Genomic DNA, 142710 nt, shown 5'->3' on the forward strand with positions numbered 1-142710 from the left:
TTATACACAAATTACAAATTCTCTCGTGAAGACGTATACCAAGCCATTGTGCTGATTCTATTGGTAGTTTAATATTAGAGGATCGAAATGAACACATAATTTTTCTAGCTCTTTCATTTATCTGTAACAAATACTTTTCTATGCCAAATTATGTCTTAAATATAGAACATGTTTGACCTCTTGAAGAATTATCAACATCATGAAACCATTTCTGTATAAACTGATCCCACACTCTACTTTTAACCAGACTCCTTATTTCATCTCTTGAAAAAGAACATATTGATTGGTAAATCCAGACATAGTTTAAGCCAGATTTAGATCAAATATCTTTAACGTATGACATTTACACGACATAGATCCAGTTTCCTGTAAAGTATACATTAATCTTTAGATACTATTTGACAGTTTATTTTATTTGAGGTTATCAAGCTATGCAAAAACGTTATCATTCTACATTTGATTTCAATGTCAAGATGAAGATGGACTGTATTGACGATAGTGAATCATTTGTAAACCTGTCATTTTCTTCTGATAAGGAACCACCCATTTCTCTCATTCTAAATATACAAATGAACAATGGAGATTTGGTTTGGTTTATTTTGTTTAACGTCCTATTAACAGCTTAGGTAATTCAAGGACGGCCTCCCGTGCGAGCGACATGCATGCGTTTGGTGAGTGCGTATGTGTGTTTTGGGAGGACCGCGGTATGTTCCTGTTAAGTTTCCTTGTGATAGGCCGGAACTTTTGCCGATTTATAGTGCTACCTCACTAAAGCATACCACCGAAGACACCCAGCAGGACACCCCACCCGGTCACATTATACTGACAACGGGCGAACCAGTCGTCCCACTCCTAACATGCTGAGCGCTAAGCAGGAGTAGCAACTACCATTTTAATGACTCTGGTATGTCTCGGCCAGGGTACAGAACCCGAAAGCCTTCCTCACAGGGGCGAACGCTCAACTGAAGACCAAAAGTGAGGCATTGTCAAGGGAGGCATTAGGAAGAAGAAAATTGTTCAGAAAGAAGAGAAAAGATAAGATCCCAAATTTAGTCGCCTCTTACGATCATGCAATGGGGCAGCAGGTACAATTATTACGCCCTACCCTGCAGGGCAGGAACAATGGAGAGATACATGGATACAAAAACAATTAAGTAATGGTAAAATTAAAGGTAAACTACAGGTAATTAATGGTAAGATTAAAGAAAATACAGTTAATCAATGGTAAGATTAAAGGTGAAATACAGGTAATTGGTGGTACTATTTAAGGTAAACTAAGGTCATTAATGGTAAGATTAAAGGTACAATACAGGTAATTAATGGCAAGATTAAAGAAAATACAGGTAATCAATGGTAAGATAGATGATTAAATACAGGTAATTAATTGTAAGATCGAAGGTAAAATACAGGTAATTAATGGTAAGATTAAAGGAAAATATAGGTGATTAATGGTAAGATTTAAGGAAAAATACAGAAATACAGGTAATTAATTGTAAGATAGAAGATTAAATACAGGTAATTATTAATGGTAAGATCGAAGGTAAAATACAGGTAATGAATGGTAAGATTAAAGGTAATATACAGTTGATTATTGCAAGACTAAAGTATGCATCTACGTTAGTAAAATGTCATATCATGATATATAGACAACTGAAATACATTTTGTACATGTCAAAATAAACATAATTACAATGAACTCGTGGGAAATGACATCTCTATATACAGTTGAAATCAAAATTATTATTTCTGCCAAAGACCTTTTATCGCCGAAGCCGTTAGCTCCCGACTGTCTATATTTTTGCACAGAGTAAAAGGAAAGGATCCGTCTTCAAATCGAGGATTAGTTACGTCAGCACCAGCTGTCCCAAGATACCACTGGAAGCGATCTGGAAGGTTGTTGGGTTTACGTTCGGTAAGTTCAAATTGTTTTGTGATCGATATGAATTACTTTACATATGCACAATTCTGACACAGCGAACCTACTTGGTAAAGTAGTGTCTAGTCTGACGCAAACCGCAGCTTACCAGAGATGGTGTTGCAACATACTTATTGTTCGAACCAAAATATTCTCTGTAGCCTATATCCATCATTTAACTTACAAGAATGTGGAAAGTTGTATCTTGTTTAATGGCTAAGAGTGTACATATGGAAGGAGGGATTTTACAAGGGTGTGTGTGTGTATTATGTATTGGATTCTTATTAATGAATCGTTGAACGAAATAAAGACGTATGGTTAATAATAGGAGGTTAACGTTCTCTTCAGTCAAAAGTAAGATTGTAATGTTCCAATAAACGTACTTTACATCACGTGCAAGATATATATCCATACACATGTGTTTTGCCAGTAGTTGAAGAAATAAAGCATGTTGGAATATTGTTAAATTGTAAAAGAAATTCGATTGAAAGAGCTACTGGATGTAAAATTAAAATCTGGTATCATGTCTCTTCTCAGGTCTGGTGCTCACCCTAGTGCCCTCAACCCTCTCACAGTAGCTTACTTAGTTAAAATGAAAGTTTATCCGTCTGCTTTATTTGGTTGCGGACTTTTCAAAATCGAATTGTTAATTTTGAAACAAGCGCAAAATTTTGTTGTCATATTTATCCAAGCATTTGTAAAAGGAACCAGATTAGACATGTGTGAAACAAGCTGCACAAGCATTTATTCATATATAATATGAAGAAATTATCATTCCTAGGGCAAAATTATGGTATGGATAATAGTATGCTTTGGTTTGGTTTTATTTGTTCAACGTCCTATCAACAGCTAAGGTCATTTAAGGACGGCCTCCCGTACGTGAGATATGCATGCGTGTGGTGAGGCTTCCGTTTGTTCATGTTATTATACTGACAACGGGCGAACCATTCGTCCCACTCCTAATATCGCGAGCGGTAAGCAGGAGTAGCAACTACCATTTTTGAAGACTTGTATGTCTCGGGCAGGGGACAGAACCTAAAGCCTTCCTCACAGGGGCGAGCGCTCAACTAAAGGCCAAAGTGCAAGGCATTGTCGGGGAGACATTAGGTTGTTACAATGCTCCTCTGTGAAGTAGGCCGGTCAAGACTGATATTCATTGACCACGTTATATTGTTACAATGCTTCTCTCTGAAGTAGGCTCAGCTCATCTAGACTAATACTCATAAACCTTGTTATATTGTTACAGTACTCCTGTGTGAAGTAGGCTCGTCAAAACTAATATTCATTGACCCAGCTGACGGCGGATTTAGGGCAGATTCCATAATCAACCTACAGCACATGACAATGTACGGGATGTTCACAGTGCACGCATGTGTTGATCTACTCGCCTGGAAATTCCCGGTACCCGATGGATTGAGTTCTGTCACATTCTCCCTGGCCCTGTTATGGTATGTTTTATATCAGTTTGCAATTATGCGTGCTTAACCTAACCCTTTAAGGCGCCTGGTTTGCCAGAAATTAGTTTGAATTCAATTGATAAAATATAAAACACCTACAACTATTTATTGAAAAGTTATTAGTTATTAAAAAGACTCAAACGTGTATTTAGATTAACATCGATCTCTTTTGACCTGCTTCGACGGCAATAGTCGTTGATGTAAGTCTCTAAAGACTCTAGTATGTCTCGTCAAGGGACAGGATCACACGCCGTCATAACAAAGGTGAACGCCGAACCAAAACCCCCCTCCCTCTAAAAAAAAAAAAAAAAAAAAAAATCATCCGCCCTACTTGCAATTCATGCCCTTTCGGCCTTTTATTCTATGATTAAGGAATAGTTTCTACAGTAGATAAGAACAATATGGTTGTTTCACGGGTGGTGTAGCTAACTGTATTTGTCCTTTTCTATGCTCTAGGAGTGGCGTCAGTATTCGGAGTGGACACAACAGAAACGCTTTTCTGGTCCTGATTCACACCCTCCCGACCTACGTCATGATTGTAGCGGCTGTCTTGATCCTAGTGGAGCTCTACAATAACTACTCCTGCTTCATCGCCTCAGCGTTCCGGGCCTTCGCCACTATGTTACTGGGAACCTGGTTCTTTCAGATGGCTTTCATTTCCTTTGACCGACATGAATTGATAGGTATGGGACTATTTACCTTTCGTTACTCTCGCTCTTTCACGCAAGATAACGCCTATCGCGAGAGCGCTTGTATGAAGTAGTTTAGGGGTCAAGACTAAAAAATTATACAGGTTTTGGACTTTGTTTGAAATATGTATTTTATCGGTGTTATCGACAGGGATGTAATCTCACTCTCGGATTAAGGATAGGGTAGGGACAATAAAACTACTTCGTATACTATCGAGTAACGAACACATCAGGGAATCCAACCCCGGCCTTGCAGGTGAAAGACGAATGTGGGTTTTTTCCACGAAGATAAAAATCGTTTTTTCCATCGATAGTGCCCCCCGGGGGTTGCGTCCTCTCAATGCATAAAACATATTTAACGAAGATGATACCACTGTGCCACTCGAGTTCCATTGTGTGTGGCATGGACAACTATTAGATAAAAAAGAATGCCATTTTCGAACAATAGTTGATACAATTAAACGGTTAGAACAAAATCCTAGTTGTAAGGTTTTCGAAGATGGAAAATGTTTTTGTTCCATGAATATTTAGCAAATCGATGTATTTAAGGAATTTTGATATCAAAGGGAAATTATAAACTACTTAGGACACGATCAGGGTAATTAAAAAAATCAGCGTTAGATATGTAACTCGGTGACTCGCTCTATTTGACCACGGGCAGTTCGTGTACCATTTGAAACAAACTGTCTTGTCAGTTCATTTTAATAATAGTCGTTTACCAACGGTTTGAAATCGAAAGTTAGCAGTTTCATGTTGTTTTGTTAGCTGCCATATCAACATTTTCCCAAATTGATAGAAAGTAAAATGAGATCAAAATTCTATAAACGCGGAAAACTACTTTTTGGATATGACTGTTCTCAAAATTTGTATGTTAATTTTATGAAGCACAGGTAATGAGCCTAAACATATTGATACTTTTGCAATTTTTATGGTGTTCTCAACTTCAATATGGTTTCATCTGTGAATCTACAACACGTGTTGTAGCTATCTCGTCTAACATAAAATCTGTGTGTGGGTGTAGGAGGATATTCTAAGGTTGTATAAAAAGAGCTCGTATATTATATCGTGAGACTGTGCCATTTCGTATTATAACGTAGCGATAGATTCACATCGGACTGACAATTTGTTCATGATGGAATTTTAATGGAATCGGAAAAGGATGTTTGAAAAGCCGAACTATGCCTATTGTATTTCATTAAATTCTTTCAACTGTAATTTCTTACATTGTTCCTACTCTAGGGGACATTTGCAAACAAGCCTTCTTTTTCCTTTCTTTTCTTTCCTGCCTGCTCTTTCTGTCACTTTTCATCACATTGCATACTCTTGCTTTCGCAAAACAAAAAAGAAGAAAAAGATCTATATATATGAAAATAGCTACAACTTTCTGTCTGTGTTCCAGGTCATGCTCCAAACCCTCACTGGGACCAGTCTGACGTACGGAACATACACATGCTGGTCGCCCTGTTTGGGGGACATATTATTATGGATATGATTGTTGCTATGGTGTTTTACATAGCAATGAACCTTCTGTACGGTCGTGGAAATTACGATTATAAGACCGAGCAGCTTGGCGAGGGACACGAAAAGCTGATCGGGATAAAATCTCCGGACTTTGTTGAACAGAAATTGATATGCTAAATGACGGTCGTTGTTTAAAGTGATTGCAGACTATCTTCGGTTTGTGCGCCTGGCATTTTTATATGCTTTATGGAGAGGCTTCTGTGAAGTTTAAACACCACGAGCGTCTCAAACAATGACGTTTTAATTACACCATCTCTATCTTGTTTTATCTCCTCTCTTTTTATTTTGGATCGGCATGTCCAAACGTTTGTTGATATTTTATGCAGATAAACGCCATTGTCACTACAGACATATTGTTATTTTTCATTTTTTCTTATTTTATGTCTCAAGCTGGGTAATGTGTTCTCTGTTACTGGATGACGGGAGAACGGGCAGATAAAAGTAATGAAGCCTCTTCTGTTGACGATCAGGAGATAAAGAGTATTGGTATCTTACCTGTAGACGATAATGAGTAATGATGCCTTACCTGTAGTCGATAAAGAGATAGAGTAATGAAGCCTTACCTGTAGACGACGAAGAGATAAAGAGTAATGATGCCTTACCTGTAGACGATAAAGAGATGAAGAGTAATGAAGCCTTACCTGTAGACGATGAGGAGATAAAGTGTAATGATGTCTTACCTGTAGTCAATAAAGAGATAAAGAGTAATGATACCTTACCTGTAGACGATGAGGAGATAAAGTGTAATGATGTCTTACCTGTAGACGATAAAGATATGAGTAATGAAGCCTTACCTGTAGACGATGAGGAGATAAAGAGTAATGAAGCCTTACCTGTAGACGATGAGGAGATAAAGAGTAATGATGCCTCACCTGTGTTTTTGATATTGTTCAATCGGGTCCATGTATAACATGACTTAATGATATATTTTCACACAACAGAGAACTAGCATTGAAAAGTTTTAAATGTTTTAATCTGTAAATAATTACACTGAGGGAGACATGTACACGAGCTAATTTACACAGAAAAGTGATGAAAAACAACAGACACAATTACCAATATATAACAAAAAATGACGGTTATTAGTAAAATATTATTAAAGGTTATTTACAAATCTTCTGAAAGGATAAGAAATGATTTAATTGTCATATTTGTTTTGTATGTCCCCTTCTTACATCGATTTGTGTCAAACTAATTTATTTGACGAGCCTTTCATCATGGAAAATAATATCAAGTTACAGACCTAAACTAACGACTCATCTTAGTATTATTGTTTAGAAGATGGCCTTGTTGTACTGACACACGCATTACATTTTATTGCACAAACATCATCGCCACTGTCATTGGACAATCCGAATACATAATACACAATGATATTAGGAAACAAGTCATAAATGTATCTTACATTTCTGAATAATAATTATCTTGTATAAAATCAACGCTTCACCAGTAGTTCTTGACGCTTTAAAACCAAACTAAAAACAATAAATAAATGGAAATGAAAACAGAAATAATTCTTGTATAGTAACCAAACATTCAACTTTATTTTACGAAACGTTGATTGAAACCTTTAATTGGCATTAACAATTGATATTATATATGCAACAACAGGTACAAGGCCTGTATCTGAAAGAAAAAAAAAACAAGATCGAAACAATCTTCGACATCTTGTCCAGTGGTGAAAAACGTCAAGCCATTACTTGAAATGTTCCGTCTTATACAACCATAAAACAATAAGAAGCAGTAACATACAATGTTCATAAATTTCAATTTTACCAATATTATATGTGATATATACACGTCTCTGATTTTACATTGCGAATCAGACATATAAGTTTGGTTTATTTGGTTTATTTTTGTTTAACGTCCTATTAACAGCCAGGGTCATTTAAGGACGTGCCAGGTTTTAAAGTTGGAGGAAAGCCGGAGTACCCGGAGAAAAAAACACCGGCCTACGGTCAGTACCTGGCAACTACCCAATGTAGGTTTCGAACTCGCAACCCAGAGGTGGAAGGCTAGTGTTAAAGTGTCGAGACTCCTTAACCACTCGGCCCCATTCAGACATATAAGGGTTTGGCATATATGAATAATAGAAAAACACAATACATTGTAATCACTTCTGATATGGAAATTTATCCTGAAAACAATCCATCGAACAACAAATGCCATATATACATCGCGTACAGTACATATCAGGTTTTAATTAAGCATCAATAGTTAGCATAATTTAACTGTGCGACTTTCTGACTGGTTACCGTTTGGTGGTATTATTGTGATAACCGTTTGATGGAATTATTGTGATAACTGTTTGGTGGAATTATTGTGATAACCGTTTGGTGGTATTATTGTGATAACCGTTTGGTGGTATTATTGTGATAACTGTTTGGTGGAATTATTGTGATAACTGTTTGGTGGAATTATTGTGATAACCGTTTGGTGGTATTATTGTGATAACTGTTTGGTGGAATTATTGTGATAACTGTTTGGTGGAATTATTGTGATAACTGTTTGGTGGAATTATTGTGATAACAGTTTGGTGGTATTATTGTGATAACAGTTTGGTGGTATTATTGTGATAACCGTTTGGTGGTAGTTATTGTGATAACAGTTTGGTGGTATTATTGTGATAACTGTTTGGTGGTATTATTTTGATAACAGTTTGGTGGTATTATTGTGATAACTGTTTGGTGGAATTATTGTGATAACAGTTTGGTGGTATTATTGTGATATCAGTTTGGTGGTATTATTGTGATAACTGTTTGGTGGAATTATTGTGATAACTGTTTGGTGGAATTATTGTGATAACTGTTTGGTGGAATTATTGTGATAACAGTTTGGTGGTATTATTGTGATAACAGTTTGGTGGTATTATTGTGATAACCGTTTGGTGGTAGTTATTGTGATAACAGTTTGGTGGTATTATTGTGATAACTGTTTGGTGGTATTATTTTGATAACAGTTTGGTGGTATTATTGTGATAACTGTTTGGTGGAATTATTGTGATAACAGTTTGGTGGTATTATTGTGATATCAGTTTGGTGGTATTATTGTGATAACAGTTTGGTGGTATTATTGTGATAACAGTTTGGTGGTAGTTATTGTGATTACCGTTGGGTGGTATTATTGTGATAACCGTTGGGTGGTATTATTGTGATAACCGTTTGGTGGTATTATTGTGATAACCGTTTGGTGGTAGTTATTGTGATAACAGTTTGGTGGTAGTTATTGTGATTACCGTTGGGTGGTATTATTTTGATAACCGTTGTGTGGTATTATTGTGATAACCGTTGGGTGGTATTATTGTGATTACCGTTTGGTGGTATTATTGTGATAACCGTTTGGTGGTATTATTGTGATAACCGTTTGGTGGTATTATTGTGATAACCGTTTGGTGGTAGTTATTGTGATAACAGTTTGGTGGTAGTTATTGTGATAACAGTTTGGTTGTATTATTGTGATTACCGTTTGGTGGTAGTTATTGTGATAACAGTTTGATGGTAGTTATTGTGATAACAGTTTGGTGATAGTTATTGTGATATCAGTTTGGTGGTAGTTATTGTGATAACAGTTTGGTTGTATTATTGTGATTACCGTTTGGTGGTATTATTGTGATAACCGTTTGGTGGTAGTTATTGTGATAACAGTTTGATGGTAGTTATTGTGATAACAGTTTGATGGTAGTTATTGTGATAACAGTTTGGTGGTAGTTATTGTGATAACCGTTTGGTGGTATTATTGTGATAACAGTTTGGTGGTAGTTATTGTGATAACAGTTTGGTTGTATTATTGTGATATCAGTTTGGGGGTATGATTGTGATAACTGTTTGGTGGTATTATTGTGATAACAGTTTGGTGGTATTATTGTGATAACCGTTTGATGGTATTATTGTGATAACTGTTTGGTGGAATTATTGTGATAACCGTTTGGTGGTATTATTGTGATAACCGTTTGATGGTATTATTGTGATAACTGTTTGGTGGAATTATTGTGATAACCGTTTGGTGGAATTATTGTGATAACAGTTTGATGGCATTATTGTGATAACAGTTTGGTGGTATTATTGTGATAACAGTTTGGTGGTGGTTATTGTGATAACCGTTTGGTGGTATTATTGTGATAACAGTTTGGTGGTAGTTATTGTGATAACCGTTTGGTGGTATTATTGTGATAACAGTTTGGTGGTATTATTGTGATAACAGTTTGGTGGTAGTTATTGTGATAACCGTTTGGTGGTATTATTGTGATAACAGTTTGGTGGTAGTTATTGTGATAACCGTTTGGTGGTATTATTGTGATAACAGTTTGGTGGTAGTATTATGATAACAGTTTGGTGGTATTATTGTGATTACAGTTTGGTGGTATTATTGCGATAACCGTTTGGTGGTATTGTGATAACAGTTTGGTGGTACATGTAGTTATTGTGATAAAAGTTTGGTGGTATTATTGTGATAACTTTGGTTGTATTTCTGTGATAACAGTTTTTACCTATTGTGATAACAGTTTGGTGGTATTATTGTGATATCAGTTTGGTGGTATTATTGTGATAACAGTTTGATGGTATTGTGATAACAGTTTGGTGGTACATGTAGTTATTGTGATAAAAGTTTGGTGGTATTATTGTGATAACTTTGGCTGTATTTCTGTGATAACAGTTTTTACCTATTGTGATAACAGTTTGGTGGTATTATTGTGATATCAGTTTGGTGGTATTATTGTGATAACAGTTTGGTGGTATTATTGCGATAACCGTTTGGTGGTATTGTGATAAAAGTTTGGTGGTACATGTAGTTATTGTGATAAAAGTTTGGTGGTATTATTGTGATAACTTTGGTTGTATTTCTGTGATAACAGTTTTTACCTATTGTGATAACAGTTTGGTGGTATTATTGTGATATCAGTTTGGTGGTATTATTATGATAATAGTTTGGTGGTATTATTGTGATAACCGTTTAGTGGAGTGCTTCACAACTCTCATTGAGCGAATCGTACATGTTAACTGAGGACAATAATGACAGTGGAGTACGGCGCGACAAAATACCACAAACTATCCCAAAACTAGAACAAAACTACCCAAAACTATCCCTAATTACTCCGAACTATCCCCAAATACCCAAAACTGACTCAAAATACCCAAAACTACCCCAAAATATCCAAAGTATCCCAAAGACCAGAAACTACACCAAAATACCAAACTACCCCCAAATAGCTCAAACTATACAAAACTACTTCTAAATACCACCAAAATAATCAAAACTACCATAAAATAACCCTACATTACCAAACACTGACTCAAAATATCCCAAATTCCCCCAAACCATCCCAAAACTACACCACATTACCCGAACTAACTCAAACTACCCCAGAATTACCAAAAGCTGACTCAAAACTTAAACAAAACCCATGCAATAAATCCAACTAAGATCTACAAAATGTATATTGCTAATGTTATTAACATTGATGGTGAGTTTACGTCATGCTCATGAAAGATTTGACTGTACAGCGCTTATCTCCTCTATATCGGGATACGGAAGGAACAACACAAAGAAACACACTGATATACTGTATATTAGTATCCCATGTATGGAGTGTTTAACTTAAGTCCTAGCCTCAATGTCGATAAGGACAAAATAGCTTTATAATGCTGTATTATTCAATTTTACTCTAATGTATCGTAATCTGAACTTTTGTTAAATGATGCTACATGCTTGTTTTTATTTTGTACAAATTGATATATATCCGTGATAGTGGATATGAAATATTTAAAAATACTGAAACTATCTTGATTTTTTTTTCACCCATATGTTCTCATTTGATTTGGCCATATATATAGGCCGATCTATCCTTTAAATATTTTGAAACCGACCATAAGTTGTCCAGATAATATTATTTCTACAAGTACATCGTGCCGTTCACCGAGTTTGAATGAACCAAGTTCGAACGTTCAACAATCTGTTGGCACTTAACTTTGAAATTCCGTTTAAGAACACACACACACACACATATATATGATCTTTATGCACTTTACACATGCCAAGAATTCGTGCTGTAATAGTTGCAACTCGTAAATCACGTTTTGTGATATTGTTTTTGGTCATTTCTCGGACTTCGGAAGAGGGAAAGAGCTAAGATGTCAAGATTATCCATTAAGCACGTGCTGCACATCAGCACTTTAACTAGAAAGTAAACGCAGCAAACATTATATTTTGTCTTTATCACATGTTTTGGAAATTAATTTTGAATCCGCCTCCACCTCCTCCTTTCAAAGCACCTTTTGTCTTGTATCAGTTGTGGTCCATACGTGACAATCAATAAGATGGCGTTTGTATCCACCTAGGACTAAATCCTTTCTAATATAAATGATATACGGCCAGTTTCAATCGTACCTAGTTTCCTTGTTCCCTCTGGTTACATGCCTAAAGTCAAGCCACCTTGCCCTCACGATGATCACGTATGGTCTCCAGGTCAGTAGACAACGATCATAGCATCCTTTTAGGCAATCGGATTAACAGATCCATTGAAGTTGAAACAGGTTACACTGCTATTCCTGAAGGAACCAGATTGATAGTTCCTTTTCAGTTGTAACAGGACGCTAAGGCTTATGTCCAAGGAGCTTGAATCGTCCGAAATCTGTCCGAAACCAATTCCAAGATAAAGAAATTCAGATATGGTGAAACATATAAATTATATGAATTTCACTTAATGGTGAGACAGCGACCTGAGAACAGCCTTTTAAAAGTTGTTCGGAACTGTCGTGACATCTTACAATAAATGCAAATATTTACAGGACAAGTTAACATGATGAAAATGGCAGTTGTCGCGTTAAAGATGCCGATCGATTCTTCCTTAATAATGGCAATTTGAAATGCAAGTTGTATTATAGCAAGGACGTAAAATGTTCCTATGGGTATTTCTGCCAACAGAAACAAGCTCACCACAACCACAAGCATGCGTGTTGTTGAGTTGCTCTCTTTCAGTCTCATGCTCAAACGCCTTTCATTTCGGTTCATCAAAAACATCCGGCGACGTTCCGCAGAGCGCAAGGTCAAGATGAGCAAAGCGTTGAGAACAACTAGAACTGTACAGGGTATTATATTTACACATATTACCCTGAACCAGCTGTGTATGTTACATATAAATACAAGTGATCTACAACCCACGAACTGTACTCTTGAATGCATGTCACCATTGTCTGGTTTGGATCAAGGCGTGATGTCACTTCAATAGGTTTGAAGGAGGAACATATAAATTCTGACAGATGACTCAGAATGGAGACGACATAGATTGCGAGGATGCAGTTAATCACTCTGGTGTTTGTACACGGCCACCTTCGAGCCTTTAATCCATGACAGACGTAGATGTACCGTTGTATTGTAAGCGCCATAGTGATCCAGATCGACGCGGTATGTGATATCAACGGGAGCAAATTACTCGTGAGGGTGTATGCAAAACACCAGTTATAAGGCACATAATCCCTGTAATTTCCCATAGCATAAAAATATATCCATACAGCCAGGGGAGACAACGCTGTGAACATATCAGAGAAGGCTATACCCGCTAAATAGACGTTGGTGGGAGAACGCATGTGTTTCTTCAGTAAAACAATGATAACCAAACTGTTCGTGACTATGCCAATGAAGCTTAACACTGGAAAGACGTAACCGTTCAATATTACATCGTACGGGAAGGACAAGTAGTTCGCATTAAACACATTCGCCGTCATATCTGTATATATGCTTTCAAATAAGCTAGTATTCTTCTGGGTGTCCGCCATATTGCACGGTATCTGAAAATAGAGAAACAAACTATATATGTCCTTTGCATTTGAGTTGCAGTCTTATTTTTTATGTTAATCTACCATATACAAAATAATGAACTTTTAATTTCCGCGATTATATCACATTTAAATTTATAGTTATGCAAGTTGGTGATTTTGTAAAATTAATTCAGTGATAAAACGATATCTCCCATTCCTTTTTTGATATAACACTCACAAAGTGCAATGAAATATTTCTATTCAAATTCCGTAAGGCTCACCTATACTGATGTATTTACGAAGATCACTGAAACCATTATCTTAGCAACCACACATCCAAACTTTCTTCGTACGATATTTCAACGATTTGTTTGATGCACATATAAGGACTGTATCTTATTTTGACTGCGTATACAGAAGTATGCCCGCAGTTGGCAACGGACATATTCTATGGAGTGCTATCGCGATAACCATAGAAAATGTTCGTCGCCAACTGCTCTCGTTTTACCGTGTACTCTGTCTAAATAAGGTGCATCCTTAATCATACAGTAGGTGAACAAACAGTATCAGGTAGAAGATTGGTTTGGTTTGGTTTATTTTGTTTAACGTCCTATTAACAGCTAAGGACGGCCTCCTGTGCGTGCGACATGCATGCGTGTGGTGAGTGCGTATGTGTGTTTTGGGAGGCTGCGGTATGTTCGTGTTAAGTCTCCTTGTGATAGGACGGAACTTTTGCCGATTTATAGTGCTACCTCACTGAAGCATACTGCCGAAGACACCCAGCAGCACACCCCACCCGGTCACATTACAACGGGCGAACCAGTCCTCCCACTCCTAATATGCTGAGCGCTAAGCAGGAGTAGCAACTACCATTTATAATGACTCTGGTATGTCTCGGCCAGGGGACAGAACCCAAAGCCTTCCTCACAGGGGCGAACGAGAGCAGATTTTGTGACGTTTGATATCATAACCGAAAATGTGACCGGGGGGTATCCTCGGCAGTATGCTTGTGAGAAGCACTATAAAGTCGGTATCAGTTTCGCAGTATCACAAGGAAGCAGGCACAAACATACCGCAGCCATGCTGAAATGACCATAGCTATTCATAGGACGTTAAATATTACGAAACAAGACCAAACCGGGACATTTAATGCTTAGTATTGGGAAATTGAAAAACGATTAAGTGACTTTTAAAGGGAGCAATTTCGAAATGACATTGCAGTTTAAGGCCGTCATACTCATGTTAAACTTAAATTCCGATACAGTTTGTATCAATTATTCAATGGTCATGACAAGTGATAGACAACACCAGAAAATATCAACATGGGAAAACAGTAATTCTATTATTGTCATATCAACAGGAGCCATCGGACAATTTAATGCCATATATGCGGATAAGGGTGTTCGTGTTTTCCTGCTTGTGATTGCTCAACTAAAGGCCAAAAGTGAGGCAGTGTCAGCGAGATATTCGGCAACATAGTGACTAAACTTAAAGGTGTCTAAAAGCAACACATCTGTATAATGTGAAGTGAAATTGAAAAGTTATGACATTCATATGTGATCGCGCTATCATCATGAGACCTTCCCTTGTCAAAAGTTGAAAACAGTGCACATTTTAGCTGCACCAGTGTCGATATAATATTTATTAAAATCACATCTATACATTACTCCGCTAATAACTTTCAATAGCACAGAGTACGTTATTGTAAGCCTTCATTCTGTTAAACAGTCTTTAAATAAGCACCATGCAGTGATAGTTCGGTTTTCATCTTAGGACGAGAACGGTAAGAAGCAAATCTTCATTTAAGAATATTTTTATTCGAGCCACAACCTTTATCGGAGAAAGGTCTAATGTTTTAAGAAGTCATGCTTTAACCTTGATATGCCACAAAAACAACAGCATCCTCATCAATTATTTTAAGATGGTTACATATGACATTTACCATCCTTTGCTCCTTACGGTGATATGTGTATGAATTGAATCCATGAACTTTGTCCAGGTGTACTTCAAATTAAATCAAAGTGAAACAAAAATCAAAATAGTGAATAAATAAACCAGATATATTCTTTTAATATCTACATCAGTTGCCATTGAACATGCTATGTTGTTTTCAGAATAGTTTCATAATATTCACATCAAAATAACAATTCGATCCCCCCCCCCACTCCAAAAAAAACCCCAAACAAATATCATTGGACCATTTAAAAAAAATCTGATATAGTACATACATGCTAAAAAGCTATTCAATTAGTTTTGTAACATTAAAGAACGTGAAAATGGAATCACCTATAGGGGAAGTTAACATATATTGTACTGCTGTAATTCAAACAGCATATACATTAGGTAAACTAAGTGATACAGACAACACCAGAAAATATCAACATGGCATATACTTTAGGTAAACTTAGAAAAATCTGCTTGAAAACTAAAAGAACAAAACATCAAACATTATATTATACAGCGGGTTTGTGACTTGTTTGGATCCACTTGTAACTGGGTAAAGGTATTCGCCAGCATAAAAACATTACAGGATTCCAGGATTATCTTTATTAAACAATCTTGTTGATATCCTCGACTCGACTAAAGGTCTTGTGATAAAGTTAAGAATGTTAATGTATAATGGGAAGTAAATGCAAAATAGGTAAAATGTTACATTATTTAAAACATGCACATGTACACAAAACAGTGCCTTTAATGTTGCGGCCGCTATCAGCGACCGTATACAACATAAAACATTGACTTTGTTGCTGTAATATGACTGACATTGTCTTCTTCGCCGGCCGCTGTAGGTAATCGTATATAATGAAAAACGGTAATGTTGTAGTAACAAGGCTAACTCTGTCGGCCATCGAATATAATACAAAACACAAAGCGTATTGTTGTAATGTGGCAGCCATCGTATAGAAGATATAAAACGTCGTGATTTTAGGTTTGAACTTCTTGGAAAGGTAAAAGCAGTCTTGATTTTCAAGTCAACTTTGTATTTAACAATCGAATATTCCATGAATAAAAATATAAATTTTGTAGTTCAATATTTTTTAACAGTGTACTTTAATTTTTACTTTTGTTTCAACAATTTCCTGTTTTGGCAAATCGTATGGGCTTATTTGCTTCGAATTACATGATTACGAAAACCTGTAATTTCGAAAGCTATTAAAGCCGTGGAATACAATGTCATCTCGCTAAATCGAGAGATTGTCTCAATATTCTGGTTCAGTTCAAAAACAGTGTTTTACTCGAAAAATAAATATATGTAGTGCTGTGTTCATAAGATTGGGCAATAATCAAACCAACGGAAAAACGTTACGACTTTAAAAAAACACTAAAGTAAAGTCAAACTTACCGGATAGGACGGATGTACGTATCCGCTTTGTTGCTATTGTAGTAATGATTATATTTTAGTGACTTTCAATCCGGTGGGTCATGTTTCCATCATATTGGGAAGCACTATCAATGAAGTGACGCAGTAAAAGTATGCGCCCCTAAAACTAATGCCGTCCTGTATAAATCGACTGATTACTCTCGATTGTTTTATCAACAATTATTGTTTCGTCAGATGAAAGGCCGTAATACCGTAATAACGTGCGTAAAACGCGTTAGAAATTACATAATCCGATTGCTCATACTGTGTATCAAGCCAACCAAATAGTCGATCATAGTTGACATTTCTTGCAGAATTCCTCATCCTCGATACTCCTGGGTATCATTTACAATCTCATCCTGTAACGAGGACGTTAAACCACAAAACACAAAAACAACAATCGATACTCCAGAGGTTGTGTTTATTTTCTGTCCATGTCCTTCAGTGAGGTAGCACTGTAAGACGACATCAGATTCGCGCTATCGCAAGGAGACACATCCCAGTCTCCTCAATAACACATGCGTTACTTGCATGCATTTCACATGTACGGGGAGGCCGTCTGGTATAAAACTTACTAAGGACATGCTCGACCAACTTAGTTTGAACAAGAGGCCCAGGGGCCTTAACGGTCATCTGACTCTAAATTAAAGACCCTTATAATATTGTAGTATGCATTCTCTGCAGGTTTAGTGGCACTGTTGGCCATGGCGGCCATCTTGGATTTCTGACCTACCTTAAAAATAATAACACTTGGCCATGATCATCTCAGGATCATTTCTGGTAAGTTAGAGCCAAATCCCAAGGGTGGAATTTGAGAAGAAGTTTGAAATACGTGTTGTTCAGGAAAAACATGATTGCGCAATCATGTTACAAAATGGCCACCGTGGCTGCCATTTCAAAGTTTTACGAGGCCGAAAAATAACAACACTTTGTTGGCTCCCCGTCCTTAACATCCTCACCAATTTCCAGCTCAATGGCACCAGTGAAACTGGAGAAGAAGTTTAAAATGTGTTTTTCAAGATGGTTGCCATGATGGCCATCTTGGATTTCTGATCGACTTTAAAAATAACAACACTTGGTCAGGACTATCTCAGGATCATTTCTGTTAAGTAAGAGCTGAATCCCACTGGTGGAATTTGAGAAGAAGTTTGAAATAGGTCTTGTTCATAAGAACCATGATTGCGCAATCATTTTACAAAATGGCTGCCGTGGCTGCAATGTCGAAGTTTTTACAAAGCTGAAAAATAACAACACTTTATTGGCTCTCCTTCCTTAACATCCTCACCAATTTCCAGCTCAATCGCACCAGCGGAACTGGAGAAGAAGTTTAAAATGTGTTTTTCAAGATGGTTGCCATGGCGGCCATCTTGGATTTCTGACCGACTTGAAAAATAACAACACTTGGTCAGGACCATCCCAGGATCATTTCTGGTAAGTTAGAGCTGAATCCCACTGATGGAATTTGAGAAGAAGTTTGAAATAGGTGTTGTTAAGGAAGAACCATGATTGCGCAATCATGTTACAAAATGGCTGCCGTGGCTGCAATGTCGAAGTTTTTACGAAGCCGAAAAATAACCACACTTTATTGGCTCTCCTTCCTTAACATCCTCACCAATTTCCAGCTCAATCGCACCAGTGGAACTGGAGAAGAAATTTAAAATGTGTTTTTCAAGATGGTTGCCATGGCAGCCATCTTGGATTTCTGACCGACTTGAAAAATAACAACACTTGGTCAGGACCATCCAAGGATCATTTCTGGTAAGTTAGAGCTGAATCCCACTGATGGAATTTGAGAAGAAGTTTGAAATAGGTGTTGTTCAGAAGAACTATGATTGCGCAATCATGTTACAAAATGGCTGCCGTGGCTGCCATGTCAAAGTTTTCACGAAGCCGAAAAATAACAACACTTTATTGGCTTTCCTTCCTTAACATCCTCACCAATTTCTAGCTCAATCGCACCAGTGGAACTGGAGAAGAAGTTTAAAATGTATTTTTCAAGATGGTTGCCATGGCGGCCATCTTGGATTTCTGACCGACCTGAAAAATAACAACACTTCCTCAGGACCATCCCAGGATCATTTCAGGCAAGTTTCAGCTCAATCTCACCAGTGGAACTTGAGAAGAAGTTTCAAATGTGTTTTCAAAATGGCGGTCATGGCGGCCATCTTGGATTTCAGACTGACCCGAAAAATAACAACACTTGGTCAGGACCATCCAAGCATCATTTCAGGCAAGTTTCAGCTCAATCCCACTTGTGGAACTTGAGAAGAAGTTTGAAATGTGAAAAGTTTACGCACGGCGGACGGCGCACGGCGCACGGCGGACGGCGGACGGCGCACGACGACGGACGAAACATGATGACTATAGGTCATCCTGACCCTTCGGGTCAGATGACCTAATAAATGTAAGATTAGTTTTCCATACGTTTATTTCTCCCATGCAAATCACAATTTGACCACCATGTTAATATGGTTGACAAGCTATGACAATTACTTTAATTTTGTCTTTAATAAAAAAAAAATCTTGTTACCCCTTTATCAAAGTAACGTCTGTAGGTCAGTATCTTACCTCTCGGGCTGTATATTTAACCGTTTGTATCTCTGTCGGTCTCTGTATCACTGTTTGTCTGTAGCTCTGTCCGTTTGTATGAATCTATGCCTGTTTGGCTCAATCTGCTTGTATCCCTACTTGTATCTGTTTGTCTGTCTGTATGTTTGTTTGTCTCAATCTCTGTTTGTTTGTATATCTGTAATATTTAAGGATTAAACTGTCTTTTTTGGTGTCAATGGTCGATATAGATGCCAGAGGTTTGGTTTTGATTATTTTGTTTAACGTCCTATTAACAGCTAAGGTCATTTAAGGACGGCCTCCCGTGCTTGCGACATGTATGCGTGTGGCGAGTGACTATGTGTGTTTTGGGAGGCTGCGGTATGTTCGGGTTAAGTCTCCTTGTGATAGGCCGGAACTTTTGCCAATTTATAGTGCTACCTCACCGAAGTACACTACCGAAGACACCCAGCAGAACACCCCACCCGATCACATGATACAGACAACGGGCGAACCAGTCGTCCCACTCCCAATATGCTGAGAGCTAAGCAGGGGTAGCAACTACCATTTTAAAAGACTCAACTAAAGGCCAAAAGTGAGGCATTGTCAAGGGGGAGACATTAGGAAGAAGAACGTTGTTAAGAAAGAAGAGAAAAGATAAGATTCCAAATTTAGTCGCCTCTTACGATCATGCAATGGGGGCAGCAGGTACAATTCTTACGCCCTACCTGCAGGGCAGGCGACCAAAGGGAATACGTTTCCATATACGAACGGTTAATGAATTATCATAACATCCTATATTGTCAGTAGATATGTACGTGACTAGTCATGTTATTATATCATTGTGGGTGTGTTTGTTATCCTTACCAAAATATTACAGTAGAACCCGTCATCCTGTCAATTATTTCAAATCCTTACCAATACATTACAGTAGAACCCGTCGTCCTGTCAATTATTTTATATCCTTACCAACACATTACAGTAGAAACCGTCGCCCTGTCAATTATTTTATATCCTTACCAACACATTACAGTAGAACCCGTCGTCCTGTCAATTATTTCAAATCCTTACCAATACATTACAGTAGAACCCGTCGTCCTGTCAATTATTTTATATCCTTACCAATACATTACAGTAGAACCCGTCGTCCTGTCAATTATTTTATATCCTTACCAATACATTACAGTAGAAACCGTCGTCCTGTCAATTATTTTATATCCTTACCAATACATCACACTAGAACCCGTCGTCCTGTCAATTATTTTATATCCTTATCAATACATTACAGTAGAACCCGTCGTCCTGTCAATTATTTTATATCCTTACCAATACATCACAGTAGAACCCGTCGTCCTGTCAATTATTTATATCCTTACCAATACATTACAGTAGAACCCGTCGTCCTGTCAATTATTTTATATCCTTACCAATACATTACAGTAGAACCCGTTGAACTGTCAATTATTTTATATCCTTACCAATACATTACATAGAACCGTCGTCCTGTCAATTATTTTATATCCTTACCAATACATTACAGTAGAACCCGTCGTCCTGTCAATTATTTTATATCCTTACCAATACATTACAGTAGAACCCGTCGTCCTGTCAATTATTTTATATCCTTACCAATACATCACAGTAGAACCCGTCGTCCTGTCAATTATTTTATATCCTTACCAATACATTACAGTAGAACCCGTCGTCCTGTCAATTATTTTATATCCTTACCAATACATCACAGTAGAACCCGTCGTCCTGTCAATTATTTTATATCTATACCAATACATTACAGTAGAACCCGTCGTCCTGTCAATTATTTTATATCCTTACCAAAACATTACGGCTGAACATCGAGACATTCACGAGATTCGAGGGAAGTTTCAAATCTTTTTACTGGATAGATAAGTATAGTACTGTGTATATAATACTGTGAAATAATCTATTCAAACAAAAAGTCACGACTTGGAAAAAAGGAACAAAAAAGTAATATTCAAGAAGAACTTACCAGAAATGTTTCATCGACTCGAGTAATGCTGATTTTCTAGTGCCACTCTGAAGGACTATATTACTCTCATATAGCGAAGCATCATTCATGAAATGACAAGGGAAAAGTTGGTTTGCGCATCTAATAATACTGATGTCATTTATTTATTGACTGTAACGTTACATATTGTGGAATTTTTGTAATTAGCTAAACGAAGAGTGGATCAGGATTTGACATTTATTCTGGAATTCCCCATCCTCGTCCTCATATAGCCGTGGCTGTCGCGAGGACGTTAAAAACACACACCACATATATACATACTTATTTAATTATAAAATTCTTACAATCTAACAGACAAAGTATATCATAGTATCTAACATGCTATTTTCATTGTTCATTGAAGACTAGAAATTACTCTTTTGTTAGGTATACATATAGGCTAAACTAGGTTCTAATATTTTTCTTTAAAGGAGCAGGCAACACCAATTATTATCACATGACTCTCTAAATATAAATAAAGTATTTTCGACTCCCCCCCCCCCCCCCCCCAAAAAAAAACCCCCAACCCAACCCAAAACAAAACAGTCAATATGTTCGCGTCTTTCTGATAGCTACTGTAAAAGTGGATATTTTCGCGTGTGGAAATTTTCGCTTAGCCAGCTTCCAAAGTGTTCGCGGTGTGAATATTTTCGCACCGTCAAGATATTTCTGCGCTAACTTGTATCTTTTATATTTAGTATTTTTATGTGTTAATATATTCGCGTGTGGGAATTTTCGCGGAGATTTACTGATAGCGAAATAAGCGAAAATTTCCACACCGCGAATATTTCCACTTTTACAGTATTAGCAAACAATATCCCTAGCAACGCATAGCGTTGGCTGCTAATTCGAAGTCATAATGGGTGGAAGAAATCTCCGATCAGGGTTTGTTGTAGACTATCTTATTGAAAACAGGGATCCAGTATACATAAAGAATGCAATACGAGGGTCTGTAAGAACTCTCAGCGTACTGCGAGGCTAAAGAAAAGTGACGCCATTGGAGTTCGAAAATGCACCAAAGCCGTAAGCAAACAGTCTACTGAGGAGTTTTTACCGAAATCTTTGCCTAATAAAATAACCATATCTGAATCATTTGTTTCATGCCTTATCACTCAACAGTCAAAACTCTTCTCCCTTGGGGATGGTCCTAACACCTCGGGGATGAGTTTTGACTGTTGACTGATAAGGCAGGAAACAACTGTATGATGTTTTCAGATAAGGGGTTACTACGTATAATAAAACCCTAGTTCCATCCAGCTGATTATTAACCACTCAATGAAAAACCTACTCCCTTTTAACAACATTCATGCCAGCAAATGCTCACATATCTTCAAATATAACAAAACCAATGAATGATTAGTAACATAGCGATTTTGTTCGACAACGTCCACCATTAGTTTTGGTTTGTTTGGTTTGTTTTTGTTTAACGTCCTATTAACAGCCAGGGTCATTTAAGGACGTGCCAGGTTTTGGAGGTGGAGGAAAGCCGGAGTACCCGGGAGAAAAACCACCGGCCTACGGTCAGTACCTGGCAACTGCCCCACGTAGGTTTCGAACTCGCAACAAAGAGGTGGAGGGCTAGTATTAAAGTGTCGGGACACCTACACCTAAACCACTCGGCCAACGCGGCCCCGTCAACCATTAGTCGGAGCATATCAATATAAAGGCTACACTTGGCTGGTTAAAACATACTTCCATAATAACATTTTCAATTGTAGAAGTTTTTTTTAAAGTATCTGGATTTATATTTGTCAATTACATAAATTACATATTCACAATGTTTACGTTGGTTTAGAAAGAAGTACTACTAGACATCTACTAAAAAATCAGCACTAAAGGAACCCCGCAGAAACATTCAAATGGAAATGTATGTAATATCACTTGCAATGTTACGCATTTTAATTTTTTATTTGAGATTGAATATGTGGATACATGTATATGTATTCAAGAATTGTAAAGAAAACACATACGAATAAATAAATAGAATCCTATAAGCTAACTACTTGTCTATGGAGTCATATACTGTTCCATTGGAAGGAGATTTATATCCCTTAGCTGTGAAACTGGCCTACTGGTATTTAATGTATTGTTTGCATGTTTCAATACACTTTAAAACACAGACAATAAGTATATATAAAGTAAGACTTGTACAATGTCCACGTGTGGTCAGATCGTCTAATTGTGTCAACATGTATTCAGATAAGTTATTGTTAAGTCATTAGAGTCAAACAAAAAAAATGCTCTCGTTCCCGCCAATTGTGGTTGCGGGTATCACTGTTATCAAAGCTAATTTGTCATGATTACTGCCTCTTGAAGATTTTGTATGGCGGTTAAGGGAAGCAGACGTCGAACCTTTCGGGACCTCTGGTCTTATTTTGGTTGTACCTTCCTAACTAAAATGCTAATATAAATATATGTACACAGCGGCGTTTGTAATATTACCTTGGAAAATGTATCTCCCATGTCCGGCATAGAACGACTTATGTTAAAACATGACTGTCATATATCTTTATGTGACAATCCCTGTTAATTGGACATTAAACCAAAACCTTACCAGATTTGGTTGAAGTAACTACGCTAATTTTTAGGGAAACACGACTGGACTGAACACAATATACAACAAGAGTCACTGGATCATGAATTCTTGATCATATTCTTTAAATAAAGGTGTGCTCAGATGTTTGGAGGATTTACTAATAAGACAATATTATATGTTAATGATTAGCATTTACAGATTTATAAATTACTATCTGCAACGAATATCACAACATTCTAATTATTTCCATATAAACAAACATAGAAATGTAGACTATAGATGTCCTCGGCAGTAAACTTCATGGAGGTAGCACTATAATGTCGGCTTCAGTTCTGGGCTATCGCAAAGAGGTTTGGTTTGGTTTTGTAATCATTAATGTCCTATCAACACCTATGGTCACAAGGAGTTTGGGTTTGGTTTGGTTTATTTTGTTTAACGTCCTATTAACAGCCAAGGTCAATGCGAACATACCATAGCCCATAAAACACGCGCACCACACATGTACCGACAGCATATATGGAGGTCAGTTTTAAATGATCATTGCAGTTTACATGACGATAAAACAATAATGGTTGTCTTCAATTCAAATACAGCCTTTGGCCAATACTATGAAATAGTGTTATACGAGTGTATAATGTCTGTTTTTTTTACTTTTCATTTTGTTCGTTGTAGGTGTTCTCCGTCAAACTCTTATGAACATGATTTCGTTGATATAAACCCTGACAAACAAGTTCTCGATTACCGAGTTAATCTATTACAGATGTATATGACGAAAATAGAGCGAGTTCAATGATGTAAAATAAACAAAGATAGAAACACTTTTATAATGTGTTTACAAACAGGTTGATATGCAAATCCTACACGAATACGTACTTGTATCTCACCACAATCGAGATTAAGATGAAAACTAACAGCTAAGGTAATTTAAGGACGGCCTCCCGTGTGTGTGCGACACGCATGCGTGTTGTGAGTGCATGAGTATGTTCTGGGAGGCTGCGGTATACGAACGAGATAATGAAGTCGTACGAACGAGATAACAAGTCGTACGAACGAGATCATTTCTAATACCGGTATTAGGTTTGATGAAACTTTTATTGAATGGACTGTTCAACCCAGTGTAAAATGCATAGGATATACAGCAAAGATTCTGCTACAACTACTGTATACCGCTTCAGTTTCATCTAAACTATAAACATAACCTGATCTCACAATATCTGCCATACATATCTCGACAGAGGTAGGCGTGCACTATATATTGCTTCCGAGAGCATACGGTCTGTAAATCTATTCATCACCCTTTGTATTAAGTAGGTCAAACTTTCGGGTGAAGGTGTACCGACTCTTGTATAAGTTTTGTAATCGAGTATTAAGTGGGTCATACTATCGGGTGGGTAGTATACACTGACTTTTTGCAGACAAGTTAGCTATGCTGTTTCTGAGCCTACTATCGTGTTTCGACGTGATCATTCATCTTTGTCGACTCTTATATACAGTTGTACTTCATAAATGAGAGCGGAAATATCTTATTTAAAACAACTTCCACGTGTACACTATGTTATCAAATAAGAAATATATGAATTGTCTAAAATATTATCTATAGATGACAGGAAGTGTTATATTAATTGAACACCTACTATTAATATGAAAATGCAAAAATGAAAAGGAGAAAAAATACAAAAAATAATTTCACAATTTAATATTAATACAATATATCCTTCTTGCGGTAGACATTTACAATACCTTATAGCACTGAAAACAAGCATCCACGTCCGCCCCTTGGAACAATCAGTTACATCCTTGGGGTAAATCTCGGGATCAAACTGTTTATACCAGCACTTTTTTTAATGGATGTAATTATATATCAAAATTGAAATATATTGATTAAACTCGTAAACAAGATATACAGGATATTTCAATATTCCTAGTTGTCTATAAAACTTAAAAATTTAACTCCACATCATCCTTATAGTGTAAAGAGATCCATCTGTGACACAAACACACCCTTCCGTTTTTGACGATTTGATCCAAGGCATGATTGTACACCTTTACAAACGAATCAAACTTTGGTTGCTGTACTGGTGTTTGTAAGGACATCATTCAGCTTAATTATGTTGTTTCTGTAAGAGCACCAGGCTCATCCATACTCATGATACTGATATCTGCAAAACCCTCGTTAACATCAATTGTCAGGGACATTTTTCTGGCTTGTGTGATGACACCGTGGACATTCTTCGTTGTTGACATTGTCTTTATCCTTGTAAAGACACCACGAGGTCCCATCTCCACGGCCACCGTCTTGATTGATGTACTAACACCACGATCACTCATCTCCGTTGATGCGGTTGTGATAGATATCGTTACACTACAGACACGGACAGCTATGGATACTGTACTTATTGTTGTTATGACCCTATGGACACTCATCACATTGGATACTGTCCTGGCCTGAAGGGGACATCCAAGGTGCAGACAGAGAAAGTTCCAACAACGTAATTGTAACGATGTTATGAGTGGCGTGTCACACCGAGAACATATGTACTAGGGGTCATATCATGTTCCTCGGGTATATCGTGAACGTTTGAAATAGTATACATAACTTGGTCACAATTTGGAAAATGCACCTGACGTTTGTATGTTGACTACGACACCCGATATTTTTTTTATGACAATATCATTTTAGCCAAAGCTTTATTATGTTTCTATGTGCGTCAGAGACAGTTATTTGGGACACTTGTACTGGTAGGCTGCGTAAACAGCATGCCTATATTTAGTTTTATTGGTTCAATAACAACAGTTGTTAATAGGACATTTCACAAACACTTGTGATTTAGGTAAAAAGTGTTTATATAATGGAATGAACCATTATCTTTTTGCCATAAGATATTTTCTATTGTCAAACAATAGTGTTCGGAAACGTGAAAACAGTCAAACATTTATAAATTACTTCTTAACCTATAAGTCCCGATATACATCTATGTAAATATTTACATATACTTTCTTGATTGCGAATTTCCTCAATTATAACCTACACGTGGGGCATAAGAAAACGATAGTCATTAGTACGGTTTTACGAAGAGAAACCTTACAGGTTGGTGATTGGTGATCGATTGGGACTAAACGGAGGTGAGTCAAGGTAACCACTTAAACATTATAATTATGTATTATATATTACGTCACGTTGTGTGCATGTGCCCCCCCCCCCCCCCCCCCCCAAAAAAAAATATTGAATCACCGATAATCATTGATGCTCGTCACGGAATTGTCAAGTATCACTGTACATTTTCTATCCTGTAGGTCATTTGGTTTGGTTTGGTTTTATTTGTTTAACGTCCTATTAACAGCTGAGGTCATTTAAGGACGGCCGTGCGTGTGATATGCATGCGTGTGGTGAGTGCGTATGTATGTTTTGGGAGGCTGTGGTATGTTTGTGGGAAGTCTCCAAGGGATAGGCCGGATCTTTTACCGATTTATAGTGCTACATCACTGAAGCATACTGGCGAAGACACCAAGCAGGACACCCCACCCGGTCACATTATACTGACAACGGGCGAACCAGTCGTCCCACTCCCAATATGCTGAGCGCTAAGCAGGTGTAGCAACTACCATGTTTTAAAGACTTTGGTATGTATCGGCCAGGGGACAGAACCCAAAGCCTTCCTTTTAGGGGCGAACGCTCAACAAAAGACCAAAAGTGAGGCATTGACAAGGGAGACATTAGGAAGAAGAAAGTTGCTCAGAAAGAAGAGAAAAGATAAGTTATTGAGTTTCAATTGTTTATGTACCAATAGTTCGGTTTTAATTTACCAGTATCTCTGTAGATTATCTAGTCTTTTAGCTCCCTCGATTCAGTTTAAAAGGGTTTATTTCGTTCGATGGGCGTTTTATTGGAAGTATATGAAAAATGATAAGGAGTGAATCTCAAAACCTATAAAACTTACAGAATCGAGCATAAAATACATAAGATCCTTACAGAGAGGTTTATGCGTTTTTTTTTGCTATATTTCTGTGTGAAAGCGAAAATTTGTTAGGTTTATTTGAGAAACATTCTATATTTTCCTCTGCTACACTAATATGTCCCATTCCAGTATGAGGTGTTTTTTGTTGTAATTTTATGCTCAATAATAAAAAAAAGACCAAAAAAAAACCAATTGAATAAATTCGTTTATGTGGACTTGAATATGGAGCGAGGTGATAAAAAACATCACTACTTTTGTGACTTTACACTAGATCCATACACCAGCAGAAGTTTAAGGACATGTATGTAGTTTGTAAGTCGAAACTCAACATGTACTACAGATGTCACCTGGAAAATAAAATTAAGAAGCCATATCTTATTGACAATCTGTTTAATAACTTTTCGTTGTGACGATCCATTAAAATTTGAGAAAGATGATTATTTAAATAAATTCAATGCAATATACAATTTGTATACCATTTCACGTTGCACAAATTGTATGTTTTGTATCCAATCTACAACAAATATTTAACCCACCACTTATTCTGCTGCCCTGCAGGTAGGGCGTAAGAAATGTACCTGCTGCCCCCATTGCATGGATCGTAAGAGGCGACTAAATTTGGGATCTTATCTTTTCTCTTCTTTCTTAAAAGAGAATACTTTCATCAATAATAACCTGAAAGCAGAGAGAGCGTAATAATTGTTTCCTGGGGCCATGGCACCATGTCTGGTGTAGCGCCTGCGAGCACTACTACATGAAAACGAATGATTTTGATGCAGATAAAATTACATCGGGCATGCATTTGCCATTGCACCTCTCTTACATATACGAATATATGAGTTATTTATTTACCAAGAAACACTCAATTAGTCATATATCGATGGTTTATTCAGTCCGTTTAGCCTCTACCTTTCCCTTGCTCAAATTTTCACACTGTTGAAAAACCATTTTGTAAGTGACAGTGCAACATACTACCTGAATCGGAGGTTTTGATAGACTCCTTGCCTTCTGACATTTGAACCGAAATTACCCTTATCTTAAATGCAGTGATTGGCAGACAGTGAGAGCGTCAGCAATGTAGCCTCAATGAATGCCCGAGGTGAGTTGGTCAACAATCCCTTGCCCTGCAGGTAGGTCGTAAGAATTGTACCTGCTGCTCCCATTGCATGATCATAAGAGGCGACTGAATTTGGGATCTTATCTTTTCTCTTCTTTCTTACAAACTTTCTTCTTCCTAATGTCGCTCTTGACAATGCCTCACTTTTGGCCTTTAGTTGAGCGTTCGCCGCTGTGAGGAAGGTTTTGGATTCTGTTCCCTAGCCGAGACATACCAAAGTCTTTAAAAATGTCAGTTGCTACTCCTGCTTAGCGCTCAGCATATTAGGAGTTCCGGCCTATCACAAGGAGACTTAACACGAACATACCGCAGCCTCTCAAAACACACATACGCATTCACCTCACGCATGCATGTCGCACGCACGGGAGGCCGTCCTTAAATGACCTCAGCTGCTAATAGGACGTTAAACAAAATAAAACAAACCAAACCAAACCCTCGTCTCAAAATGACCTTAGCTGAAATTGATCTTGGTCAGATGACGTATCCTTGAATTCAGAGAAATTTAGCTTCATAACATAATGTTCATCATCTCCTCTTGTTTTCAGTTTTGCCTTTTTAATGTGAACTGTAAGTCTGTAACCTTTTCTATTTGACCTGGATTATAGTTTTCTTGTAATTTATAAGGGGTCATATCCTGGATCATTCCTCCCTGGTACATAACAAGTGTCACTTAGGCAAATGTCTTTGTTCATCATAATAAATCTGCTCTTAGAGTGCTAATGTTTGGATCAGCAAATCGTTAATCTGTGCTCCAATAGTTAGTAAGTCTCGGAAGACGGCACATACCCATCATAATATTTACCGAAATGAAAACAAGTACCTCCGAGGTTGATGTTGGCGTCCATTTTGGATCCGTGCCTTTTTGCTGTGCATATCTGTTTGTCTCCGCTGCTGCACATTCAAATAAACTCTGTGGTAAAAAAACGTTGAAAATATTGTAGTAGACTTGAATCGGACGAAAGGCTATGATTTACTATGATTTACCGGAAGTCTCATTGAAATCCGGCAAAACAATATCGGATAATGAACGAGTCCATTCCAGGTTCAAATTTCCCAAATACGGGTCGTCGCCATTTTCACTTTCGATTTCATGATCGTCGCTTAAGTCGCCTGTATCCACCTTATCAGGAGAATCATCTGAAATATCAATGTCCGATTCATTGTACGACTCTGCCTGTCCAGGTTCGTGTTGTTTTGAAATGAATCTCTCGTTTGCCTCGTCGATATCGTATTCGTCAAAACCATCAGTCATCTGACGACTCCATGTTTCAATGACGATGTGTCATAGTTGGTCAGAAAAACTGTAAAACTTTTGTTATACTCCGAAATTCCTGCAAACTTTTACTTGGTTGTAAACCTGAAAGTAATAGCCGATCATATTCACAAACCCTCTTGACGATAATGACCTCATTTCTGCTATGGTTTGGTTGCAACGTAGTGCCGCTACACACGGCCGGATTCGGCCGGTTTAGCAACGAAAGAGCTTATTCTGATCAACTTTGCTTCAATATATTTTAATAAATTGATAATCAGTATATAGATACACAATTTGAACGTGACCCATTGAGCTCTACCTTTATTAAAATCCAAGCAACGAAATGTCCATTAGTGAAACAACGTTTGACAATTACTTTTGACACTGAGCTTGGCCTATGGTCATATCACTACTTATTGAATCTGAACTTCGTGCTTCATCATCTAATAACAAAATTGTTAAAACTCAGCATACAAGGAGTGGGACGACTGGTTCGCCCGTTGTCAGTACAATCTGACCGGGTGGGGTGTGCTGCTAGGTGTCTTCGGTAGTATGCGTCAGTGAGGTAGCACTATAAATCGGCAAAAGTTCCGGCATATCACAAGGAGACTTTAACACGAACATACCACAGCCTCCCAAAACACACCTACGCTCTCACCACACGCTTGCATGTCGCACGCACGCGAGGCCGTCCTTAAATGACCTTAGTTGTTAATAGGGCGTTAAACAAAATAAACCAAACCAAACATTGGTATGTTTTTCCACAGTAAATTTTAATTTATTTTACAACAATTGCGAAAGAAGTTATATCAACTTATATTAATCACGCTTGTTGGCTCGGATGGAAGCGCGCGAGGGGTCTTACTGTGGGAGGAAACCGGAGTACCCGGGGAAAACCCACGTGGTCGGGCAGGTAACCTCGTACCTTTCCACGTCCGATCGGAGAATCGAACCCCGGCCGCCTTGGTGAAAGACAAGTGTGTTACCACTGTACCAACCGACCACCCTTTTTCCACAGTAAGTCTGACTCTTGAAACAGAAAACTATAATCATTGTGAATATGATACTATGAAAGTGGAAATGTACGCTAGGTACCGCAAAAACTCTATTTATGAAGCCGGCATCAAGGTACACGCAAAAAGGTCAGGAAAACAAAAATACACACTAGATTTGATCGCGATCAAATTTACGAGATTTCCATTCCGAACATGAACAGAGACATGTTCTTGAAATGATGGTTTTCTTTGTTTCCCTTCGTTATTCTGCAACTACTCATATCATAAGACATCCTTGTTTCATTTCGATTGTCGTCGTCTATAAATTAAAATGAGGTGAATCAAACTGTTCATGTTTATAATTGTGTAGCTTAATCACCAAACAAAATGTGACCTTTATCTACGAGTATCGATCCCAACATTGTATATAATGCAATCTGCGATCTTTAGGTTATCCTCGGTAAGGTAGATATAATGATCTGTAATAATAATATCTGCAGCTATTTTCTGATATCAGTTTGCAAAAACTAGAATGTAACAACACATACTGACTATTGCTGAAGCAATACATGTCCCCTACCGGCCTCCGCAAGCCCTGGCAATGAATTTCTAAAATAGCAACAGTGATCTTGACCTTGATCCTACAACCCTGAAATTCAAACTAGTCCAAAATATTTATGTTTTATTTATGCAATGTTTGATGAAAATCCACGAAAGAATGAAGTCGCTAGAGTGACTGACGGACGGGCGAACGGACAGACAGACAGACAGAAGTAGAGGAAAACTATAGTCCCCTCCTCCCCCCCCCCCCCCCCCCCCCCCCCCCCTGGTATCACCGGTAGGCGACTAATAAGTAATAAGATGGTATTTGAAGCAGTCATAAAAAGTATACATTTTCCTCTACATGTACATATGTTAGTCCAGTTATTCTATAAAAAAAAAGGTAGGCCTAATCTCAAACAAACTGCAACAAAATAGTTTTGCGCTTCTTGGAAAGTTAAACATTAGTACAATTACATGTAAAAAGGCGCTATAAATCAAAACGCGGAAAAATTAAAAAAAGATGTATGGCGGTGTCCGTCCGTCCATCCGTCCTAAACTTTTGTTTGTCCAAAGATATCATCCTACAGTTTTCAACGGATTTCTTTCAAACTTTATATGCTGAATCACCTTGACTTAAAGTTGTGTTTTCCTGTACGTCAAATTGATCCGACAATATTTACCAGAGTTATGGCCATTTTTTCGTGCTATTTTGGGACTTAGTTTCAAAAATATAAGAATTTCTTGTTTTTGTTTGAATTTCGCTCAATTTGGTGTAGTACTACCAAGTGCAATTATGTTTAACATGTAATACAGATTTTGTTGTCGGGGTTTATTGCATATTTGCCAAATATGGTCATTATGTATCAATTATTTGGTTTGTCCGGAGATCTTCTCCAACATATTTCTACCGACTAATTTCAAACTTTGTAGGCTTAATAACCATGACATGAAGTTGTTTTCCAGAAAGGCGATTTGTTTACTTAAGTTATGGCCCTTTTTTGGACTTGTAAAATATGAGCATTATACGTGTCAAATGTATGTGTGAGATCTCATGCAGTTTTCAACCGATTTCTTTAAAATTTGGTATGCTTAATCAGCATGATATAAAGTTGATTTTTCCTGAACGATTTCAATATTTCCAAGAGTTATGGCCCTTCGTTTGTTATGTTTTGACAAAGTTAGAAAAAGCAAGAATTATTTTTTGTTTTTGCTTGAATTCTGCTCGTGTTTGGTGTAGTGATAGGTGATTATTTTGCTAAATATTGCTCAAACAATTAAAGAATAACTTGCAAATATCTACCATTGTCTATTATCTTCTTTACATATATACATGCAAGTAGGTACGGGCGTATGTTGTTCTGTACTATATACTATACTATAGTCAAAAGGCTACAGTAGACAGTTCATAAAAACGATTTTTCAATATGACACAAAATCGTTTAAAACTAATCAATATCGTCCATTGTCGTCTTTTTAAAGAGTATAACCACTATCATTCAACTTTTTAACAACATGAGTTTATATTTTATTCATTGAAGTATAATGCTTTATCCTATAGTATTGCATGAACATTTGACATGTACTTACAATAAATAAAATTTGACCAAATTTGCGAATTTAAAAACTAAATACCTCCAAATATTTAAAAACCCATCCAGTATATGTAGCACGTCTTAAAAATACTAAATTTGATAAGATAATTAAATTAATGTTCTCGATTTCTGATGGTGAAAATGGCATATCGTGCAATTTAGATTCAATGCTGGAAAATGGTTGAGTCCATAAATCTGAATAGCGAAATTCTTTCAATTCAACCTCTAACGAGTTCCCAAAATGGCGCCACCGTCGAAATAAGCAACATCTTAGTCTCGCTTTCCTCGACTATCGTTGAAGGCGAGACAAAAACTGGATTATTTCCATTTTAGCAACACAAATGCAATTAATACCTGAATAGTTGGACTATTCATTGATTCGTACCATTTACATGGTGGCTGATTACGGTCATCTTATGGTGGCGCTTTGGCTTGTTGGCGCCTGCTTTGGTGCGTTCTCGCGACTACACGAGATTTAGTCGCAATGTCGCGTATTTCAAACCTTGCCAACATGCTTTGGTTTGGTTTGGATTATTTTGTTTAACGTCCTATTAACAGCTAAGGTCATTTAAGGACGGCCTCCCGTGCGTGCGACATGCATGCGTGTGGTGAGTGCGTATGTGTGTTTTGGGAGGCTGCGGTATGTTCGTGTTAAGTCTCCTTGTGATAGGCCGGAACTTTTGCCGATTTATAGCGCTACCTCACTGAAGCATTCTGCCGAAGACACCCAACACCACACCCCACCCGGTCACATAGAAAAGTATAATTTCGTACCGGTTACCTGTTACCCCCTGGTGTCGCCTTCGCCTTGCTGGATCCCGATAATCGGTCGCCCTTGTTCCCGACAAGGCCTCCACCACTTCCTGAATAAATTGTAATCGCGAAAGCATAGGTCGGTCTGATGTGTTTTCCCTGTACATAATGTACGCATTCATCATGATGCGATAAAAAATGTGAAGAAACACTTTCTTCCATACTTTCTTATTGCGCCTCTGTCCGCCATATGCACTGATGAGACCATCGTCCATATCCACTGCCCCCATGTTGCGGTTATAGGCAGTGATCACCTTCGGTCGGCCCCCGGGGACGTCCTGAGCAGGCAACAGGGTGGATAACACCCTCACAGACTTCGAGTCGTCTACGCCTCGGCTAGCCATGCAGAGGAACTGGCCTCGCCTCATGTAAATTGCCGAGCCAGGCTGCGGGTTAGCATCACGAATGGTGTGTGGCATGGCGGCCTATTTCTACGTAGTGTACCTAAATCAAATCAGAGCAAATTATGAATTATTCTCATCAGAAAAGTAGTTTTCTGTAACTTCTCACTTCAATAATAATCCGTTAAAAATGTATCAGTATCAATTCCCAAATATATAGCATGATAATACAAACCTGTTAGATAGGTATTGTGTTGCAACAGCCTGTGTCATAGGACTATGGAGGAAAACAAATTGTCGCAAAATATATGGTATCCTTGGTCAAGGAGGGATGCCTCTTGTAACAATGATACGACGACGTTGGTACCCTGGAGCTGGCCCTGTGGTACAGGATCGAACTCCCGGCCCCGGTAGACAGACATTTGTCTTATTGTTCTGTTTTCAGTTGATTGGTTTGGTTTCCCAGCAACAGTGGTAATCAACTGGACGGTGGACCTCAGAAACCTATTGTATTCGTCATCAACCCCTGGACCACTCGTCATATCTGACCTCCTGACCAGGGTCATCTCTGGGAGTTTCCCGTCTTTACAACATTGATGCTTCGATGTTGATCGATTGAATAACAGCTTGCATCTCTGGCACTTCCAAGCTTCCGGAGTGCTGTTCAAGCATGCGTCGCTTGGCCAGGTATTTTGCACGAAAGCGATAGGTGTTATCGCACAGGCTACAGGAAAGCATACACTCCTGCAATGAAATAGTAAAGGGAACTAAGTGATGATGAAATAATCTTTTTACTTGATGTATAAGTTCCTAAAGAGTTGTGTTTTTCCCAACATATAACTTCAGATGATCATGGTGTACAACCTTTGGTTTGGACTTAGCACTGCGCTGGATAGGATAAATGTTGTCGTTTAAACGCTCGAGTACTACAAATGGACCGCTTCACTTTTTCTGGAATTTATTTCTTCGTCCTTTCCTTTGGGAATCATCAAGCCAAACCTGAGCACCGCGATCATATCTGTGCAATTCTGCATGTGCATCATAAGCTCTTTTCATCCTATCACTTGACAATTTTATTTTATCGCGTGCAAATTTGTGAATGGTTTCTAATTGTTTGGCCAAGTTGTAAGCATAATCACTCTGAAACCCGTGATTTTCTTTAACAGGTTCTACACGTCCGAGGACCAAATCTACCGGAAGGGAAACTTTACGGCCTAACATCATCTCGCAGGGGGGAGACACCGGTACTGTCATGTTCAGCTGATAGGTAAGCTAGCATCAACAGGTAAACGTGTTGGTCCCAATCTTTTTGGTTATTTGATACAAAAGCGGATAACATATTCGCGATTGTTCTATTTGCTCTTTCAATCATCCCGTCTGATTGGGGTCGATAAGGTGTTGTCCTTGTCTTTTCTATTCCTAGAATCTTACACATCTCTTGTATAACGGTTGATTCAAAATTCTTGACCCTGGTCTGAATGTAACTGCATAATCACTCTGAAACCCGTGATTTTCTTTAACAGGTTCTACACGTCCGAGGACCAAATCTACCGGAAGGGAAACTTTACGGCCTAACATCATCTCGCAGGGGGGAGACACCGGTACTGTCATGTTCAGCTGATAGGTAAGCTAGCATCAACAGGTAAACGTGTTGGTCCCAATCTTTTTGGTTATTTGATACAAAAGCGGATAACATATTCGCGATTGTTCTATTTGCTCTTTCAATCATCCCGTCTGATTGGGGTCGATAAGGTGTTGTCCTTGTCTTTTCTATTCCTAGAATCTTACACATCTCTTGTATAACGGTTGATTCAAAATTCTTGACCCTGGTCTGAATGTAACTGCATAAGAACACCGAAAAGGGAGACAACTCTCTCTATAATTTTCTCTGCAATACTGTGAGCTTTTTGATCCCTAATTGGTACAGCATCTACCCACTTTGTAAAGTAATCACCCATCACCAACAAATAGCTATTGCCCTTACTGCTAACTGGTAGTGGTCCCATGATAGCTACTGCTAGTCTTTCCATGGGGCCCCCAACAAGATATTGTTTTAAAAGGGAACTATGTTTCCTTCTAACTGTCTTCCTCTGTGCACACTGATCACAAATTCTGCACCAGTGCTTTACATCCTCCCTCAGATGGTACCAGAAATATCTTGATTTCACTTGCCCTGCAGGTAGGGCGTAAGAATTGTACCTGCTGCCCCCATTGCATGGTCGTAAGAGGCGACTAAATTTGGGATCTTATCTTTTCTCTTCTTTCTGAACAACTTTCTTCTTCCTAATGTCTCCCTTGACAATGCCTCACTTTTGGCCTTTAGTTGAGCGTTCGCCCCTGTGAGGAAGGCTTTGGGTTCTGTCCCCTAGCCGAGACATACCAGAGTCTTTAAAATGGCAGTTGCTACTCCTGCTTAGCGCTCAGCATATTGGGAGTGGGACGACTGGTTCGCCCGTTGTCAGTATAATGTGACCGGGTGGGGTGTGCTCCTGGGTGTCTTCGGCAGTATGCTTCAGTGAGGTAGCACTATAAATCGGCAAAAGCTCCGGCCTATCACAAGGAGACATAACACGAACATACCGCAGCCTCCCAAAACACACATACGCACACACCACACGCATACATGTCGCAAGCACGGGAGGCCGTCCTTGATGTCCACCAGTAATTGAATCATGCAATTCTTTCAAAACAAAGTCAACCAAACAGCTAGGTATTACCTTGTGATATTCTATGATACTGCCAAAATTATATTTCCATTGTCTAGTCAACACCCCATCTACTAGTTGTAAAGATTCGAATCTTGACCAGTAGTATTTGACAGCCTCACTCAAATGGCTTATTTCAGGCCATGGAGGTTTTTCTCCTTTACATATCCATTGCAGAATATGCCTCAGGTCAGGATCTCTTTCCTGTAACTCTTTTAGTTTCTTTGGTGTAATGCCATTAGTTTCATTTGTCTGGGTCTCTACACATGGTTTTGTAGGAGTCTGTAATTTGCTGGACCTAGTAATAACATCTACCTCTATGGAACAGTTATAACGTCCCTTCTGCTTTACCACAGAACCTACAGTCATCCTCCCCATGGCATTGACGTCTAGATAGAGCATCAGCATTACGATGACTGCGACCTGCCCTGTGTTCAACCTAAAAGTCATATGAGGACAGCAGTTCAAACCACCTGGCTATTTGGCCTTCAGGGTTTTTGAAGTTCAACAGCCACCTGAGTGCACCATGGTCAGTCCTGACCTTAAAGTGTCGTCCATACAGGTAATGGTGGAAATGTTTGACAGAGCTCACTAATGCGAGCAATTCTCTCCTAGTCACACAATACTTTCTTTCTGTCTTGCAAAAGGCTTAACTGTAATAGCAGAGGACCTTCTCTTTTCCTTCATGCTCTTGAGACAGTACAGCACCTAACTAGCATCTGTGTCCAAAATAAATGCACCTTCAAGTGTAGGATAAGCTAGTATGGGAGCACTTACTAGGGCTCGCTTCAGTTTGTCAAATGCAACTGCACACCCCTCACTCCAGGTAAATGTCTGATCATGTTCAGTCAATTTGTGAAGAGGTCTAGCTATATCTGCAAAGTTCCTTACAAATCTTCTATGATAGGAGCAAAGTCCTAAAAAGCTACGAATATCCTTGACATTCTTTGGAACAGGCCAGTTTTGAACTGCAGCAATTTTACTCTGGTCTGTAGATACACCTTCGTCACTAACTACATGGCCAAGAAAGGACACTTGTTTTTGTAAAAGATAACATTTCTTTGGACTTAACTTTAGGTTTGCTTCTCTCAGCCTCTCAAATACAAGTCTAAGATTTTCTATGTGTTTATCAAAGGTCTTTGAGAAAACAATTATATCATCTAAATACACTAAGCATATTTTGAAGGACAGCTTCATCAACACCTTCTCCATCAACGCTCAAAGGTACCAGGTGCATTACATAATCCAAATGGCATGGATATGCACTGCCATAATCCACTGCCAGGTATTGAGAATGCTGTCTTTGGTATGTCGTCTTCTGCAACCCTAACTTGCCAATACCCCGATTTTAGGTCAAGGGTGGAAAACCATTTTGAACCTGCAAGAGCATCTAGTGTATCGCCAATTCGAGGCAAAGGGTGGGAATCTTTGATAGTCACGTCATTAAGTCTCCTATAGTCAATGCAAAATATAATTGACTGATCTTTCTTTTTCACTAACACTACAGGCGAGGACCAAGGGCTATCAGAAGGTTCTATGATACCTTTATCTGCCATATCCTTTATCTCTTGTTCTGCCTCTTGAACCTTAGAAAGGGGTATCCTTCTAGTATGTTGTCGAATAGGGCGTGTTGTACCTGTATCTATCTTGTGTTGTACTAAATTAGTCATCCCCATGTCGTCTGTTGATTTTGAGAAAACATCCTGATTATCAATCAGCAGATCTTTTAGTAAATCTCTCTCCCCTGGGGATAAATTGTGACTAGATCTTATAAACATACCATTTAGATGTTCTGGTATTTCCTGCTCTTTAGGTGTTTGGTCAGTTCCTATTTGATTAACAATATGTTCCTCAATAGTACAGTCAACTAAGGCTAATGTTGAAAATAAAATGAAATAGTTTTTATTCATTATTTTCGAAAGCGATATGCCCATATCAAAAATAGTTTTTATTTATTATTTTCGAAAGCGATATGCCCATATCAAAATTCAAGAAAATGCCATCGCAGGGCTTCCATAGAAAGATTCAGTAGAACTTTCCCTCTGGATTTCAGTGACGTCACGTTCTACAACAACAATATGGAGGTCGTCTGCATCAGTGCTCCTCACTCGACAACACTTGTTTTGTGCATCTGAATTGCATTCTATGCATTGAAGGTAGAGTAAATGCAATCTAATTAAAATCTAGATGGTCATTCTCACTACGTTAGATTGGAGTAAATGAAGTTATAAATTAATTGCTTTTGTTTGATCTAGTTACATTGTATGTTATGTTTAAAGTTTGACGGCATCGAATTGCACACAATCGAAGATGGAAACTATGCCAACTAATTTATGAATATTTATAAGCAGGTTGTAAACATTGACAACACGTGTAATTTACACACTTGATTTCACTGTTTTTCGCCATTTAAATAGACATATGATTATACACAGACTTAATAATACTTACCTCCATTGATTTTTATGGCAATTTTTGGCAATCAGCGCTGTTTTATGAGGAGGGGATAAAAAAGCGATTGGAAGAGGCGGTGTCTGTAAACCGGAAATAAGCCGATTTGTTGATGCGCAAGATTACCGTCTGCGCAAGATTACCGGACACAACTGTACCGTTATATTAATTATATGTCAAAATAGTTTTACATGTAACGTTAACGGTTAACGTTACTTTCATGTTTAGGTTATCCATAACTTTAAGAGTCTGCTTCAGTTTAGTTTTTCTTTACAAACTCAAAACACTAATTACAGACGTATAGAACTAAATTGTCCATGGGCATTACTTACACTGTGTACATCATGAAGTCAAAGAATTGGGCGTGTGCTTGTTTGTATTGCATACTTATGGCACATGTAATTCCATTATAACACAACAGTATTGGGTGGTAAAGTATCTTCCCTATTTGTATGTCTGGTGATTTCCTTCATCAAGGTATGGGGGGGGGGGGGGGGGGGGGGGGAAGCAGATTGAAGTACGAAATCGGTCTTGAATTTAATGGGGGCATGTTGACCAGCCTCGGTATTTCTGTAAACCGTCTGAGATTACCCTCTTCGGGAGGGAATACGCGCACCCATGGAGCAGCCATGATTGTAATCCTCTCCCAAACTATGACGTCATTATTTACGTCATAATTGACGTCATAATATATGCTTAACCCATAACTAAATTAAAACATAAAATCATAATTACAATTCGAAAATATCTCAAGAATGTTGTACAGAAAGAACGCAAACTAGAAACACAAAACTAAAATGTATACATTACAATTTATATATCGGCCCAAATCGGCCCGCTGGCACTCAAAACTACAGATGATCGGCCCGATCGGCCCGTTGGCACTCAAAACTACAAACGATCGGCCACAATCGGCCCGCTGGCACTCAAAACTACAGATGATCGGACCGATCGGCCCGTTGGCACTCAAAATTACAGACGATCGGCCCGATCGGCCCGCTGGCACTCAAGGCATCGGAAGATCGGCCCAAATCGGCCCGTTGGCACTTAAAAGGTTAACAACGTTCTCTTAGCGCTTTCTCTCCATCTTGGGAGTTCTTCAGAGAGGTTTGTTTATTTTGAACTCATTATGACGTCATATATTATGACGTCATTAACATAACAACAAGCAACAATGACGGCACAACAAAACTGGTTCAGTCAGAAAACATAATTTATAAAGATAACTATATTCATTAATTAATTATTTTAAGAACATTAAACCGAAATAGTACTGTTCAAGCTAGGCTTGAGAAGTCTGGTGAATTCAGATATTCTTTTGGCTCACGCTTGATTGGATCTGCATCATTCATTTGATAAATAGGGAAAATTTTAAACTCTCCATTAGAACATTCGTGAACATGTTTACTAACAGGTAAAAATCTTAAATGATCGGAAGTGAAATTAAATTAAAATAAAACTGTTTCAATTTTAAAGTTAAAAAGAATATGCATTGTAGATCTAGCAACGTAATTTTTGTTTTAATTTGTAGCAAATGCTCTTATTTTTATCTGGGTCAAACTGGTACGGAACTGCGAACAAGAATGACGGTACATAGACAACAAATTCGGACCGATCATTTGAGCATTTTTAGCATTCGAATGGCTTATTATCATTGCTTTTTGTCAGAAAAAAGCGTCCTAACAACTACATGTGTTTAAAATTGTGTCATCAGTAGCCAAGAATAATTCATATGGCTTTATTGAAAAAAATGACGATAGTTATATGCATGGTGATTGAATAAAAGTATCAGTACGATCAAATCACTGACAAAAACATATTCAAATAGAAATATTCAAACTTACCGTTTGTTTGTTGTTTCTCTGAGAATGCTGGCTTTTAATCGTGTGGAACTATTCGCGCAAATCAATGAAAACAATACGTGACTTTTGTCTCGCAACTACGGGGCGACACTGATTAATTATTTGTAAATATATCTGTAATTCACGACTTTGAATATCTTATAAAAATACCTTTCAGTTTAAATACAAGGCCTTTGTTACTGGTCAGTACAATATCAGACAGCTGACAATCAACAGGTGGATCAAGTTTTCAAGTTTCTCCAGTAATCTATTCCGGATCAAAATATATATAATTGTTGTTGAAATCGATTCACAACAAGAAAATGTAACGGTGAACTCCCATCTTTACCTTACTTAGGACAAATGCCAGAAAACACGTGATGGACAATAGATAACATGGAATGAAAACATCTTGTGTATGTGATTTTTACATGTGACATTTTGGCGTCGTGGACAGGATTCCATCAACAAGAGGCATTTGATGAGATGGGACATTGTGGATTACGGTTATCATTGCTTACGTATACGGATATCATTGATTTTGGATATCTTGAATAACGGATATCATGGATTCCGGTAGGATGTACCAGGTGGACACTGGATACTGGTGATTGATTGGACAGTTCCAATGACGAAAAGAACATTTTGAATTTTTAATTACGTTTAAAATTAGTGTTATGTATCATCATTGGTAAGTTAGTCTTTTCTATTAACTATTATCACTTGCATGAATTTATATTTTTTTTCACCTGTAATTACCTGTATGTTATTGTTGTTGTGTATGATATGTTTCTATGACTGAATCCAACCTTAGGAAGTTTTTGACCAGGCCTTTCAATAAACCTGATTTGGACCGGATACAGCACAGTGTGGCAATAGTGTTGAGTGACAGCAAAGCGTCCTATATTAAAGATCATTTAGAGGACCAAAACATAAACATTTTGTGGTGGTACAAAGGAGGAGCTAGGACATCAAGCCAATTTGAATATCTCAAACAGCTGTTACCAGCTGTTTTGAACAAATACAATCGCGTTACTCTCTACGTTTGGTTGGCAACATGTGACCTTAGTAAGAAAATTCCATCAAAGAGGTTGATAGAATTAAATCACGACACATCAGAGGATGCGTTAAGCGACATTCGAGCTGAATATTTAAAATTTGTGGAATATTGTGAAAAACTGCCTAGGGTAACACTTGTTTTTTTGGAGCTGCCTCATTATTCTATTTCGCAATGGAATCATATTAAATGTCAAACAAGTATAGAGGAATACAAAGAACAAGATCAGGAGTTATTGGTCAGAGTTGCTTCTGTAAATACTCATATTCGAACCTTAAACTCATCTACAGGCATTCACTCACCGAAATTTGCATCGGATGTGCTGCACAATACGAAGAGCAAAGTAAAACAACATTATTATTCGCTCAATCGGAAATTGTTGAAGGATGGAGTACACCTAGTACCACTTCTAGCACATGTTTGGATGCGACGGTTACTTATTCGCATGTACATTGATTGTTTCCGTTAACATTATACATTATCCATTCGGGGTCGGGGTATTGTATTGGTTGTTATGTGGGATGTTTCTCGCTACTTCCTGTGCATTACTTCTTGAACTCGTGTGGTACGTATATCATCTGGACGGAATATCATTGTGAACGAACTGCAACAAAATGGCAGAGCTGAAAGAATTAAAGGCGGAATTGGATAGATTAAGACAAGAAGTCCAACGAATAGACAGTGAGACTGCGCGCGCTGACAGATTGGAGAAAGAATTGTTGAGAACCAAACAGGAATTTGAATCATATACTAGCTCTCCGAAAACTGTCTACATTAACAAAACAGAAAATTGGATAAATTCTCAGGGAGACCTGTAAAAGAGACAGATCCAACAGCAGAAGAGTGGATAGAGGATGCGATACACCATTTAAAAACCATCGCCGGAAGTGACGCTCAAGTAGAGTTTTTATATGCGCACTTACAGGGACAAAAAGGGAAGAAAGTCATCATCAACGACAGATAAACGGCAATTTACCGAGAAATGGAACGACAAGACAGAGAACGCATTTCAAACTCTGAAACAACGGTTAACCGAAGCACCGATACTTGGTTATCCGGATTTCACGAAGGAGTTTATTTTCGAAACGGATGCTAGCTATGACGGATTGGGAGCTGTGCTATCACAGGAACAAGGACAACAAAAGGTTGTCATTGCGTACGCTTCACGGAGTTTAAGACCGTCAGAGAGGAATATGGACAACTACAGCTCAATGAAATTGGAGTTACTAGCAATAATATGGGCAGTCACGGACAAATTTAGAGATTATCTATTAGGCCGATCATTTACCGTATTTACTGACAACAATCCTCTCAGCTATTTGAAAACAGCTAAGTTAGGAGCAACAGAAATGCACTGGGCAGCACAACTTGCTCAGTTTGATTTCGTCATCAAGTATCGATCTGGCAAATCGAATGCCAACGCTGATTCACTCAGTAGAAATCCCAAGTTATCAGAAGAAATTAGAGTTCTTTTGCAAAATTTAACAAAAACCAACCCGTGTGTCAGAGGAACTACATACAGTTGAGGTAATGAATACATCTGTTACTGTAACAACAAACGAACAGCTCGCTACAACATTAACGTTTCCTGAGTATTCCAGAACGGAACTTCATTCACGACAGTTGAATGATGAAAACATTGCAATTGTTTGGAAGTGGTGGGAAACGGGACACAAACCCACAGAACGGCAATTACGTCAGGAACCAAATGTTGCTCGTAAGATACTACGGAGGTGGGATAGATTAATTGAGGAAGATGGAATTTTGTGGTACAAAATCATGGACCCAGAAATTGGCAATAATTTTCTTTTCGTAACTCCTAAACCAATGAAGTCTCAAATTTTGGAATCGTTGCACAATCTATCTGGACATCAAGGAATGGAACGCACTATGTCGTTAGTTAAGAAACGATGTTATTGGCCTGGATTGGGAAATGACGTTCAAAAGTGGATTAAACAGTTTGAACGATGTATGGTCGCAAAAATGCCCGTACCGACAGTCCAACCCCCAATGGCGCATCGCTTGGCTTTTCAACCAATGGAAGTTGTTGCTATAGACTTTACGCAGCTAGAGAAAGCGTCGGATGGCAGAGAGAACGTGCTAGTTATTACGGACGTTTTCACAAAATTTACATCGGCAATTCCAACTAAAGATCAGAAGGCAACGACAGTGGCGAAGATTCTTGTGAAAGACTGGTTTTTGAAATTTGGCATACCAAACAGAATTCATAGTGACATGGGTAGAAATTTCGAAAGTAATGTTGTCAAGGAACTATGTAACATTTACAATGTCAGGAAATCTCGGACAACCCCATACAATCCAGAAGAGAACGCGCAATGTGAACGCTTTAACAGAACAATGCATAATTTGTTAAAGACGTTATCACCAGAAAAGAAGCGGAAGTGGCCGGAATATCTTCCAGAGTTGGTCTACAATTACAATGTAACCCCTCATGCATCAACAGGGATATCACCATTTTACTTGTTGTACGGACGGGTACGGGATCCGAAATTACCAATTGACCATGTATTCAGGCGACCTCAAGATATTCTCACTTGGACTGTGGACGAGTGGCTGGAATAACATCACCGTCGTATGTTAGAGTCCAGAAAACTAGCAGAAGCATCATTGAAAAGGAAAGCTGTGGAGAGATCGGACTATATGAACAGGTCTACTAAAGAACATTCTATAGCTATCGGATCTCGAGTTTTTCTTCGAAACCATCCAGCAGGACGAAACAAGATACAGGATGCGTGGAAATCGACACCGTACAAGGTGGTGGGTAAACTACAAGATAAAGTTTATCAGATACAGCTTGTGGACGGTGCAGGACCAGTAAAATCTGTGACACGCAGGGAAATTCTGGACATTAAACAGCCTGTTGACGGTGATAGTTCTGATGACGGAAATGCTGAGGATAGCATTAAAACAGCTGGGGGAGGTGACATAGATTCGTTAGGAAAGAATCAACAGGAAACAAGTGGCATGACGTCACCGAATGACGTCAATGAACAGTCAGACACGAGCGAAACTGAGGACTCTGATGATAGCGTCTGGAACGTGTATAATGAGCCCCTCCCACAGAGACACGCTTCTGACAAAGCAGGGAAGGGGAGTCAGGAAAAACGTTCAAGTGTTGACAGTGTAGTAAGAGACAGAGATGAAACGTCACGCAAACATGTAGAACCTAGAGATTTCCAATGTAGGAATCACGCGAGAAGAGTTGCGTCAGCGGCATAGTGACGTCATAACAGACACTGAATCTAAGACTAGGGTGGAAGCGGAGAGCCAAGCGTCAGGAAGGAGGATATCAGATCGCCGGACGAAAGGAAAGCATTCTAATCCTCATCGTCTTCCTAAAACGGCAGTAAAGTCTACAGCGTCCATGAACGACAATGAGATGTCGGCGTTTGTTAGGCCTGGTCTTCCTCCTAATTTTCAGGATTTCAGTCACGCTATTGCTATGTTAGGCACATCTCTGAGTAGTTCGTTAGGTCGAACATTGCAAGAAGGTTTTAATGATTTTTCATCTTTTGATAAGTGATATGTGATAGATTGTCCATATGGACATGAAGGCTTCTGATGTTTTTTAGTATACAAACAAAATAGTTTTTTATCAAGACATACTTTTTGCATATTAATGTATTGAACACATCATTGGTTAATACCGGTTGAAATGTGTGTAGTAAATTCATTTTTCGCAGCTTAATTAGCTCGGTTATGTTTTTGAAACAATAATACTTTAATGCCGGTTAAATTTTGAAAAGGGAATTAAGAATTAAGAAGCAGAAATATTTTGTTGTAATTGTTAAGATGATAGGTTGCTGTTGCTGTGGCATCAACCTTAAGCAGGGAAGAATGTAACAAGGTGAATTGTACATACTTTGTATTTACTATATATGTTATTGGTTTCCTAATGCTTAGTATAGTAGTCGTGGATCACATGATAATCACGTGATCTCGAATATTTTGTATACGCTATATTAGTGTCATTTTTACTAGTTAGTTTTATTAACATTTCTAATGTAATTCAGATCATCATTGATATGTACTAAAATTAAGGAAAATGTAAAACATTAATTTCCGGAACCTTCCGATCTATTTTTGACCAATCGGTTTGGAGCGGTCAGTTTAAATACAAGGCCTTTGTTACTGGTCAGTACAATATCAGACAGCTGACAATCAACAGGTGGATCAAGTTTTCAAGTTTCTCCAGTAATCTATTCCGGATCAAAATATATATAATTGTTGTTGAAATCAATTCACAACCAGAAAATGTAACGGTGAACTCCCATCTTTACCTTACTTAGGACAAATGCCAGAAAACACGTGATGGACAATAGATAACATGGAATGAAAACATCTTGTGTATGTGATTTTTACATGTGACATAAGCATAGTACTCATTTTAAACAAAAAAAAAATAAAATTTTACCGTTTATTTTTCCTTCTATGGGTTATGACTTACCCCTACTCCCTTAAAATAAAAAATACGACAAAAGTCCATTTTTCAATATTTCCGCCATCCGCGTTTGGCATTTGACGTACAAATACCCGCCTAACCCTTTCCTCATTTCCCCTTGTTTGAAGTCAGTGGTATTGGCCCTAGCCTGCAATGTTGACATGATTTTAGATTGTCAATCAATACTTGGAACTCTATAATCCGGCGACCTTCGCGCCAACTGGTACTGCTCACGTTGTTTTTCTGTAACTTTTCGACGGAAAGGGGGCAATTTTGGCTACTACATGAATCACCTAGACAAATATGTCCACTTTCATAATTATGGTCCACGATTACATCGTTCTTTTTCTTTCTGCTGCGTTTTGGTTTGGCTGATGCAAAGCGACCGCGTCCGTCTCGACGATACGCCATCTTCGATTTACTTCGCCCGTTGTCAGTATAATGTGACCGGGTGGGGTGTGCTGCTGGGTGTCTTCGGCAGTATGCTCCAGTGAGGTAGCACTATAAATCGGCAAAAGTTCCGGCCTATCACAAGGAGACTTTAACACGAACATACCGCAGCCTCCCAAAACACACATACGCACTCACCACACGCATGCATGTCGCACGCACGGGAGGCCGTCCTTAAATGACCTTAGCTGTTAATAGGACGTTAAACAAAATAAACCAAACCAAACCAATCCACAAAGAACGACAACTCAAACGGGGATTCCCCCAAATCCGAACAGAGACGGAAATATCCGATCAGTTACGATTTCGTTACACATGAAAGACCTTAAAAGCGTGATGACGTCACGTCGACCAATTGACTATGACGTCATCAATACACAAAGATGTAACACCATAATTCACCACATCCTCGGAGCCACGGAAAGTTATTAGATATATAAAAAGTTATTTGTAAAACAATGTCCACGAAAACGTATAAATTACGATAGTGTACTTCGAGTTGTGATTACTAGATACTAGAGAAATAAAATGAAATATATGATGTACACAAACAATAGCAAATTATTTTTACATTGTCCATTTCTTTATCTTTTCAATCGCTGCGAGTTTTGCTCGTCTCTGGATCCTTCGGTTTGACGCACAGTGATTATCCTGGATGTTGATCTCCAACGTGTATAATTTGATGATAGGACGATTCGTTCTTCCGGACGTACTATCTACTGATGCTGATCTGACATATCCATCCTTGCCTCTTATCAGTTCTTTGACAATTGCTAGTTTCCACTTATTTCTTGCAGAATTGTCATGAATTTGGACAACGTCTCCCTCTTTAATATTTGCGTAGTGTGTCCGGACTTTTTGTGAAATTCCCGTAATGAGGTGACATACTCTTGTCTCCATCTATGCCAGAAGTGTTCGAGAAGTTGTTGCTTCCTTGCAAATCGTTTTAAAAGCTTTGGTTTGGTTTGGTTTATTTTGTTTAACGTCCTATTAACAGCTAGGTCATTTAAGGACGGCCTCCCGTGCGTGCGGTATGCATGTTTGTGGTGAGTGCGTATGTGTGTTTTGGGAGGCTGTGGTATGTTCGTGTTAAGTCTCCTTGTGATAGGCCGGAACTTTTGCCGATTTATAGTACTACCTCACTGAAGCATACTGCCGAAGACATCCAGCAGCACACCCCACCCGGTCACATTATACTGACAACGGGCGAACCAGTCGTCCCACTCCGTGTATGCTGAGCGCTAAGCAGGAGCAGCAACTACCATTTTTAAAGACTTTGGTATGTCTCGGCCAGGGGACAGAACCCAAAGCCTTCCTCACAGGGGCGAACGCTCAACTAAAGGCAGGGCTAGAACTTTATTTTATAAACCACTAGTCAGTCGGGCTAGCCTTTCAAAATTTTACTAGTCCAAATGTAAATTTCACTAGCCCAGTCGGGCTAGTAAAATTGAAAGTTGCTAGCCCGAAAATATTGGAAATAAAACAATGAATATCTATGTGAAATTGTGACATATTTAATTATTATCATGTTTTTCATGATATTGTACATGTACCTCATGTGTAACTGATCAGCAGTAAATTATACTTAACTAATCTCTTGTAATAATAATCAGGATATAAATTGTAATATAAATAACATCATAACTTAAATTAATAACATACATAAATGAGTATTGGACTTTGGAGTATTAGGAGTAGTACTTGTACTATTATGTTTAAATGATTTATTTTCTCTCTCCATTTGGCACAATGAAATCCAAGTTAGTCTGAATCACTCTCAGGTTCACTGTCTAATGTAGGCAAGGAGGGTTCAGATGTTGGGGCACTTGAGGTTGAAGGAGTCTGACATTTCTTTCCGTCACTCAGACTTTCCTTCTGGGAAGTCACACCTCTCTTCCTTTGAGAAGAACTGAGCCAGTTTGCTATGGCTGCATCCGGCTCAAAACTGTCTACATATGCATCCACCATGCTGCATCACATCAATGTTGTCAGTGATCTTTGTGTCATTGTTGTCTTCAAATTGGTCTTCACTCTGTTCATGCAACTGAAACATCGCTCACATTTTGCAGTTGTTGGAGAAAGGGTAAGTATGATACGAACAATGAGGAGTACAGCCTGGAGATCGGGTGGGTTCAGAATGAGTAGGTTGCTGTACACATCAAGTGGGGATACTGATCTTTGTCGATGAAGACGCAGTTTAAGGTCACTCCATTGTGTTGGGATCTGTGTTCTTTCATTGGCATCAAAACATGGTTCAAAATGTTTAATAAGGCTGGCAACAGCATCATTTCCATATTGGAATAAGTCATCCCTGCCTGGCCACATAGTGTGATCAAACACTTCCATGTCACTGTAACCGGTCGTTTTGAGCCGGGTCGGTTATTCAAAGTGTCTACACCATGACTCCAACGCTTGAGTTCCAATTCATAGTTTATTAATCCATAAAACACCCTAGAATAACAAATAACAACAATAAGTAAAATAGTTACAATCTCAAAGTGGAATAATCCATCCCACAATAACACGACAGGTGTACGCACCTGACGCAACCGAAAGCATACGCTTAGAACCCGAGATTCAAGAACACCTACTAACCCAGGCGTAATCATAAACGTTACAACTACTACTGAACTATGCACATTACAGATCTGACAAAGTAGCAAGTGCGTAACGCTTATACAAACAATGACAATTTCTCATGTACATGGATATTCTTAAAAATGATGCTACCAACACAATATAAATGGAGCCATAAAAAAACCTACCTCTTCATTTGACGAAGAGGGCTCGACTCCCGGGGAGACAACCCGTACAATATTACAGCGCATATAAATGCTACAATAATAAAATAAACAATATTTACTAATATGTACTGGCACCGTATACTAACTACAATGTTTAATATAAAAGGCTAAATGCATAACGCCTATCAGCTAAACCAAAACGTTTATCCACACAGAATAAATAATAAGAAAGTGGTGGGAAATTCAATTTCTGGACAATCTTTACCAATAATTAAATTATTTCAATTAATTTATAAAGGAAATAATTGACATTCAACATATCCAAATATTACTACATACAATACAATATACATTAAAGTTAGAAATTATGAAGTACTGACAGTGATGTAGATTGGTACAACACGGATGCGCTAAATATATAGACGCAACATATACACGTCCACTCACAACGGTGCCTAGTGCGGGAGTTACGCTACCCTAAAAAGCGCGGGTGCGCATTGACCCATGGTCACTTTACTATAAAAATAACTCTGACCCCTGACCTGTTAAACAGGTTTACATATATATATATAAATAGCATACGGTACAACTGCGTACACATATACATATGATAAATACGGAGCCTGTACATGCACAGTAGTACAAAAACGGATAAATCTAAATAATACCCAAATGTCATTAAATAATGACACTGTAACATCACTGAAAGCAGGGTGTTGTAACACAGTGAATCGCTTGTCCATGTACTCAACAACTGCCTCAAGGAATGATGATTGTTGCTTGTCAGAGCTAGTAGAGTTTGCAGGGCATGCATCAAGCTTCACAGTTTGGGTGCTTTCCTTCCCACAGCTGAATGTCTTTAACTCTGTGTTAAAGTGCTCCTCAAACTTTCTCCCCATTTCTCCTTTGTTCTGTTGTAATTCCTTCAATTGCCACATTGCCTTCTCCAAGTTGCGTACAACATCAGTGATGAAAAGGTCATCTCGCTGATAGCCCTGACTTAGCATTGACAAGATATTGGTGACATCAATCATGAAGTGTAGGAATTTCACAAACTTATGTGACTTGAAATCATTCAATATACCCTTTGCTTTTGCTGCATCAGCAGTCTTTCCAGAAGCAGTGTTTTCCAGGTGGATGACGGTCACTGCGTAGTGTTTTTCTATTGCCTTCAGTGCCCTGTGTCGACTTGCCAACCACCGTACCTGTCAAAACAGAAAAAAATATTTCAATATTGCTATGTATACACATACATAGTATACAATGTAGATTTATAATTGATGAATTAATGAATATTATTATATGATAGTATGAATGAGTATAACATCTGACCAGACCCTTTTAATAATTTACAATAGTAACATTCACATATTCATGGTTTTTTGTCTGCTTTAGGCAATCATTTTTGCTATGTGATATCATAATATGCCTATTAATAGTATTATAGCATCAACATGACAGATAGTATTTTATATTGATATGTTTAAATCAAGGCAATAATAGATAAATAGTTTAATAGTATATCTGAAAATATGTACCTGCTTCATTCCACTAAAATAAGCAGCATTTTCATCCAGCAGGTCTGATATAGCTCTCAGTTCCCTTCTTTTCTTAGGAGAGTAGTAATAGAACAGAAAGATGTTCTTTACAGTTGTATCAAACTTTGAAAGATATGGAACAGTTTTAACAGATTCAAGCACAGCCAGCTCAAGGTTATGAGCCACACAATGTATAGCCACAGCATGTGGTACTCTTTCTTTCACTTTTGCGGCAACTCCCCCTTTTTTTCCCATCATGACTGCTGCACCATCAAAATTACATCCCACAAGCTTTGATTTGAATGCATTTTCATCGATGCCGATTGTTTCTAAAGCTCTGTCAATATCTTGAAGTACACCTGATGCATCAGCAGTTTCCAATGAGACTATGTCACAACATTCTGTTTGGGGCTTCCCTTCAGGTCCAATGTACCGGATGTAGACAGCCTCCTGTTCTGTAATGGAACTGTCCGTAGAACCATCAGATAACACAGAAAAATAACGACTTTCCATGACATCTTTCTTGATTTTTTCAATTTCAGAATTAGCAATGTGTTCTATAAATGTCTTACAGCCCTTGTCATTTCTGTACATGGATCCCATGTCAACACCATTCTTTGCCTGTAAACTGCACAATTCTGGAAAGGCAGAATATGGTCTACCATGCTTTGCAACATAGAACGCTGTGTTAAATAATGCAGTAACTCTGTTTTACAGAAGGGTTTAACGTGTGTGTTTGGTGATAGGCGACTTGTAATGGTGCACCTCGTTTGTCAGATATTGATCTGTCAATGCAAAATTTGTGTTTTTTATTCTGATCATGTGCAGTTAACGTGTCTTTCCTCATGTTACAACAACCCTTGACAAAAGCACTCTCGCGATCACTTAGCTCAGGATATGCCTTGCATACCTTGCAGGTCATCAACTGTCCTGTTGTGTCTAATTCGACCCACGGAAATTCATTTTGCCATTTTTCTTGGAATTTACGTTCTCGTTTTTCTTCATATTTCATCTTTGATAGTGTTATTTTTTTCTCTGGTTTAGGGCTTGTATCGTCATTTCATCAGAATCATCCACTTTTCGTTTTCCGAGACGTTTAATATAGCGGTCCATTATCAGTAACTACGAACGCTAAAACGAGCTGTCAAAAACGAACCTGAATATGTGCCGTTAATAATTCATTCGATACAAACGCGAACATGACCAAGACTAACCATGTGCTCAACATCGGAATCCTCGGACTTCATTATGATCGTAATGCTTTCGGAACTCTCGGGCGCTTACTAATGTATACACACGGCAACATGTCGAGTGAAAACGGAAAGTGGAGGATCGTTTTTCAGCGAACATACGAATAAATAATACACAAAGGTATGTGAGTGGTTTATTGAAATATTGTCGGGCATGTGACACTGTGATTTTTACTAGCCCGACATTTTAATCAAATAAAGTTCTACAAGATTTCCACTAGTCAGTCGGGCTACCGGAATTTCAAACCACTAGCCCGGGTAGAAAATATACTAGTCCCAGACTATCGGGCTGCCTTTAAGTTCGAGCCCTGAAAGGCCAAAAGTGAGGCATTGTCAAGGAAGACGTTAGGAAGAAGAAAGTTGTTAAGAAAGAAGAGAAAAGATAAGATCCCAAATTTAGTCGCCTCTTACGATCATGCAATGGGGGCAGCAGGTACAATTCTTACGCCCTACCGGTTTTAAAAGCTGATCATGGGTAACGTCCTTTATTTCTCCGTTCTAGATCTCGATAGAAGAAGCCTCATCTGGGTAGGGTATTCTTCCATACAGAAAATGTGATGGACTAAGTGGCTCTGGTTCGTTGGTGTCTGATGAAATGTATGTCAGTGGTCTATCATTAAGAATAGCCTCAACCTCTGTAGTAATTGTTGACAAGACTTCCATCGTCACAAAAGCGCATCCGAGTACCTTTTTGATGCAATCCTTGGTTATTCCGATAAGCCTTTCCCAATATCCACCATACCATGGAGCGCGCTTTGGTATAAATTTCCACACATTTCCCGCTTCACGAAGTGCATCTGTAACGGAAACAGACTGGCTTAGTCGTCGAATATCCTCCGCCGCAGAAACAAATGTAGTAGCGTTATCCGACATCATGATTTTTGGCAATGACTTCCGGTTGATAAATCGGCAAAAAGCTAGAAGAAATGATTGTTCAGTCAAGTCAGGCACAATCTCTAAATGGACGGATCTTGTGTTGGCGCACGTAAAAAGGCAGATGTACACTTTTTGGTCCCTTCCATTTGCTGATTTTACATGTTATTCTCCTGTAAAGTCTACTCCAGTCACAGAAAAGGGTTCACTGTCCAGCATCCTATTTTGAGGTAAAGGAGGTGGAGCTGGAGCCAAATATGTTTTTCCCGATACTTTCTTACAGGAAACACATTTCCGCAAAACAGATTTGTCGAACTGCAGGGATCCATACTCTTTGTCTTAACAGGGTGACAACTGTTCCTGTGCCAGCATGGCAATTTCTTTGGTGAGTATCTTGTATGAGGAGATGAATAAATTTATGTTTTCCTGGTAACAACAACGGAAATTTCGCATCTGCTGGAATCGGTGCATTGTTGATACGTCCTCCACACCGTAGCATGTTGTCAGAGTCCAGGTAAAGCTTGAGTTGTCGAATTAAATGATGTTGGGTCTTCAATCGCAAACATTCTAGCTCCGTCGTGTTGTGTTGGATGTTGCGAATCCACATGTTTGCAAAATGTTGAAGCTCTCCTGCTGTCAGTCTCTCTTGATTCCTGTTTTCCTTTTTTACGTAGGTTGTTAACAAATCGTATGACATACGCTGTTACGCGTACAAGTTTCTGGTATGACGTAAACCTTTCTATCTGAACTAAATTTGTTATATTGTCTGTGGGTTCCATTGTTTTGTCCTTTGTAGTTTCAGTACACTTTTCACCTACGATGTCTTCAATAGCTGACAACACCGTTGTGTCAAATTGTTTCCATATAGGCCAACTTCGGGGTTTGGTTATCTAATCTGGTCCCTGGAACCAAAGTGTGTTGTCTTGAAATTCTTTCGCAGATAAGCCTCTGGTTTGTAAATCCGCAGGATTTGAAAGCGTAGGAACATATCGCCAGTCCTTGGATCCTGTCAAATCGTTGATTTCTGTCCTTCTGTTTTTGATGAATTTATTCTGTTGTTTCTCGGAACATATCCAGTGTATGACTATCTGACTGTCACTCCAATATACAGCACGTTCCATTCCTAATTCATCCAGTAAATGTCGTCCTAAGCGAGCTCCTAGTACTGCAGCCATTAACTCCAGTTGTGGTAATGTCATTCCTTTTATAGGAGCAACTCGATTCTTTGCCATTACGAAAGATGATTCAGAATGACTGACAATGTAAGCACAAGCTCCATATGCCTTTGACGGGCATCTACAAAGACGTGTAGTGTAGAGTCTTCTATTGAATTCTCGCAGTCAACAAAATATTTCCTGGGAATTGCAGTATTTGTAGTAACGAGTTATGTGTCTTTCAAAATGTCTATCCACGAAGTTTTTACTTCTGGTAGTTTTTCATCCCACGAGTGGCCATCTTTCCAGAGTTTCTGCCTCAATAATTTTGCACGAACAGTTACTGGTCCAAGTATCCCTAATGGATCGTAAATTGAAGCGGGTCGTCTCAAAACTAAACGTTTCGTAGCCAACAGATTGTCCATATCTGCACGTACCTTATCGGCAAAGGTAATAGAGTCTGAGGCCGGATTCCATCTCATTCCAAGTAGCTTAACAACTGTGTCGCTGTCATGAACGTTCTCTGTTTTGGTTGCTTTCCGTAAGTATTCACTGTTAGACGACCAAGACCTTAAATTGAACCCAGCTTGCCGTAGTAAATCTCCAGAATCCCGGAAATAGTTTAGTGCTTCCTGCTCTGTGTTTACGGATGAGAGAATGTTATCCACATACAGATTCCTCTGTAAATTGTTGGCTAATTCCGTCTGACTGTCGTTGAGATGTTTCAGTAGTGTCGCGCTCAAAATGAATGGAGAACACGTGGCGCCAAAAAGAACTGCTTTGAATATATAGGTGATCAACGGACTATTCGGGTTTGATGGATCACGTAACCAGAAAAATCGTGTCACATCTCTGTCTCCTTCATCAAGGGCTTCATTAAGGAATGCCTTTTCAATGTCTGTAGATACTCCAAATTTCTTCACTCGAAATCTCGCGATGAGCCCTGTAAGGTCATTAAGCTCAGGAGGAGTGGACGATAGACAGCCGTTCAAACTAGGAGACTCTGAGTCTTGATGACAACTGCAATGGTAAACGATTCTGATTGGCGTAGTTGTCGAGTCTTTCTTCACCGGGTGATGTGGTATGTAATGTAGTCTACCCCCTTATTTGACATTGTCGTCTGAAACTCTCTCAATGAATCCTCTCTTCTCTTGGTCAGATATGATATCCCCATATATCTTCAGCAGGTTTGGTTCCCGTGCTAGTCGTTTGATAACATTTGTCGGGAGCTCCTGGTGGTCCTCACGCCATGGTAACTTTGCAGTGTATCTGCCATTCTGGAAGGATATAGAAGCGTCCTGATATTCTTGCAGGTAACTTTTAGAAGTAGATGTATCTGGTGTTTCAATTACTCGATTCGATTTTCCAGAACTTCTCTAAGTCGACTTCTTCCGATTTGTGAATGGTCAAGATGTTCATGATCGCCGTATTCATGAACGCCACTGATGATGCTACAGATGTTGAGTGCTTGGAAGTGATGATAGGACCAGATATTAGATATCCTAGTTTTGATTTGACAGCTGTCGGTCCGTTCCCGCGAATCACATTGTCTTGTACTATAGACCAATAGTAATCTGCTCCAATCAGGAGGGATATGTTGAATTTCTCATGTTGTGTCACTGGGTGAGCGAGCTGTAATCCTCGTAAATATGGTAATTTTGCTACGTTGATTCGAGCTTTAATCTCTATAGGCGCCGCTATCTTTGGTATGATTACAACTTCTATCGGGATTCTTTCTACACTGACAGATTCTATACACACGCGCGCAGTTTTCAGGTGACGTATTTGACTTTCACTACCCCCGAAAGCAGCTATCTTCATGTTGATGTTTCCTGTAGTCTCAATCTATAGTTCTTTGGCTAAATACTCGGTCATGAAAGAATTCTGTGCTCCTTCGTCTAGGAGAATGTTTGCCGTATCGTTTTTAAATTCCAACCATACTGAAGATATAGCGGTTTTTAACTAGACGTCAGAATGAGATGTAATGTTTGTGGAGTGAAGCGCTGCTGAATTCTTTTCCTTGCCGGTACTTTTATTCCCGTCCTGTACATGAACCTCAGGATTCGACGGCTGCGGAAGCTGGTCGTTGCATAAACTAGAGTGGTGTCTTTCCCCACATTTTTTTTGCATTTAAATTTAGAATGACAGTTACTGACTTTGTGTGACCCAAAACAATTGAAACAAACGTTCTTTGATTTCACAATGTCTATGCGCTCTTTGTAGTCGGTGACGTTTGTGCATTGGTTAGGCGAGTGTGTTTCCCGGCAAAACAAGCAAGGCTTTCTGAAATATGCATTTGTATTGGGTTTATATTGAGTCTTACTTTTTGTCTTTTTCGTGTCGGAAGTTCCGGTTACAAAAGTCGCCGTCGGAACAACTCTCGGTTCTGTTTCAAAAATACACACTTCCTTACTTATAGCCTCGCGTAATGATATCAATTCCTAATTATCGCCATATACGTTCTTCCCTAGGAACGTTTTCCCATGTTCTGGTTTCAATTTGAAGACGGTCATTTCCTGTACGATATTTTACAAAGGTATCTCTTAACCATTTAGGTAAAATTAAAAGATGAGATTCTAAACTTATACAATTTTTAAACATTCTCTAGCATACACTTTTACCAGAATGGAAGTCATTATCATACCATATTTGCGAATACTGGTTTTTAGCTCACCTGGACCGAAGGTCCGGTGAGCTTATGTCATGGCGCAGCGTCCGTCGTCCGTCAACATTTACTTCAAATCGCTACTAGTCAAGAAGTTTTTATTGGATTTTGACCAAATTTGGCCAGAAACATCCTTGGCAGAAGGGGAACAGATTTTGCATAAATGGTGACTCTGACCCCCGAGGGGCCAAAGGGGCGGGGCCCAATAGGGGAAATAGAGGTAATTCCTTTAAATCGCTACTAGTCAAGAAGTTCTTATTGGATTTTGACCAAATTTGGCCAGAAACATCCTTGGCAGAAGGGGAACAGATTTTACATAAATGGTGACTCTAACCCCCGAGGGGCCAAAGGGGCGGGGCCCAATAGGGGAAATAGAGGTAATTCCTTTAAATCGCTACTAGACAAGTTCTGATTGGATTTTGACCAAATTTGGCCAGAACATCCTTGGTAGAAGGGGAACAGATTTTGCATAAATGGTGACTCTGACCCCCGAGGGGCCAAAAGGGCAGGGCCCAATAGGGGAAATAGAGGTAATTCCTTTAAATCGCTACTTGTCATAAACTTATGAATGGATTTGAACCCAACTTGGTCAGAAACATCCTTGGGGGAAGGGGAACAGATTTTGCATAAATGGTGGCTCTGACCCCAAAGGGGCCAAAGGGGCGGGGCCCAATAGGGGAAATAGAGGTAATTCCTTTAAATCGCTACTAGTCATTAAGTTATGAATGGATTCTAACCCAATTTGGTCAGAGACATCCTTGGGGGAAGGGGAACAGATTTTACATAAATGGTGGCTCTGACCCCAAAGGGGCCAAAAGGGCGGGGCCCAATAGGGGAAATAGAGGTAATTCCTTCAAATCGCTACTTGTCATAAAGTTATGAATGGATTTAAACCCAATTTGGTCAGAAACATCCTCGGGGAAAGGGGAACACATTTTGCATAAATGGTGACTCTGACCCCCGAGGGGCCAAAGGGGCGGGGCCCAATAGGGGAAATAGAGGTAATTCCTTTAAATCGCTACTAGTTATAAAGTGATGAATGCATGCATGTTCTAAAAACAATTCTTGACGTCTTTCAGACCTTTAGAGAGTCTGGACTCCATTAATCTTTAAAGCAGTTCGGATTCCCACACTATAACCATATATAGCATTGTTAGAGATTTACAAATAAAACAAATTCAATATGAACATTATTTTGACATTTGGTCCAATCCAACCAGGTGAGCGATACAGGCCCCATGGGCCTCTTGTTATAAATTTGATAAACAAAACCAACAGAACAAGGAAACACGGTGGTATGTGTAGTGATGGTGAGGGGGAGGGGTAATTGTAACTTATTATTCCTTAAATTTTAATGGGACGAGTCACACTATACAGTACGTAGCATTATATAAAGTATTGAATATATGATTAATAACTTCAGAGAATGAGGAGGGATGCCGGGTTGGGGGAATTGTAAAAAGATAATATACTGAAAGGTTACCTCTTAATTCGCTCCAGTAGTACACCTACATACAGCCTGACCAGTCCTCCTGCTAGTACTAACATACACCTATCTGTACTCGTGATAAGGCGATACTCATAGTTTATGTCAACAAGTTTCATATATGTCGACTTTTAAATATGAATATACTGTTTTTTTCTAATTTCCATAACTCCATCATCTATTTTATGAGGCTAATTTTTGGCGACAAGTTGTGATGCCGATCTCGAACATTTTATTTATACGAGTTAAATATTCCGATAAGTTATGTATAATGCAAAATATCAAATTCGGTATTTTGATATTTTTTATTTTACGACTAAAATATGACAAGTTGTAATATAATCTGAACATGTCGGCATTTATATGCCAATAAGTTCAGTTAGATGTAGTCAAGTCGACATAACTTTTATCGAGAGAGTGACACTTATCACAACAAGTAGAGGTCCATATACGTTTCCGTAGTAGCTGATGAATATGCCTACAATTTCAATTGATTTATTTCACTCAGGCGCACTTTATATTGTGCGCTTCAAGAGGTCAATATGAAATACAATAATACAATGATATGATTGACAGTAAAGCACACATCTCCATCTTCTACACTCCTCGTACAACGATAGACGCGACATTGCACTATTCATAGCCAATATCCATACACTGTTTAAATTAAAACAATCATCCTAAAGTGATATACAGTTACTGTATAACATTTTACAATACTATTGCATTGGTATGATACACAATACATTCACTCAGCCGGCACGTGTGTACCCGTCTTACGATATAATCCTAAAGTGATATTATTACAGTATTACACAGTATATCACTCGTGTGTTACAGATAGCATACCACACTATACAATGTAGTCTAGTATACCACACTATACAATGTAGTCTAGTATACCACACTATACAATGTAGTCTAGTATACCACACTATACAATGTAGTCTAGTATACCACACTACACAATGTAGTCTAGTATACCACACTATACAACGTAGCCTAGTATACCACACTATACAATGTAGTCTAGTATACCAAACTATACAATGTAGTCTGGTATACTACACTATACAACATAGTCTAGTATTCCACACTATACAATGTAGTCTAGTATACCACACTATACAATGTAGTCTAGTATACCACACTATACAATGTAGTCTAGTATACCACACTATACAATGTAGTCTAGTATTCCACACTATACAATGTAGTCTAGTATACTACAATATACAAGGTAGTCTAGTACACCACACTATACAATGTAGTCTAGTATACTACAATATACAAGGTAGTCTAGTATACCACACTATAGAATGTAGTCTAGTATTCCACACTATACAATGTAGTCTAGTATACCAAACTATACAATGCAGTCTAGTATACCACAATATACAATGTAGTCTAGTATACCACACTATACAATGTAGTCCGGTATACCACACTATACAATGTAGTCTAGTATACCACACCATACAATGTAGTCTAGTATACCAAACTATACAATGCAGTCTAGTATACCACAATATACAATGTAGTCTAGTATACCACACTATACAATGTAGTCCGGTATACCACACTATACAATGTAGTCTAGTATTCCACACTATACAATGTAGTCCGGTATACCACACTATACAATGTAGTCTAGTATACCACACTATACAATGTAGTCTGGTATACCACACTATACGATGTAGTCTAGTATACCACTCTATACAATGTAGTCTAGTATACCACACTATACAACGTAGTCTGGTATACCACACTATACAATGTAGTCTAGTATACCACACTATACAATGTAGTCTAGTATACCACACTATACACCGTAGTCTGGTATACCACACTATACAAAGTAGTAAAGTATACCACACTATACAATGTTGTCTAGTATACCACACTATACAATGTAGTCTAGTATACCACACTATACAATGTAGTCTAGTATACCACACTATACAATGTAGTCTAGTATACCACACTATACAATGTAGTCTAGTATACCACACTATACAATGTAGTCTAGTATACCACACTATACAATGTAGTATGGTATACCACACTATACAATGTAGTCTAGTATACCACACTATACAATGTAGTATGGTATACCACACTATACAATGTAGTATGGTATACCACACTATACAATGTAGTATGGTATACCACACTATACAATGTAGTATGGTATACCACACTATACAATTTAGTATGGTATACCACACTATACAGTGTAGTCTAGTATACCACACTATACAATATAGTCTAGTATACCACACTATACAATGTTGTCTAGTATACCACACTATACAATGTAGTCTAGTATACCACATTATACCATGTAGTCTAGTATACCACATTATACAATGTAGTCTAGTATACCATACTATACAATGTAGTCTAGTATACCACACTATACAATGTAGTCTAGTATACCACACTATACAATGTAGTCTAGTATACCACACTATACAATGTAGTCTAGTATACCACACTTTACAATGCAGTCTAGTATACCAAACTATACAATGTAGTATGGTATACCACACTATACAATGTAGTATGGTATACCACACTATACAATGTAGTATGGTATACCACACTATACAATGTGGTCTAGTATACCACACTATACAATGTATGGTATACCACACTATACAATGTAGTATGGTATACCACACTATACAATGTAGTATGGTATACCACACTATACAATGTAGTATGGTATACCACACTATACAATGTAGTATGGTATACCACACTATACAATGTAGTATGGTATACCACACTATACAATTTAGTATGGTATACCACACTATACAGTGTAGTCTAGTATACCACACTATACAATATAGTCTAGTATACCACACTATACAATGTTGTCTAGTATACCACACTATACAATGTGGTCTAGTATACCACATTATACCATGTAGTCTAGTATACCACATTATACAATGTAGTCTAGTATACCATACTATACAATGTAGTCTAGTGTACCACGCTATACAATGTAGTCTAGTATACCACAATATACAATGTAGTCTAGTATACCACACTATACAATGTAGTCCGGTATACCACACTATACAATGTAGTCTAGTATTCCACACTATACAATGTAGTCCGGTATACCACACTATACAATGTAGTCTAGTATACCACACTATACAATGTAGTCTGGTATACCACACTATACGATGTAGTCTAGTATACCACTCTATACAATGTAGTCTAGTATACCACACTATACAACGTAGTCTGGTATACCACACTATACAATGTAGTCTAGTATACCACACTATACAATGTAGTCTAGTATACCACACTATACACCGTAGTCTGGTATACCACACTATACAAAGTAGTAAAGTATACCACACTATACAATGTTGTCTAGTATACCACACTATACAATGTAGTCTAGTATACCACACTATACAATGTAGTCTAGTATACCACACTATACAATGTAGTCTAGTATACCACACTATACAATGTAGTCTAGTATACCACACTATACAATGTAGTCTAGTATACCACACTATACAATGTAGTATGGTATACCACACTATACAATGTAGTCTAGTATACCACACTATACAATGTAGTATGGTATACCACACTATACAATGTAGTATGGTATACCACACTATACAATGTAGTATGGTATACCACACTATACAATGTAGTATGGTATACCACACTATACAATTTAGTATGGTATACCACACTATACAGTGTAGTCTAGTATACCACACTATACAATATAGTCTAGTATACCACACTATACAATGTTGTCTAGTATACCACACTATACAATGTAGTCTAGTATACCACATTATACCATGTAGTCTAGTATACCACATTATACAATGTAGTCTAGTATACCATACTATACAATGTAGTCTAGTATACCACACTATACAATGTAGTCTAGTATACCACACTATACAATGTAGTCTAGTATACCACACTATACAATGTAGTCTAGTATACCACACTTTACAATGCAGTCTAGTATACCAAACTATACAATGTAGTATGGTATACCACACTATACAATGTAGTATGGTATACCACACTATACAATGTAGTATGGTATACCACACTATACAATGTGGTCTAGTATACCACACTATACAATGTATGGTATACCACACTATACAATGTAGTATGGTATACCACACTATACAATGTAGTATGGTATACCACACTATACAATGTAGTATGGTATACCACACTATACAATGTAGTATGGTATACCACACTATACAATGTAGTATGGTATACCACACTATACAATTTAGTATGGTATACCACACTATACAGTGTAGTCTAGTATACCACACTATACAATATAGTCTAGTATACCACACTATACAATGTTGTCTAGTATACCACACTATACAATGTGGTCTAGTATACCACATTATACCATGTAGTCTAGTATACCACATTATACAATGTAGTCTAGTATACCACACTATACAATGTAGTCTAGTATACCACACTATACAATGTAGTCTAGTATACCACACTATACAATGTAGTCTAGTATACCACACTATACAATGTAGTCTAGTATACCACACTATACAATGTAGTCTAGTATACCACACTATACAATGTAGTCTAGTATACCACACTATACAATGTAGTCTAGTATACCACACTATACAATGTAGTCTAGTATACCACACTATACAATGTAGTCTAGTATACCACACTATACAATGTAGTCTAGTATACCACACTATACAATGTAGTCTAGTATACCACACTATACAATGTAGTCTAGTATACCACACTATACAATGTAGTCTAGTATACCACACTATACAATGTAGTCTAGTATACCACACTATACAATGTAGTCTAGTATACCACACTATACAATGTAGTCTAGTATACCACACTATACAATGTAGTCTAGTATACCACACTATACAATGTAGTCTAGTATACCACACTATACAATGTAGTCTGGTAGACCACACTATACACTGTAGTCTAGTATACCTAACTATGCACTGTAGTCAAGTATACCACACTATACAATGTAGTCTGGTATACCACACTATACAATGTAGTCTGGTATACCACACTATACACTGTAGTCTGGTATACCACACTATACAATGTAGTCTAGTATACCACACTACACAATGTAGTCTGGTATACCACACTATACAGTGTAGTCTAGTATACCACACTATACAATGCAGTCTAGTATACCACACTATACAATGTAGTCTAGTATACCACACTATACAGTGTGGTCTAGTATACCACACTATACAATGTAGTCTAGTATACCACACTATACAATGTAGTCTAGTATACCACATTATACCATGTAGTCTAGTATACCACACTATACAATGTAGTCTAGTATACCACACTATACAATGTAGTCTGGTATACCACAATATACAATGTAGTCTAGTATACCACACTATACACCGTAGTCTAGTATACCACACTATACAATGTAGTCTAGTATACCACACTATACGATGTAGTCTAGTATACCACACTATACAATGTAGTCTAGTATACCACACTATACAATGTAGTCTAGTATACCACACTATACAATGTAGTCTAGTATACCACACTATACAATGTAGTCTAGTATACCACACTATACAATGTAGTCTAGTATACCACACTATACAATGTAGTCTAGTATACCACACTATACAATGTAGTCTAGTATACCACACTATACAATGTAGTCTAATATACCACACTATACAATGTAGTCTAGTATACCACACTATACAATGTAGTCTAGTATACCACACTATACAATGTAGTCTAGTATACCACACTATACAATGTAGTCTAGTATACCACACTATACAATGTAGTCTAGTATACCACACTATACAATGTATGGTATACCACACTATACAATGTAGTCTAGTATACCACACTATACAATGTAGTCTAGTATACCACACTATACAATGTAGTCTAGTATACCACACTATACAATGTAGTCTAGTATACCACACTATACAATGTAGTATGGTATACCACACTATACAATTTAGTATGGTATACCACACTATACAGTGTAGTCTAGTATACCACACTATACAATATAGTCTAGTATACCACACTATACAATGTAGTCTAGTATACCACACTATACAATGTAGTCTAGTATACCACACTATACCATGTAGTCTAGTATACCACACTATACAATGTAGTCTAGTATACCATACTATACAATGTAGTCTAGTATTCCACACTATACAATGTAGTCTAGTATACCACACTATACAATGTAGTCTAGTATACCACATTATACAATGTAGTCTAGTATACCACACTATACAATGTAGTCTAGTATACCACACTATACAATGTAGTCTAGTATATCACACTATACAATGTAGTCTAGTATACCACACTATACAATGTAGTCTAGTATACCACACTTTACAATGCAGTCTAGTATACCAAACTATACAATGTAGTATGGTATACCACACTATACAATGTAGTATGGTATACCACACTATACAATGTAGTATGGTATACCACACTATACAATGTAGTCTAGTATACCACACTATACAATGTAGTATGGTATACCACACTATACAATGTAGTATGGTATACCACACTATACAATGTAGTATGGTATACCACACTATACAATGTGGTCTGGTATACCACACTATACAATGTAGTCTAGTATACCACTCTATACAATGTAGTCTAGTATACCACACTATACAATGTAGTCTAGTACACCACACTACACAATGTAGTCTAGTATACCACACTATACAATGTAGTCTAGTATACCACACTATACAATGTAGTCTAGTATACCACACTTTACAATGTAGTCTAGTATACCACACTATACAATGTAGTCTAGTATACCACACTATACAATGTAGTCTGGTAGACCACACTATACACTGTAGTCTAGTATACCTAACTATGCACTGTAGTCAAGTATACCACACTATACAATGTAGTCTGGTATACCACACTATACAATGTAGTCTGGTATACCACACTATACACTGTAGTCTGGTATACCACACTTTACAATGTAGTCTAGTATACCACACTACACAATGTAGTCTGGTATACCACACTATACAGTGTAGTCTAGTATACCACACTATACAATGCAGTCTAGTATACCACACTATACAATGTAGTCTAGTATACCACACTATACAGTGTAGTCTAGTATACCACACTATACAATGTAGTCTAGTATACCACACTATACAATGTAGTCTAGTATACCACATTATACCATGTAGTCTAGTATACCACACTATACAATGTAGTCTAGTATACCACACTATACAATGTAGTCTGGTATACCACAATATACAATGTAGTCTAGTATACCACACTATACACCGTAGTCTAGTATACCACATTATACAATGTAGTCTAGTATACCACACTATACGATGTAGTCTAGTATATACCACACTATACAATGTAGTCTAGTATACCACACTATACAATGTAGTCTAGTATACCACACTATACGATGTAGTCTAGTATACCACACTATACAATGTAGTCTAGTATACCACACTATACAATGTAGTCTAGTATACCACACTATACAATGTAGTCTAGTATACCACACTATACAATGTAGTCTAGTATACCACACTATACAATGTAGTCTAGTATACCACACTATACAATGTAGTCTAGTATACCACACTATACAATGTAGTCTAGTATACCACACTATACAATGTAGTCTAGTATACCACACTATACAATGTAGTCTAGTATACCACACTATACAATGTAGTCTAGTATACCACACTATACAATGTAGTCTAGTATACCACACTATACAATGTAGTCTAGTATACCACACTATACAATGTAGTCTAGTATACCACACTATACAATGTAGTCTAGTATACCACACTATACACTGTAGTCTAGTATACCACTACACCGTAGTCTAGTACCACACTATAATGTAGTCTAGTATACCACACTATACAATGTAGTCTAGTATACCACACTATACAATGTAGTCTAGTATACCACATTATACAATGTAGTCTAGTATACCACACTATACAATGTAGTCTAGTATACCACACTATACAATGTAGTCTAGTATACCACACTATACAATGTAGTCTACTATACCACACTATACAATGTAGTCTAGTATACCACACTATACAATGTAGTCTAGTATACCACACTATACAATGTAGTCTAATATACCACACTATACAATGTAGTCTAGTATACCACACTATACAGTAATGATAATAATGATAATAAATTGATAATACAGTATTGATAATAAATTGATAATACAGTAATGATAATAAATTGCTTTTGTTCTTTATACTGTCTTCTCACTGATGGACCAGCTGTTGTTAATATGTCTATAGTAAAACATTCCTAATTAAGAGATGTTCATTAAAAATAGTTATCCTCTTAATACGGGTTATTGATATGGATCATTTCAATTTCACAGAAACAAAAATATTCATGAGTATCAATTATAACTGATAATCAACTTCGGACTAATCAGATATATTTTCTTATCTGTATTAGTTAAAATTTAGCAAGTCATTGTGGATAAAGGAGGCCTTTATTAATAATAAATAATAATAAAAAAGTCATTTATCATCAATATAATTCATTAAAAAATCAATAATTAGGTTTAATTTATTATATTGTGATATTTATTTAATTGTTATAATTAAGAAATGATTTTTTCTTAATGTTTATGATGTTACAATTAATATTTTCATATGAACACAAAAAAGTACAAACATTGTTTATCTTAATATTCTTAAATGAAAATAACGAAAATAAACCCAATCAATTAATATTTATTTCTATTCTTTTGCACCAAGAACTTATTTTATACAGAGACCTATAGGTCTCTGTTTTATATTACTGTGCGATCATATCGGACGTTAATCCGGAAATAGTTTGGTTTCTATTCTAAATTTAACGCATCTTTCGGAACTCCTCTTTTGTTCCGAAAACATACTTTCCCGGGAATCTGGCTCATCCTCAAAAATCAACGACAACGGGTTAGGATCTAGCCCCCACCGGTTCTTATAAGGCCTAGGCCTATATATATTATAGCTGCCAGCTTGACGCCAGTCACGTTGGAGCGTCACGTAAGCATTATGGCCACGAAAGAACCCAGTGAGATCAATGAAGATGAGTTAACATGTTCCTCAGTGCCAAAACAAGTGAAATGTTGTGTTGATGTGTGTGATTCTCCTGTTGGTCATATCCATGATGCTTTTAAACCTGATTCTGAACGGGTTTACAGGTGTCTTGGAGAACTGACTCCTTTGCTGGATGAGCAAGCTAACCCCGACGTGTTCATGAAGGTATATCCAGCGAAGGTTGGCAATAACAATGCTGAGAATGGAGCTTCGTTTTCAGATGCATATTGCAATGTTGAATTTTTCTCGGATGCGTATCCAATCGCTCATATATTTCAGAAGGGACTAAGAGTTCTGCTTGAATATTTCACCGACAACCGTAAACCTGCTGGCGAAATGGAAGCACATTCATTGGAAGTTTTACTTCATTTCCTTGAAAGAGACCACTTTACACAGCAAGGTACAATATGTTCTTGCAGGCTAGCTTAGGCTATATATCTATGTCCATCGTGTGTCAGACGTTTCGCCCCATTATAAACGGCAATATCAGTACAATGGTAGCAGGTAGATATATTCTGGTAAATATTAAGTCATTATTTACCATTTTCTCTACAGAATCAATCAGAATTGTGTCATTCATTAAAAAAATATAACAATTTTGATACTGTTCAGTACTTTAATATCTGGTTTCTGCACATGTGTGAATATAAGTTCATTACTATTGCAAAAGAAATGTATTTTACAGTACAAGAAGTTTACACACGCCATGATAATTAGAATATATGGAAAACATTAAATTTAATGAACTGGTTGTACATGTATAGTTAAGTTAAAACTTTCTGATGTTTATCATGTAAACAAATCAAAACCCCAACATGTCATTATTGTATAATAAAAAAGTTTAACTGAAATTTTAAGATCTCATTAAGACTGCAAATTTAGAACTAAAATATCAGAGATAATTGATTAAAGAAATTTACAGATCGGGCGCGGATTCAGAATTTTCGAAAGGGGGGGGGGGGTGTCCAGTAATTTAGTATTGTTAATGCGAATGCCGTAGGTGCGAGTCAATATTTTTTGGTGAGGGGTCTGGGGGCTGTAAGTTGCACGAATTCATTGATGCATTCAAAGTTATATCTGACGTGACTTTCATGTGCGAGAATAATATTGAACTTGCTCATGTAGAGAAAGTTGTTGACTTTTCGTTAATACACCTTATTTATAAAGTCAACATGGACTAAAACAAAAGTAAAAGACTTTTAAAACATTTTTATTCGCTAACGGATCAGAAATCGGAGATCGCAGTGTGTTACGCATGCATGACCGTTTATATATATTAAGCTTCAACTTTCTGCCATATTATTTTTCGATTTGATTAAAATATGTTTTATTTGCATCAATATATACAAAAGGATTGGGCAAAGGTTTTCAAACTTATATGTAGCCATTTCCCAATTAAATATATGTTTTTAGATCTATCCACAAATGACAATCACAACATGGGATCATCGCGAGCATACATTAGAGAAAAATTAATTTCATTACTTTCAGCATCCATTTTCATTTTTTTTTTCTTGGGGGGGGGGGGGGGGGGGGTGTCCAGTAATTTAGTGATAATGCGAGCGTCGCCAAGGCATTTAAAAAAAATGTTTGAAAGCATATGACTATTTGACATATATATATGTTTTGACCCTTCAAATTTCTGAGAAATAGCGATTTGCTAAATCTCGAGGGTCAACTGGATGCCATGTCACACTAATTCACTACTTTCTAGATATTGGGCCTGTAGCATGTTGGGGTGAAGGGCTACCAAGTTTGTTCAAATGAATGACCTTGATCAACATTCAAGGTCACATGAGTCAAATAGGCCAAAATCTTCAAACAACTTCTTCTCATGATCAATAACCAATTCAAAATCCAAGAGGCCCAGCATTTTGATATTGGGCGTTTAGCATGTTGTGGTGAATGGCTACCAAGTTTGTTCAAATGAATGACCTTGTTGGGTGTAAAGGGGAACAAATTCAAAGTCACATGGGTCAAATAGGCTAAAATCTGATATTGGGCCAGAAGCATAACTGGGATAATGGCTACAGAGTTTTTTTAAAACAAGGACATTGACCTACATTCAAGAGCACAAGGGTCAAATAGGCTAAAATCTTTTAATGATTTTTCAATAACCAATGCAAGAGGCCCAGAGATCTGATATAGGGCCTGTAGCATGTTGTGGTAAAGTACCAAGAGTGTTCCAATGAACAACCTAGCCCTACATTCAAGGTCACGGGGTCAAATATATGCTATAATCTTAAAATCAAACTCTTCTCAAAAACCAAGAGGCCCAAAGACCTGATATTGGGCAAGTAGTGATGAATCTGGAATGAAGGGCTACCAAAATTAATTTAAATGAATAAACCTGCCTACTCTTATTAATTTTATGAAGTGGTTATCAGGCAAAATATCTTCAGGTAAATTTGACCTGAAAAAATTGAACTAAAATTGACCTGAATTGACATGAAGACATTTTGTACATGACCTCTAGATATAGTTCAACATCAAAGCTGCATTAGAAGCAGATAAGTGATACAGGTCCATTAGGCCTCTTAGTTTATAGTTCTAATTTTGTGCTGTCCCTAGGCCTTGGAAACAATATCAGTGACACCTCTGCTTTTGTGTTGTAGGTTATTCATTGGAGACCATAAAGGGGATGTCAGAAACAGATATTACTATATTCTTGGTTAATCACTTTTTCGGGAAGCTATCTATGACTTCAAAGTATGTCATAGATGCACAATCAAAAGGAAATCGAAAAGAAAATACCTGCCCTTGTTCCAGAGCAGGCTGCAAAATGACTGGCATGTTTGGAGATACAAGTATCGGTAAGTCCTTCAAAAAGCCAGCCTCTCGCAGAGAGAGGAAGCTTACATGTATATCGTCATCAGACATATTAAGGTTTTGCTCCGAGTGTTGTCATAAAAGACATTAGTAAACTTTATAAGTGTGCATTAATTCTTTAAGCTCTAATGACGACATATGCTGTCCCTGCTATTTCCCTACACTTAAACCTAGGTGTCATGGCCCCAGGAAACTTGGGTTAGGTCAAGCCCTGAAAAAAATTAAAACTAATTGAAATTTCAATTGATACTAACTTCAAATCACAGTAAAAGATGTTTTTATTGTCCAAGAAATGATTGCTTGAATTAATAAACCAAATGAATTATGAGAATCCCCAGAATAAGAATCAGAATCGAATATGAAAAGTTAAGTCACATATATACAGTTAAAGTTAACAGGTAAGTCTGCAAGTCTGGTAAAGATAAACATTTATGATAGATTGTGTAGGAAATTATGCAAAATTAAACAAGTCTCAAGAATAAGATTTTAAGTTGAATATGGAAAGTTAAGTTGCACAACAACTTTAATTAACAAGTAAATCTGCAAATCAGGTAAAAATGTTAAGTTTTGTGTATTACTTCCAGATTGTTTTGTGAACGACTGAATGCATTTTGATGAAAGGAGGAAGAGAGAGACAGGAGATATACCATCAGGAATGTAGGCCTAGGGCTGTGGTCGAAAATGAGAAAGATAGAGGGATAGCATCAGGAATGTGGGTGTGTGCTCTGGAAGAGAGAGAAGGGCAAGTGAGCCTGTCCCTCCGTCCGTCCGTCTGTCCGGCGTCAACTTTTTAGGTCGCCTGAGACGAAGTCTCAAGTGACCTATTCTAATTGCCTTTTGTCCATCTTCGTCCGTCATCCTTCGCGTGTCCGCAAACAATTTACATTTTCAACTTCTTTTCCAAAACCACTGGACCAAATTCAATGAAATTTGGCGGGGAGCTTCTATGGCTAAAGGTCAACTGAAATTGTGAATTATATGGTCCCCACCCCCAGGGGCCTGAGGGGCGGGGCCAAAAAGTGTCAAATTGACTAAAAATTCAAAAATCTTCTTCTCTACTCTCAGATATGGTGGAATCAAACACTCTTCATACATGAAAGGGTCTTAAGGTGGTTTACCAAAATTGTGAATTTCATGACCCTAGGGTCTCACGTTTGCCCCTGGGGAGGGGGTAAACTTTACCATAGTTTATATAGGGAAATCCCATTTTTGACTATAATTTGTTGGATTTCGATTGGAATTCATTCTAACTTGGTTTATATTATCAGCATAGGATGACTGTTTGATGGTATGCACATGTTGGCCCTGATTGACCCCCGGGGCTGATGGATAGGGCTGAAAAGGGTCAAAGTGACTGAAATTTCAAAAATCTTCTTCTCAAGACCCAAATAAAGTAGAATCAAATACTCTTCATAGATGGAAGGGTCTTAAGGTGCTTTACCAAAATTGTGAATTTCATGACCCTGGGGTCACATGTTTCTCCCTAGGGAGGGGGTAAACTTTACTATAGTTCATATAGGGAAATCACATTTTAGAATATGATTTGTTGGATTTCTATTGGAATTCATTCTAATTTGGATAACCTTATCAGCATGGGATGACAGTTTGATGGTATGTACATATTGGCCCTGATTGACCCCCAGGATCTGAAAGGTGGGGCTAAAAAGGGTCAAATTGACTGAAATTTCAAAAATCTTCTTCTCTAGACCAATAAGGTAGAATCATATACTCTTCATAGATGGAAGGGTCTTAAGGAGCTTTACCAAAATTGTGAATTTCATGACCCTTGGGTTTCATGTTTGCCCTTTGGGAGGGAGTAAACTTTACTCTAGTTTATATATGGGAAATCACATTTTTGACTATCATTTGTTTGATTTCTATTGGAATTAATTCTAATTTGAATAACATTACCAGCATGTGATGACAGTTTGATGTTGTGCACATGTTCGCCTTGACTGACCCCCAGGGACTGATGGGTGGGGCCAAAAAGAGTCAATTTATTTAAATGAAATATATTTTTGACCTTTAAGGTCCATGGGCCTCTTGTTCCTTTTAACAACTTCTTCTCAATAACCAAGAGGCACAGGGACTTGATATTGGGCCTGTAGCATGCTGGGTCGAAGGGCTTCCAAGTTTGTTCAAAAGAATGACTGACCTACATTCAAGGTCACATGGGTCAAATAGGCTTAAATCTTTAAACAACTTCTTTTCAATAACCAAGAGACCCAGGGAGTTGATATTGGGCCTGTAGCATGCTTGGGTGAATGGCTTCCAAGTTTGTTAAAAAAATTACCTTGATCTACATTCAAGGTCACAGGGGTCAAATAGGTTAAAATATTTTCAACAACTTCTCAATTACCAAGAGGCCCAGGGACTTGATATTTGGTTTGTAGCATGTTAGAGTGAAAGGCTACCAAGTTTATTAGATTAATGACCTTGACCTACATTCAAGGTCACAAGGGTGAAATAGGTTAAAATCTTTAATAACCAAGAGGCCCAGAGATCTGATATTAGATCTGTAGCATGCTGGGATATAGGGCTACAAAATAAGATGATATGGATGCATGACCTTCATTCAAGGTCATAAAGGTAATTTCTCCCTTAAGTTTATCAAAGGTGTGAAAAGCCCGTCAAATTGTCCATGACAATTTCTAGTTGTATTTGTGTTGTTTATCTTATTGGATTATGTAGAAGAGAACATCAGAGAGGGAGGTTTGTGCTCAATTTCTTTTCTGAAAACTATTTGAAATCAAATATTTACATTTCATCATTAAGTTTTTAGGTCATCTGATTTCCAGCTCAATGGCACCAGTGAAACTGAAGAAGAAGTTTGAAATATGTTATCAAGACGGCTGCCATGACGGCCATCTTGGATTTCGGACCGACCCGATATTTGTTATTTTTCAGGTCAGTGGGAAATCCAAGATGGCCAGCATGGGAACCATCTTGAAAAACACGTTATGAACTTCTTCTCCAGTTCCACTAGTGTCATTGAGCCGGAAATAGGTTAAGATGTTATGGAAAAGGAGCCAACAAAATGTTGTTATATTTCAGGCCTCGTAAAAAACTTTAACATGGCAGCCACGGCGGCCATTTTGTAACATGATTGTGTTTTCCTGAACACCACCTATTTCAAACTTCTTCTCAAGTTCCACTAGTGGTATTCAGCTAGATCTTGGCTGCAATGATCCTGAGATGGTTCTGACCAAGTGTTGTTATTTTCTGGGTCCAAAATCCAAGATGGCTGCTATGGCCAATAGTGCCACTATACTTGCTACTGAGTATGTATACTACAATAGTACAAGCACCTTTAGAGTCAGATGACCATTAAGGCCTATGGGCCTCTTGTTTTATTCTATAGTGCATACCGGTAGAGTATATATAATCTGGTGTTTCATTTTTATTGAAGGAAATCCAGAAGTTTGGCATGGGAAAGTTGATGTTCTCCTGAACTATACAGATACTGTGTTGAAGGTAACCTGTGAAGAAGAGGAAGATGATCATAATGAAAGTCCTGGAAAAACCGCTACGGAGGTCAAAAGACGCACATCAAATATCAGTGATAATGGTCAGATTTTTGCTGAGGCTATAGTGTTTTCATTTCTTCAGAAACAACTACATCCTTACAGGAAACACCATTTGTATCCTTGTATAGCTGTGAACAGTACAGATTTGTTTGTGTACCTTTATGACTCAAGGCATGATGTTCTGCTGGTAAGCTCACCAGTGTCATTGTTTGATCCAGACACAGGTCGCTTTCGGTTATCTACCATATTTCTATCATGGTTGGTGGTGAATCATAAAGGATTCTGCAGTGGCCTTTCCTCTAAGTTGATTGAAAAAAAGGCAGGATTCTTTGTGAGCAAGAAAATAGATATTTTTGAGAAAGGCCTGCAATTTGGACAAGTAGCCTCGCCAGTCAAGTCATCCAGGGTATATAGTAGGGTGAGAGAACGTTGCGAAGATGTTGAAGATCTGAATGATAAAAGGATACATCTTATTTCATGTAAAAAATTTAAGAGCTAAAAAATGGACAATTCAAGGAAAAGCATAACCACAGTTCTAATTGCAACCAATTGCAGATTTTGTAATCTTTGAATCCTAATTATATTAGCATGCTTGTAATCAACTTCCTTGCATTTTGTATTGGATTGCTGTCTGTTTATAAGCAAGTCACTTATACAATATACAATGTAATTACCAATGTCTATTTCAGACTTATAAACTTTATAGGTATTGTACATAACATTTTTACTGTAACATATCTCTTTGGTTGTTAACAACAATTCGAACTCTTTGAGTAACATCTGATCATGTGTATATCTGCCTGTATGACCCTGAAAATGACTGCTTGGTGCACATTTTTAAGGAACTCAAATTATGGGCATGTGGTTATTTTGAGCAACTAGAGTCTGTAATCGTAATTATCATCTGGCTTTTCTTAAATTTCACTGTTTTTACCGAGAAAAATCTGGCTTCTGAGGCGAATCTACAAAAGTCCGGACTACACGAAGATTTAAAGGGACATCTGCAGTATTACAGAGAGACAAAAGCAAGGTTTGTTTCCCAAACACCTGATTTAAGACCCTGGGATTTGTCATACATAGAGATGAAACACAGAAAAAAAGACTAAATCATGAATGGATACTATGTTTAGTATAATGTATATAACTTCTGCATAATGTATGAAGATGTAATTTAAAGGAAACTCTCCTTCGAATGAACTGTTGAAAATATCTGGTAGTATACTTGCGTCACATAAAACCATTGTGCAGTGCACTACCATTAGGTCACTGTGACCTTGATCTCCTGAGGTTAAAGGTCAAACAAGTGCAGTTTTAACCCACTGCCCAAAGGGCAAGTGAGCTTTGTTATGCCATGATGAGGCATCCTTCGTCTGGCTAACATAAACTTTTCGACTGATGCCTAGTGACCCAATATTGGGACTGCTATATAGTATGCTGATGTAAAGGGCTACCAAATTTGTTGAAATTAATTATCTTAACCTACATTCAAGGTCACTGGTATCAAATATGCTTGTATAGAAGAAGGGGAGACATGTGTTTTTTATATGTATGAAATGAGAGACACTGGGTAAAATATTTTGTAGATTGATTGAATAACTACTTTACCATTTTTGCTATAGTACTCTGTAGAGAAATTTTCTATACTGATTTCAATTTTGTCCTCCAAATGAAGTTATGGAACATATGGTTTTTGCTCCATTTCTTCTTATTACAAGCTAACTGGCAATAAGTATTAATTTAATACTGTATCTAAAATGCCGCTATCTTTGCTCCGTGTTGTTGAAGATTAGAAAATATTCTTTTGTTATATATATAGCTGTAACTGGCCTGGGTTCTAATATTTTTTCTAGTGCAACAGACAACAATTATTTTACAGATTTGAGGTTACTATATAAGTTGCTTATATTAAACCTTCCAACTGATCAATCAACTACTCAGTAAAAGACTGCATTTTAACATCATTTATGCCAATAAATAATCACACTACTTCAAATATAACAAACTCAACAGACAAACATATATTAAAACAATTTCTTAAGATTAAAGTTGACATTGTGATTGTGTTCAACAAATTTCAGCATTTGTCAGAGTATATATGTAAAATATATAGGCTAGCCTTTAATGGCTGGTTCTAATCTAGCATTCCTGATAACTATTGATTTTGATATTTTAGGTGCTGTGAAACAGCTACCTTAAGCAATCCTTGCCATATTTTGCTAGAACAAATTTATTCGGAACTCTCCTGGGAATCAAAATGACACTTATTTCTATGAGAAATCCCGAGGAGTTCTGGATGGGACCAAAGTAATTCTTCCCCAAAGATCCTAACAATACACATGTTTAATATATTGAAAACATAGTCAAGTTACATAACCTGTTGCGTTTACGAAAGCGCTACTGTAAAAATAGATATATATGTTGGTAAAACTTATTTGTTACCTGCAAAATTATCCATCACTAATTAAGACTTGTGGATTGTTTTGACTGGACATGAATGCTTATCATGTAGCTCAGCATGACCGGGCGGCCTTACTTTCAACTTTAGTGCAAGTGACACCTCGTACGGCCTGCCTACCTAGTGAGGGCGCAGGTTTACAGGTAATACCTTGATTGGCAATAACACTATATTTTACAATACACAGATTATAAGCTCACCTGGTCCGAAGGACCAAGGTGAGCTTATGCCATACCGTGGCGTCCGTCGTCCGTCCGTCCGTCCGTCAACAATTGACTTATTTGACTTCTTCTTCATAACCGTTATCAGAATTTGAACAAATTTGGTCAGAATCATCCCTATGGATAGGGGACCCAAAATTATTCAAATGATGGGGCTGACCCCCTGGGGGCCTCTGGGGCGGAGCCAAAAGTGGTCAATTTCGCGCTATTGACTTCTTCCCTGAAACCAAGCAATGACTATCGCTCATATTTGCCGGGTAGCATCACTATGGGGTTGGGATTCAAAATTGTACAAATGATGGGGCTGAACCCCCAGGGGTCTGAGGGGCGGGGCAAAATGTGGTCAATCGGGCTATATTCATATAATGGACTTCTTCTCTGGAACCAAGCAATTGCTATTGCTCATATTTTACTGGTTGCATCACCTTGGGGTAGGAATTTGAAAATGTACATATGACGGGGCCGACCCACCTGGGGGCTGAGGGGCAGGGCAAAAAGGGGTAAGTTTTGCAGAATTGATATAAACAACTTCTGCTCTGAAACAAAGCAATGGATATCGCTCATATTTGCCTGGAAGCATCCCTTTGGGGTGGGGATTCAAAATTGTACAAATGGTGGGGTTCAAAGTCTCAAGTGACCTATTCTAATCCCCTTTTGTCCGTCGTGCGTCGTCCGTCCGTAAACAATTTACATTTTCGACTTCTTCCCCAAAACCCCTGAACCAAATTCAATGAAATTTGGCAGGAAGCTTCTATGGCTCCAAGTCAACCAAAATTGTGAATTATATGGTCCCCACCCCTAAGGGGCCTGAGGGGCGGGGCTAAAAAGGGTAAAATTGACTAAAACTTCAAAAATCTTCTTCTCTACTCTCAGATATAGTGGAATCAAACACTCTTCATAGATGGAAGGGTCTTAAGGTGCTTTACCAAAATTGTGAATTTCATGATCCAGGGGTCTTGGGTTTGCCCCTGGGGAGGGGATAAACTTTACTATAGTTTATATAGGGAAATCACATTTTTGACTATAATTTGTTGGATTTCTATTGGAATTCATTCTAACTTGGTTAACATTATCAGTATGGGATAACAGATTGATGGCATGCACATGTTGGCCCTGACTGACCACCCGGGGCTGATGGGCGGGGCTAAAAACGTTCAAATTAACAAAAACTTCAAAAATCTTCTTCTCTAGTTTCAGATATAGTGGAATCAAACACTCTTCATAGATGGAAGGTTCTTATGGTGGTTTACAAAAATTGTGAATTTAATGACACTGGGGTCTCGCGTTGTGCCCCTGGGGAGGGGGTAAACTTTACTATAGTTTATATAGGGAAATCACATTTTTGGCTATTATTTATTAGATTTGTATTGGAATTTATTCATACCAGGTTAACATTATCAGCGTTGGATAATAGTTTGATAGTAAGCATATGTTGGCCCTGACTGACCCCCAGGGACTGATGGGCGGGCTAAAAGGGTCAAATTGACTGAAATTTCAAAATCTTATTCTCAATACCTAGATAAGATAGGATCAAAAACTTTTCATAGAAGGAATGGTTTGATGGTATTTTACATAAATTGTGAATTTCATGACCCTGGGGTTTCACATTTGGAAGAGGGTAAACTTTGCAATAGTTTATATAGGGAATTCATATTTTTGACAGTCATTTGTTTTATGTCTATTGGAATTCATTTTAACTTTCTTAAAATTATCAGCAAGGGATGACAGCTTAATATTCACATGTTGGCCCTGACTGACCCCATTAGGACTGATGGGTGGGGCCAAAAAGGGTCAATTAAATCAACTGAAATATTTCAAATCTCAGGTGACCGTTAAGGTCCTTTGGGCCTCTTGTTTGATCAAAATCTATTTACTGGGCTGATCGTCACGAGCTTTCAATGAAGTTTGCCGGAAAAAAAATCTTACATTACATTCTTCATTTGTCAAGTTTGAAACATCCGAACTAGTGTCAGTTATAAACAACCAGAGTTCAAACTAATACTAGCTAGAAAAAAATTTGTTTTTATTGGAAAGAATATGTATTTGAACTATCTGTGTGTTCAAAATGACTGTAGGTTTCACCGTAGACTAATATTTTGCAGGAAGATACTTTAAGGTCAGCTGCATGTGGTATGAAAACATTAGATTTTCTGGGCTCATAGAAATTTCAGGGTCAAAGGTCACAAGATGTAAAATGCAAGTTTCATTGGTCGGGCAGATACAAATTCAATTGGATTAAAATGATATTTTTTAAGGTTTCTGTTAAATAGGTGTCAAGTTTAGAAACAAGTTAACTAAAATGTAAAAAAAAAACCCACCCACAACTGAAAAGGTAGGTCACCGTGACCTAATTTTACGTCTTTTCAGTTCAGGTGGCAAAATGGCCAAGAGACTTCTATTAATCAGCCATTAGTAACTTTTAGCAACAGTAATCCTGCCCAACATTGAGGTAAATCTATATTTGGCAAGGTGCTGACCCTTCAGATCCATGGTGGTCTAATGACGAGGCCCCAAATGGGGTCATGCAACTAGTGCATTTTCAGATTAAATAAACTTCATTCGCAAGACCACAAGTCTAATTTTAATCAAACAAGGTAGCAGTGATCCTTGGCAGGTGATGCTGTGAGCATACCTGGTAAGCAGGTTAAACCTATTAGTAGTGTGTATATTGGAACTCTCCTGTGTAGGAAAACACCTTTGTTTTGTGCCAGTGGGAAAATTTAAGTTCTCGTATAAATGTAAATAAGTCTAGCCATACAAAGTAATTCATGAAGCTCTGTAAACCTATACAAGTTAGAATTTCTTTTGTGTAGTATAGTACATCAAATAATTGAACTTACATTAAAATCAGTTACTTATTTTGTATTAGTTAATTAGAAAGTTTTGGATGACCTTTTGGATTAGCCAATCATATTTCTACTTCCAGAATCTCGGAAGTGAATTTGTATGTCCGAATTAGCAAGACTAGAGTTCATAACTTGCATAATATGTCAATTTTTTTCAAGTCATTTCATCCCTCAAAGCGTTTAGCTATATGCATCTGTGCCGAAATGGTTTACTTCAGATGCATGTTGTGACGAAATGTTTTGCTTCGACGAAATCAACAATTTGACAGTTCACCCTGAAAGTGAAATACACACATCTCAAAAGTCAATAGAACGTGACCCCTGATGGGATGTTGTTAGATGTTCATGTAACGAAGTGAAAATGACCATCTAGATTTTAATTAGATTGCATAAACAGTGGAACATGGAAAGTTTCTTCTTGCATCAATATATATTTCTGTTATATTATAAATGTCACAAAGTGATACATGCTGTGTGTGGATATGATAGTGTGAATTCACCTGAAGTCTGCACTTTCTGCCAACTTAGCACATAGCGTGAAATGTCTGGCCGACAAGCCGGGACAAGTACATTCACAACGAAATACAATATAAAAAGTTACATAGTATTAGTTGAACACCAAACCAGATTTAGATTCTCCACCATGTAATGTTGTGAGGTATTGGGAACTCGCTGTACATTACATATCGCAAGCAAAACCAGACACGTCATCTTTTATATGAATAATCAAATTGTATCTCACAAACAAAAAGAATTACAACAAAGGGCATAACTCATATACATATGGAGTTGGATTATCTCCCCTAGACTGTACAATTATGTGATCTCGTAACACCCATACAACATATATACACAACAAATGTTATATATTTGCAATATATGTGAACCATACAATGTGCCAATAATATGCAAGGGAGGTAACTCCGTAATTACAACATGTTATGTTAGGAACACTCCAGGAAGGAGACAAGAAAAGAGAAGGGAATAAATATAGGTGTGACCACTGAACTATTATGATTGTTTAATTCTGGTCATTGTGATCTAGTAAAAATTATGACTTCCAATCTTAGAAATCTTAGAAATTATCACATCGATGATATAGATTTGAAATATGGTATGTACTTGTTCACTTAATAATTTGTTGAATAGATTTTTCAGTTTTTTACTGTTATGGATGTTGAATGCAATTGTTGTATAAGATGGGAACAGTGTCATTCCTATAAGCTATTTTTCGTGTACAACTGTCAGATTATTTGAATTGAAATTTTAACTGTTGATCCATCTATTACCTTATGTTGACATAGTATCAAATCATGTGTGTAAAGAACAGTTTCACTTGTCACAAACTGGATTATTGTTGTTCAGATGGTATGTAACGTGAAATATTAGTCATGTGTGTATATGAAGTCACACTTAAGCTCCTCTCGGGTCCCAGATTAATATGCCACATTGTTTTATGCTGATTTGTTGAAGTGTTCGACAAATTGTTTTGACATTAGAAAGGTGCGAGATTGTGAAGATTTTCATGGCTGCCAAACTAAATTGTGTAGATGATGTGAGGATGATTTTTAGTCAGTGTAATTTCTCATCATTTTGTGTATAATACTTGGTATTGCTGGTTAGAAGGTAGTTAAGTTAACATGACCTGGTTATGTATATCAGAGTGCTTATATTAATAGCTTGCCTTCATATATTTCTGAGGATATTCTGTTAGTATGCTGTCAGATTTGACCCAAGTTGTGCATGTACCACAGTTATATTTGTCTGGAAAATAGTTTTTTCCAAACTATATAGAGCACCAGTTGGAAGTGGACAGTAAAAATAACTATGATTATATATTATACATGACTCAATTTGACATATGTCCAAGATTAAGATATTTGATTGGTTGTTATTGTTGCAATTATTGTGATTTAGTATGGTAAAACTTAATTACATGTATGTTTGTTTATCTTCCCTCATGCTTTATGTTACTTCTGAAATTATCTCTATGTTCATGTAGACAAGCGTATGAAACCACTGAACACTTTCTGTTGTCTTGTCCAAACTATACCATTGTAAGAAACGAATGTTTTGTAGATCTACCAATAGACTACACTTTTGATATGCTCGTGTACGGAGATCCAAATCTATCGATTACAGAGAATGAAAATATTTTCCATTGCATCCAACTTTATATTTTAAAAACCAAACGTTTTTTAAATTAATAGTGCTATTTTACGAGTCCCAAGAGGTCACTACTGCTGTATATTTACATCATATTACTATGTTTTATTATGTCATTATGATTATGTAGTTATAAATAGTTTTGTTTTTAAGTTATACTATTTGACTAATAAATGGCTATACAGTGTTGTCACCCGCCAATCTGTTATTTAAGGAGACAGATTTAAATAAGTATTTTCATACTTTTTTCTGAGTCCTTTTATTATTATGTATCATATATATGACATGTAAATATTGAATAAAATATTGTTTAAACTAAATTATCTCTGATTAAGATTTGCCTTACAGAATTGACATGGTATGATATATAACTCCAGACACCTGAATAAGATTTTGTTGATATTGTTTATCATATCCATTTAGAGAATATTCCTAGATCTCCTTTAAATTTTGAGCTTGAAATATCAATGAACTATTACAGTTGTGTTATGTTTTGTACATGGTGCATTTTGAGTATCCAGTTGTGATTTATTTTACAGTCTATTTCTTTCTATGTAAAAGCAAATACAGGGAAAAATCCCCCCCTCATCCGAGCTTTAGTGACGGATGAGGAGGATTCTTTGAGTATCAGCCTGTAGGCTGATGGGGTATAAGGTAGCATTTCCGTTTCTATGCACAACAACCTCGATCTGAAGATTAAAATATGCAAATCAGCTAGCCTACAAAAGCACGCGTACGCACGACGAAACCATTCTTTAAAGTAGATTACTTGCTGTTTACATCAACGGGAGGAAAAGTGGGTGAGCCAAAAAACTTACCCCCTCAGCCTACAAGCTGATACTCAAAGAATCCTCCTCATTCGTCACTAAAGCTCGGATGGGGGGGGGGGGGGGGGGGGGTGTTCTTTTCTTTTCCGTAGCCTTCCGGCTATCGGGGGTAAGGTAGCATGTTTAAAGGATGTAAACATGTACACTGGTAATGACAAACACCAAAGACAACACAAACAACGAAATCCTCTATCATGATATAATATCCAGCACCACCATAGTACATGTTAAAATGCAGAAACATAAACCATTGAAAGTTCAAATTTTCCCCAAATATCATCAAAAGTGCAGGTCAAATCCAGATATCCAGGAATGTTACATAACATCAGTTCAAAACCGAAAACCTGCAGGAAGTCAATCCGCCAATCCTAGCACGGAATTAGCAAACAAATCGCTACCACTAGAAATGTCCCTGTGATAAAATCTGGCAAAGGTCCTGGCAGAGGACCAATTCGCAGTACGCAAAATGTCACCAAGGGGAACGCCTTCCCGAAAGGTCACAGAGGTTGAAGCCCCTCTAGTGGAATGGGATGTAAAAGATGATGCAACACCCGAAAGAGTAAGTATCTCCTTAACCCATCGTGATATGGTTGAAGATGACACAGCACGAAAAGTTTTGTATGAAACAAACAGTCTATTACTAAGACGCCCTGTCCTAGTGAGTTCCAAATACCTGTCCAACACCGTTAACACATCTAATGCCATATTTTGTTCATATTTATACAGCTTCATTACCTGTGAAGCCGAAGACTTACCAGCCCTGGTAGTCTTCAAAAGGTCTCTAATATAAAAGGTACAAATCAAATCTGTCCTGTTCATCGCGGTGATATCAAGAGCTGCCAAAATCTGTGAACGTTGAGCTGTCGTCAATGCAATCAGACAAGCAAGTTTCAACGAAAGGTCCTTAAGAGTAATGGAAATTACTGGCGGCAAATTCTGTAGGAAAGTCAATACCTTTGCCACATCCCATGTCTCGACATACCAGGGCAAAGGTGGGTTCTGGTTAAATAATCCTTTCATAACCCTAGTAATAACCGAACTGTTCCGACATACGCTACATCCCAACAACTCCAGCGTCTGTGATAGCATGGACCTGTGAGTGTTAATCACACTGTATGATCGCCCTAAAGCACTTAATGATAAAAGGTAGTCGCAAATCATCTCCTCAGTCGGGTTATTAGAATTAATTTTCCGTTCACCACACCAAACTCTCCAGTTCTGCCATGCCAAGTTATAAGCCTTTGCAGTTCCTCGTTGCCATGAGTGGAGCGCCACATCGGTAGCCTCTTCTGATAAGCCTCTATGATGGAGGGCTGCCCTGAGATGACGCATGCGGTCAGGTTCAGTGTCCTGAAAAGATAATGGTGACGGCCATTGTGAGGTAGTGTGATTAAATCTTGCCAATGTGGTAGTCTGGCTGGTGTATCCACCAACAAATCAAGCAAAATAGGAAACCAGTGCTGAGAATTCCAATTAGGTACAATTATAATTGCTCTTTTGACTTGATCATTAATAACTTTACGAAGTACCCTAGGTATCAGACAAAATGGAGGAAACAAGTATGGCTCGAGACCCTCCCAAGTTATAGTAAAAGCATCCACATTCTCAGACATAGGGTCTGGCCCCCAAGACACAAATCTGTCCAACTTGTGATTTAATCTTGAGGCGAACAAATCAATGTCTGGTAGGAAAAAATGCAAGCAAGTCCTTTGAAAAATACTTTTGTCTAAACTCCATTCTGTCTGTACCGAGAACTTCCGAGATAATGAATCAGCCTGAACATTCTCAATACCCGGTAAATACTTCGCGGAGACAAAGATGTCTCGCCCATGACACCACAACCAGATATCTTTTGCTAAACAGTTTAGTTTATCTACTGTACCACCCATATTGTTAATGTAAGCCACCGAGTAGTATTATCACTCTGAACCATATATGAACAGAAGACCACTCTTTACAGAAAGCATGCAGAGATAACTGAATTACTTTCAACTCGAGATAATTGATGTGTTCTGTAGCCTCCTGTAAAGACCAGAGAGCATTTACCTCCCTGGTGCCTAGAACAGCTCCCCACCCCTCCAGTGAGGAATTGGTGGTCAAAATATAGTCAGGATTAGGTTGTCTTATGAGTTTACCATTGGACATAACTAGATTCTCTTGCCACCAAGTAATCTCTGCAATGCTATCTGAACTAAGGGCCACAACCCCATCATACTCGTCCACAGAACCAGCAAGACCCCTTAACTTGTCTGCCTCTAACGAGCGATAATAAAGAGGTCCTAACGGAATGGCTTTAAATGATGAGGTAAAACATCCAATGAGAGAGGCTAGCAGCCTTATAGAGACATCATGAGTAGACAGAACCTGCTGACACTTCCCTAAAAAAATTCAACTTTATCGTCTGGTAAAAATACTTTGAATTGGATTGAATCAATGATATAACCCAAATGACAAATGACCTGTGTAGGTTCTGTAATAGACTTCTCTCTATTGACCTGGAAGCCCAGGCTAATGAGCAAATCCATTAAGACTTTAGTGTCCATACCACATTTCTCTTTCTCAGCGGCCCTCGTAAGTGAATCTTCAATATAGTAAAAAACTGATATTGCTCTACTACGAAGGTAACTATAAACTGGTTTCAAAATTTTTGTAAAAACTCTTGGGGCACATGCCAAACCAAAAGGGAGCGCATGAAACTCGTATAACGAGCCACGCCACTCAAACCTTAATAATTTCCAAAATTTCGCAGCTATAGGGATGCTAAAATAGGCATCTGTCAAATCAACTGAAGTGAAATAGTCAAATCTCTGAACTGCCTGCAAGACAATGTCCAGTGTTTCTTGTTTAAAATGTTCGTAAGCCACATGATCATTTAAGTTACGTAAATTTATGACAGGGCGAAACTTACCATTTTTCATCCTAACCAAGAAGATATTGGACAAAAATTTACCATACTCATGTTCACATGCTACTATTGCCCCTTTACTAATCAAACCAGCTACCTCACTGTCTATTAATAATTGCTCTGTCTCAGAAAAAGAAATGGGTTTGGGCACAAAAGTCTGGACTGGCCATTTATCACCACCAAACTCTATATCATAACCCTGAACTGCGTTCAGAACCCACTCATCAGATGTAATACCTCGCCATTTTTCAATGAATTTGGCAATTCTACCCGAAGGGCCTGTATCACTCACCTTTAGTGCTACTGGTTGACTGTTTTTGCTGCCCCCTGGTTGGCATCGTTGCTGGGGTTGCTCTGAAACTGTCTTCTCCCCCTTCTGTGATACCTCGAGTTCCCTCTGTGAGACTGGGACCCTCTGTAGCCTCCTCGCCCCCACGGGGCCTGCCAGTTTTTTGATGACCGTCCACCACGATAGCCAGAATTGTATCGATTGCCGAAAGCTCGACCTCTCCTCTGCGTGCAACGATTCAAGTCATCAAGCTCCTTAAATCTCTTCTCTACATTATCACCGAAAAGTTCTGTAGTGATAGCAGTATCAGCATTACACAACGGATACAAGTGTTTGTAGGGCAATGACGGACGAATAAACCATCTCCGTTTCACTGACAGCTCATAGTGCACATTACATAAAAGACTTAGTCCGTCGGACAACGTCTTCTTAATCTCTTTTGAATCAACACTAATCTCTGACGTCCCCTTCTTCCCAAACTTCTGAAATTTGGAGACCAAAGTCAGAAAAGGGACCATAGCATGGCCCAGAAGTCTCTGAAAATCTTGCAAGGCTCTATCACATGTCTGGGCGTTGGCCCCAACGAAATTCCACACCGCGTGGTTGGTATGCGGAGGCAACAGTGCCTCAATATTCTCAGGAATTTTATACAGTTCGTTCAGTTTACTCACGTCCGCCCTAGTTCTGACGGCAGAAGTAATGCTCTCCGCTACTTTCGCCGAAAGAGCTGGTCCGAACTTGGACTTGTCATATATATCCGCTAACTGGAAGACCTCGTCATCCTCAAACTCTTCCGAATCATCATCCTCGGACTCCTTTTCAAACCGGTGTACCTAATGAGTGACCAGGGAGTGTCCTGGGACATTTTGCACGCCCAGGAATTCGTTATTGAAGATTTTTTGATTAATTTTTTTGTAACATACTTATGAGACCATTATCTAACACCATGCAAAATTTCATTTCTATCGAATGATTGTATAATACGGAAATGCACCTCTGAAGTTGCAGTGCAGCGTGCACTCGGGTGTCGAGGGACATTTTCCACGCCCAGGAATTCGTTAATGAAGATGTTTTGATAATTTTTTCTGTAACATATTAATGACATCATTATCTAACACCATGCAAAATTTCACTTCGATCAAATGATTTTATAATACGGAAATGCCCCACTGAATGTGCATTATAGCATGCATTTGAGTGTCCAGGGCGTATTTTACACGCCCAGGAAGCCGTTAATGAATTTTTTTTAAATATTTTTTTCTGTAACATACAGATTATACCTTTATCTAACACCATGTAAAATTTCACTTCGATCAGACGAGTTCATAATACTAAATTTTACCATTAAATCTTACGAAGTTACGATGAAGTTGCCCTGTATTACGGCTGCGGTCGGAACATGAGTGTCCAGGGAGGTTTTTACATGCCCAGGAAGTCGTTAATTTATATTTCTTTATTATTTTTTCTGTAACATACAGATAATATATTTATCTAACACCATGCAAAATTTCACCTCGATCGGACGAGTGTATATTATTGTAGTTTGTTACTGAATCCAGCCTTCGGTGATCACTTCATTGTCCAGGCCATTTTATATCTACCTGTGATCTGACAAAGTAATCCCGTAGCACCGCCCACCTGCTGTGTGACCGGTAATTGTATTGGTTTACATAACAACTTGACATGTCCCTGTTAATTGAGATATAACATATTGCACCCCGGAATAAAATACAAATAAAAACTTACTATTTCATCAGCTACGATTATTCCTTCAGTTACAGTTTCAGTTCAGAACGTTTAATAACATCGTAAACTTTGAGTTCTAAAATAAATACGAGAACTATACATTCTAAGTTAAATACTAACATTCTTTTTTACAATATATAAATAGTTTTAATGAGGGAAAAGCCCGCGTGTTCGGCTAATCTAGCTAGACACTCGCAAGATAACGTACAATCAGAGGCAAAAATATATTGTTTTAGTATTCTAGTACAATTAACCACTTACAAATAAATATATCAATTATTTATCAATCTCCTGCAAATCAAATAGAATATAACGCATTATGACAGAATTAATTGTTACGTAATAACTCCGTTGCAATACCTGATAAAATGTATGGAAATCGGCTACGGACTTATTTAACATGCCCGTATTCTGGTTCGCCCAATAGGAGAAAGTCGGAGGTTTGATTTTTGCTGAAAGGTTATAACAATGTAAATGTGGTGTAAATAGAAAAACAACTAGGGGCCTATAAGGGTCGTTCAATGATTACCACACATATAATCAGGATAATTAATTTTAAAATTTGCTCTTAAAGGGACATCACGGTAAAAACGTTGTAATTTTCAATGAATGTACGTGTTTTGTTCCTTTCCAGTTATGTTTCTGTGCTGTCCCAATGTTCACAGTCGATCCTCATGTCCAGCTTGACCACTTGATTTAGTTGGGAATCCCCCTCTAAATTTAGCGCGGAAATTATTTTTTAAATCATCACGTAACTGTTTTGAAATCGAGGCAACACAAACACACGATAGTTTACAAGGCGAATTGGATTAGTTGGACCAGAGACATATGGTTGGACAACGATATTATACAGTGGTTTAAATGTTAAATAACACGTTCTGTATATATTCCGGCACATATATTTATGTGTAAATAAGTGTAAACACCGTACATATAGTATAGTGACAGTAGCGATGTACTGGTACAGACTATAAATATTACCGAGTTTGTGTAAATATTACCGAGATTGTCATGACCTACTATCCAGCAATCAAGCAGAATACGAGCAGCGTCCGTATTACGTACTGCTGTTTTCATGTTTGAACTGTATTGTACTGCTTCCCCAGTTTAATTCTAGGATTGTGTTTGACCCATTTTCCAATTACTCTCTCCATTGCGGAAGCTGTTATCGTTTTCAACCGCAGTCGATTCACATTGGAAGCCATTTTTGTTTTCAGGTGTTTTAGTGTGTTGTGCGCATGCGTGTTATCGTATATGTCACAAAATTTGCATATTCAGACTATTGATCAACGAATTGTGATAACCTTTTTATAATTAATAATTGATGTTTTTTATATACATATATCATCAAATTCGAATGGTTATTGTTCAGAAGGATATTTTTTTTTAAAGATATACCCAATAATATGAAAAAATACAAAATAAAAATTGGTTTACCGTGATGTCCCTTTAAAAGGTCATAGTTAAGAGAGCTAGCACGGTTCTTCAAACGGCTATGGAGTATTTTTAACATGCGGGAGCCACACACAAAGATGCAGTCATTATTGGACACTTCCTAGGTATATTTCTTTTAATGAACTTCTAAGTAAACCAATCCTTTATAGTAATATCTGGATCATTCCAGTTTGATTCTTATCCCATATGCACGTTCTTTTTATCATTATATCAACAAGTTTTTATCAGTATTTCATTTCGGGTTTCAAACTTTGAAATAGATTTTGAAGAACTGTTTATTGGATATAGGACAGTTTGATAAATATAGTATATCAAATACATACTGTATTTAGTTTCCAATGCCATTTGACTGTTTTATCTGTATTTCATTTCAGATTTCAAACTCTCTAATTTATATGATTATAATATACAGGCATTTCACAAAGGAATCATATGTTAGATATGATTTTTTCCCCTTTAATTCCTCTTAAAAGTCTGTTGTCTAATACCTTTATTTAATACATTACTGTATAATTTTCTATGGTATACTACTTGTACTTATACTTCCTTGCTGTGTTAAAGGGACATAATGGTTAGATTTTCACTTAAATAATATATAAAAAAGGGTATACGATTTAAAATGATGTAAAAAGTTATGCACTTTATGTTAATTATATATTTCAAAAGTGTCCATAACAATTTGTTTAAATTTAATAAAAAAAAATAAAATAAATATGATCAACCTAGTAGCTATTTCATATTATTATTTTTCGATGTGTGTAAACAAATACCTATGCGTACCTATGCGCAACACCATAACAAAGATGACGAACACCCGATCTAAGTGGAAGGGTTCTGAATCAGTTTTAACCGAGAGCACGAAGAAACGAAGAATCGAGAACATGATTTTAACTTCACAAAGACGGGCACTTATCTTAGAGACAGAGCAAGCACATGGCATCAGTTAATAAAGGCCGAAGGATTAAAACAGACCCTCAGCTGGCCAAGCTAATGCTTGAACAGGTTAGTTGATCATGACAGCACACTGGACTTCGATGTTTCGTAGATCAACTGTCGTGTACGCCCAGGTGATGACTTGAATGGTACATAATTGTCATAAATGGTAACAACTGATATCGAGATTAAGCTTAAGAAAGGTCACGAAGTGTTAACACGGCATGAATCGCTTGGTAATGGCCTCCACAAGTCCGAAATGGGCATACAAATCGAAAGGGGCGCCCAAGAGGGGATTTTGACATTTGTTAAATTAATCGTACTCTATTATAACAGAAAGTAAACTTGATGACTTTATGCTTTTGTTAGACTGCCTGTATATTACACATTGAGTTTACATTGTGTTATTAATATTCCGTTGTACAGTTTTGAAAGCAAGCATGAGATCTAGAGCGTCTGGTCATAAAGAAACTGAAGCTAATTCAATGAAGATGATCACAGGCGGCACGGAGTCCGGCCACCACGAACGACACTAGTCCTGAAACCACACACTTAGGTATTTTTCATAATAAATTGATTACTAAATAATCTTAGAGGCCATTAATTAGCAAACATTTATATAAATCATTAGCATTTGGATGCAAAGGAAGAACATTGTTTATTTATTGAGTGGTATAATTAGAAAGTCGTGGAATAATTTAATTTCTGTCGATTATTAAAGAGGCTTGCCCGCAGAGAGATCAGACAAATTGGCTAATAAAAAAAGATTTTTTACACATGACAGATTGTTGGAATTGTTGAGTTTTTCATTTTATTTTCCTTATAAAACGCTGAAAAGTGATATTAAAACCTCAGTTTTAAATATTATTTATTTAATCGCAACCCGCAATAAGTCTAATTTGATTGACACATCAAAGAAACAAGCACGTGCACAGTGCCGCACAGTGATATCTTCAAAGGCAGCGGCGATTTACAAAGAAGATTTGCCGTTATATTCCATACATTTCCCTCTCAGGTTGAGTTTTAAAACGTCTTTTAGATACATATTCTGTAATTGTTTTCAAGAAATAAAGTAGGAAAGCCTCTAATTTTGTCACATAGAAACGTGTACTGAAGTTTATTTAGTGATCGGAGATGTGCCGTTTACCGGTCCGTCTGCAGGTAAGCCTCTTTAAGATTCAAAATTCTCATAATTATACAACACAAGTCATGTATTTCACTGTGAACTGTTATTACGTTATGATTTGCATATATTGATATAGATACGTATATATTATAGGCGTCAAGTTTGATTGCATGTTCTGGTATATATGACATTGTAATCAGTTTAAAAACATGTAATAGGGTTCCCTCCGGGGTGCGTCAATCCCGACCAGCGTCAAAATAACTTAAATAATAAATTAAATTATTTGCAAACAACTCGATAGGCTGCTAGACATTCGGTGATATTTGAGCCAATGTTATCACACTTTTGTGACAAATGACTCCGCGTTCTACAAATATATAACATTTAACGTAACGCGTCGGGTCGTTAAGTTAAAGCTCACCTGAGTAGGATGGTTCAGGAGACCTGCTTGTGGGAAACTTTGGTTTGGTTTGGTTTATTTTGTTGAACGTCCTATTAACAGCTAAGGTCATTTAAAGACGGTCTCCCTGTGCGTTCGACATGCATGCGTGTGGTGAGTGCGTGTGTGTTTTGGGAGGCTGCGGTATGTTCGTGTTAATTTGCTGATTTATAGTGCTACCTCACTGGAGCATACTGCCGAAGACACCCAGCAGGACAACTAGCAAGTCACATTATACTGACAACGGGTGAACCAGTCGTCTCACTCTAAATATGCTGAGCGCTAAACAGGAATAGCAACTACCATTTTAATTTAAGACTGGTATGTGTCGGCTAGGGGACAGAACCCAAAGCCTTCCTCACAACGGCGAACGCTAAACTTAAGGCCTAAAGGAGGCATTGTCAAGGGAGACATAAGAAAGAAGAAAGTTTTTCAGAAAGAAGAGAAAAGATAAGATCCCAAATTTAGTCGCCTCTTACGATCAAGCAATGGGGGCAGCAGGTACAATTCTTACATAGTTTGTCAATTTTTTCATGGATCACTTGTATCCTCATTATTATTAAAAAAGCAACAATTACTGTGTTCAACATAATAAGCATACATCCCAATGCAAATTTTAGTCTTTTATTGAAAGGTTATATAAAAGTTCGCAAACAGAATAACTATGGTTGTCCTGATTTTCAACCTTTATCATCGGCATTTAAACTTTCCGTTGGCAATACTTTTAATAACCACAACCTTTTTTGTTTACGTGCACAGTGTGCTTCTTAGGTCAAATACAGTACAGTGTGCCACGGGTACATGCAAATTGGTTACGAATGCATTGATTTTCAAGTGAGTGAGGATTACTGACTCTCCAGATGACAATATGTGTCAAAGCGACCACTCGGGGGGAATTGAAAAGCGGTCTCTTAATGGAGAGTGGTCACTTAATAGAGTAACGTTCCTAGTGAACATGTTGTCCAAGCCGACACCGCACGTTGTATGAGAAATCACTGATTACATTAATTTGATAAACATTCATTTTTTGCATGTAAAAACTTTATTCATATTAAAATCTATAAAATGACTTATTATTTATTCATAATTTATTGACATATAGGACATACACACCTTATACACATGGTAAAATACTTATATATTTGTAAATGTGACATGAGGCTTGCATAAAAATTATCTTCAATCCTAAAACAGAATCAATTGTAGTTTAAATAAAAGAGTCTCTCCAGCTCTAAAAAATATATAAAACCTAGATTATTGCAATTTTAAATCGTTAAAATATAATAGGAAACAATTCGGAAATTGATACCTAAAACAACCGATATTCAAAATTCACTTTTTGGAGTATGGTGAGAGGGTTTGCTGTCGAGAGGCAGAAAAGTGATGAGATTTAAAAACATCCTCCTCAACACTTAAAAACTTGTCCAAACATTTGATTACCTCGGACATTGATTTTGGAGTGCTATCAGTTTTGTCATCATCAATATCCTCACAATCAACATAATCACAAGTATCAATGTCATTCAATTTAGTCAGAAGCTCACGTGGCAATGTTGCAGTCTAGAGTGGCCAGTTCGTTATAAGAACAGCCAAACAGAGAATCTGCAAGACGAAGTGCACCTAGTGGTACACCATCATCCTCCCCAGAATCCACATCCACATCTTTGTTGTCAAGATCAGTAACAGCTCTAGGCACAAATCCACATTTATGGAAGCACTCTCTCCAAGTACTGTTGATTCACAGATCCAGAAAATTGAAAATAGAACATTGATTTCCTTCAAGAGTTCTGATCCTCATTTCTCTGTTTTCTCCATTTGCATAAGAATATGTTTTTTTTCTGTATTTTAATTTCAAAGTTTGAATAATGCCTTGATCCATAGGTTGTAGAACCGGTGTCGTGTTCTCAGGAAAAAATCTAATTGTCACATGTTTCAAATTCAAGTCAGTTTGATGACTTGGACCGTTGTCTAAAAAAGCAATATGTGCCGTCTAATTTTAGCCATTCTGTCATCAGAGGTCCATTCATCCAAGCTTTTTTGTTTGCACGGTACATAACCGGTAATGTTTCTGGCTTAATTTTGTGAAAGCACAGGGGCTTTTGTGATTTCCCTATGATTAGCGGCTCATTCTTTTCCCTGTCGTACTAGATGCTCAAGCTACAGTGATCCGCTCCTTTGACCTTTTGCCCCCAGCACAATCTTATCTGAAAATTAAAAAAATAAATACATGTGATGTTTAATTCAATTCTACTTGATTTTAATTATCTTTCATTCATGGACGGCTCCGTGTTTTACGCAGGATAGCATGATTGGTTTACGCCGTAGTTATGACGCTGTAGCAATGATTGCTCCTATATTGAATGGTCGTGAAACATTATTCAGGTAAGGAAATAACCTAGATCTGTGAGTCGTAATCAGCCAATCAAAATTCAGGATTCCAGACAGTAGCAGCCGGCTCCTGTAACAGTGATCAATGATCGGAAGGACTAATCTAAACTGATCAGAATTTCTTGCGTTTTTCTAACAGGTCCCCTATAGTAAATCGTTTGTCGACCATCCCACTGTCAAATGGCTTCAAAAGTTCAAGAATACCAGAATCCTCTGTTAATTTGCGGTCTGAAACTCTGCCTCACCAGGCTTCTGATATCAATGTTATAACACCAGAAGGGCAATTGCCTACAGTTATTGTGGTAATTTGAACGAGATCAAAGAGGGATCTTGACGCCCACCATTGAATGATCTTTATGACTCCATGTCAGATTGATCTCTCTATTTTTACCTTCCTCTTACTATTTATTGCCCTGCAGGTAGGGCGTAAGAATTGTACCTGCTGCCCCATTGCATGATCGTAAGAGGCGACTAAATTTGGGATCTTATCTTTTCTCTTCTTTCTGAACTTTCTTCTTCCTAGTGTCTCCCTTGACAATGCTTCAGTTTTGGTCTTCAGTTGAGCGTTCGTCCCTGTGAGGAAGGCTTTGGGTTCTGTTCCCTGGCCGAGACATACCAGAGTCATTAAAAATGGTAGTTGCTACTCTTGCTTAGCGCTCAGCATATTAGAAGTGGGACGACTGGTTCGCCCGTTGTCAGTATAATGTGACCGAGTGAGGTGTCCTGCTGTGTGTCTTCGGCAGTATGCTTCAGTGAGGTAGCACTATAAATCGGCTAAAGTTCCGGCCTATCACATGGAGACTTAACACGAATATACCGCAGCCTCCCAAAACACACATACGCACTCACCACACTCATGCGAGAGGCCGTCCCTAAATGACCTTAGCTGTTAATAGGACGTTAAACAAAATAAACCATACCAAACCAATTCCTCTTACTAATTTGAGAAAGATCCCTTCAGTACTTTCTGAGAAATAGCGATAACAAATTTCAATTGTCAAAATCCAAGATGCATAACAAGGGACCAATGGAAACCTACATACACTGCATTAAATTTAGAAAGATCCCTTCTGCACTTTGTGAGAAATAGCAATAACAAACTTCATTTATCAAAATCCAAGATGGCTGCCTGTCGGCCATGTTTTATCCGATTGGTCTCAAAATGCAATATGTATAACTTGGCACCAAGGGAAACTGACATATGCAATTTGTGAAAGGTCGCTTTGGTACTTTCTGAGAAATAGCGACAACAAACTTCAATTGTCAAAATCCAAGATTGCTGCTTGTCGGCCATGTTGTTTTCCGATTGGTCTCAAAATGCAATATTCATAACTAGGCTTCAAGAGGAACCTACATATGAAATTTGTGAAAGATCCTTTCAGTGCTTTCTGAGAAATGGCGATAACAATAATGTTTACGGACGGACGGACAGACCACGGACGCAGGGCGATTTGAATAGCCCACTATGTGATGATGGTGGGCTAAAAATGGAAATGTAAGACTGTGGTTAACTAAACTACAAGATCTCTGAATTTAAATTTCTGTTCTATCTAGAATAAATCTAGTAGAAGGATATTTTTCTTTAAAACAAGATGGCATTGTACGATTTATAACATCTCGACTGGAAAGGGGTTCAGAAATTTCAGTTCAGCATGGAGCAAACTTATCCAAGTAGTGAAGTAGGAAGGAAATGTTGCTGAAGATATGTTAAACCTATTGGCCTGATCCTGAACAAATAAACCTAGTCTTAGCCTCATCAGCACAGTTCAAAGCTGATCAATAGATACCAACATCACGGGACCGACACCTCACCCTGTCCTTGGTTTGAGTGTTGACCTCTAGCCTCCAATATTCCATATTCCATTTTAAACTTGTGCCCGATATTTCTCTACCTTTAAAATATCAAATATTTTAAGTTGACAGGTTTGGCTTGCTGCAGTGTTTGCTTTTCATTCCAATTAAGTGAAATTGCCGAGTGAACTGATGATACTTGAATTATCTATAGGCAGACAGTCACACCATATTCGAGTGAAATACACAAAATATCTAGGTGTTTTACCCATTTCATTGTTTTAGTATTACTTAAATATAATCAAGTAGATTCTATCAATATTTTGAATGTACGGTTTAATGTCTATCAATTTTGTTCTGTCATATTTCCTCTTTCAACGTTTTCCTCCTGAAGACGCTTATTCTCCAACACTACAGGGTGAGTGCAAGTATGACGTAAGAACTGTACCTGCTGCCCCCATTGCATGATCGTAGGATGCGACTACTTTCTGAACAACTTTCTTCTTCCTAATGTCTCACTTGACATTGCTTCACTTTTGATCTTCAGTTGAGCGTTCGCCCCTGTGAGGAAGGCTTTGGGTTCTGTTCCATGGCCGAGACCTACCAGAGTCATTAAAAATGGTAGTTGTTTGGTTTATTTGGTTTATTTTATTTAACGTCCTATTAACAGCTTAGGTCATTTAAGGACGGCCTCCCGTGCGTGCGACATGTATGCGTGTGATGAGTGCGTATGTGTGTTTTGGGAGGCTGCGGTATGTTTGTGTTAAAGTCTCCTTGTGATAGGCCGGATCTTTTGCCGATTTAGAGTGCTACCTCACTGAAGCATACTGCCGAAGACACCCAGCAGCACACCCCACCCGGTCACATTATACTGACAACGGGCGAACCAGTCGTCCCACTCCCAATTTGCTGAGCGCTAAGCAGGAGTAGCAACTACCATTTTTAAAGACTCTGGTATGTCTCGGCCAGGGGACAGAACCCAAAGCCTTCCTCACAGCGGCGAACGCTCAACTAAAGGCCAAAAGTGAGGCATTGTCAAGGGAGACATTAGGAAGAAGAAAGTTGTTAAGAAAGAAGAGAAAAGATAAGCTACTACCGCTTAGCGCTCAGCATTTTGGGAGTGGGACGTCTGACCTTGTGTTTGTTGGTTTATTCAGTGATATACATGTACCAACAAATTAACACTTATTGAATACAACTGGAAAATATAAACTATAAATGAAAACATCATGAATATATAAACATTAAATTATTAGATAATGAACGTTTGAGATGCCATGGACTAAGTAAATGAATAGTTCGAAAATATTTAGTTCGTAAGCATTTAAAAGAGAAAAGATAACATCATCGTTAACCGTGAAATAGTTCATTTCAAACGTAGGTGACACGTGACATTGGTAGAAGTCGTGCGATGACCGTGTGTCTCGTTCCTGTCCTGCAGGTAGGGCGTAAGAGTTGTGAGGAAGGCTTTGGGTTCTGTCCCCTGGCCGAGACATACCAGAGCCTGTAAACTTGATAGTTGCTACACCTGCTTAGCGCTCAACATGTTAGGAGTGGGACGACCGGTTCGCCCGTTGTCAGTATAATGTGACCGGGTGGGGTGACCTGTTGGATGTCATCGGCAGTATGCTTCAGTGAGGTAGCAGTATAAATCGGCAAAACTTCCGGCCTATCACAAGGAGACTTAACACAGACATACTGCAGCCTCCCAAAGACGCATACGCACATACCACACGCATGTATCTCGCTCGCACGGGAGGCCGTCCTTAAATTACCTTAGCTGGTGATAGGACGTTAAACAAATAAAATCAAACCAAACCAAGTGTCTCGTTCATTTTCACCGATAGCAGTAGCATGCTGTGAGATAAAGTTATTTTTTATCCCTCCATAAATCAATGAAGATCTGCCTGCATGTTTGTAGAATATTGTATAGATAACTATATTGACGTTCTACATGTTATCTGTATATTTATAGGACAGGAGTTCTCCTGTGTTGTGCATGAATGGTTACGTCGGGCTCATTCGGAACACCTCGGCCGATTCTCTACGGTCATCTAACCTCGGATGTATCACGGTATTTGATATGTATAAACGCCGTGCATTTGTGATGCGGTCGCCGTATCACTCATTATGGATGAGTCTCCGCTGTGCATATAGATCTCCAAAATGGCGTCATTCGAACAGTGTTTAAGTATTTTCTCGATAATTGTCCTTTATTTAAAGAAAACAATATCACTTTGAAGGAGAAACAGATTGAAACGTTGCGAGCATTATACGAAGATCATGACTGTGTATCGGTATTACCCACAGGCTACGGCAAAAGTGTGATATTTCAGCTGTTACCGTGGTTTTGTCAGCTGAAAATGGAGAAACGGAAACCAATGAGCGTGATAGTCGTGTCCCCGCTGAATTCCCTAATCCAGGACCAAGTCATTACAATGAGGAAGAAGGGATTTACTGCTTGCAGTTTGAACTTCACTGGTATGTGTCAGTTATATTGTATGCTTTATGTATTGTATGTTTGGATCCCCTCATGTCTGTTATAGATCTGGTCAAAGTATGGAAAGAAATCGTTAACGTTGTAGGTTTAAATTTGTAACACCGGGGAATCGATCATACATCTTTTGATACATTTTACGATGTAAGTAAAAGCACATAATTAAGACAGCCAACCATAAAAAAAATTATAATAGTCATTTAAAACACAAAAACAGGTGCACGTGTGACTGTCACAATTGCTACTACAAATGTTTGAAATACATATCAGCCCTTTCATACACATGATACAGTGATAAGTTATGTCCCTGTGTCCAGTTTAGCCCCTCCCACTGATGGTCTGGCTTTGTTGGTTTGGCTAGATATGTATCTCTGTAAAGTAGAATGCTTTAATTGTCAATTTCATTCGTATTTAAAAACAACCAATTTAAAATGTCATGTACCAAAATGCAAGATGAATATTGAATAATACTCTTTCCCGTAACATGTATGGTACCTTTCATTTTTCATTGCTTTGACAATTGTTATCAGCTCACCAGTACTTTTTCCTTTTTCAAACTTACATAACCCAAACCAACTGAAACCACCAGTAGGCATGACATAACCTATTGTTCTGACTAGTGTGAAATCAGCCTGAATAACCCATCTCTGTTTCACATTTCACAGGTACTCATGGCTCAACTTATACAGATGCGGATTGCGAGAACGATGAGGAACAGGATCATGAATATGTTGAAATTGATGTTCCATTTGAGCAACTGGAGAGAGGAGACTTTTGCATAATTTATTGTCATCCAGAGTCGACGTCTTAGGTCTCAACTGTACCAAGAGATCATTTGTGCAGTAGTCATAGATGAAGTCCATATGGTTTCAGAATGGTATGTATAAATACACATTTGCAAAAAAAAATTAAATCAGCATTAGGGCAATGTTGCAAAATAAAATGAGGTAGAATTCATATTTTAGAGTATAATCAGTCCTTATTGAAAAAGAAATCAAGTTGCAATAACCAGTCTTTGCCTTCAACAATATATTTTTAAGAAAATGGTAAATTTTGATAATTTGTATTATAATTAAAATTGTTATAATTTCATTGGTGTCGGATTGAATTAAAACTTTGCAGGGTTATTGATATCATCACATTAATGAATATCTAATCATAGCCCGTTTTTGGGAAATTTATCGACAAAGCATGCGCAGGAAAGAGGCGACAAACAATTACGAATTAATCTTGTTCTATATTTGTTAATGTCAACCGCAATTAATCTTTTTTTTCCTTTTTTTTTGAAGGGGAGAAGAATTCCGTCCTGCATTCCAGAAGCTTGGGGAGTTAATGTGCATTCTAGAGAAAGCTTTGCATTTAATTCTCACAGCAACTGCTACACCGAAATCAATTGCAAGTCTATCTAAACAGCTGAATTTGAAAAATCCACTTGTTATCAGTGAGAATGTGGACCGTCCAAAGATATTTATAGACATTAGAACCAGATTGCCAAACTTTCATAAATTTGACAAATTTGATGACTTGATACAACCAGTGGCAACAGAATTGCTGGAAAAAGGAGTTCATTTTCCAGTAACCATAATGTATGTGGAAAGTTTGGAAGCATTGTCCTATTTTTATCAGTTTCTTTCGTATAAACTTAAGGGTGCCAGCTATGATGGTGAGGAAATTCCACAGAATAGAATATATGCCCAATACCACAAAGATTATGCAGAGTCCATGAAGAAAATCACTATTCAAGAACTGGCTAAAGAAACCCCAAAAGTCAGATTAGTTTTGGCAACTGTTGCACTGGGAATGGGGCTTAATGCTCCAAGTGTTTCACGTATCATTCATTGCAGGCCCCCAACAACACTGGAGAAATACCTACAAGAAATCGGTCGTGCTGGACGTGTTGGACAACCGTCAGTGGCAATTCTTTACTACAACAAAAATTATATTGCAAAAAACAGAATCGGTATGACGGAAGAAATGAGAAAGTTTTGTGAAAGTGAAACATGTTATAGAATTATTCTTGTGAATTACTTTGGATTTGAAAGTGTTGTTTTTTCAGGACCAAAGGAACATTGTTGCTCCATTTGTGGCAGAAAATGACTCGTCGTTACTGACTGTATATATGATTTCTCCCGTCAAGTGTAATTTTAAGCAACTCGCTGCATCTAGTGACATACACATCATTCTTGTGGATTCTGTTGCTGTATAAAGTAGATTCTTAAGACAATTGTTCACAGGGATTATATTTAATGCCAGGTATAGTGACACTCTCACTATGTCATGATCACTTTTGCAGAGATTATTTCCTGTGAGAAACCATTCAATAACACTGTCACAATAACACCAGTTTCATTTGTTTGATCTGATGGATATAAACTGCCCGATCACCAATTGTTAGGAGATCTGGAATCACTGAATTTTGTTTGTGGTCAAGATACTTCAGTTATTACACATTTCAATTTAAATTCACTTTAGATTCTTTTACTCTGTACAGTAGACATACCAAACAAATACCTGAATATCTTTTATGGGCAGGAAACATTGTTTATTCACCCCAATAGAGCTGAATTTACACATTGTTTGGAATGAACTTATTTTCATAAAATGATAATGTACGTTTCAGTTGTGGCTAAACTTTTTTACTCAAATTTGGCTAAAGTTTTAACTTGGGGCACCGGTAGGGGACATGTATTGGTCTAGCAATACTCACAGAATGCTTGTTTTATTTAGCTTGGTATTTACCCATGTATGACTAATTATTATGTAAAATCATTCTGTCATATTTATGTTTTGACATCTTGCAATTGCATGTCCTTTGAAAAGGGCAAGAATACAGAATCACTGGCAATCTGAAAATGGTGTTTTTTTTTGTTTTTTTTTTAAATAATTGATTATTAAAATTTATAATCAATCATTAACCTTTGTAATTGATTTAAAACAATTTTGAAACAATTTATATTAACTTATATTAAACACGCTTGTTGGCCTGGATGGAAGCGCACGAAAGGTCTTACTGTGGGAGGAAACCATTATAGTACCTGAAGAAAACCCATGTGGTCGGACAGGTGACCTCATACCTTTCCACATCCGATAGGGGGAATCGAACCCCGGCCGCCTAGGTGAAAGGCAAGTGCATGTGTTACCAATGTGCCACCTGAACACCCCCCATTGGTTCAGCAGGATTAACTTATTGATTATAATCAATAATCATACCAACACTAATGATTGGTGAAACTCACAGTGTGATATATATGGCTAACAACAATACAAAAGAATATGTGGACAGGAGACTCTTGTCTACTACCTGATACAGACGACTCAATTGCACCAATGCAACATCGTTACACAAAAGTTATTATAAATATAACTTAATAAGGAAAAATCAGACTATAGTTAAAATCTTTGTCACTTATTTATTGCTAATGAGTCCACATATGACAATTTATTTGATTACTGTGTATATAGTATCATTGGTGGCATTTGATAATGATTTCCTAGATCAACAGTATTCAGGCAGTTACATAATGCAAACAGTTGATATTTTGAACAATTAATTACTTTGAATTAATTGAATGATAATGAAATCCCTGTGAATATTTAGGATTCTTCATTGTCAAGCTATATGGAGCTATATATATGTGTGTGTATATATATACAGTTGTCGTGTTGAATTTATATTTTTAAACTATATATAGTTATATATAGCAGACATTTAACAAGGATCTACTTAAAATACATTTACATCTATATGAATTAAAATATTGCAATTAAAACAATTTATTATCAGAAAAGTTAAGTACATGTCTTGAAATAGATACATTGAACAAGCTAAAGCGATGACTCTCAGATTCTCACTTGCTGGTACCTGTATATACATCTTACTTGGCATCAGATTGCACAAGATATATCAAGGAACTTTAAACTAGCAGGGATTCGACTGCGTCTGATACAAAAAGTAATTTCTGTTGAAATTGGGGCATACGATGAAGTCAATTGTATTTATATTAATTGAACAAGTAATGAGGTGAGTATTTATATATATTGATCAACATTTTCAAAGACAGAAACTATATACAGCTCCAAATATACTTTTTGAATAAAAACAACAAGATGCACATGGGCCTTAATGGTCACCTGAGGTGTTAAATGTCTTTGATTTTAGCATATTTAACCCCTATGACCTACAAATGAAGGTCAAGGTCGTTCATTTAAACAAATTTTGTAACACTACATCCTAGCATGCATTAGGGCCATCTGGACAACTTTGTTATTGAGAAGTTGTTCACACTTTCACAATGTGCCACACCACATTCATTACATCAAGAATTGAAACCGGAAGTCAGCAGTACTACTATAATATTAGTGTTACCAAAAATGAAACCTAGTGTGGCAGATCATATCATCCATCTTGCTATATATCAAGCTAGTCAATAGATATATATACTGTAATTCACACACACACACACACACACACACATATATATATATGTCCAGTATGTAAACAAGATATATGGTAGAATACATAAAAGTGTTTCTTAGGGTCACACATAAGTAATGTGGATTCAACCAAATGTATATTATACATGTCATGTATTAATATTTATACCTTACAGGGTATTTGGTTCCCACCTACATCAATCAGGTGTTACAAGAGTATATTTTTATACCGGTAATATATTCTCTTCACAGGCCTATGCTATACATTGATACAAAATACAGTTTGGTCATCTGTATGTGAAATGATAATTAATATGACACTATATGTACTATATGAATTTCAGCATATGCCGAGATTTATACAGAAACTTAATTACCTGGTTGGCGGGTAGATCCTCACCTACACCGAGTTCTTAGTAAATCAACAATATATATGCACACAGAAGCACAAATACATAAGACTAGTCATTTATATATACACATGTAAATGTGTTTTGATATATCAAGAATGTAACCTGTATGGGTGACGAGTGTGGCACGTACAACTGGTTTTTAACTTTTTTTTATAGTATTCTCGCATACTTTTGTACCCACCTATAGGTTATATGTGGATATGTGCATTATTTGCAGATTACTATCTGGGTGTTGGGTATTTCCCACCTACACCATAGATATCCACTATAAACTGGCATATAAAAACATGTAAAAGTAAATTTAAAATATATACATGTAATAGGTACTAATACAATTGATTACAATCATGTAGACATCTCATAATTGTTGTGAAGGTAAGTAATTAATGAAACAATAGTTGCACTAGTACTGTTACACTGATCATGATGTATATTGGAAGGTATGCGGTTATAGTAAGCAATATGGTTGTAAGGGTGGCGGGTAGACCCCCCTACACCTACCATAATTTACTTATAAGTCACAGTCTTCCCTTGAACTCACACCTTCCATTCAAGAACTGACTAAAGAAACCCCTAAACATTCTCTTCACATATACAGATGTACAACTTATCAAACTTCATTGTCAGAGTTGTCATCAGCAGGAATAGAAATTCCTTTTCTCAGTCTTTCAACTTTCTTTTAGATAGTTTTCTTTTGTAGCCTTGGACTTTATCAAACAGTGAGCCCTCCGGTTTTCTTGTAGTCAAAGCATGCACGTCGTATTGGGCAAAACACTTTTCACGGGTGTTGTATCCATGGACGCAGCCATGTTTACCCCTCCCCCTCCCTCCCCGCATCCGGGAACTTGAAAGTAGTTCCAATATGGCGACGACCGTGATACATCCGAGGTTAGATGACCGTAGAGAATCGGCCGAGGTGTTCCGAATGACGTCGGGCTCTAAATTGATTCTATCGGAAATAAAGTTCAGTAGACTTTGGTTGAAACCAAAAATTTATATAATCAAACATGCAGTAATACGAAATCACACTTAACTTTTTTCAAGACCAAGAACAATTGTATGACGTAATGTCAGAGTGTGATGATAGTAAATGAACCAGTACTTTTTTATATTTTCGCACGAGTATCCTTTACATAATAATACAGTGCGAGACAACAAATCTGAAATAAAATCCAATTTTACCCTAAAATTTCCACGTATGTAATTGTGACGTTGAAGGTCAGGTGATATATACTGCTAACGGACTGAAGAAGAGTGCATGAAGTTGGGAGCAGTTTGTAATAATATTCGATTAAACAAAAATATGAAGTCATCTGCAGGTTTTTTTTTCTTTTCTTCCTGTTAGTTATGTTCAATTAAATAAATAAACTGACAATGCGTTAGTGCTGTCGTAAATTTTCTGAATGTCGACACAACAGGGTTGTGGTGTCCCTAAATGTTATAAATTTCATATCGATTTAAGTTTACCGCAGTAGAACTTGAAGTTAACTGATTTATGTATCGTCGTTATAAACTGTATTTATTGAAGGTTGTTTATGTTTATCGTTCATGTGACCTTTTGATCCGGGTTTCATCAGTACAGTTATGTAACATGACGAGATGTCGAAGATGACAAAACAACTTTTTGTGTGAGTGTGTAACGGAAACACTTTAGTACATTGCTATCATATAAAGGACGAACATCACTTAAGTGCTTAAGAGCAGACACGTCAGAAAGGGGAAGAATTGTACCTGCTGCCCCCATTGCATGATCGTAAGAGGCGACTAAATTTGGGATCTTATCTTTTCTCTTCTTTCTGAACAACTTTCTTCTTCCTAATGTCTCCCTTGACACTGCCTCACTTTTGGCCTTTAGTTGAGCGTTCGCCCCTGTGAGGAAGGCTTTGGGTTCTGTCCCCTAGCCGAGACATACCAGAGTCTTAAAAAATGGTAGTTGCTACTCCTGCTTAGCGCTCAGCATATTTGGAGTGGGACGACTGGTTTGCCCGTTGTCAGTATAATGTGACCGGGTGGGGTGTGCTGCTGGGTGTCTTCGGCAGTATGCTTCAGTGAGGTAGCACTTTAAATCGGCAAAAGTTCCGGCCTATCACAAGGAGACTTAACACGAACATACCACAGCCTCCCAAAACACACATACGCACCCACCACACACATGCATGTCGCACGCACGGGAGGCCGTCCTTAAATGACCTTAGCTGTTAATAGGACGTTAAACAAAATAAACCAAACCAAACCAGAAAGGGGAGAAAATAGGATTTACGCGGAAATATAGTTCATGGTAATTCATGCTATATTGTTATTATTATAATCGTTAAATCGTATATGTAATAAAATACTGGGCAAATATACTATATCAATACATTATTCATTTATATGTTCATTTCTTAATTCATTGACTTTATTCGTCAGTTTGATGTCGAGCCTTTCCATGATAATACTTAGCATTAGGCCAAATACAGTAAATTACTTCTTTGTTATATATATCACTATGGACGACACTGACACCATAGGACCTATTGGATATTTATAATATAACCGACAGTTATGCATTCACCTACGCACCGACAGAGACAGGGGCCGTCTCCAAATATTTTTTATGCGGATATACACGTGAATCATGTAAGATCCCGGGTTCAAATCACGTGTTATACTGCTACAAAAGTAGTTAGAACATATTTGTATAACACACAGGGCCTTCTTCATTTTATCCGGATTATAATTCCACGATAATTTCTTGGCGTTTTTCGGGAGTCATGTTAAATCAAATCAATATGGAATATACGTCTGGACGGTCGTGCATGTATTTCCAATACAATATGAAAATACACAAACATGAAAATTGAAGAATCATCTGATTGTACACGTAAACAAATGAAACAAAATAAAACAAACAAGAATGATATTAGCGGAAAAAAAAAAAACTTAATAAAGTTTTGAGATGACCCCGAGATCTGTACGTGTCAGCGTAAGTGTAGGTGTCTGCGTGACTTTCGTATTTAGCGGTGGATGAACACTGCCGTACGTGTGCAGCTGACAACTTTTTCGTTTTACCAATTTACCAAATGCCGAATTTGGATACATTGCAAAGACAGAATAAAGAAATGTTTTTCATGAAGGTGAAGAAGTCATTGCTGAATTCTGACCGTGATAGGATCAAATAAAAATGAGACGAGTAATGTTCCAAATATTTTCGGAATGTAGTTGTATTCCTTTATTATATTTTCACTAGCCAGTATTGCTAGTGTCCTATACTGATCATGTGTAAACGTATTCTATTTGAAGAAAATGTTAATAATTAACTAAATGTTTGTTAGCCGATTACTGAACTATTCGGCAGGTCCATCAGCTAGTTTTTAACAAAAAAAAACAAAAAACAAAAAAAAGAACGAACAAAAAACCAACAGATTAGTATATTGTATTGAGATAGCTAAATAGTCGTTTTGAACGGATTTATTTTACTAATGGCCAATTAATGTAACCTGTAGTAAATTTTAAAGTTAATTTTTATACGTATGTAATTCTATCAATAGTTGTATTTTAAGTAATGTGCTATCTGAAAGCCGATTGGAATGTGTACCTATAAATACCTTAGGCATGTGGATAAGTCTATTCAATGCAGTACAGTCGTCGACACGGGTTAAAGACCGATGTATAAATATTTACTTATATATAACATGGTACATGTATTTGCCTCTCCCAAAACACACATACGCACTCACCACATGCATGTCGCACGCAAGGGAGGCCGTCCTTAAATGACATTAGCTGTTAATAGGACGTTAAACAAAATAAACCAAACCAAAAACTTTCTTCCAACCATTCGCTGAAAGTCAGCGACTTGAATGAATTTTACTATGTTTTGAAATCGTTCCTCGCCGTCGTCTGATATGTTGACTATAAGGCATTGCCAAATCGACGATTTTTTTATTATGCTCATGTTACAAATTATCGAAACAAAGCTTTCAGCTCTAACAAGTTGATCTTATTCCATGACCGGTACCTTGCGTGACCCATGAAGAGGTTCTGGTTTTCCTTGACATGATTCTGCGTGTACCCACATTTGAAAACGTAAAAATGCCCCATCCTTGTCTTACATGGTGAACCTTTAAGGAAATACAACATTATGCACAATGACATTGTAATGTGCGATACGAGATTAAAATCCATAGTGCATTATAAAGTAGTCTTCCTGTACCAAAGAAATACAGAGCAGCGTAGATTTGCGTTAATATGTGGAATAATTTCAATAAAAGAAGCATGAAGTAAGTAAAAGGCCGAGTATATCCGAGTGGCATACATATGTATGTTATAAGCGCGGAACTTCGTGGAATCCAAAGCGCCTGTTGGGTTCTCGTGAAATCACTCTTACCCATGAAACAGCCTTGGCTGTAGATGGTTTTGGAGCAATAATTAATGACGTCACGTTTGTAAAAAAAGTCGTCATTTAAGAAATAAAATTTATTTTTTTAACATTCAGGAGGTCATTTCTTTTATTTGCATTATGATTATTTTTCATAATGTTTTATTTATGCTAAATAACAAAAGTGTATTTTGTCATATTTTACTTGGTAGTAACATCGGACAGACAACAGTCTTTTTCTCGGAAAATTGTCAGTTCTTGGTCTTAGTAACCGTCATAACAACACAAACGAAATATAGTTGTATCTACAATAGTTATTCTGTGAGATTTTTCGAGTGATTTTAATGTTTTGAACAATATTACAAGGATCGTGTTTACTAAAAAAACAAGAAAAATCCGACGGCGGAGAGTACTACCCATGGTAACGCGGTTCCCGACATTACTACACACTGTGGCGGCGGAGAGTACTACCCATGGTAACGCGGTTCCCGACATTACTACACACTGATGAGGCTAATGTTGTAAAAATGAATATAATTTTTGCCAATATAAATACGTACAATAATATCGTTAATTTTATAAATAAAGACGTCAAAATTACCGACGTCATACATTGTACTTTTTCACACAAGGAAGGACAATAAACCAAACAGCTTCATCACAAACATTCAACACATTGTATCAAACCAGCTTTAAAGAAATCGGGCCAATTGGCATCTCGAATTCAAAGATACCAATATCGGGCCCCATCGGTTCCATCGGCTCCTGTATATCTGAGAAACATATGATCGGCCCAAATGGCCCACTTGCACTTAAAAGGAGGAGTTGGGCAGGGTCGCGCATGCCCAGTTGACGTTCACGCTGGATGAGAAATTGAGCCGTATACCAATGAGAATGGTCAATACTCTCTTCAATCTAATAACCATCAAAGGTTCGAGCAGCTAATGAGGTGATACTTTATTTTAAGAGTAGTATCCCACTTTTTATTTCAAGATACATTCGTGAATTTGATTATACATGATATAATGTTGGTAAATCCGTTTTTGAGGTGGTATTTAACAAGCATGTACTTGGTTAGGGGAAGTCATAAATACACGAGAGTACATGTGTAAAAAATATATTAGTTGTCTTTAAGTATCCTTACATAATAGTAGACATAACTTAATGCGAATGCAGTGCTTGTTACGAACGAGGAAATATTTTTTAAAGTACCGCTTTACGTAAATGACTTTGATGTCCTTAAACACTTTACAGTACTTGAATATACTTGTGTTGCTATTTGTATTTGTTGAACATGTTTCATCACATGGTACAATTTGTATCAGTTGACGGTGACATATATAATAATTAGAAATAATTAAACTTCTTAGTAACAATAAACCGCTAGGAGATACGTACATGTTTTGTGTTCGGAGTTTAACTTGTAAAACAGGTACGTAATTTATTAGTGTGAGGCGATTCTAAATTTGACAATTTAAGGTTATTATCTCTGTTTATTAGAAAGTTATGTATTGATCTTTTCTTTATTTCCGATAGGTTCCCCATTATAACTAGATGTGAATGGTTCATTTTAAGACCGATCTTAAATCAAGATGACAGCCTGGTGTACTCTTTTCAAATTTGGACATTGAAGATTGTTCTTTTTATTTCTTCACGAATCTCTATCAACACATATAACATTCCCTTGGCCGGCATTTGTGTGTCAGCTAGTTTGAGACTAATTAAAAAAAATAAGATGGTCAACCAGGGCCATTTTTGAATTTGGTAAATTGAAACGTGTTGACTCTTTTCCTCTAGTAGTTCTTAATGGATTGTTCCCATATTTAATAATGTAGTTTGCTCTTGTGTTAAAATGATTAAGCGGACGAAGAGGAAATCATCACTCTTACAGAAATCAGATGAAGAATATTGATAGTGGGCGCCAAGATCCCTCTGGGATATCTGGTTGAATATCGCCATATACACGTATATTATAACGTTCAGTAGCCTATTCACTGTGAACATCGCTGGTTCTTAATTTTGAATAGTTTTTGCCTCATGTGATCTGACATGGAATGTACATATATATTATTTACTGCTGAAGGCAATGTTATACAATGCACTGTGTAAAAAGTACCGCTCATCTACAGGAAGTGTCACTATACTATCAGGGGCGTAGTGTTAAAAAAGCACATAGATATCCCGACCATGTGTGGCAGGGGCCAATATTTCAAGAATATAATATAATTCTTGTTTAAATAACTAGATTAGTCTACCATATACAATGTACCTTAAACGATAAACATATTACAAACCGGAATAGCAAACACGTCATACTTTGTCTATTGGTATCTATCTCGTGTTTCCGATAATACCGAGTAACGTTACACAGACACAGGGCAAAGTAGGCCCTACATGCTCAGACCAAACAATCCCAGAAAGGGCCAAATTACATTAACGTTGAATTACAATCTAATTAAAATCAAGATGGTCATTCTCACTACGTTACATGAACCGTAGTGAGAATGACCATCTAGACTTTAATTAGATTGCGTTGAATTCATTTCTCAGAATTTTGTTAATGAACGAATTCACATCTCAGTGCCATAAACTAAATTCTTTTGGATTTCCAAAAAAACAAAAAAACAAAAAATCCAGAAAGGGCCAAATGACCTTAACGATAGTGTCAAATCATAAAACTTGTTTATGAACAAATTCATAATCTGTTGACGACATCTCAGTGACATGAACTAAATTCTTTTGAATTTCAAAAAAAAAAGAAAAAGAAAAAAAAAAGAAAAAGAAGAAGAAAGAAAGGAAAGAAAAATATGTTTTATCGAGACAGACCTTGGCTAAACTCTAAAACCAGATGAACACTCAAGAATTATGCGAGAAAACATGCAGATCACCCTAACACTAAGAATACAAATATAAGTTCTACGTAACTGACTCGGAATTAAAAAAGAAACTACCCAAAAACATTCCGTCGGGGGTCTTCGCCCCAAGCCCCTGCCAGGTCTCACCACTGAACGCGCTAGAGGCATAGGGGTCCCTAGAACCTTAGCTTTGGCTTACACATTCCAATCCGTCAAGCTATGCCCCTGACTATCGGTAATTAGTTTAGAAATAATAGAATTTGTACATATGCTGACAGCGGTGATATTGAGGACGAGTATCATTTTATCATCAAATGTAATCATTTTATAGATATTAGAAAGCATTTTATCAAACTATATTACCATAAAAAACCTAGTATGGCCAAATTTATACAACGTTTAACGACGGAAAATAATAAAGATTTATGTAATTTAGGCAAATATATTTCTATCGGTTCAAAAAGACGGTTAAATGCTGTTTAATTGTTTAATGTAATAGAACGCTCTCTACACTAACGAAACGATCGTGTATGTGTGGTTTGTGTGTGCTTGTGAGTTACAATGTACTTTGTATTTGTATTGTATGTTATTTGTAATGTCTGCACTGTATATATATGCACTACTGATAAACCGTAAGGTTTAAAGTAATAAATGCATTGAATTGGAGTTTTTATAGCGCCTCGTACACGTTCGTACTCTAACATACGTATGGTAATTACCACTGTCGAGTGAATTCCAGACTTGTTATTTTCCAAGTAAGAAAATAAGGGTTCAGATTTTACATTTCAAACCTAGGCAATAAATAGCTAAAATTTGGAATTCGCTAAAATAACCCCTGTACGGTATCTGATAAATAACACTGAACATACTTGTTACTGACCTGAAAACAAGATGGGATTCATGTGGCCGTTTTGAATTTTGACAGTTGCAGTTTGTGTTTTTTGTATCAATTGATCAAAGAGTTATTTTAAATATTATATAAATAAATAGTCTGCGGTTATATTAACATCAATTGAAAGTTAGGTTAATAGAACAACCTGAACAAATAGTAAGTAGCATGTACATGGTTTATATTGAGAAACAGCTATGGATTAGAGGGAAGTAATAACTTATTATATTTGCAGCATATCCAAAAGCAAGTGTTATTATATTTTATTTAAATTCAATAGCTGTTTTTAAGGTATTGGATTGGCCTTCAGTCACCTAAAACAGTATCACCTATGTTTGTTCGTTCGCACTTTAAATTGTTGAAGTTGTTAAGATTTAAAAAAAACGTACAAGGTAGCAAACAATTAGGTTATGCACGTGAATAAATGAAATCTTTCAGCTTTTAGTCTAAATATAAATATACATTAAGCTTTAAAAAACCTTAACTTACAGCATTTAAAAATCTTAACGCTTGTGAATGCATTAAATAATGCCTATCGTGTACAGATGTTACTGTTTTCAGTCATTTGGTTAGGATGATGAGTCTACAGGACACCAAAGCAAACTACACGCCAACAGATGCTAGATGTGTGTGCCAACGAGAGAGACAGGCAGACAAAGAGACACAGAGAGGTAAGTCGATTAACAATTCATTGGTTTATTGTTCTTAAATATCTAAAATCTTAGTTAATTAATTATCTAGTTTAGTAATGTACAAATACCTATTTTACTCGTGAGACAAATGTTAAGTATAACAAAATACAATGTCAGTGTGATAGACGAAATTAGACGTTTTTAATAGTCGATAATGTTGCTAGGATGTAAACGTTTTCAACAAGAGGCCCAAAGGGCATGCATCGCTCACCAAGTATCCGCTTGCTTGATGATTCATTGTCTTTCGTTTAATCAAAGGAGTTTGTTTCTTGATATTATTGTGAATCATCAAATGATCTTGAACAAACTTGGCCCCTGTTACCATGAATACGCGAAAAGGTCGTTCCATTTCCATTAACGTTGTGGCAAATCTAAGCATGATGGCATGCCTTTTGGTGTGCGAGAAGTCAGTTTGTCATGGAAGTTGTTGGCATGGGATAGTTATTCCCCCTCTTTATAAAGTCAATGACAAATCCTACTCCATTGACCTTGAATACAGGCCAAGTTAATTTTTTGGCATTTCTTGAGTTCTCCCACAAGAACCTACCAGCCACCAGCCAAATAGCATGACTCTTAGAAAATTAAAGTCAAAGTTAACGCTGGACTAACGACGGACACCGCACAACGGATTCAGCTTACTTGGCCTTCGGGTACGGCGAGATAATAAATTTTAAAACAAATGTCATTCCCATTGCTTTTAAGAGAGATATCAGTAGTTTATTCAAAATGAAATATAAAACAATGACAAGTACAAACCATTTCGATGAGATAAGTACAAACCAGTTTTATGAGGCAAGTACAAGCCATTTCGATGACATATGTACAAGAAATAGCCCATCATCTGATGATAAAAATGTAATTAAAAGTCTTTTGGACGCCATATCGTAGTGAGGGAAAAGGGATTTTGTTCATATTGGGGAGAGGGGGACAATCTAGGAAAAAGAGGACGAATGTGAAATGTAACATTAGTAGATAAAACGGAATACCTCATCTGTTTTACAAACTTTGCCCTGGTCCTGTTGGAAAGAGGACCGAGTTATTGTACCAGAGGGTAAAATATCATAAGATATTAGTGTTTAAAACTCAATGGTAAATGTCTTAATGTTTGAAATATAGCATTAGACTACTTGATTACCCGAACAAGTGATAAGGTTGTACTCTTGTTTATTAACAGCGTACAAGGTTCTGAAGTATGTCGTGCCAAGGCAAGAGTATAGACGGCTGGACTACAGCGCATTAATTGCACATGAGATATACAAAGAACTGGAAAATACAGATCTACATGTGCCTGCTATCATCAAATCTGACCAAAGTCTCGTTTTTGGCATTGGTGCCAACAATCAGAGTGTGCGATGAACTCCAAAATGATGAGCAGATAACGGATATCACGGACGGTAAACACTTTTTGCTCTATAATACACTGTGATCTATATATACATGGACTTTTTGTATGAGGTGTGTGAGGTTTTACATAAGTAACTTCTCCTTACCATTGTGTAATGTGTTATCTCGTGTAACGTTTTCATTCCTGATATGCTTAAGTATTTTTTCACTTTTATTTCACTTCGCGTAGAAAGTTTATATAGGCTTTACTTTATTTTATCTAGTTGACTGATAATAACTTTGTTTATAACATTTGATCTGAAAACATTGAGAAATGTATACAATTATAAACATACAGAATGTTTAGGCAGCATTAGCTACAAATTTGAAGTCGATACAGCCCGTTGTCAGTATAATGTGACCGGGTGGGATGTGCTGCTGGGTGTCTTCGGCAGTATGCTTCAGTAAGATAGCACTTTAAATCGGCAAAAGTTCCGGCATATCACAGGGAGACTTTACACAATATATTTCTATGAAATAAGTACAGTTGACATTAGCTGTTGATAGGACTGATAGTGTGTTAACGATAGACCAGAAAAAACCTCTTTGTATTGTTAGAATGAAGACATTTGTTGAATTTGTTCACAAAAAATCATTGGTATACGGATGGAAGCACAATGTGCTCTTGTCTTGTGCGACTTTTTTTCGGGGCTGATTATATTGAAAAGCTTCAATTACACCTAAATATGAATGCATTGTCTTTGCGAAGTTCTTATTATATATAAGGTGTACTGTTGTAAACGGCACTTTTTGGAAGTTTTTGAGTGCAACCGGCCGGATCGTATATCGAAAGTATGTGATATTGATGTTCATATTATATTCCGTAATTCTTTATGTGATATATATTTGTGATTTTTCTCCTACATCTAACATGTTGCAGACGACCAAAGAACACATATTTATATATCTCCCACACAGGGGAAGCCACACTTAAATGTTAAAAGGACGTTAGGCAATACAAACTAAACAAAACCTTCATCTAAATGCTATGGGTTGCCTCACTCTGAAGTCAAATATTTCAATATTTGTGTCCTGACAAAGGGGAAGATTGCCTCAAAAATGATATATTTCACCGGTACTTCATCGTCATATTGATTGTAGATGTACATATATTAACAGAACGGTGGAAAACAATGGAGACGAAAAAGACGAGATGGATTATTTTTTATCCGGGAGATGGCGTGCCTGTCCAGGTAGATATATATTAATGTATATCTTCTTCTCAGTCTGAGGAGAAAGTTACAGCTGTATGGTATATTTTATTCCAAGAAAAAGATAAGAAAAAAATTGGTTTCCCCTGAATAATTGATGATAATTATTTTCGATGGGCGGTAACGTAATATAAACGTAAAATTTGAATCGCTACATGTGGACTAGTAACATCACAATCATACAATATGATTTCTATGAACATATCTTTTTGATCTACAGATTCCCAAGCACGACGACGTCCTTCATCTAGCTGAGAAACAAGTTGAAAATTTGAAGAAGGATTCTGATGTTAAACGATTCCTTACATTTTCCTTCGAAAACGAAATATTTGCGTATGCTGAAGAAGCTTTCAAGTATGTCCAATCTCGCATGGCAGACAAAGCGGAACAACATCAAGAGAAGTGGGGAATGATCGACTTGAAGATACGTTCCCTTCTTGTGCGAAAACTACCGGAACACGACACATCTACCTTCCTCACATCCGACGAACAGCCGTAAGTGAATGTAACTACACTACTAATCAATGTATGTAATATTAACGTATTTCAAATACCAATGGTGGTTCTGCATATTTTCAAAATTCTCTTTCCTAGAATATATGAAGCGAAACCTGGCCTCATCGCACTTCTGATATATAATGTATTCAACAAGTGATTTGCCCTAATGAAACCGAAAATGACACATGATGAAGTTTTTGCATGTTCAGTTTACTATTTCATATTTCATACGTTTTAGTTATATAAAAAAAAGTTGAGATATAGAATGGAAAACAGTATTCCTAATGAAAATATATGTGATAAATAATTTCAGAATGGAGAACAAGAAGTTCCGGATTCCCTCTTCTCAGCATATTAAAGAGAGGCTAGCTAAAAGAAGGTATATATTTTATTGAATAATATCTTTTGAATTATTAATTGATAAGATAAAACTCTTGAAATGTATTACTAAACTAAACGTCTGGAGATATTATTACATATAATGATTAGTTGGGGTTTTTTTTTTTTTTTTTTTTTGCGTTATGTTTCGGTATTTAAGTATTCTCCTTGGTGAAAATTTATAGGAAAGATTCAGTCTGTGATATTTCATTTTTTATCATTGCAAACATTATCCTTAATATTTTGAGTTTTTTTTTAAACCTAGATTAGACACGATTGTAATCAGAAAGATATACAATTATGTTAATGTGAACTTGAACAAACTTTGATAAACGAGTATTGCTAAGATATTATATTATTATTTTCAGAAAAAATGAGCCCAAAATGTTATTAACGTTTTTAATATTTCCTTTACAACACTAGACTTTGAACTTTAATCTTGTAACTCTTTTTTTTTCTTCTCATCATTCAAGATTTAGAATTATTTTGGCCTCTGGTCATTTGTTTAGTCTACAGGATTGTGGTATCCGGGGTTTTTGCAGCACAGCTAAGGGGATCCTGGTTTTTGCAGCTCAGCCTGAAGAACATACTGACAGGATAGATATTGTCAATCGTATTCGAGAGTGTTTTGGAGAAGAGAAAACGGAAGTAGTATTGGTCGAATCCATTATGACATCACACTTAGTTGCCAATGGTGATATACTTACGAACAAGACATCAAGCAGTCGGAGAACTCTGGGCTGTTTCGGTAAAGTTGGCGATTCATTGGTGGCCATCACCGCAGGACATTGTGTACAAGCAGGGGATATGATGCAAATAACTGACGAAGACAACCGTTTAATTGAGTTTGGTAACTGCACAGAAAGCTACTATCAACAAGATGTCGACATCGCAATTATAAAGATGCAAAGCGGACATGGTTATCCAATGTGATACACACTTTCGTAATGAAAACGGCGATGTTATCGAGGCGTCCGTATAGTAAGGAGGACTACATACAGAGTTGGCAGGTACATAAAATAGGATCAGCGACTGGACCAACTACAGGAATTGTATACGCTGGTGATGCGCATGTGTGTGATGAAGAAGGCGTCATAATTAGCGGTAACTCGGACAACGACTTCTTCGCAGAACCTGGGAGATAGTGGCTCTATCGTATTCTTCTATGACCCGACTGACGTAGACAACAGACGTGTAAAGCTGCTATCCATCGTATCCAAACATATCGAAATGAAATTGTCAGGATGTATTCCTATTGGTCTCTACAGGAATCCAACGCTGACTCGAAGATTGGATCGTGGATTAAACAAGGTCGGTGACAAAATCAAACTTGGTTAGTCTTGTCAGGATGACCTATAGCCATCGAGTTTCGTCAGTCGTTGTCAGCCGTGAGACACCCCCAAACTGCTGTGTATAAACCTTCACAACTTTTTCTCAAGTTCAATCAGTGGAATGCAGCTATAAAACTTGTCTGGAAATATGAGATGGGTGGCCTTACCAGGTGTTGTTATCTTCGGTTTGGTCAAAAATCAAAGATGTTCCCTATGGACAATAAGACCATTATACTTGTAACTGAGTATGTATACCACAGCAGTCAGGGGTCTTTAGAGTCAGCTGTTATTTACTTTCGTTCTATTCAATGCATATTGCGTAAATATTTCATCGCCTGTTATGGGTGGCTGTTGATTAAAATTATTATCTTTCAATGGCATGATCATACTATTATTTATCAAACGATGAAATTCACATAAGCAATACAATATTTCCCGGTCAAAATAGTTAATAGGACTGTTTTGTTTTGGCCTTTTTTTACATCAATGATGTTGACAATATCATATGAAAGAAATAAGCTAAAAGTGTTTTGTCACTTTTAAATTAATATTAGCTATAGATGTCTTAGAATTGTATTGTGTCACTATGAATCTTAATTCATTCTTCAATGTCTTATCTGTTTTCAAGAAAGCAATAAAATTTCTATTAGTATTATTTCGATGAATTACTACATTGTAGTATCATACGACTATTTTAGTATCTGTTATGTCAGCCTGTATGTATGCTATTATTTATTCTGTGATAGTTCACATTCATTAAGTGTTGCGCTTGATAAAAGTGCTCTTAATTTTGGCCCGTTTCCTAACAATACTTGTCATCGCTATTTGTTGAAAAGTACTTGAAAGACATTCTCAAACTTCATTTAAATGTTCTAATTAATTCCTTCAGCGTAGTTTTATTTTGAGAAAGATATTTCTGAAACATGGTCTGTCGGTCTCCCTAATTATGCTTTCAAATCTGAGACGGATCAGAAAAGCAAAACAAAGCATAGTAATGTTCTGGCAACCATGTTGCATTTTGACAAAAGCGCTGAAAGGATATTTCTGAAACTTGAAGTGAAAATTTCCCCCTGTCGCTAGTTGTGTTCGTTCAATTTTGAGAGTAATTGGTATCGGATATGTAGGTTCCCGTCAGTTGCTTGTTGCATCAGAGAAATTGAATGGCTGAGAGATGGTAGACGATATTGGAATATATTGATGTTAGCATCTCTCAGAAAGGTTATGGGATTTTCAGATTACATAAGTTTAGTAAATTGCTTTAAAACGATTAAGAGGGAGTCGAAAAGGGGGGAAATGTGAAAAGTAGAGGAACGATCACCTCGCATAGACCTTTATCAAGATTGTGGAAGACAATATCCCTCTGTCATATCTTCTTATTACTGTCGGTGATTGTGTAAATGTTACATTATCTATATACGTATTTATACTACCTGGAGGACCATTTGGTGGTGGCCTTTGGCTATTTAACGCGTATATTATCCTCAAAGTAGATAAAGTTAAATATCATTTGTAGAAGTGACACTAATTGCTAAACATATCAAAATCAAGTAGATGCTAAGTGCTTTAAGTAAATACTTATCATTCTTTTTAAAGCACTTCATAGACATTTAAATGCAAGGTCCCCTTGAGTTTAATTGTCCATATTTATTTTTGAGAGTGACCAGATAGCTTTTTTGGTAACATTAATACGATAGTTCTTTAGGAAGCGTTAAATGTGAAATGTTTACACACACACACACACACACACACACACACACACACACACATATATATCTATATCAAGACATATGGTTGCTAACTACTGACTATCTTATATGTAAAGATATTTAACTAATCACTCCCTTATATATTAATGTCTATGGTTATTTACTACTGACTATCTTATATACAGTATTGACATAAAAAGATTATCATCAAGGTTACCTATGAAAAGATCTTTCGAAACTTACGGAATAATAACTCCGGTTTCTTTATTGTTCCTTAAGACAGTTTTAACCTTGATGTCATTAATTCTGTGAACTTAAGTTATCTAATGATAAATGCATATAGACATTCTGTGTTACAACAAAGTTTACTTTGGCAAAGTTTTTATTACGTAAAAAGGTTGGAAACATTTTACAAACATTATCAATTGTATTGTTTTAATTTTTATCGCCAAAATAATGTTATTTTTGCGGAATTGTTTACCAGATCTCAGTCAAAATCATTTCATTTTTAGAAAAGTTTTATACAATGTAGTTTAAATATCCGGGTTTTCTATTAATCTCTATATACTGTGTCGGCCTCTGAACATGTTGATATTCAGTTTAAGTGTTAATGGAAGTGTAATGTATGAAATATAAGCCGATGTTTGCACGTTATATTTTACTTATGTCATAACAAATATGCGGTAAAATGAAGTGTTAGAATCTTTTGTTAAACCTTTAAGTACTATATTTTGTGATAAATTCTCATATTTGATCAATAAATTTTATGTTTCTAAAGCGATGTCTTTAAATTTATATTTCTTATTTTGTACAAAACGATGAACATATTGTGTCGATTGTGAGACAGTGTCAAGAAAGATATTAGGATGAATCAGTTTATGCCGAGAGAGAAGAAAAATGTCGCAGGAATAAAGGTAGTTAACGTTCATATAACATATTTACTATCAGAAGTTGACACGTACCAGGTCTGTCCGATCTGTATAAGCAGTTGAGAGATTGTACCGTTTTAAGACAGACTCAAACTATACAAGTGTTTTATTGCTGGACTTCTATGAAGTGAAATCAGAAATCTTAAATAATTTATAAAAACCCTAAGTACAAACCATTTAGACTTAATGTTCATGGCTATTCCAGTAAAAAGATACCCAATGGAAGGACTCCAGACCCGGAACAAAACAAATTCAGTCTGATTTATCAGAGTTATGTTCCCTAGTTGCACATGGTCACAAATGATATGATACAGCGATAGGTTGGCTGCTGATGGGGACCGAGAATGTGTCAGTAATAGTATTATAGCGATAGGTTGACAGTTGAAGGGGCGGGAATATGTCAGTAATGGTATATAGCGATAGGTTGACAGTTGATGGGGACCGGGAATATGTCAGTAATAGTATATAGCGATAGGTTGACAGTTGATGGGGACCGAGAATGTGTCAATAATGGTATATAGCGATAGGTTGACAGTTGAAGGGGACCGGGAATGTGTCAGTAATGGTATATAGCGATAGGTTGACAGTTGATGGGGACCGAGAATGTGTCAGTAATGGTATATAGCGATAGGTTGACAGTTGAAGGGGACCGGGAATGTGTCAGTAATGGTATATAGCGATAGGTTGACAGTTGATGGGGACGGAGAATATGTCAGTAATGGTATATAGCGATAGGTTGACAGTTGATAGGGACAAGGAATGTGTCAGTAATGGTATATAGCGATAGGTTGGCAGTTGATGGGGACGGAGACTGTTAAACATCTATACATGCAATAAAACGCATTATCCTGTGTCCACATATATCATAAATTTTCTTTATTTCTGGAATCATCGCCTTGGATAAATAGTTTACTATAGTCTTTTAAATATCATTTATTTCATGCCCAATAAGGATCATACATAACGATCTAAGTTCCAGCGTAAAGGTGCATTACTATGGCCAAGAATCAACATGTCAACATTCCGGAGATGGAGATACGAACAATTTGTTAAACTGGCGTTATACTGGTATGAACACGTGTATTTACTGTAAATAAAGAAACGTTAAGTTTGTATTAAGTGTATGACGGACTCCATACTGTCCAGTTACTCTCACTGATAATGTAAATTCCTTGGCAGCAATTTCAGTTTCAAATCATTCGACTTGACAGAAGAGAATACACAAGGTAATCGGTAATGAGACATAGCTAGGTGTCAACAGGTGACAGGAAACAGATAACTTAACATTTATGCGATATACTGAGATAAAGGGAGGTTACTCCATTTGTATATAAACAGACTATTTGTTTGATATTCGTTTTTACATTCCGTTCTTTGTAGTGCATAATTTTAAACATCAGATGCTGGATTATTGATATCAGATAAGCTATGGAGAATTGATATATGGTGATATTGGATTTACAAACAGATTCGGTAGCAACGTCATATAATGCTGAGGTGTAATCTGTTGATATATCTTTTGACATTGACAGGAATTAAGAGGATAATAATATCATTGGTGTTCACGTCACTACTGATCAACATTCAGTTGTATTGTCATTGTGGCGTTGTTGATTAATGGCACAGTTTGGTTTGGTTTTGTTAAACGTCCTATTAACAGCCAGGTCATTTAAGGGGTGTGCTGCTGGGTGTCTTCGGCAGTATGCTTCAGTGAGATAGCACTTTAAATCGGCAAAAGTTCCGGCCTATCACAAGGAGACTTAACACGAACATACCGCAGCCTCCCAAAACACATACGCACTCACCACACTCATACATGTCGCACGCACGGGAGGCCGTCCTTAAATGAACTTAGATGTTAACAGGACGTTAAACAAAATAAACCAAACCGAACCAAATCATTTAGAACGTGCCAGGTTTTGGAGATGGAGGAAAGCCGGAGTACCCGGGGAAAAACAACGGCCTACAATCAGTACCTGGCAACTGCCCCACGTAGGTTTCGAACTCGCAACCCAGAGGTGGAGGGCTACTGATAAAGTGTCCGGACACCTTAACCACTCAGCCACTACAGCCCCAATGGCGCAGTCATACATGTTAACCTTATAAGACGTCATATAAAGTGTCAGTGTAAGTTATTAATATGCACAAATTGAACAAAATGATATTTGATTCTGTGGGAGTTTAGTCCCTTTAATAAACTGTTTTATGTAGTGAAAGTTGGATGTGTAATATTAGTTTTTTACATTTTTTTTCTAACAAATGGTTGTTACAGGGTTTCCTCCCTTGTCCCAAAATCGCCTTCAATAAATGAATAACTACTCATTGGGGGTGTGTCAGTATTGAACTTCCACTTCCATATGTCGAGTTAACTGATCGGTTACGCATACATTTACAAAAAGCGCTATGATGACAATCGAAGGCAACGGTCTAATCAGATAGGCAGTAATAGAAGAACTAATTGGTAGTAATAAAATAATGAATATTAAGGATTGTTGTTTTCTGCACGTCTAATAGTTACATATGTACATGTATCTAGTATTAACGTATCCTTATCAATTGGCTACAATATACTCATTCATATTGTCGTCATACATAAAACATGAAGTAAGGAGTGTAATTTATATTAAAACACTAAGATATTAAGTTTCGTGATTATGTATTTATATGAAAAAAGTGTTTGCTTTTGTGGGTTGGGGGGGGGGGGGGGGGGGGGGGGGATGGGCGATGGGTTATATTCAGACGCATGTATGAGGGGAACAAATAACCAGTGTCATGTTAGGACGGTTGTATGTATTGTGTGTAGGGGTGGTTGGACTTGTGCATTGATGTAATATGAATACGAATTTGTTACTTCTTTCATATTTTACTTTTTCCTGAAAAAGTTTGAAGAAAATAGCATTGATCTGACATTGATTGAAGTCTTCCTATCTTTTCATATGACACAGACTACTTACATCAATTTACTCAGCTGTATACAACTCATGTTTAGCATAACATAAACAAATCATGTTTAAGCAACATGTTGATAAGTCATAACTGTTTGGGGAAAATATGTATTTCATTTGATGAAAATAAAGTATAAGTATACTCAATTCAAATATTTAATGCATAATTTTAGTTGCATAGGTAATCTAATGGCAACACATATACATATATATAACAACAGAGGAGTATTAGAATACACTGTCTACCGGCCCGATCTTTTCAGTTCTAATGACCGTTTTATGAATATGTAATATTGTTCGTATAAAAAGGTATCAGCTGACAAATGGTAATACGACTTTCATCTTTTGACATATCTTATCCCATTTAATCACAACCCAATTCGCAATCTCTATATATGTATACCATAAATCTTCATTAGCAACCAACTGCTAATCAACAAAATCATGCAATCCTTGATAGGCGTTTTTGTAGAGCTGTAATAATTCATTACATACACAGTAACAGTGCTGATATTTCTTTGGCTATGTTTCTCATCAAAATATATTGATTTCGTTTGACGTAATACTGACATACCTTTGCGGGTGTCTGGTGTAGATAAGGAAGGGTTAATGTGCATTTCAATCAATCGAGGGAGACATGACACGGAGTCTTATATATATATTATAACATACAATTGATTCGGTCCGTGGACAGATATATCTCAAACCGAGGTTAAAAGTTTGGCTTATAAACACGAGGGGGGATTCATGATCTGCAAAACAACTTAAGAATTCCACTCGGGTTAAGATCCTCTGTATCACTCTTGAGAAAATAATAATAATAATAAAATGTATTTGCTTATATACCCTCCAAGTAGGCGTGAATACTGTCCTGTTGGTGATGATATGCATTTTAAAACCATTTAAAACTTGAGTATAGAAATACCTTACCTTTTTTTTATTTCAACAAATTTTATTGACAGATGGAAAAGTCAATTGGATTGAATAACAGGCTAAAGCCTATATAAATTCTCTCCATCGGTCGAACAAGTTTTACAAATAAATATTCATTATATGATAATTATATGTGATATGAAATTTTATAAACATATACACAAATGATAACAATAACTATATAAGGGGAGGTAACTCATTTGAATGAAATTATAACAAGATAACACAAGAATTTAGAACACATACAACACATCCACTCACACACAGTACAATAGCTACAAACATAGTCAATGTTTAGTATATACATGTAGTTGAAATTAATAAGTAGTAAGTATAATTAACCGTGTACATACAAATTATTTAATTTAACTATTGTTGAGTGGCTAGACCAACAGTCCAAGTGTAATTTACTGCACAGGTCATCACCACCCAAACTGTTTAATGCTGAATATAATAAAGATATGGTCTCTAATTGAAATGCATGCACATTATTTTAAAACATTAATAACAATATAAATAACAAACAAGATCTTTAATGTATTAATACTAAACTAATTTGTTTCGCATGTTCAACTGGCCTCAGATATCATGGATTAAAAACTTCAAATAAAATAGATGTCATTATAATCATAATCATAATAAACAAATTTATTTATTAATTAATTAGCATGGTCATTGTGAAGTGACTCACTATAAGATAAAGTTTTTGAATCTTTTAGACTTCCCTATAAAATAACGAATGCTATTTAGAATTTGCCTATTGATGAAAAGCATTACAATTAGGACATCCATATAGGAAAATGTCAATACTAATATGGTTATGATCATGGGTATAATTATTAAGAACTTGAGAAAGGTTATTACGTATATCATTGTAAAAGCGACATTCAAGGAAAAAGTGAGAAACTGTCTCAAGTGCGTCTGAGCAGTTACAAGCAGGACTGTCTGTAAGGTGGTCATGATGTAAATCAAATTTTAAATCACTGCAATAATTTCTAAGCTGACAAAGAATAATATTGGCCCTTCTTTCCCCTTCAGATTTTAAAATTTTAAAAAGTCTATATCAGATACTTTATCTTTATCTAGTTTATGTTTAAAGTTTACAAGTGTAGGAGAATCAAAAAGGTTAGCATTATAATTAATTGTGCGACACATAAGAGGAAAGAAACTGTCATAATAGTTATTAGTTCGGCATAGTGGCGGGTTAAATTGCCTTGTGTGACGGAGTGGATAGTGATTTTGATTGGGAATGTTAGTAAAAGAAGTGAGTACATCTTGTAAATAAGTTGGTGCGTATCCATGCATTAGTTTGTACATCATGATGTATTTGTGTTTTTCTCGTCTGGCTGCCAGAGATTCTTAAACAAGTTCGGTATACAGTTTATGATGTGAAGTTCCTGATCTGAGTCCTGTAATAATTCTTGCTGCTTCTAGCTGTATGGATTCCAAAAGTTCAGATAATTGTTGGGTGCAATTATCCCAGACAATGTCTGCATATTCCAAAATTGGTCTTATAAATGCTGTATAGATTGTAACTAATGTTTTTTCTGTTGACTGTAGTTTTGATGTAGCGAAGAATGTTAAGTCTGCTATAAGCTTTTTGGTAAATTATCTGAATATGTTGATTCCATCTTTGAAAGTTAGTCCTAAATGTGTGTGTGATCTAGTGTCTGTAATTTGACTGTTTTGAAACGTTATTATTGGGTGGTTTGTGTTTTGTTTCCTGGAAAAGATTACAGATTTTGTTTTATTTGGGTTGAATTTTATGTCCCATGTGTTTGCCCACTCACTCATAGTATTTAGGTCAGTTGTTAATGATTGTGCTGCTTGTACCGGATCATTATCAATAATAACATATAGGGATGTGTCATCTGCAAAAAGTTTAATATTAGTAGAGATATTTTCTGTGACATCATTAATGTAAAGAAGAAAAGGAAGTGGGCAAAGAACAGATCATTGGGGTACCCCTGCATTAACAAATTTAAATTGAGAATGGTACCCCTCAGTACTGACTCTTTGCATTCTGTCAGAGAAATAATTCTGGAACCAAGCAAGTAAGTTTCCATTAATACCATATTTTTGCAATTTAAACAAGATACCTTGATGCCAAACACGATCAAAAGCTTTACTTATATCACAAAAATGAATCTTTGTTCTTTCCCCTGGTCCATATTTTTGACAATTTCATTATATATAAAGAATAACTGATTTACAGTTGAATCACCAGGTGTAAAGCTACACTGATGCTTGGTAATAATAGAGTTTTCAACAAGGTAGTTAAAGATATACTTAAAAATTATTTTTTCTAAGATTTTACTAAAACATGAAGTAATTGAAATTGGCCTGTAGTTTAAAACATAACTTGATGAACCAGTTCCTTTATAAATGACATTAATATTTGCTTGTTTCCAGCTACTAGGTACTGACCCTTATTCTAACGATTTATTGAATAACAGTGTGAGAGGTAATATTAGTGAGGAATTTAACTTTATTACAATTTTTGGGATAACACCATCAGGACCTGGTGGTTTGTTTGCATTAAGAATATTAATTTGGTCAAGGACATCTTGTTGAGTGATTTGGATATTAGTCAGTGAGAATGGAGGTGAGTTTATGTGTTCTGCTGCTTGAAGAAGTTCAAGGTTTGGTGAGGATGAAGATATGCTTGTGGAGTTCTGGTTTAGGATTTCTGCTTTATCTACTGGATGGTGGAAAAATTGATTGTTAGTTTCAAGGGGGGGGGGGGGGGGGGGGGGGGATAGATGAGAGGATTTATTAGTGAAATTAGTGATAGATTTAGCTATTTTCCACCATTTGTCTGGAGGGACCCTATTGACATTCAATTAGTTTTCTAACTGTTCAATGTATTTGAATTTTGCTTCACGAATCAGGTCGATAGTTTCATTTCTTAAGTTTCGAAATATTTGCCAATAGTGAGGACTGTTAGTTAATTTAGCTTTTCGGTGAATTCTGTTTCTTTGTCTCATCTTAAGTCTTATAGCATTGTTCATCCATGGTTTATCATTTGGACGTACTGTAATAGTTTTTGTAGTAATAAACTTGACCTGTTCCGTTAAGTAATTAATTATAGTATTATTGAATAATTCAGTGTCTTGATTCAATGATACATTAACCCAATCAACATTTAAAAGAGCATTATTCATACTGTCAAAGTCTGCTTCATCACATTTCAGAATAGTCTTTTTATAGGCAACATGTTTAAATACATTAAAAGATATTTGGGCTTGTACCGATGAATGGTCACTATAAAATGGCGCTGAGACGAATGAACATTTAATTAAATTTATGTTATTAGAAAGAATTGAACTTCCACTTCCATATGTCGAGTTAACTGATCGGTTACGCATGCATTTACAAAAAAAACGCTATGATGACAATCGAGGGCAACGGTCTAATCAGATAGGCAGTAACAGATAAAATGATTGATAGTAATAAAATAATGAACGTCTAATAGTTACATATGTACATGTATCTAGTATTAACGTATCCTTATCAATTGGCTACAATATACTCATTCATATTGTCGTCATACATAAAACATGAAGTAAGGAGTGTAATTTATATTAAAACACTAAGATATTAAGTTTCGTGATTATGTATTTATATGAAAAAGTGTTTGCTTTTGTGGGTTGGGGGGGGGGGGGGGGGGGGGGGGATGGGCGATGGGTTATATTCAGACGCATGTATGAGGGGAACAAATAACCAGTGTCATGTTAGGACGGTTGTATGTATTGTGTGTAGGGGTGGTTGGTCTTGTGCATTGATGTAATATGAATACAAATTTGTTACTTCTTTCATATTTTACTTTTTCCTGAAAAAGTTTGAAGAAAATAGCATTGATCTGACATTGATTGAAGTCTTCCTATCTTTTCAGATGACACAGACCACTTACATCAATTTACTCAGCTGTATACAACTCATGTTTATCATAACATAAACAAATCATGTTTAAACAACATGTTGATAAGTCATAACTGTTTGGGGGAAATATGTATTTCATTTGATGAAAATAAAGTATAGCATACTCAATTCAAATATTTAATGCATAATTTTAGTTGGATAGGTAATCTAATGGCAACACATATACATATATATAACAGCAGAGGTGTATTATAATACACTGTCTGCCGGCCCGATCTTTTCAGTTCTAATGACCGTTTTATGAATATGTAATATTGTTCGTATAAAAAGGTATCAGCTGACAAATGGTAATACGACTTTCATCTTTTGACATAAATTATCCCATTTAATCACAACCCAATTCGCAATCTCTATATATGTATACCATAAATCTTCATTAGCAACCAACTGCTAATCAACAAAATCATGCAATCCTTGATAGGCGTTTTTGTAGAGCTGTAATAATTCATTACATACACAGTAACAGTGCTGATATTTCTTTGCCTATATTTCTCATCAAAATATATTGATTTCGTTTGACGAAATCGATGTCGTAATACTGACATACCTTTGCGGGTGTCTGGTGTAGATAAGGAAGGGTTAATGTGCATTTCAATCAATCGAGGGAGACATGACACGGAGTCTTATATATATTATAACATACAATTGATTCGGTCCGTGGACAGATATATCTCAAACCGAGGTTAAAAGTTTGGCTTATAAACACGAGGGGGGATTCATGATCTGCAAAACAACTTAAGAATTCCACTCGGGTTAAGAATCCCTGTATCACTCTTGATAAAATAATAATAATAGAAAAAAATGTATTTGCTTATATGCCGTCCCAGTTGGCGTGAATATATGCATTTTAAAACCTTTGAAAACTTGAGTATAGAAATACCTTACTTTGAGATATTGATTTTGACGTAACAAATGTTTAATCAAACTGCATGACAGGGGCGTCCGATAACAAAGTGGTATTTACTACATGTATATAAATTCCATTTCATCTATTTCTCTACCGCATTTACAATAAGACCTAGCATTTGGCTGATTTAAAAAAAAACTGAAATGTCGTCAGCATTCCAAAATAATACACCCGGCTCCCGATCAAATTCATTCCTTCGCAAAAGGTGGCGTTGGGCAAAATAGATTATGAATATCCTATCCCACAATTGTTTAATTCATGTTTCAACTGTATAATCCAACTATGATTGTTTTCTACCAATCTATTGAGTCGTTTTCTCCTGGAACAGAGACTTTGAAGTACGACATGTGAAAAATTACAATACATTTAATGATCACAAATATATTTTACTGCTTACGTCATAATTGATTTTACAACATTTTTATGTTATGTGTCATAGGTAAAGACAGCCGGATTGTTTATATTATTGACATAGTTACATTGCTGTTTTCGTAGACAGATATCTCAAGTAACTGTGCTAAAAATGTCTTGTTTAAAACGTGACCACATGGAGTTGGGACAACATTGATCGCTTTCAACTCCAGGATCAACATGCAATAGATGATAACAGGTGATATCAGGTCCAATTATTGAGTGAGCGGAATTGGTATTAAACATTTTTTCTTTTAATTTCCCACAAAAAATATTGATTTTACACTGATTTTATAAGTTTTACACTGACTTTATAAGTTTTACACTGATTTTTCGTTGATTCTATACTGAATTTACATTTTCATTTATGTAGTGTATAGATGTCCCCATTAACAATGAAAACTTCTATGTTTATTTATCATCCTGTTGCTGATATTGTAGTTTCCATTTTATCCTGCAACTGCCACCGCATTGTCGGAATACACCTGCCGTATATATTTTTGCTGTAAACGGCAGTGATGGAAAACAGCTGTATCTTGGAATCTTAGCAGGTGCGTCAGTTCGACTGACCTATTTCAAAGTGAAACTACGTTTAAAAGCGAACATATTTCTGTCATTTTTGACAGCGTTTCACTTCAAAATGATTATTTTTGATGATTATTTTTATGACTGTTGTAGGATAAATAGAATACATAGTCAGTGTCTTAAAATATAAGCTGTCTTTTTGGCTCGGGACAGAAAGACAAAAGTGGCTCGTTTGTCTTTTTTTACCCTCGCCAAAATACAGCTTATATTTTAAGACACTGACCATGTATTCTCTATGTATAGCAGTATTACATGTCGATTACTGTAGTCGTCCAACAAGTTATCTGTAGCTGTTTAAAATCTGCATGTCTCTGAGCTTATTGAATACCAAAATTTAACCAATTGAACGGCTACAGAACACGTGATATATATATATATATAGTATCTGATTTAAGGGATCGATAATTCGAACACGGGTATATAAATTACAGTATTACCTCACCGTCCGAGCAGATATAAATAAATGGGTTGTGGTTTGTAGAAAAAAGTACTGTGTAGATTATCTAGTTCATGGAATAGGTCTCTGGACATAACGGGTAAGATATTATTTAATCATGTATAGAATTTGTATTAACATATTATTCTTATCTTAAGGTACCACTACCATAGCTTAATGCAATTGAATACGTGACATGACATGTGTATTTCTTTTCTTTTTATCTTAAAAAATAAATAAATAGATAAAAAATAATTAAATAAATGGACAATCATATGAGAACATAAACATTGTACATTATTCATACAAGGATAAAAGCATTGGTAGCAGTGTAAAAATGTCCAACTCTGAGAAACGAGGCTATGCTTTTAAAATACCATGGTAACCACTTCAAAAACATTAAAAAATGCAAAATGTCATGATATTTGACCAAAAATGACACAATGTCCTACTCATTTTTTTTCTGAAACCTATTTGAAATCAAATATCTCTATCCCAAAGACAGAATTAATATTGTTTTAACATTTGTTCATCATAAAGTTAGAATAAAATAGAATACATAACGTCACGATTTGGCGTAGCTTTGTGAGCCGTTGACAGGGGACCGCAATGAGTTCTGTAAGAGACTGACCAGCTGTCCCTCGGTATAAAATGTGATAAACAGAATACCTAACATAGTCTTCAGTAATACTAAATATATTTCACCCGTGTGAGTTTTTTGTTCACTTTTTATGCGTATCATAATGCAGGAGTTTCACATAAAAAATTACCGTTTAGTTTATTGTGCTGCCTTAAACAAAAAGTCTCCAATCGTTATATTTACTTAAGACCCTATAAATGTCTAAAATATTATCCGACGAACAAAATATCGGATTACTGTGTATCGTTAATAGTCAACGAGTACTGCTGATTTCCCTCAGAGAGGCATTTAGACATGTTTTTCCTCTCAATATAGTAATAAGATGAGATAATGTTGAAAATGAAAACTCCCATAACTCTGTATTTATCTTATATTAAGTTGATTTTTTTCGTTGAATGTGGTACTTTGATATTCTGTGTATATGATCAAGCCAATCTAATTAAAATTAGGCTTGTAATTTCCGCTTCTCTACGATACACTACAATACAAGATCTAACGACACCCCGTAGGAGGTCATCTCAGGATGACCTTTGAGCTCAGCCAATCAGCGCGTCGCCTGTGAAATTTTCGGTGTGATTTCATTCTTCTGAAGCATAAATATTTACGGAACGTTCCCGAGGTATTTCGATGGTCGATAGCGACGGTAAACAACATAGCTTCACCCATCCCGCCTCACCGAGAACACTTCAACAAATGTAGTTTTACAAACACCGTATGGGAGCGACACCGGATATTGGTACTAGCTGAAGCGGAGAGAGTGTGACAGCAGGCCTAACCGGAGGTAAGATTTCGGAAAATTACTATATTTATATAGATCCAACAGAACTCAGGTTTGACAAGTTAATTCATGAGGATTTCCGTGGTCAGCTCAAGCAAAAATTATAACGACTTGGTGCCACGTATTTTATATTGATCGTAAAACATGCCATCTAGTACCGGCGAAACATTAGGTCTGTCAACTTCACAATCAGTTTAAACCTTCATTTCTAGCTAGATCCATGCTTATGGTGTTGTTTCTTTTCCATAATTATCTCCACTAACGTTGAGTATACATTATTCTTGATGTTAATTCAAAATAGTGCCAAAATCGTTATTTTAAGTTTTTCGAAACTGATCGGCGGCTTGACAGCATTGTGTACGGCTGCTTGATGATTCTATATATCTCAGGTGTACGGCGTCTTGGTATTTAACATTTTGTATTCCATATTTTTAAAACAATTCAAACATTACGTTGTAGACAAATATAATATATATAGATTGTATTAAGATGAACGTTGAGGCAGTAGAAGTAATTTCATTTTGGCATTCAAACGTGGCAAATACTCCTGATATACTTCCAGATAAATCAATATGATGGATTTCCAGGATGGAACGGTTTGCCTGTCATTACTGTCCTAGTAAATTCCCATCCTTTACAGAGGTAGTAAAACACTTCAGCATTGATCACGGACATTCTTATTTAAAATGTACACGACAAGACGGAAAAACATCGGAACTATTCAATTTTAAATTTTACCCGAATTGTGCAGAGAACAAGGGAGACAAATAACGATCAAAGAAAACGAATTAAAAATACATGTTTCCAGAGCAAATTTTGTTCCCAAAGACAGTCCATGCTCTAAATTATCAAAATTGTGCGAGAACAACAACACCGAGGTATGTGAAGATACCACAAATGTGACGAAAGTAAAATATTGCCCCATAAACGTCTAGGAATAGAACTGGACTGACGCATTATATAAACCAAGATCAGTGCTGTATTGTAAATCGAACGAATTTATTCATTATGGCTAATATTTGAAAAGTAAATCAATATTTCACGATTTTCCAGTGAGCTTAATTGTATTTTCGTCAATTCGTCTGATTCTTATGTAACGATCAACAAGTTATAGAAGCTATAGATATGTGACAACGGAGAAAATTGAAAATGGTCGCATATGTAATTTTAGTTGGTTGTTTCATTTAATTAAATATTTTAATTTTAGACACTACAAACCACTTACTTGTTCCATGTTATAATGTTATAACAGAAAGTAGTTTGATAAGACCATATTTGATACATCATGCTTACGTTTGATTAAAGAAATAATCGTCATCATTATTGTAACCAAGCGTACTTTGATGGGAACAGTTAGGCTTCAGCAAATGAATAGTATAATTTACAGCCATTCTATACATGTATTGCTATTGTATACGGTTAAAAACACAAAATAAAATAAATGTGTATTTCTGAATTTTAATAACAATAACGGAAATGTATAATAAGTCTCTGCTCATCTACAAAACATTTACACACAGGGGCTTGGCACATTATCATGTCATAGGATAAAATATGATAGTAAAAAGAAATAATAATGATAATAAAAATAATCCGAGAATACACAGTACAAGAGTAAGATTTTTGTAGTTTATTTTTTGTCATAGTAACTTGCCAAACCCCTGTGTATTTATATTGACTTAACAATACATAAAAACTGACAAGGTAAAATACTATATTCCCCGTCTCCATACCCACAGGGCATTGTGAAATTATAAAATTGCAAAACAAATTAAATGAAGTTCGCCATACTTGGGACTAGGTGTATCCGACTAGGATTATCACAATACATAAATGAAATATAGTAACACAATAGTTTTTGCATAATGCATCATGTGTTAAAACTTCTCAACATATATAAGGCACTAAATTACATTCTTATAAACACAGCAATCGGAACAACTCGCCCGACTTCCGGTATCCTACGTCTAACCTCGGATGTATGACGGTGTCCGCCATATTACATTCATTCGAAACACCTCGGCAAATTACCGCAAATCTGTCGAGGTGTTTCGAATGAATGCAATATGGCAAACAATGGTGGACATCGTCATACATCCGATGTTAGATGTAAGGTACCGGAAGTCGGCCGAGGTGCTCCGATTAATAAATCTAATTCCCGCCGCCTGGGCGTATTAATACCACTAAAATCAAGTCTTAATCTAACTCAGTCAATTTAGAAACCAGCCAAAACCGGACAGTAAAATGCATTAATAAACTCTATTGCGTAAAGAACAAATATAATATGCACGTGTTTTCGTGAAGCCCATGCTAAAGAACAAGAGGCCCAGAGGGCCTGTATCGCTCACCTGGTTTCATGAGATATGAAACAAGAATGATGCTTGTCCCATAAAAAAAAAATCATTTGTACAATTTTAAATCCCCACCCCATAATGATGCTACCAGGCAAATATGAGCGACAGCCATTGCTTGGTTTCAGAGAAGAAGTCGTTTATATCAATATAGCCCAATTGACCACATTTGGCCCCGCCCCTCAGGCCCCTGGGGGGGGGGGGGGGGGGTTCATCCCCATCATTTGTACAATTTTGAATCCCCACCCCATAGTGATGCTACCAGGCAAATATGAGCGATAGCCATTGCTTGGTTTCAGAGAAGAAGTCGTTTATATCAATAGCGCCAAATTGACCCTTTAAGCCCTGCCCCAGAGGCCCCCAGGGGGTCAGCCCCATCATTTGTACAATTTTGAGTCCCCTACCCATAGGGATGCTTCTGACCAAATTTGTTCAAATTCCGATCAGCGGTTATGAAGAAGAAGTCAAATAAGTCAATTGTGGACGGACGGACGGACGGACGGACAGACGACGGACGCCACGGTATGGCATAAGCTCACCTTGGTCCTTCGGACCAGGTGAGCTAAAAATTATAAATCTCAAATCAAAGTCAACTGGACAGCAGGGCAGATGGACGGGTCATATTCTTATTGCTCACATCGAATGATATGGGCTTTCAGGCTGGAACGCCATCCAAAGCGTTTACCACAACGTTCACAAGGATACCTTTTTTCGCCATGTTTGCCTTTTTTATGTTCATCCATCTTGTATTTGCGGGAAAATGCTTTTTGGCAGATATCACAAACATGTTCCTTAGGCTTTTGTTGGCATGATTCTAAGTGCCTTGACAGAGATCCACTGGAGTTAAAGTCTGATTTGCAGAATTTACAGACATCCAGACCCACTGCGGAATGGGATGACAAGTGAAAGCGGAACTGCACTCTTTGATTGTATCCCTTTGAACATACTTGGCATACATATTTGTATTCCTTAATATGTTTGTTTTTTCTGTGTAAATCAAGACCAAAGCGACTTTTGTATGTGTTCCCACAAGCATCGCAAATATACATCGAAGGAACTGAGGATTTCACTGGGGTACTCGTGGTAGGATGCATCCGCTTAATATGTTTGTTGAGATTACTTCTGTCTGAAGTCCTGTATGGACATTCGTCACAGGGGCATTGTCCTTCATTTTGTGTTTTAACCTCCACCTCCACGTCAGCAGAAACATCAAAAGAAATAGAGGATAAATCCATGTTCTGAAAATACAAAAAAGTACAATTACCTCTATATTAGGTATATTATAATGTGCGCACATGTACAAATAAAGTTACTTTATTTTAGGCATAGCATTGGGTAGGTGTCCTTAATGTTAGAAAAAATAATTCAAGTGATAATTTAATCGCTACTGATCTATTGTCTGATCAGATTCAACATTATTTAACACAACCTTCTTTCAATGTCATTCAATGTGCCGTACACTGAAGCACCAATTTGCCGTACACATAATTTCAACACATCTTCAAGCCGCCGTACAGTTTCGAAAAACTTAAAATAACGATTTTGACACTATTTTGAATTAACATCAAGAATAATGTATACTCAACGTTAGTGGAGATAATTATGGAAAAGAAACAACACCATAAGCATGGATCTAGCTAGAAATGAAGGTTTAAACTGATTGTGAAGTTGACAGACCTAATGTTTCGCCGGTACTAGATGGCATGTTTTACGATCAATATAAAATACGTGGCACCAAGTCGTTATAATTTTTGCTTGAGCTGACCACGGAAATCCTCATGAATTAACTTGTCAAACCTGAGTTCTGTTGGATCTATATAAATATAGTAATTTTCCGAAATCTTACCTCCGGTTAGGCCTGCTGTCACACTCTCTCCGCTTCAGCTAGTACCAATATCCGGTGTCGCTCCCATACGGTGACAAACGTGTGCTGCCTGTGAGATTTGTCCTTAATCGTACGAGAGAGAGAGAGAGAGCGACAGTAAAGACAGCAGCGCCATATAAAAAAAAGTTTGAAAGGGAATAACGTGTACGGTAACGGTTTTCGAAATCCAGTTGGCAACACAGTCCGTCCTGTCGACAAGGCAATATATAGGCCTAATCATTTCGTGTTCTTCTTTCAATGTAACATCCAGAGGATTAACAACCCTTTTGTGATTATCGTAGCCTTTGAGTAGTCTACCAATAATGCTTAACCAATTTTGCGTATTTCAAATCAAGCGCTAATTTGAGTATTTAATACTAAGGAGACGCAACCGAAGGCTGGAATAAGGCTGTTTGTCATTGGTTGATTGATGACGTCATTAAACAGTTATCATTGGCTTATATTGAAAACTCAAAGGTCATGCTGAAATGACCTCCTACGGGGTGTCGTTAGATCTTATATTGTAGTGTATCGTAGAGAAGCGGAAATTACAAGTTTAATTTTAATTAGATTGATGATCAAGCTAAATATGCTATACCAATACCAAATTTTGCCTTCTTATCTCTGGCGTCATCCGTAACTATGACGTCATTAGTTGGTATCTATGACGTCATAAATACTCAATGGTATCATAATAATTAACCCAAATTCACCCTTCCACGTCGTTCCTAGCAACGCGGTTGCTATAAAAATCTGGCCAATCAGAACGCGAGCTCGATTGTCCGCCATTACCTCCGTCAACTTGTCGGACCTCAGTTGAACAACGCGAGAATACATATATATAAACAGAAAATAGTGAAACCTCAGCGTAGCAACACACACACTAATCTAACTGATAGATAATGACACGACATCGAAGATTTCATAAAATGTGAAGCCTGTATAGGGACCACGGAACCAAATGATTTCCCATAGACGGTAATGTTAACGTTTATCACTGTACTGCTTAAATGGAGTTTTCAACACTGGTCCAGTAGCAATAATTTTGAAGTATGTCATCTCGGAAACCTCTAAATGGAATTATAAAAAATTCTACCAATTTGAACTTTTTTTATATGGGGGCCGCCATCTTGTGTTGAAACCTGCACCAAAAATCCATCTAAATTAACAACAAAATACACACTTACTTACCTCCCCCTGACAAAAACAGGCTAGCAAAAAAATAACTGTTTTTCTATATATTTTACATCTATATGTATTGCCCGACCCACATATTAAAACTTTGGAAACTTCTCTCACCTTAATATCCAATCAGTAGGCCCCGATGTATTCACCTTCCTATTAAATCTTCTGCCCAAACGGGGAAAACCCACATTCTATTTTTGATTTGGTTCTGTGGTCCCTATACACTTACTCGTAATGATTATACCAATTTTGGCATACATGTATTGTTTCTTTTTAGCTCACCTGGACCGAAGGTCCGGTGAGCTTATGTCATGCGCAGTGTCCGTCGTCCGTCCGTCGTCCGTCAACATTTGCTTCAAATCGATACTTGTCAAAAAGTTCTTATTGGATTTTGACCAAATTTGGCCAGAAACATCCTTGGCAGAAGGGAATAAGATTTTGCATAAATGGTGACTGACCCCTAAGGGGCCGGAGGGGCGTCGCCCAATAGAGGAAATTGAGGTAATACCTTTAAATCGCTACTAGTCATTAATTTATTAATGGATTTGAACCCAATTTAGTCAGGAACATCCTTGGGGATGGGGAACAAATTTTGCATAAATAGTGACTCTGACCCCCAAGGGGTTTAAGGGGCGGGGCCCAATAGGGGAAAAAGAAGTAATTCCTTTCAATTCGCTACTTGTCATAAAGTTGTGAATTTATTTGAACCCACTTTAGTCAAGAACATCCTTGGGGTAAGGGAAACAGGTTTTGCATAAATGGTGACTAAAAGGGGCGGGGCCAAATAGAGGAAATATAGGTTATTCGTTTAAAACGCTCCTACTCATAAAGTAATGAATGGATTTGAGCTTAATTTGGTCAGAAACTTCCTTGGTTGCTGGGGATCAGATTTTGCATAAATGGTGACTCTGACCCAGGAGGGGCCAAAGGGGCGGGGCCAAATAGAGGAAATAAAGGTTATTCGTTTAAATCGCTATTAGTCATGAAGTTATGGATGGATTTCAACCCAATTTGGTCAGACAGATCCTTGGGGGAAGGGAAACATATCTTGCAGAAATGCTCACTCTGACCTCCGAGGGGCCAAGGGGGCGGGGCCAAATAGGGGAAATAGATGTGATTCCTTTAAATCGCTACTTGTCATAAAGTTATGAATGGATTTACATCCAATTTAGTCGGAATCGTCCTTGGGGGAAGAGGAACAGATCTTGCATAAATGGTGACTCTGACCCCTAAGGGGCCGGAGAGGCGGGACTCAATAGGAGAAATTGAGGTAATTCCTTTAGACTGCTACTCGACATAAAGTTATGAATGGATTTGGTCGGAAACATTCTTGTGGGAAGGGGAACATGTTTTTCAGTAATGCTCACTCTGACCCCCGAGAGGCCAATGGATAGGTCAAATAGGGGAAATAGATGTGATTCCTTTAAATCGCTACTTGTCATAAAGTTATGAATGGATTTAAACCCAATTTAGTCGGAAACATCTTTGGGGAAGAGGAATAGATTTTTGCAAGGGGCCGGAGAGGCGGGGCCCAATAGGACAAACTGAGGTCATTCCTTTAAATCGCTATGAACGGATTCGGTCACAAACATCCTTACGGGAAGGGGAACAGATTTTGCATAAATGGTGACTCTGGCCCTCAAGGGGCCAAATGGATGGGGCCCAATAGGGGAAATAAAGGTAATTCCTTTAAATCGCTACTAGTCATATAGTTATGAATGCATGTTGTCAACTTAGAGTGTGTGGACTTCTTTATTTCTTTAAAGCAGTTGAGATCCCCATACTTTAAGCATAAAAAGCATTGTTTGAGGTTGACAAATAAAACGAATTTAACAAGAACACTATTTTGACATTTGGTCAAATCCAACCAGGTGAGCGATACAGGCCCCATGGGCCTCTTGTTTATGCATATCATAATGCAAGAGTTATTCGATTAACCAAGAAATCTCCCCTGGCCAGGCTGTCCTTCTGTAGTGTGCTACCATTGTACACTATTTGTAAGAGGACAAAAGCATTGGACAATAAATATACGATTCTAAGATGAACAATGGACTATTGATATCGCTTTCGCCTTTTCCCGTCAGTGTGTATCGTCCGTTCGTAAACAAGTTTCGATTTCTTCTTAATAACTAAGACTTGTAGGGACATAGTATTTGGCCCGTGGAAGGCTTGGATAAAAGGCTACCAAGTGTTCTCAAATGAATCATATTTATTTAATTTCAATGTCACGGGGACTAATATGTTAAATGTGTAGAACGTGATGAACCTCATCTCTTTGATCTTCGTAAGAAAATTCGTATAGTCAATATATTTAATTTATTGAAATATATTTTTAATCTTTGACAAAATGAATGCAATATTATAGATTTCACAGTCTTTATAACCCTAATATAGTCCGTATAACCCTCATACAGTCTATATAACCCTCATTAGTAGATATAACCCTCATACAGTCTATATAACCCTCATACAGTCTGTAACCCTCATACAGTCCATGAAACCCACATACAGTCCAGGTAACCCACATACAGTCTATATAACACTCATACAGTATATATAACCCTCATACAGTCCATGAAACCCACATACAGTCCAGGTTACCCTCATACAGTCTATATAACCCTCATACAGTCTATATGACCCTCATAAGACTATATGACCCTCATACAGTCTATATCACCCATATACAGTCTTTATAACCCTCATACATTATATATAACCCCTATACAGTCTATATAACCCTCATACATCTATATAATTCTAAAAAAGTCGATATAACCCTCATACAGTCTATATAACCCATATACAGTCTTTATAACCCTCATACATTATATATAACCCCCACACAGTTTATATAACCCTCAAACAGTCTATATAACCCCCATACAGTCTATATAACCCCCACACAGTCTATATAACCCTCAAACAGTTTATATATCCTATACACATACAGTCCAGGTAACCCTCATACAGTCTATATAACCCTCATACAGTCTATATAACCCTCATACAGTCTATATAACCCATATACAGTCTTTATAACCCTCATACAGTATATATAACCCCTATACAGTCTATATAACCCTCATACATCTATATAATTCTAAAAAAAAGTCGATATAACCCTCATACAGTCTACATAATCCTCAAAAAGTTTATATAACCCTCAAACAGTCTATATAACCCCATACAGTCTATATAACCCCCGCACAGTCTATATAACCCTCATAAGTCTATTTAACCCTCAAACAGTTTGTATATCCTATATAACGCTATCAGTGTATAAAACCCTCAAACATTGTATATAACCCTCATAAATTGATGGTATAAAACCCTCACACTTTATATATAACCCTCATAAATTGTATATAACCGTCACACATTGTATATATCTCTCACACATTGTATATAACCCTCACACATTGTATATAACACTCAAACATTGTTTATAACCCTCACACATTGTATATATTTCTCACACATTGTATATAACCCTCACACATTGTATATAACACTCAAACATTGTATATAACCCCTCACACATTGTATATAACCCTCACACATCGTATATAACCCTCAAACATTGTATATAACCCTCACACATTGTATATAACCCTCAAACATTGTATATAACCCTCACATATTGTATATAACCCTCAATCATTGTATATAACCCTCACACATTGTATATAACCCTCAAACATTGTATATAACCCTCACATATTGTATATAGCCCTCAATCATTGTATATAACCCTCACATTGTATATAACCCTCGAACATTGCAAATAACCCTCAAACATTGTATATACCCCGAACACATTGTATATCACCCTCAGACATTGTATATAACCCTCACATATTGTATATAACGCTCCAACATTGTAAATAACCCTCACGCATCGTATATAACCCTCAAACATTGTATATAACCCGAACGCATTGTATATTACCCTCAAACATTGTATATAACCTTAACACATTGCTTATAAACCTCATACATTGTATATAGCCCTCAAACGTGGTATATATCCCTCACACATTGTATATAACCTTCAAACATGGTATAAAACCCCAGTGTATGTGTATAACGCCGACAGTGTATATAACCCAAACGTTATATATAAACCTCAAACATACAAGCTGGAGTTTCTGTATTGCAATCCAAAACAGAAACAAATAAAAAGAAAATATTTGTGCACGCCCTCTACATAACTTGAAAAATGTATGCTGTGCTCTATTTATGACCAGGTTTTAAAAATCATTTCGTTGACATCACAGCATGCATTATTTAGGCTATAAACAACAAACAATCAATAATTACACTGTCAAAACTCAAAGGTTTGTTATCATTATCGTTGTATACATTAAATATAGCACAACATATCAGGATACACGCATAACTAAGTGTATTTAAACTGGGGGGGAAAAGTTTTTTATCTGTATATATCAACACACAACATATGTATCAGGTACATTAACTTTTCTTATTTATTGATGCAATAGTGTTTTGAAAATGACTTGAAATGTTTGGGGAATACAAACGAAGAAAAAATATTTATCAATACAAAATATAGAAATATTAATATTTATCAATATGAAATATAAAGATGTTAATATTTATCGATATAATCTATAAAGATGTTAATATATATCAATATAATATATAAAGATGTTAATATTTATCGATATAATCTATAAAAATGTTAACATTTTCACTCATTGTTTTAAAGTAATGGACCTACTACCCCTAACTCAAACATACTATGACGATGAACACAAAACAGATGTTCAATGTTCCGGTTCAGCGACTCGGTGGGGTATGTGTCTTATTACGTTAACTTGATATATACACACTATAGGCGCACTAACATTTTAACCTATTTAAACTTTAAACAAATTAGCGTATTGATGAATTGGCGCCAGACAGGTTTAATCATATTACAGAATAATCTTTCAAAGATGTCGTCTTACAGATGTTTTAAGAGATATGTCAATCGATTCATGATTAATATGCGAATATATTTTCTCTGTTTTACAGAAACAGTTGCAGAGAAACAAGCTTCTCACGTATGGAAATTTACGCAATACTTTTCTATTTTCTTAACTAATGTCCTACTAGTATTCAACTATCAGTTCAATTTCCTCTTTAGTATTGAACGTTTTATTAATAATGAAATGTAATACAGTCCTTTCTCACGGTGATAAATTAAGGCAGTTAACTTTTATAATCGGGTGACGAGGTTGTGTGTAATAGAAGGGATGTGGTGGATGACAACAAACGTTTTTAAAATTCTATAACAGTTACGAGGGTGTAAATTGAGAGAGAAAATACTAGTTAACTCTGTATGACATCAATAAAACTCTTTAATTTGACAACCTAGTCCACAAGAAAACGGTCCCATGAACGAGCCATCAGCGAATATCCTGAATCAAGCAAACAGTCTCGATCAGGTAAGTACAAACTATGTCGACAGTAGATCTGAAAAGTTACAATTTAAATCCGACATGAGTTCCAGTATGGCCGTATTAAAAACGAGCTTGGAATATAATGAACAGTGCCGTATGGTCCGATCATTTTTTTCTCAGATTTTCGCTGATTTCAAGTTCGAAATATATTGTTAACATTCATTGTCAACTGCAAACATTATTTCTTTTCAATAATTGCGAACCAACTTATATCAACTTATATTAATCACTTCTTGATGCGTGGTCCGGATAAAAGACCACAAGGAGTTTTACTATGGGGGTAGATCGGGGTATAAGGGACTTGGTAGGGTTGAGAGGCCTGTCAGGTAAATAATATTACATATACAAAGACTTTATTATACACTTTTATCTTGAGTTTTCCAATTTTCATATACATTTGGAATGTAACGATAAAATGTTTG

General features: G+C 37.0%; 8 protein-coding genes and 1 long non-coding RNA gene across 10 annotated transcripts in view; 5 read left to right on the top strand and 4 right to left on the bottom strand.

The window, feature by feature from the left end:
• LOC117341139 (transmembrane protein 45A-like) overlaps nucleotides 1-5931 on the top strand; it is a 6744-nt gene extending 813 nt beyond the window's left edge. The window contains exons 2-5 of the mRNA XM_033902984.1: nucleotides 1807-1912; nucleotides 3162-3363; nucleotides 3829-4055; nucleotides 5461-5931. Coding sequence (XP_033758875.1) covers nucleotides 1807-1912; nucleotides 3162-3363; nucleotides 3829-4055; nucleotides 5461-5699 — 774 coding nt within the window. The 3' untranslated portion in view covers nucleotides 5700-5931. The remainder of the gene's footprint in view (nucleotides 1-1806; nucleotides 1913-3161; nucleotides 3364-3828; nucleotides 4056-5460) is intronic.
• A 43892-nt stretch (nucleotides 5932-49823) lies between these two features.
• On the bottom strand, nucleotides 49824-50585 carry LOC117341215. The gene is made up of 3 exons (XR_004535584.1): nucleotides 50509-50585; nucleotides 50150-50219; nucleotides 49824-49835 (listed from the first exon to the last, which is right to left on the bottom strand). It is a non-coding gene; the product is annotated as an uncharacterized LOC117341215 (long non-coding RNA).
• Nucleotides 50586-50673: 88 nt separating this feature from the next.
• On the bottom strand, nucleotides 50674-52678 carry LOC117340404 (zinc finger protein 862-like). The gene is made up of 3 exons (XM_033902166.1): nucleotides 52432-52678; nucleotides 51667-52304; nucleotides 50674-51333 (listed from the first exon to the last, which is right to left on the bottom strand). Exons 1-3 carry the CDS (start codon nucleotides 52676-52678, stop codon nucleotides 50674-50676), a joined length of 1545 nt encoding a protein of 514 aa, XP_033758057.1.
• Nucleotides 52679-54679: 2001 nt separating this feature from the next.
• On the bottom strand, nucleotides 54680-55021 carry LOC117340405. Its single transcript, XM_033902167.1, has one exon. The coding sequence runs from the start codon at nucleotides 55019-55021 to the stop codon at nucleotides 54680-54682; it is 342 nt and encodes a 113-aa protein (XP_033758058.1).
• Nucleotides 55022-68110: 13089 nt separating this feature from the next.
• On the top strand, nucleotides 68111-75350 carry LOC117341327. 2 transcript variants are annotated; one of them, XR_004535612.1, is made up of 4 exons: nucleotides 68111-68724; nucleotides 70940-71137; nucleotides 71738-71869; nucleotides 74563-74672. XR_004535612.1 is itself a non-coding variant. In XM_033903183.1 (3 exons), the coding sequence occupies exons 1-3, from the start codon at nucleotides 68280-68282 to the stop codon at nucleotides 75177-75179; spliced, it is 1260 nt and encodes a 419-aa protein (XP_033759074.1). In that variant the 5' UTR covers nucleotides 68120-68279; the 3' UTR covers nucleotides 75180-75350. The 2 variants fall into 2 exon arrangements, 1 of the variants encoding a protein (XP_033759074.1); XM_033903183.1 differs by lacking the exon at nucleotides 71738-71869 and having other exon boundaries at nucleotides 68120-68724; nucleotides 74563-75350.
• Nucleotides 75351-84458: 9108 nt separating this feature from the next.
• On the bottom strand, nucleotides 84459-89289 carry LOC117340406. Its single transcript, XM_033902168.1, has 3 exons — nucleotides 89281-89289; nucleotides 86393-87222; nucleotides 84459-84545 (listed from the first exon to the last, which is right to left on the bottom strand). The coding sequence occupies exons 1-2, from the start codon at nucleotides 89287-89289 to the stop codon at nucleotides 86401-86403; spliced, it is 831 nt and encodes a 276-aa protein (XP_033758059.1). The 3' UTR covers nucleotides 84459-84545; nucleotides 86393-86400.
• A 9009-nt stretch (nucleotides 89290-98298) lies between these two features.
• Nucleotides 98299-101617, top strand: LOC117341128 (ATP-dependent DNA helicase RecQ-like). Its single transcript, XM_033902972.1, has 3 exons — nucleotides 98299-98748; nucleotides 99430-99641; nucleotides 100054-101617. The coding sequence occupies exons 2-3, from the start codon at nucleotides 99628-99630 to the stop codon at nucleotides 100859-100861; spliced, it is 822 nt and encodes a 273-aa protein (XP_033758863.1). The 5' UTR covers nucleotides 98299-98748; nucleotides 99430-99627; the 3' UTR covers nucleotides 100862-101617.
• Nucleotides 101618-114913: 13296 nt separating this feature from the next.
• On the top strand, nucleotides 114914-119691 carry LOC117340182. The gene is made up of 4 exons (XM_033901944.1): nucleotides 114914-114983; nucleotides 115222-115496; nucleotides 115813-115878; nucleotides 116387-119691. The coding sequence occupies exons 1-4, from the start codon at nucleotides 114924-114926 to the stop codon at nucleotides 116808-116810; spliced, it is 825 nt and encodes a 274-aa protein (XP_033757835.1). The 5' UTR covers nucleotides 114914-114923; the 3' UTR covers nucleotides 116811-119691.
• A 22549-nt stretch (nucleotides 119692-142240) lies between these two features.
• The window catches only part of LOC117340407, a 6340-nt gene continuing 5870 nt past the window's right edge, over nucleotides 142241-142710 (top strand). The window contains exon 1 of the mRNA XM_033902169.1: nucleotides 142241-142273. The gene's annotated coding sequence lies outside the window, so the exon portion shown is untranslated. The remainder of the gene's footprint in view (nucleotides 142274-142710) is intronic.

The sequence above is a fragment of the Pecten maximus genome, chromosome 13, assembly GCF_902652985.1.
Source record: "Pecten maximus chromosome 13, xPecMax1.1, whole genome shotgun sequence".
In the NCBI taxonomy this organism is placed as follows: domain Eukaryota; kingdom Metazoa; phylum Mollusca; class Bivalvia; order Pectinida; family Pectinidae; genus Pecten; species Pecten maximus.

Coding starts and splice junctions, on each gene's coding strand:
- LOC117340405 (XM_033902167.1), bottom strand. CDS start 55,021: ATGGCAAAGAATCGAGTTGCTCCTATAAAAGGAATGACATTACCACAA.
- LOC117341327 (XM_033903183.1), top strand. CDS start 68,280: ATGGCCACGAAAGAACCCAGTGAGATCAATGAAGATGAGTTAACATGT. Junction 68,725..70,939: donor AGACCACTTTACACAGCAAG/GTACAATATGTT, acceptor TTTGTGTTGTAG/GTTATTCATTGGAGACCATA. Junction 71,138..74,562: donor GTTTGGAGATACAAGTATCG/GTAAGTCCTTCA, acceptor TTTTTATTGAAG/GAAATCCAGAAGTTTGGCAT.
- LOC117340182 (XM_033901944.1), top strand. CDS start 114,924: ATGGAGACGAAAAAGACGAGATGGATTATTTTTTATCCGGGAGATGGC. Junction 115,497..115,812: donor CTCACATCCGACGAACAGCC/GTAAGTGAATGT, acceptor AAATAATTTCAG/AATGGAGAACAAGAAGTTCC. Junction 115,879..116,386: donor GAGAGGCTAGCTAAAAGAAG/GTATATATTTTA, acceptor TCATTTGTTTAG/TCTACAGGATTGTGGTATCC.
- LOC117340404 (XM_033902166.1), bottom strand. CDS start 52,678: ATGAAATATGAAGAAAAACGAGAACGTAAATTCCAAGAAAAATGGCAA. Junction 52,305..52,431: donor ATCAATATCTGACAAACGAG/GTGCACCATTAC, acceptor CTGCCTTTCCAG/AATTGTGCAGTTTACAGGCA. Junction 51,334..51,666: donor ATTTTAGTGGAATGAAGCAG/GTACATATTTTC, acceptor CTGTTTTGACAG/GTACGGTGGTTGGCAAGTCG.